The sequence below is a fragment of the Dermacentor silvarum genome, chromosome 11 (assembly GCF_013339745.2).
Source record: "Dermacentor silvarum isolate Dsil-2018 chromosome 11, BIME_Dsil_1.4, whole genome shotgun sequence".
Classification (NCBI taxonomy): Eukaryota; Metazoa; Arthropoda; class Arachnida; order Ixodida; family Ixodidae; genus Dermacentor; species Dermacentor silvarum.
The window spans coordinates 94,779,050-94,923,228 of record NC_051164.1 but is presented as its reverse complement, the minus strand read 5'-3'; the positions used below and the strand labels follow the sequence as shown (position 1 = coordinate 94,923,228).

General features: G+C 46.3%; 2 protein-coding genes across 3 annotated transcripts; one reads left to right on the top strand and one right to left on the bottom strand.

The window, feature by feature from the left end:
• The first annotated feature begins 51,864 nt into the window (after positions 1-51,864).
• LOC119433068 (cyclin-G-associated kinase-like) lies at positions 51,865-124,010 on the top strand. Of its 2 annotated transcripts, XM_037700215.2 has the most exons (26): positions 51,865-52,270; positions 56,725-56,786; positions 57,003-57,062; positions 57,827-57,941; positions 59,066-59,205; positions 61,575-61,700; positions 64,711-64,800; positions 67,279-67,414; positions 78,929-79,123; positions 80,740-80,935; positions 81,661-81,713; positions 82,767-83,038; positions 86,368-86,501; positions 86,789-86,905; positions 87,784-87,864; positions 93,065-93,167; positions 93,640-93,719; positions 93,904-94,088; positions 94,929-95,050; positions 97,571-97,822; positions 99,844-100,086; positions 100,969-101,236; positions 105,266-105,583; positions 107,387-107,538; positions 117,424-117,597; positions 118,907-124,010. In XM_037700215.2, exons 1-26 carry the CDS (start codon positions 52,114-52,116, stop codon positions 119,000-119,002), a joined length of 3,927 nt encoding a protein of 1,308 aa, XP_037556143.1. In that variant the 5' UTR covers positions 51,865-52,113; the 3' UTR covers positions 119,003-124,010. The 2 variants fall into 2 exon arrangements, with proteins under 2 accessions (XP_037556143.1, XP_049515168.1); XM_049659211.1 differs by lacking the exons at positions 51,865-52,270; positions 56,725-56,786; positions 57,003-57,062; ... (3 more) ...; positions 64,711-64,800; positions 67,279-67,414 and adding an exon at positions 68,272-68,478.
• Positions 124,011-128,974: 4,964 nt separating this feature from the next.
• LOC119433069 (uncharacterized) lies at positions 128,975-138,491 on the bottom strand. Its single transcript, XM_037700216.2, has 2 exons — positions 135,955-138,491; positions 128,975-132,779 (listed from the first exon to the last, which is right to left on the bottom strand). Exons 1-2 carry the CDS (start codon positions 136,314-136,316, stop codon positions 132,638-132,640), a joined length of 504 nt encoding a protein of 167 aa, XP_037556144.1. The 5' UTR covers positions 136,317-138,491; the 3' UTR covers positions 128,975-132,637.
• Positions 138,492-144,179: the final 5,688 nt, after the last annotated feature.

Genomic DNA, 144,179 nt, shown 5'->3' with positions numbered 1-144,179 from the left:
CACCATAGAGCGCTGAAAAAAAGAAAAGAAACTGTTTGATGTACTGCTATTAAAAAAAAAATTGAGGAAGGCTAGCAGTGTACGGTTTTACAGGCCTGCATGTGCCAACGTCGGCACGGCATCGAATGCGTCTGCACGCACGCAGCCCAGACGCCTGTAAAGTAAGCTTCTCCACAATAATTGATCGTGTGAGGAGAAGTCCTCATCACCGACTCATTTCGGCTCACCAGAGTCCTTTAATAACTTATTGAAGGATTATTGAAATCACCGGTCCGATTCATAGCCGCGGGGACCGCATTCCTATGAAGGCGGAATGCAATAACACTCGAATACCGTACTCTGGGTGCACGTTAAGGAATCCCACGTGGTCAAAATTATTCCGGAGCACTCCACAATGGCGTCCCTCAAAGCCCCATTGTTGCTTTCGAACGTTATAAGTCAGTTCATTGAAGAATGAATCAGTGTCTTCGCATTCTAGTTCCATTCCAGCATGATTAGCACGTGTTCAGAATGCGTACAATGATCATGACATTCAGAAGCTTAATAACAGCATTAAAAGAAGGTCCAAGCTATGAGATCGCGACCTAAACCTATAATTATGAACAGCAAGAAATCGTGCCGGAGGGATTATAAACTGCCACCATAGCTGCGTTGCGCAGCTGTGCGTTGACGCATTTCGGCTGGTATTTTCATTTAATTCAATGCACATATGACACCAGTTTTTGTGTAAAGGTGAGAGAGAGAGAAAAAAAACGAAAAAAAAAAGAAGCGCTCTACTTTCATAGGTTTACGGCTGGTTTTGTTGAAAGCAGGCATCACGACAGCGGTAACACAATTCGTTGTTCCAATTTCATGCATCAGTTGCTACTACACAATACCCGTTCCTGAGCCGTTTTTCGTTATAGGTCGTCATATTTCTCCGTACCGCTCCCAGGAAGGTCATGACGCATCTCCAGACTTTACTTCTGTCATATTACCTGGGCCATTTTCTTTTAACTTGGGAACAAAGCAATGAAACCACGTGGCCGAAGGCGCAGATATATATAAAAAAAATCAAAAGCAATCTTCCATCCTTTTCCTTCTCGTTCGATTTCAATATCGATAACATCGATTTTTTTTTTGGCACACATTCACAACAAGCAGCGATGCATGTCTTCCTCGGGTTTTCCTTTCGTATATTTCTCATATTTCGTCGTCTGCTTCGCTTATTCAATTCGTCTGCGGGCGTGTCGCGTAGCAGACGGCCACGGACCGTTGCAGACGACGACAACGACCAAGGCGTGCAATTCCTTACTGGAACCACCGCGAACGCGGGCGCGTAGTCTCGCCACATATGCTGTCATCTGCGTGGAGCCCTCGTAGCAGACGACATGCGCGCGCGTACGCTCTTGTCCCCGGGCTTAGTTGCGTGCAGCGCTACGGAAAGAGAATACCGCAAGAACCTACACACGACGAAGCTTTCAGGGCAAAATAGAGCACCGCAGTCTCAGATATACCTTGAAACCATTTTCTTATATTTGTTGAAACATTACAGTTCCACATATTACCGTATTCGGTGCGAATACAACTACGAGAACTGATATGTGTCAGCGCGGATTGAAATCACTCGGTCGACGGTGGTTCGGTCTATCTAGCGTGCAGCGGCCACTCGAACGACAGGTTTCACGGTGCTGCATGGAACTGCTAGGCGAAGTTCGGTCGTCCTCCCCCTACGGGCTAGGTTTGACTGACACTCGATTCGCTTTCTACGTCTGATTTTTTTTTTTTTTTTTTTTTTTGCGCTCGCTTCGTTTAACACCTGTTGTCCTAGTTTCTCCGCAAGTCGGTGTAGGTACACGTTCTTACGATAGACGATTGAAGAGGGGAAACGCGAAACCGTAACTTGCGCTAGAGGAAAAGTTGCCCAAGAAGAAAAACACGAAAAAAAGAAATCGAAAGTGGACGAAAACCGTGAACGGCGAAAGTGGAACTCTCGTTATCATTTCAAGTTTCTCGTTTGATTAACTTTTTTTTCCGTGTTCAACGACCTTCAACGACGATGTCTGTTTGCATTTGCGTGACATTATATGGCTACAGTTCTCTCGGATCTCTTGGAGCTTGACGCACGCGTGTGATGCACATATGTGCGATGTCCAGGCGACCTTGACGTGTCGTCGGCGTAAACGTTAAAGTGCAGAAGCAGTCGAATGGAGAACGCCTCAGGCCATCAAATAACTGCACCATATTGGAACTAATACGTTCTCTTGTTATTAGGCTGCTCGCAGACGCGAAGGCGCTATATTGTTCCTTTTTAAAACCACACCCTGGGTAATTGTGAATCGCGCTTTGAGCGAATGAGCGCCCATATGCCACACAATGTTGAGAAACTTGCGACACTTCAAAAAGTGAAAAAGTCGGGAGCAATACCAAAAAACGTTTGTTCGCCTAAAACTGCGACTGAAATCGCTTTGATTCATTTCTTGGTTGGATGTTAATATCGCTCAATGGGTAAATGAAGCTTGCATGAGGTGATATGAAAAAAATTAAATACAGCAGTAAAGCACATTTCGCAAACGTGCTAATTTAATTAGTCCACATAAGAAAAAAAGAGCTATTAGACAGAAGTCAATCAAATAATACATAGAAACATGCTTTAAGAAATACATTTCAAGTCTTGATAATAAATTCGTCCAATTCAAAATTTAGTTTCGCCACATTCATTGCATCGTAGTAACCATGAAAAGCGTAGAGCAGCAGAAGTAGTTAATATATTTTTTTTCAATTTATTGAGGGCTGTCAAGTTTTCAGAACGTGGGCTCCGGGCGAGGAGTATCTACACGAACGTCAGATAAGAAAACACCAGCTATTTCGAGTCTCTAGCATACTTGAAAAGCACCTAACCAGCCACCTCAAATATGTGCTGGGTGCGAAACATAGCGAAAAACAATGAAAGTGAACCCGCTACATGATGACATACTGACACCGAGCTCGAAAACAACCAGCCCTCTACCGTCAAACTCGTTTTACTAAAACACTTTACACATAATACTTAACCTTTCAGCACAGATCCAATGATAAGTGTTTCAAGCTGTACGCGGAACGTTTTAAACATCATTACTTTCATCAGCAATTTTGCCTTCGATGGACTATCTGTGCGCCCGAAGGGGTCACATTCGCTCCTGGCCCATGTCGTGGCCTGCCTTGGCGATGCCTTGAAATTAGGCTTAAGCGAAAGTGTTATCGCTATAGCGGTGCCGTACGGAGCCTCGGCCCTGCCAACGGCCATTTCGACTAACGTCCTTCCACAAATCAAGACAATTTTTTTTTTTCACTGGAGAGGCAAGGTTGCTTGCAGTTATCGCTCGTACGCCGCTTACAGAAAGCCCTTACAGGCTACCTGTATAAGCCCATTCATGGCGCGAGCAGCCTTGGAGCAAGTCATCTGCGACATTCATCTTCGATAAACCCGGCGATCGCGGGATCGTTAGGAGAGATACGGCTCGGCCCCCGTTCCGTATTACCTGTGAAACAGAGGCTACCGATAGGATAATGAGCATGCAAGGACGATTTCCTTGCGCCTCGAAACGGTATAGGGCGCGTGCGGACTTGTCAAAATTTTCTTAACCTGGTTTAGACAAATTATCGAGAGTTGCTGCTTGTGTTCCGTGTCAGTCTCTTACGCTGGTCACTCAAATTGTTCGATGCTGTTTACGGAAGTGTTAAATTCTTGATTTAAGTATCTACTGTGTGGTCGCCATTTTTTTTTTTTACTCGTAATACACGCAGTTTGTGATCTTCGGACTACGCCAATGTTGATGTGTGCTCACAGCAAATGGCTGACCCATTGCTTGATCCACTACAGTTATTCACTATACTCTGGCTATGATATTCTCAAAGCCCACGTGTAAGAAGTTATAAACATCTGGTACAATACCTATCTTATACGTATAAAGGCAGCTTTCTGAAGCGAGGAAACCGTCCACGAAGGACCTTGCCCATTGGTGACAATCAGTTTACATGTTCGCACTGTTTTTAACGCACCCGAGAATCTAATCCCCGACCTCGTAATCAGCTGCCAAACGCCAAAGCCACTGAACCAAAACGGCACGTACTTTGGAACGTTCAAACTCGCATTTTAATTTAATGAACTTCCCCAAGTGGCTCGCATCAGCCAGCAGTCTCATCAACCATCACGACCATTCGCACAATCACCGACAATGCGCCATTCACCTCCAAGAAGGATACTATTTACCCCGCAAGGCCTAACCAGTACTCGCTATACGCTCATGAGATTCTCGAGACGCGATCCCGGCAAAGGTGCAGTACGTATAGAGATAGCCGCGCACCACGTGGCGAGACCTTGGCGTCCCGCATATGCGCGCAGTTCTTGCGCACCCCGTAGTTTACTAACAGCGCGATTATATCTCTTGTTTACGCTCTCGGCCCGATTGGATTCAAGGTTAGCAGCGGCACCCTTTCACCGAAGGACGCGCAGGTGAGATAAAGGACCTTGGCCCCGAAAACGAGAGAACGCGAGCGGCGAAGCCGCTGCACACTTCTTCCGTCTGCGACAGGTTTGATTTTCTCTTCCGCCGTCGGGGCTATTATACAGCGCTTCTGTTGGCATACACCAGACGACGCCGACGAGTACCGCATTTTTTCGCGTGTAGGACGTAAGCCGCGCATGCACTGTCGTGTCCGTCGCCATCGCTGGCCACACCGATATCGATCGATCGATCGATTCATGAATGAATAATCAATAATCAATCAATCACTCAATCAAGTTTATTTTTCCTTTAAAATGAGGGGCCAGAACACAAAGCGACAGTGACATGACAAAGCTCCCGACACCTTTTACGTGGTGACACGTACTTAGTCGTGCAGGAAACTAAAAAACATGGCTACAAATATGTTGAAATACAGTCGAATCCGGATATATGGAACCCACATATAACGAATTATTGCGTATTACGAACAGCAGTAAAATCCCCTTGAAAAATTTTGTATGAAATTTTTATTTTATATATAGAATTACCTATATATGCACACTATGCATCAAAATTGCGGTAGAATACAGAGTAGATTTTTTTTTTCAGAAAGACGGCAGCAACAGTCAGCCTCACCGCCGTTATCTCTACACACCGCCGTGATTACTACAAACTGCATCTACCCAGATACCTTGAGGGGAACTTTTCCTTCGGGAGCTGAAATCCAAATAGACGAGAACGGAGAAATCGTATTTCTCGATATTCACCACATCCAATTTGATAAGATATGCTGTACCTAAAAGTAAAAGCTAAATTACACGGAGTGTAAGAGTGATGCGTTCACTATTGCGCTACCGACACAGACATCCTTTATCTTACTTTCTTCTTTAGTGACCACGTTATGATTTCTCTATCTCGAATGAACGTTTTTGTACTGCCTGCGACTGATTTTTTTTTTTTGCATTATTGTTTTGCACACCATATAATGATCTACATTGTTCAAATGCATTGTAGCTTAGTAATTGTTATTTTGTATTTGTTTCTTATCAGTACGCTTTGAGATAAAACATGTTCGAAATCCACTTAGTGACTTTGGAGATATTATGCGCAACATTTTGCAAATCCTATGCTGCAAACGCATGTGCGCGAATTACCGAAGGCAGGCCGGGCCTTTGTCAGGCGCTCCAAAACACCTTTAGCCCAATCTTCCTCGGTCTGCAGTGTATAACCGAAATAAGCCTTGTTGTAACAAGCAAAAAAATAATTTTAGATTATTTAGCCTATACAAATGTTTTTTTTAACAAAGGTTATCCAATGTGGCAGAAAAGAAAGAACTGAAAAATCAAGTCTACAACCCTAACTCAGCAATCAAAATATTACAATTCTGTAAATTGCGCCCGATTAAGACGCTCAAATCGGACAAAATTAGTGTATAAACACCGCTCTAATATACACTTCTAATGTATGAGTAGGACTTTTGCAAAACTCCTGTAAGCATCGTAACAATTTCTCAGCCTGTACAATTATACATCTATCACATTTGTCCGCTTGAAGAGCTTTAAACGACACTTTAAAGGAACCCAGTGTATTTTTGGTACAAAGTTACGGATTGGTGAACTTCGTTTCAATGCACCGTCTTCTTTTTTTCTTTAGCATTTTTCGTCAATTTTTGTAAAAGCTATGAAAGCACTAAATCAAAATTCTGCTTGCTGTACAGTTGCTAGAATACAACTTTCTCTCTCAAATGCAACAATTATGTTATTCATATCACTCCAGCGGTTTAGTTACGATAGCATTTCTGCGTTTCACATGTACAGCAAAACCTCGTTATAACGAAGTTGAAGGAAAAGCCGGAATAACGTTGTTACATCCACTACTTTCTTACATCCATTATTAGATGTACTGCCAAACCTTGCAACAACTAAATAACGGGTATAAAAAAGTGAAGTTAGCCTTGAAATCCCCATAGAGAATAGTGCAGTACATGCAAGAATAGACATAACGAATTAATACCAGTTCCTTCAACTTCGTCATAACGAAATTTTACTGCACTGCAATGTCAATTTCTACGGGGATTTCAAAGGAAATATCATTTATTTATTTTATTTATTTATTTCCAATACTGTTAGCCCTTGCGGGCTGTTACAGGGATGGGGCAAAATAATTTTCAACAAACACGAAACGCCAGTTCCGCAATAAACAAACAATGCATTCAGCAAACAAATAATGACAATTTACGTTCAAATGATTCAGTTGTGTGCGTTTCAATAAATACACCTGCAGCGTCAAGGCTGTTCCAGTCGACTATAGTTTTCAAAAGAAAGGAAAATTTTAAGGCATCAACGCGTGGCACATAGGGCATTACAGCATGAGGGTGACCTGTACGCGCGGACACTCGTCCGGAGGGACGCGTGTCCACTTCGTTATATCCGTTATTTCGTACCTGAATAGGGAAATCATAGTTAACTGGCACCGAGGGAATGCTTCCTCTTAGGAGAAAGCGTCACATGGCGAACATTTTCGCGTTTCACTCTCGCATTTGGGCCATCGTGACTGAGGAAAAGTCGCCGAAACTTGCTAACTTGGTCTGTGGCTTTTTTTTAATATAAAAAACGTAGTTCTCCTTTAACGTTGATAAACATAATTAGTCACGATTAGACGCCGTTATTATTCCACGACGTCACGGTGAGCTGGGGCCGGAACTTCCAAGATGGCGGCGGCACCTGCCCTTCATCTTTGCGCCTTCTTTGGCTTCCAATGGGACAGACAATTGGGCGACTTGGTATAAATGCATTTCGCAACAACAGCGCAAACAGAAAACGCACAAAGACGAACAATTAGGCCACGGGACCACGCAAATGTATCTTTATTCATACACAACGATCAGGCAACACATGTACGCACAGTACCGCATCAAGATACTTTACATAAGCGCAAGTAAAAGCAGTGTCGCCACCTGAACCCTCCCTACACAAGGAGCTACATCAAGGTATACCAGTTCCTTCCGCGAGAGTGACACCGAAGGCATGCACTAATGCAGTCGGCACATTCGTGTGCGATGTGCGCTGTTTCGTGTATTAACCGCGCGTCCCGATCCCTGCGTGCTAAACAGTTATGCAAGTGTCGGCAAACACCGGCGAGCACTTGCCAACACGGCAATGCGTGCACACATGCGCATAATCGTTTTTGTTGACCGCCAAAACTCCCTCTCTTAGCCTAACATTGAGCGCGGCTTAGTATAACCCTCGAATCGGGGTAAAACTGGTCAGTTTGCTGCTCAAGAAGCGCAATTCACCGTTACAGCTTAACTTAACATTCTTCCTTACAATCTGTTCAATCCAATTTGATTTCTGATCGACGTGGGTCGTAAAACTTCCGGAAACGCGGTACACAGCTACCCGGGGCGGCCTCTTTCCCCTTCGGCCTGAAACAAGGACGCCTTCGCACGGTAGCTTCGGGTATTACAGGCTCAACCCTGCGTGCAAAGCTGTTCACGAACTCCCTCCTTAGCGCCCAAAGGCCGCGCGATATAAGAAAGGTCGAGCCGCCTTATGGATTTCCGGGCTCGGTGCAAAGCTTCGCCGAGGGCGCGAGGCCGAGAGCGCGGCAGCCTCATATCACGTGTTACATCTCGCGTGGCGAACGAGAAGATACGGGAAACCGAGGGGCCCGATTTTGGTTAATCACAGTGACACGAAGGCAACAGATAACGAAGCCAAGGAAGGCATAGGGGAAGTTATTCGAAGGTTTAATCGCAGTGTAGAAACGATAAATTAAGGGCAAATGAAAGCGGACGAAAAATAAAGACAACTTGCCGCCGGTGGGAGACGAACCCACAACCTCCGAATTACGCGTGCGTTGCACTACCAAATCTGTTAACGGCGGTGGCTTCTTTCGATCCGCGTCCACATCCTTGGGTATTTGACTATTTGTATATGCGTAAGCCTAGGGAGTGTTGTTAGCCAGCGCCGCTGCAGGCCATCGAGGCAACGGCGGCAAGTTTTTTTTTTTTTTTCGTGCACTCCCATTTGCATACATTAATCGTCTCTAGAATCTAGAAATACTTCCCCTGTGCTTTCCTCAGCTTCATTACCTGCTGGCTCCATTTGGTTGGTCTCGCGTGGTAGTACTTTCTCCGTTCCTGCTCCCGTGTAGCCGCCTGTGCTTTCATTTGCAGCACTCGTGCGGGTTAAATTAAAGACCCATTCAATTAAAGACACTAACAAGAAACGGTAGAGCAGTACTGACGCCTGTTCTTGAAATTGTAGAAACTACCACACGCTTCCCACACGACAAGGATGACACTTGACGCCGTTTGAATACTGGCATACTAATACTGGGTGTCTGAAAAGTAACTGCATGCGCAGTGGAAATGGTGGTCATAAAATTGTTAACGTTTTACTTACTATAGTACAATTATCACAACAGATGATGAAAATGTCCACCACCGGCTTCAAGACATGCCCCCACACGATGCTGCGTATTGTCAAACGGTCGCGGGAGGTTTGCTGCAGTTATCTGTGCAATGTTACCGGTAAAAGCCGTCTGCAGCTGCGGCAGCACGTGAGAATCATTTCTCGCACATACGGTCCTTAAAGTGCACCCCACAGACGTTATCAGACGAGCTGCAGGTCTCGCGCTATCATATCGCACACGAAGCTGCGATGTCATTCAAAGTTATCATCATCTTCGTTCAATTTCTCACTGCAAAGTTACTTTTCGGACATCGAGTGCTTACGTGTTACGCATACCTGCCAACCTGCCATCTGTAAAATTCGTGATAACCCGGCGGACGGGGAGGGGAGAGAATGGCAGGTATTCTTAAGAACTTCTTTCCTGGCCTTACTCTTATACGTACTTTATCAACGACGATTTAAGTTTAGGCGCAGCACACAAGTCGCAGCAAACAAGTTACGCGTTGTCTTTCAATCTCACCGACTTTTTCAGCCACTTTTCTGTGGCCGATTTCGCCTGCTACGGGATCTGTCTGCTGAATAAACTTCCTATTTACTCTTCCACTGCTACAAGGACGAGCCGCAAGTATAAGCAAAACCTCATTTCTGCATGCAGTTTCGCTGTTATTTATTCTTTTTTTTTTTCAATCTTGCGTTACCCAATCTTCCACCACATTCCAAACTTTTTCGCGAACAGAATTTCGTTTTCCTAAAACATGACTCGACTTTCGTAAAACCGTAGAACGAGCCCAAATCCGTAAACTTCAACGGAAATTCGGGATAGTTGGCAGGTATGTATCATGATGATTTCTTTATTTCAGGCTGCAGCGCCTCGGAATAACGACACTGCGATAAATTCGTAGGCGTTGTTTAACAACAAGGTTACCTATGATTATGCTACTCATAAGAAGTAAAATCTCTAAACCACAACAATCATTATTAAGTGCGTTCTCGTTGGCAAGCAGCAGGACACCTTAAACAATTTACTGTAATAGTTGTTTCTACGAAGTAGTCACGGTGGTCGGAAAGGTCTATGCGTCATGACGTCATGACGCATTCGCTCACTTCGAGTACGTGATCTTCTTGGGGGAAGGCAACTGGTCAATAAACTTAAATTTCCCCTGTGTTGTCCTTGGTGTCATTGTTTGTTGGCTTGTTATATGATTCCTAAAATCGGGCCCCTCGGTTCCCTTTCTTCTCGTTCATTACATAACGAGGGTCTCGAATCCGGAAACACTGATGCCTTCAGTTAGCATACGTGGGTTTATTGACCAGTTGCCTTCCCCCAAGATCATGTACTCGTGACGCCTGCGGCAGAAAGGATGTTCCACGTCCGCCACCAAGGTTTGTGAGTGGTGGCGCTGGCTAACACTCCCAGAGTTAGTTCTAGTAGTAAAACATAAATACCCCAGAAAGTGGATGGCAAAACGGTGCCGCGGTAGCTCAATTGGTAAGAGCATCGCACGCGTAATGCGACGACATGGGATCGTTCCCCACCTGCAGCAAGTTCTTATTTCATTAAATTTTATTTCCATTAATTTATCATTTCTTTAATTCAATAAGTAAGCACAAGTAATTTCCCCTATGGTGTCTTTGGTGTCATTGTTTGTTGGCTTCTTCTGATATGATTACTAAAATCGGGCCCCTCGGTTCCCTTCCTTCTCGTTCATATACAGGGTGTCCCAGCTATCACGCAGCACGATTTAAAAAAAGAGGAACGGCGTTACGCGAACCAAACCTAGTGCGTATTGTTTCCAGTAAGTGTAGCAGCCGCCAGTAATTTTTCGTTACTGAGATTTAACTAGGGATTTGTAACTACTTATCTAGGTCGAGAAGTACTGTCCTGATGATCAAAGTGTCAATGAGAAAATTGTATAGCAACATGAAAAACTCCCGATAAAGCTTTCTGTTGCTGAATACCTGCTACATAAATATGTTTTTCTGAGCGTGGAAGCAACCTGCGAATACACGCAGAATTGCCGCTCGACTGGCCGCTCGAGGTACTTTGCGTGTATTCGTGGGATTCTTTTACGCTCGGAAAAACTTTTATGTAGCCGGTATTGAGCAACAGAAAGCTGTATCGGGAGTTCTCGGGATCTGTCTCTGCAATTTTATCATTGACACTTTGATAATTAGGACAGTACTTCTCGAGTTAGATAATTGATTACAATTACCTAATTAAATCTCAGTAACGAAAAAATTACTGGCGGCTACTCCACTGTGCTGCGTCTGTCTGTTGAAAGCTTCATCATACTTCTGTGACTTAATTTCAATGGAATCCTTTATCTCTTCAACCCCGTGTCTACACGTGTCTTCACGTGTCTTCAAACCACGTGTCTACAAAACACGCGGTTTCAGACATGCAGCACTAAATATCTTCAACCCTAGAGGGAAGGTATGCAAGCCATTTTGCTACGTTCGCCATTTTACTCGGGGTTTTTGATAACATATTCATATAAGTTCACGTGATTTCAATAACTCGTCAGTTGCGAGCCAGCCCTCGTCCGTGTGTTTCTTCTGTCGCGTCCACGTTCAACTTCAGCTGCTTTTCACCAAGCCAGACTTTCGATTACGTCAGAATCCGTGCCTGTTTTTTTACTCTGCATTACGGCAAGCGGCAACGCCAGCTCCTACCGATGACAGCCTCACCCATATTCCTAAAGGTAAATTACGAGAATAAGTGGTAGGCGTACTCACATTCCAGGCATTTCACTGGACGGCCATCATCTGTTAGGAGCTCGCTGTAGCACGGGCACACGTCTTCACTGACCATCATGGGAAAGCGTCGTGCACACCCACAGATCAAGAATAAAAAGTGTGCAGCGACACGGCAACTACACGACAGCCAGTAGCGGTAGTCTACTAAGAAACTTCAAACAGAGGGAAACGAAAAAAAAAAAAAAAGATCGTACAGATAACCACGCGCTGTGTGACATCGGTGTAAGCGAAGCTTCGATGAGCGAAGCCGATAAGACAAAAACGCCGCATCACGATGATAAGAAACGCGCAGCGTATTTCGGCGAATAACGCGCCCCTAGAGGCCATCAGCCACGGTGACATAGCTTTTTATTCGGGGCCGATACTCTCGAGCGATCACGTTCGGTGGTACCAAGGAGGCTTTGCGTAGTACTATCAACCTTCGCGAGATTTCGCGAGACTCGGCACTGGACGGACGCGTCGAAGTAGATGGCCGAGAGAACGTCCACCCTCCCCTGCGCCAAGATGACGAGCTTGGCGAAGCGCCACAAACGCTGTGAGCTGTATGTATACCGCTGCACACGCCGACGTGGCCACGGTGCCTAGTCACGCACAAAACCTCGCGAAAGCTCGCGTATGATCGATAGCGGCAGCTTCAACTCGGCGAGTAGAAGCTGTACCAAGAAGCAACTCTGATTGCGGTGCAGACGGCATTTGAAACCTTGCTGCTAAAGTAAAGGACGAATAAACTTCACTGAAACACTAGTGGAAGACCTGCTGCTACATTCGAAGAGGCACAGCAACACCTATCAATCATGGTAAATCAGCTTTTGTACAGTCGCTAGAATATACTGTCGTGAAACTGTGAGCCAAATAATGTAGCACACTGAATCCCGTTGGCGTCAATTTCGCTAGCAAAGCTTCCTGTCCAGACTGTCAATCTTTTCACAACACCCCCCACACCTTTTCTTACCCTTGCGTACGACCCGCTGCGGTGGCTCAGTTAGCTAAGGCGTTCGCTGCTGAGCACGAGGTCGCGGGATCGAAACCCGGGCGCGGCGGCCGCTTTCAATGGGAGCGAAATGCAAAAACGCCTATGTGCTTGCGTTGTAGTGCACGTTAAAGAACCCCAGGAGGCCAAAATTAATCCGGAGCACTCCACTACGGCGTGCCTCATAATCAGAATTGGTTTTGGCACGTAAAACCCCAGAAAGTAGATTAACCTTACGTACGTAAATTTATAAACATATGATAGCTACTATGATTGTTTGGGTGACAGTGCAAACAGACGACCACAAGAAGGGAGACACGGACACACAGGCGCTGACTAACTGTACAGGCGCTAACTCAAGATGTACCAACTCGCCCAAAAAGAAGTATTGATGTAGCTACCATCACTGGGAGGATTTCGTCAAACATCATGGTCGACTAGGCACGTGCGGTCAGTGACAAAATCTAATGACATTTCTATCCCTTTAAGACGAGGCGGCGACAAATAGTCATCCAGCCTGCTTGAGTTAATCTTCTTATAGTCTACTTATAAAATTGCCTGCGTTTTAACCACCACGGTGCCATCTATTCTCTGCTCCTTTCCCATGATTCGCTAAACGTCACTTGCTTATCTTGACCGCTGACCAGTCAAAGGGACCCTAACAAGAAACATTAAATTAGTTTAAACCGATCTATTCTTTCAAAACTATATTTTCGTTAATTTCGATATAATATAGTTCGATTATCAAAAGAAAGAATGAAAATCAAAGTTCCTTTTTTTTCGCACCGAAATTCCTGCGACGGTACGTCAGTGGGATATGTCACGGATTAAAAATTTAATTTTTGTTTTTCGGCCGCGTTGGCTCAATTAAAGCTCCTGATACTTGGCAAAGTTCAATCTTTGCCTCTTCTAAAATACAATGTAGCGCATGCTTGCCAATAAACTATTAACTAGGCCTTGACAAGCGCCGTCGAAATCGATGACCTCACGGCCGGCAAGCTGGTGTGGGAACTTCGAGGTGTCGTCACCACCTGCCTTATTTATACATCTTTTCTGGCTCACCAAGTGTCTTCGCATGGTAAAAGCGGCTTTATTGCCATCGTAGGAAGTGTAATTTACCGCCGATCAGCTTTGTACTCCGGCCACATAGGCGTGCGCAAAAGAGGGAAGGAGAGCATGTCCCCCTGTTGATATGGTTTGACCCTCCTGCATGGTGCTGTGACCGCGAGGTCCGATATGTGTGCTAGCGCTGGTCAGCGAAGTGCATGGTTCATGTCCGATCTCGTGGACATGTCCAATCTGTGATCGGAAACACGTTGTTAGCCTGACCGTGCACTTCGTTGTCAACAGCGTCGGACCGCGTTAGGAATAACATGGCGGAAGAAAACAGCTTCCAGACGGAAATCCAGGGCCGATGAATAGGATACGTCAGCCGCACTTGAAATTGCTGCTTAGTTAAAAAAAAGAAAAAAACTGTAGCAGATTCCACGAGTTGGAATCTATATACAGCGAAGCTTTGTGTTATAGTGCATAAAGAGTCGAAACACGAGTACAGCTAGGCACGCACACACACACATACGTAAAGACTCAAGTGGGGGCGCACACAAATTATACCAAGCATTTTGTTAAGCGGAGTTGCTGACTGCCTGCGAGTACGATGGACGGCTTGAACGCGTCATGGTTTCAGAGGCAGCATGCGCATACGTACGTGGCGTAATTCAAATCCTTTGTATCCGCAAGAAGCGTTTACTTTCTCATTAGCGTGTATCCGCGGATGCGCGAAGGCGAGCTTTCTGGTTGTTTTTCGAAGTGCGAAGCACTTTAGGGGCCCTGGCTGTCGGCTTCTAATGTGATGTCATGTCGTCGTGATCACGTGCAAAAACAATATCTGTCGAAAACTCGCGTCTTGGTCACTTGGTATAAACCAACATTGGCATGGTAGGGTACGAATGCACGACTAACATGTCTGATAGGTCATGACATCAATAACATTACATGCTCGTCAGTTACATCACGATTAACGACAATAAAATCACGTGCGGCGCATACCCGCATTGGATATGCGGGTATGAGCCAGGGATATGCGGGAATTAGCAGAAACTCGTCAAAATCACTTCCGAAACGCCAGCCTGGTACCAGCGCAGCGCAAGAGAGGGCGCCACCACCCCACAATTGCACTCGATTCCTCCTCAATCCAGCGCTACTCAAGCACCCAATCAGCGCGCGCCGTCTGGCAAGAGAAAAGGCCCAGAGCTTTATAAGCAGTTGGCGCTGGCGAGCGGCTGCTGCTTCCCGGGCCTTAACTTGTGGATTCACTTGTCTTTGCTGTCGAGCGGCTGCTGCGCGCTGGGCCTCGACTTGTGGATTTGCCCTGCGCCGGCGCTGTCTTTCGCGGGCGAGAGCACGTTGTCGCTCGATGCGCGCCTGCAGCTCGGAGTCCATGGCACAAAGGAAGTTTCAGAGCGCGCCAACGCTTATAAAGCCCTGTTGCTTTTCTCTTGCCACACGGCGCGCGCTGATTGGGTGCTGGATTAGCGCTGGAGTGAGGAGAAATCAAGCGCTTGTGGGGTAGTGGCGCCCTCCCTTGAGCTTCGCTGGTACCATACTGGCGTTTCAGAAGCGATGCCTTTCCCCCGCACAGCCGGCGCCGCCGTAGGGAGCCTACATGCAACGGCGTTGCATGTAGGCTCCCTACGCCGCCGTTACGCCGCCGCGGATGCGAGCGCCACCTGGTGGTGCTGCAAGGAAGCCAGCGGCGCGTGCGGCGCGTGTGCTCCGCTGTGATTGGTTGGCCTTTTCAGCAAGGCAACAGCTAGGCCAGAGCCACGAAACCCGGCGAGGTTCGCGAAGAAACTTCTCGCTTTTAAAAAGCTTGCACAGGTCCCTCACGCGCATGCAAGATAGATCCTCAAGACGCGATAAGTGCAGCCAGACGATCGCGCGAGTGTGCGCGAGGGACCGTCCGGTGGACAAATTCGGCAGATCCCAGGGAAATCTTTGTCCCCAAGGGGAATGCATACCCAAAAAATATCCACTAGATGTCATTACTGTCACTGGAATAGTAAATATTTAGGGAGCTTTCAGGCTTTCAAGTATTTTTCCTAGGGTTTTGAGGTAAAGAGGCTTCATTTCATGCAAAATAATAATAATTAAGAAAAAGGCGGTGCTTCTTTAAACTATACGAATTAATTAAATATAAAGGTGGACGTTAGGTCAAGCAAAAGCATAAAAATTTACGTAGAATCTCCTCAGGGAGTTATCTGAATGATGCGTAAGCATTTCGTAGTAACGACGTGCTGTTGAGTGCTCACACTCAACACTGCTGGTAATCTTAGCACTTCTCAGCGGCTGCGATCGTCTTGGCGCCATTACGGTAAAAGCAACAGCGCTGCGGCGACACGACCTGCTCAGGAAGAGCGGCGCAACGTGAACTGATGAGGCAAGCAAACTACTGCAGGTGGTGGCGCCAGGTGCGCTGATGAGGTTCCGATCCGAAGCCACGGCGGCTCCGCAGTTCTGGCTTACTAAAGGTGTGCCTAGTGCGTGCCTGATTGCACACGTCACGTGGTCAGAGACGCGCTCGTGCCACTGCTCGCGTGTTCGACGTATTCTTCCACAGCTGGCGAAAACTTTGCTGCTGGCTCTACCTTGAAAGTGATCGTCTTACACGATGGACGGACGCTCGAACAGTTTTCTCGTTGGCTTATGCATTTAAAAATGCACCAGATCCGAGTTTGAATCTACATACTGCGAAGCTTTGTGTGAGTGCATAAAGAGTCGAAACACGAGTTTGTGTTTATTGAATGTCTGCACAAAGTGACACACACGGAAGGCTTTATTCGTGCATTGTAGAGGCTAATGCAATGCCGCCGCCGCCACAGCGGATGCGAGCGTCATCTGGTGGCGGTGCTAAGAACCCAGCGGCGATGTCGAGCGCGTCCTCCGCTGTGATTGGTTGGCCTATTCAGCTAGAGAACAGCCACGCAGTACCCACGGTCACGAAAACCCGGCGAGGTTCGCAAAGCTTCGCCTTCAATAATAATCATGATAAAATTTGCGCAGGTCCAACCCGTGAGAACGCGAAGCTTTTTACACGTTTGAGTGAAAATTGTTGTCCGACGCTGATACCTGTCGTTGTTTATTGCTGCTTAGGGCCAACTTACGCTCAATCCCTACGGCCTACCACACACGCCCTTCGCACGTGTGCGGACGCGCGTAAAACTGCCCATGTCGCACTAAGATGCACAAAGTTCAGTTCCGAAGTTAGTGCAGTCAAACACAGCGGTAAAAACCACGCGGTGGCACGGGGAGCGTTCTTCCCTAGTGACAGCTATAATATTGTTACGGGGAGATTTACAGAAAAGGGGGTTTATTCACACTATGTACAAGAAGACTAAATGCTGGCCAACAACAACAAAGATGGCGAACCACAGTTTCACCTCTTCCTCGTCTCTTCGGCTCTATGCTTCAGCATCTTCTTTGTCTGCCGGACAACTGGCTATAACACTACCCTCCGGCGGCGAAAGCACCGACTCGGTGCAGGTGAACGAAGGATACATGAAAAAAAAAAAAAAAACTAGCACACAAGGTATTAAGGGGTGTCCGGGGCACGATAGGGCTTGAGACGGACAACGTGTACAATGTCCTTGCGGAGAGGAGCAGAGGATGACGAAGGCAGCAGTGGAGCGATTTCATAAGTGACATCAGTCACTTGGCGGCACACGCGATATGGACCGGTGTACTGGAAGAGCAGTTTTTCGGATAAGCCAACGCGTCGTGCTGGGGACCACAGGAGAACGAGCGATCCAGGGACAAAGTGGGTGGTCCTGTGGTGGCTGTTGTAGCGAGACTGCTGGTGGATTTGGGACTCGGAAAATCGAGTGCGAGAAATTTGACGTGCATGGTCGGCACGTGCAATGGTCTCTTGAGCATATTCAGTGGGTGGGCACCCAGAATAAGGCACCAGGGTGTCCATAGGCAATGTAGGGTTGCGACCGTATAAGAGGAAGAACGGCGAATAGCCAGCGGTCTCATGCCTGGAAGTGTTGTACGCGAATGTCACAAACGGTAGTGCAACGTCCCAGTCGTGGTGGTCGGCAGACACATACATGGCCAACATGTCAGTAAGGGTGCGGTTCAGGCGTTCTGTCAAGCCATTCGTCTGTGGATGGTAGGCTGTAGTCAGTTTATGTTGCGTCGCGCAGGATCTTAGAATGTCATCGATCACCCTGGACAGGAACTGTCTCCCACGGTCAGTGAGCAGTTGCCGAGGAGCTCCGTGCTGGAGTATGACGTTATGCAGCAAGAAGTCTGCAACGTCGGTGGCACAGCTAGTGGGAAGTGCACGCGTAATGGCAAACCGCGTCGCATAATCTGTGGCAACGGCGATCCACTTGTTCCCAGAGGTGGATAGGGGAAACGGACCAAGTAAATCGAGACCGACGCGGTGAAAAGGCTCGTAAGGAATGTCCAGAGGCTGAAGATGTCCTGCAGGCGGCAGAGTCAACTTTTTTCGGCGCTGACAAAGGTCGCATGAGCCCACGTAACGGCGCACTGAGCGGGACATTCCAGGCCAATAGAAACGGCGGCGCGCGCGGTCGTATGTGCGTGACACGCCAAGATGTCCCGCCGTTGGTGCGTCGTGGAGCTGCTCCAGGACAGTGGAACGGAGGTGAGCCGGGATGACTAACAACAGGTCAGGACCATCAGGGAGTAAACTGCGACGATATAGCGTGTCGTTTTGGAGTACAAAGAGGCGGAGGGAAGGATCAGGAGCGTGGGAGTGCAATTTGTCGATGATCTTGCGGAGAGACTCGTCGAGGCGTTGTTCGGCAGCGATGTTGAAGAGTTGAGAGATGGAAAGAACACACGGGCTGGAGTCGCTCAGGGCAGCGTCTGGTGGATCTACTGGGTATCTGGAGAGGCAGTCGGCATCCTGTTGCAAGCGGCCAGACTTGTAAACGACGATATACGAGTATTCTTGAAGTCGCAGTGCCCATCGACCAAGGCGACCAGTGGGATCTTTGAGAGAGGACAGCCAGCATAGAGCATGGTGTTCAGTAATAACGGTGAAGGGTCGGCCGTAGAGGTAAGGGCGAAACTTGGCGATGGCCCAAACTAGAGCGAGACACTCTCGCTCTGTGATAGAATAGTTTTGCTCAGCCGAGGAAAGAAGGCGACTGGCATAAGCAATAACGCAGTCCTGACCATGCTGACGTTGGGCTAGAACTGCGCCGATTCCATGGCCACTGGCGTCGGTACGGACTTCTGTGGGCGCAGATTCGTCGAAGTGAGCCAACACTGGTGGTGATGTCAGTATTCCTATCAGCTGTGAGAAGGCGGACGCTTGTGCAGGACCCCAAGAAAAGGTCGCGTCTTTCTTAAGCAGGCAGGTGAGGGGCCGTGCTAGTGCTGCAAAATCTTTCACAAACCGCCGAAAATAAGAACACAGGCCGAAAAAGGAACGGACGTCCTGAGTAGAGCGAGGTGTCGGAAAGTTGGCAACGGCGCTAACTTTGGCAGGGTCAGGCCGTATACCTGTAGCATCGACAAGATGGCCAAGTACTGTGATCTCGCGGCTACCGAAGCGGCATTTGGCAGAGTTAAGTTGAAGACCTGCATTGCGAAGGATGCGCAGAATAGCCGAGAGTCTACTTAGATGACTGGAGAACGTAGGCGAGAAAATGACTAGTCATCGAGATAGCACAGGCAAGTAGACCACTTGAAACCACGAAGAAGGGAGTCCATCATTCTTTCGAATGTTGCGGGGGCATTGCACAAGCCAAATGGCATAACTTTGAACTGGTAGAGCCCGTCGGGTGTTATAAAGGCGGTCTTCTCCTTGTCTTTTTCGTCAACGGCGATTTGCCAATAGCCGGACCGAAGGTCTATAGAAGAAAAGTACTGTGCGCCATGCAAAGAGTCGAGGGCGTCGTCAATTCGCGGCAGAGGGTACACGTCCTTTTTAGTAATCTTGTTTAGGTGGCGATAGTCGACGCAGAACCGCCAGGTGTTGTCTTTTTTTCTGACAAGCACCACAGGGGACGCCCAAGGACTCGTAGATGGTTCGATGATGTCCTTTGTAAGCATTTTCTCGACTTCGGTTTGAATTACGCGCCGTTCAGTCGCAGACACTCTGTAAGGACGCCTATGGATGGGACTGGCGTTGCCGGTGTCAATGCGATGAGTCACAACTTTTGTCTGGCTGAGATGGGGCGAAGCAAAATCGAAAACGTCGCTGTAAGCGGCTAGCAAATGACGAAGGTCGTCAGACTGAGCAGCCGAAAGGTCGGGGGCGATCATGGCGTCAAAATGTGCATCAAATGAAGTACTAGTGTCAGGGCTTCCAGAAGACAGGGGCGCATCCATAGTAAGGGCCACAGGGTCGTGTGCGTCTAAAGGTGCTATATGTCCCAGCGTGATACCTTCGGGAAGAAACTGTGGAGTCCGTCCAAAGTTCAGAATAGGGATACATGCCCGGTTCGCAGAAACAGTCACAACAGAGTGAGGGAGGGCTACCTGCCTTGTTAAAAGAGCGTCTAGGGAAGGAGAGATGACGTAGTCGCCGTCACAAATGGCGGAATCAGAGGTCAGTGTGACATACGTCGCGGCGGCTGGTCGAAGGCGAACCAACTCGGCGACACATAAACGCGGCTGTGACTCGGTGGGGAGATCGGGTACAAAAGGAAGTTCCAACTGGAGAAGGCCAGAAGAGCAGTCGATGAGGGCAGAATGGGTACTCAGGAAGTCGTGGCCGAGGATGACTTCATGTGGACACTGCTGCAGAATGGCGAAGCTCACACGCGCAGTGCACATCCCAACGACGCAAGATGTGCCGCCGTCGGCTACACGAACGACAGGTGACGCCGCGGGCGTCAGAACCTTGCGGAGACGACGAGAAAGGCGAGTGCTCATAACCGATAATTGCGCCCCCGTGTCTATGAGCGCCGAAACAGGCACGCCGTCCACTTCTATGTCCAAAAGGTTTTGTCGGGTGGTCAGGGTCAACAGAGGATTTCCGGGTCGGTTGGTCAATGCAGCATCACCTCCGGGAGCTGCACCGGTCAGTTTTCCGAAGAGGGACGGCGGGGGTATGGCGACGGTGAGCGACGTGCAATCGGTGAGCGAGAACGCCGGTACTGTGGGGACGGCGAGCGGCGATCGTAGTGTGGAGTCGGAGCAGCAACATCACAGTGCGGCAGGTCATTGCGGGCATGAAAAGGCGAGAACCGGCTGTCTTCTGGGCGGTAAGCGTACGCGGGACGAGGAGACGAAATCTGACGATAGCGACAATGGCGGGAAATATGACCAACTCCATTGCAATTAAAGCATATGGGCTTGTCGTCATGTGTGCGCCACTGGTTTGGGTCGCGGTATCGGAGGTAGGTCGATTGTGGGCGGGGACGTCGAAAGAAATTGCCGACCGTAGAGCTACTTACAGAACAGATCGGACGGATGCCTGCGTTCGCCAGCTCTTCGCGTACGACAGCTTGAATCAGAGATACTGCCGGGCGGGACTCGTCGTAAGAACGTATCGGGGGAACCGACGGAGACGCAGCCTCAATCTCACGCCGGACAAGACGCAGCAAGTTTTCGGTACCAGGCGGCTGGACGTCTTTACACGATGAGCTAGCGGCGGTATTAGGGAGCCGAACGAATTGTTGTGAGACACGACGGCTCTTTGCTTCTTCAAAGCGTCGGCACTCTCTTATAATGTCGTCGACCGTCGAGCAGTCCTTGTACACGAGTAAATTAAAGGCGTCGTCTGCGATGCCTTTAAGAATGTGGCTGACCTTGTCAGCTTCGAGCATCTTGTCATCGACCCGCCGACAGAGTGCTAATACATCTTGAATGTACACAACGTACGGTTCAGTCGATGTTTGGGCCCGGCACGAAAGTTCCTTCTTGGCGGCTCGCTGGCGGCCAAGTGGCTTCCCAAAGAGTTCCTGCAGTTTTTGCTTGCAAGTGTCCCAACTGGTCAATTCCTCCTCGTGTGTTCGGAACCAAACACGGGCCGTTCCCTCGAGGTAATAAATGATGTTCGCCAGCATTAGAGTCGGGTCCCAACGGTTGCTCTTGCTGGCGCATTCGTATTCGATTAGCCAGTCTTCAACGTCCTTGTTGTCAGTGCCCGAGAAGGCGCCAGGGTCCCGGAGTTGAGTCAAGACAATCGGTGCTGTGGTAGCCGAAGCTGCAGCAGCGGGCCTCTCAGTCGACATGGTCGAAGGGCCCACGAGGTTTCCGCTTCGAAGTTCCGTGATGTGCTGGTGATGTACCCCGCACTTCCACCAAGATGTTACGGGGAGATTTACAGAAAAGGGGGTTTATTCACACTATGTACAAGAAGACTAAATGCTGGCCAACAACAACAAAGATGGCGAACCACAGTTTCACCTCTTCCTCGTCTCTTCGGCTCTATGCTTCAGCATCTTCTTTGTCTGCCGGACAACTGGCTCATAACAATATTGAGACGCTGTCACTGAGGCGCTGCGCCTCTGGTCGAAGACGCTGCACGGGGTACCGAACTAGTCTTTGACGAACTGGCGCTCGAAGTACTGGTTGGCTCCCGCCGCGTACAGGTAAGGCACGGTAGTAAGGGCAACGCCACCTATAACACGTAGTGCAAGATAGTGCCAAAAATAACCACCTCCCAAGGCACTATAGAACCATAAGTTGATTATATATATATATATATATATATATATATATATATATATATATATATATATATATATATCCTTCATCCGGCCTTCATCAGATTGATTCTGATGAAGGCCGGACCCCGGCCGAAACGTCAATAAACCGCTTCATACGCGCGTCTACTTCACTGTGAATATATATATATATATATATATATATATATCGCGTATGAAGCGGTTTATTGACGTTTCGGCCGGGGTCCGGCCTTCATCAGAATCAATCTGATGAAGGCCGGACCCCGGCCGAAACGTCAATAAACCGCTTCATACGCGCGTCTACTTCACTGTGAATATTTACCCGGACCCAGAATCGCTTTTTTCTGGTATATATATATATATATATATATATATATATATATATATATATATATATATATATATATATATATATATATATATATACAGGGTGTTCCAGCGAACACTTTCAACATTTATTTAAGGTTGCCTGTGGCAGATAGCCCAATTCTAGTTAATGAGCTGGTCTACTCGAAGAGGCGGACATTACTTGCACAAAAAATTGAAATGCATAAACGACTAATCAACAAAAATTCACTAATTAAGTTTTTAACTAATTACCTGATGGCCTATATTGTAATTTACAAATTGTAGCCGTGGAGTTTGCAAGGCGGATCCACTTCGAATTAATTCTCAGGATGACACCAGTTTCGAGATATTAATTCCCGAACTTTGCGGAGAAATGCATTGGCGTTCCAGTTAATTTTGTGGTTCAATGCATAAAGCGACGTTTTGTTAAGAAACTAACTGCAACGCCAATGCATTTCTCCGCAAAGTTCGGGAATTAATATCTCGAAACTAGTGTCATCCCGAGAATTCGTTTCAAGTGGATCCGCCTTGCGAACTCTACGGCTACAATTTGTAAATTGGAATATGGGCCATCAGGTAATTAGTTAAAAACTTAATTACTGAATTTTTGTTATTTATTCGATCATGCATTTCAATTTTTTGTGCAAGTAATGTCCGCCTCTTCGAGTAGACCAGCTCACTAACTAGAATTGGGCTATCTGCCACAGGCAACCTATAAGAATTTTTGAAAGTGTTCGCTGAAACACCCTGTATATATATTATGTTGCGTCCAAGCGCGTAAAAGGGTCGTGCGGATCAGAAGGAGAAAGGAAGAGGAAAACGACAACTGTGCAGCGGCCATTCCTGCTGTTCGTAGCCTGCTGTTCCTGCTCTCGCACGCCTAAATAAACCCCTTTTCCCCGCACCCCCACCAATTTGTTACAAGCACGGGGGAAAATGCTGTATGCCCAGAGAGAAACGAATTACAAGAGAGGACACGCCATAGAGCCCAGCGGCCGGATTGACTATAGCGCACCAAGCGGATGACGTGAACACCTGAACCACACTTCCGGTTTCGAAGCCTGCGCAGTTTGAACGCTGGCTAGTAAGTACTACGCCGGCTGCAATGATCGGCGCCGCATTTGTTTTTGCTTCTACTGCTAAACCACGCACTGTCTTGCTGCAGAATCGTTTTTTTATTTAGTAAAATTAATGATTGCGAGCGATCTTTACAAACCGCCATCGAATCTGTCTCTGTGCAATTTCATAATGTAGACGCAAAACGCCTTGTGAAATAAGGAAATATTTACTTTGCTCAATAAAAATGCTTGTTCCGGTCTTTTTGTGCGTTCATCCAATGTTGTGGCACCAGATAAGCAGCAGTATAGTTCCCGTACGAAGCTCCACCGGGCGGTATCAGCTGAAAAAAAAAAGAGTAAATTGCAAGCATGTATCATTTTGATATTTAGACCTTCTAGGAAAACTGCAAGTAGAGGCGAAACGTGCGAATGTGGTGAATGGGCGACATTACGAATAAAGGCAAACACCCGACTCGTCCCGAACAATCCCACACATAAAATATGACGAAAACGGTGATTTCCAAGCATTCCCCCATTCCCGGGCCTTATTTCCTGCTCTCTAAGAGCACAAATACACGGGCGACAGCGCGCTTTCGACACAACTTGGCATCGGCTGACGCGATGGTACGCCACGTACACAGATGTGGCCACAACACAGCCTCCCAGCCAGACCATGCTAGACGCTCGCAGAACGCTTTCTACTCGCACTCAAAACAAATGCGTGGGTACAAAGCCTGATTTCAATGGTTCAGAAGACGTAATTTTCGAGTTACAAGTTCCTGGTTTTGGAGCTCCTCGGCGTTATCTTGCGCACGCCCATGCTGCCGCAAGCAACAAACTCCAGTGCTATCAGCTATCACTCTTGGCAATCTCTCGTCACGTTTTCGACAAGCGTGAACACCGAAAGAAGGTATATGTGGTGGGGGGGGGGTGCATAAAAGCGTCACAAACTTGGGCCCGTAAGATTCAGTCAACGCGAAGCCAACGTTAAGCCAACTGCGCCTCAGCGGCCGACTTATCTTTCACTAACTGCGTCACAAAGCCCTGTGCGGCCAAGGTGCCCAAGAGTACCCCAAAAAGTACCGAACTAAGTTACAATCGTGGGGCCCATAGAAAGCGTCACAAACATGCCAAAATAAGACTCACTACACGCCAAACTAACTGCACCAGAACGGCCGAGCTGAATTTCGCTAACTGCGTCACAACGCCCTATGAAGCCAGCGTGCCCAAGAAGTACCCCGCAAAGTACCTGAATAAGCTACATGAATGTTGGTGCCCATGCAGAGCGTGACAAACATGTCCCAGTAAGATTCAGCATACGCCTAACTGCGTCACAACGGCCGAGCTTTCGCTAACTGCGTCACAACGCCCGGTGCCGTTTCCTAAGCCTAAATTGGTTGAAATGCAGCGCAGACTGTCAAACAAAATTTCTCACCTTGCCGTGGTCCAACAGAGAAGCAGTGTCGTGTCGAAGTGCAGCAACAATACACTGAGAGCCCAAGAAACCAGAGCGTAGGAGGCTAGCTGGCCTCTTAAGCTCGGGTTTATCAGCTCACGCTCTTGTCTACCAGCTTAAGCCACAGGGTATGTGCTCGAGGTCGTGATACCGTTGTTGTCTTTCCATCGTCGTCATTCCAACTTCGTGATCTGCCTTTCGTCATGTCATCATCTCTATAAATCTAGATAGAAAGCCTCAAAACGCCTGAGGTAGGCGACGAATGCTAATCGTATTAAAAGAACCAGGTGAACATAGCGCAATATGTAACCTCAACAATATACGATGGAAGACGAGGAAAACATGGTTTAGTGGAAAACTACCTCCCCTCCTCTACTAGTTAACCGCACGCTTCTTGGTCAACCCCCCGTAGCGGGTACGCGCCTTAGTACAGGGAGCAAGCAAGCAAGCAAACTATGTATCCGCGCCGCTCTCTAGCAGGAAGCGAACGCCTCTTCACCGGTCTGAGTGGATCGCTCGTTAGTTGTCGCCCCGTCGAGTTCCTCGTCTGCTATGCGCGCGTCCCGCCTTGTAAAATGCGTGCAAGGTCACGGGGTCGCGCGATATTGCATCATAAATAACGAGCTCCGAGTTTCACCACGACACGCGCTCTGACCCATATATTCGCGTACGATGACGATGGAGGATAAAAAAGCGAAAAAGGTGTTCAACGGGACTAAACAAAGTAGATGACGCCTCGCAACTTCTGGCACGAGCACGTTTCGTCATCTGCTCGAGCAAAAATTATCGCCTGCACACGCCTGTTCAAAACACAATTGTCGCTCTCGTTCAGTTTTCCACGAAACTTTGTAACGTGGCCCGCTACACCTCTCACACATCTCTCGATAAAAATTTTAAATAAAAAGGACAAAAGAAAGTGAGCGACAGAACGAGCCTCGCAAGCAGCTAAGCTGTCCGGACCGGAGGACTTCAGGGACGAGCGTGACTTTTGGGCGGGAGTGACAAGAAAAAAAAAAAAAAGAAAAAAAAGATGACGTCAGACGAAGCAGACAAAAAAAGTGGAAATCTAGAAGTAGCACTGTCCAAGGTCGCGAACCAGGAAGAAACAAAATAAATTTAAAAAATGAACACTGCGTCTTTGCCGTCCTCGTGCCCAAAGCGCGCACAACGGCTTGAGAGTGGCACGGCGAGTTGCTTTTCGACACCTCTTCGAATCCCCGCTTCCGTCTTTGAAACTTCTTTGCTCTCTTGTTCAAATGTATTTCTTTTCTATCTCACGCACCTTCTTCGCTCTCTGCAGAAAGCCCAAAACGTATCGTTTGCGGCGAACTCGGAGCGACGGTTAAGAAATATGGCGCCCGCTGCGCACGTGTCAGTATATAAGCAGCGCGTTCAAAACTGTGCAACGAGTGGCTCGTCGCTAAGAAGGATCGCTTCGGGGTTTGAAATAGAAACTCAAGCAGCCAGAGCCTTCCCCTGTCCCCCCAACCTCTCCTCGGCTGAAGTTAAGTAACTTCTTGCGCGTGGTACGAAACTGCGAAGCTTGCCGCCCCGGCCTCCTTTTCCGGACTCTATGCCGCTGCAGGAGGCTTCGTTTCCTCGTTGGAGCGTCTGGCCGCCTTATTTATTCTTTTTGGCACCGAGGCAAAAACTTTCACAAACGAAAACACGCTCGTCACGGTTTGCGCGCTTGAGAACTCCGGAAGCCGGCCAGGCGAGCGCGCTACGGACAAGTCCCTGCTGCGCTCGTGGTCAGGATAAGTGGCTGACGATGCGTAGTGTCTCTTACAATAGGGAGCTTTAGAAACGGGGCACTCAAAGTTAGAGGACAATATATATCGCCTAGCAGAACAGAATAACACAAGAAAGTAACAAAGAAGCGCAGCGGAGTTAAGTTTTGCGCATCCGTATATTTCTTCCACGCTATCGGGATGCTTCAGAGGCAGGGTACCCAAAGTTGAGGTACCCAATTACAGAAAAAAAAAAAGAACGGTAGAATAAAATAACCACACCGAAGTTTTGGTTCTGCGTACGAGCTATGGCCGCTGACACATTTAGGAGCTTTCAGGCAGCTTTAGAAATAGTAGACCCGAATTTAGGGAACGACATAGCGGCGCCAGAAGTGCAAAATAACAGATAACAGAGTACAAACGAACCCAATGCGAGTTCTCATTTTGCGCATGCGCAGCGCCGTTGACGTTTTTAGGGAGTTTCAGAAATGGCGAGTGCAAAGTTAGGGGACAGTATCTATTAGCCAGGAGGCCAAAACAACATAAAGAAAGCATACGAAATAACCCCAGCGAGTTTTGGTTCTGCCAAAATCGCCAACGCTATTAGGAACTTATAGAAATCGGGGACTCAAAGTTAGGGAACGATATATAGTCCACTTTCATTTCCCTTTCATTATTTTGGCAGTTCAATTTCATCATCATCATCAGCCTATATTTATGTCCACTGCAGGACGAAGGCCTCTCCCTGCGATCTCCAATTACCCCTGTCCTGCGCTGGCTGATTCCAACTTGCGCCTGCAAATTTTCTAACTTCATCACCCCACCTAGTTTTCTACCGTCCTTTTTCAACCACAGCTAATTTCCCTGATGCTTCCCTTGGCTTCATTGTCTGTTGGCTTTATATATATATATATATATATATATATATATATATATATATATATATATATATATATATATATATATATATATATACAGGGTGTCCCAGCTATCACGCAGCACGATTTAAAAAATGAGGCACGGCCTTACGCGAAGCAAATTTAGAGCTTATTGTTTCCAGTACAGTGGAGTAGCCGCCAGTAATTTTTTCGTTACTGAGATGTAACTAGGTATTTGTAATTACTTATCTAACTCGAGAAGTACTGCCCTGATGATCACAGTGTCGATGAGAAAATTGTATAGCAACATGATAAACTCCCGATACAGCTTTCTGTTGCTCAATACCTGCTACATAAATGTGTTTTTCCGAGCGTGGAAGAAACCTGCGAATACACGCAGAATTGCCGCGCGACTGTCCGCTCGAGGTACTTTGCGTGTATTCGTGGGATTCTTTTACGCTCGGAAAAACACCTTTATGTACCACGTATTGAGAAACAGAAAGCTGTATCGGGAGTTTTTCATGTTGCTCTACAATCTTCTCATTGACACTTTGATAATTAGGAGAGTACTTCTCGAGTTAGATAATTAATTACAATTACCTAATTAAATCTCAGTAACGAAAAAATTACTGGCGGCTACTCCACTGTACTGGAAACAATACGCACTAGGTTTGCTTCGCGTAACCCCGTTCCTCTTTTTTTTAATCGTGCTGCGTGATAGCTGGGACACCCTGTATATATATATATATATATATATATATATATATATATATATATATATATACCTGCCAACCTGGCGAGATCAAAAATCGGGAGACTTTTTATTTGCGCCAACGGTGGGGCGGGGGGTTGTTTCGTTCAAACTTTCAGGCAGTGGTCGATGAGTCTTTTTTGCAGAGACCTTGCAGTAGCAGACTTTGTTCGCTTCAAAAAATTTGTCGGAGTAGCTTTGCTCAAAACATGGTCCAGGCTGATGGCCCTTCACTAGCAGCAGGTGTTCGAGGGTTGTGTTGCACATTGATGAGCGGAATTCAGCGCTAGTTTTTCGCACCGTGCTAAAAACCCTCTCACACTCTGCGTTGCTATGCGGTATCACGAGTAAATCCAGCGTCACCTTGGCAACTCGGTGAAACATCTGTTTTCCGTCAGTGTTTTTCATTTTTCCAATCACAGACCACTGCACGTCGCACCTTTCTTCATACAGAATGTCCTCTGGAAAACTGTACGCCTGTAGTCTGGCAAACTCAGCTTCGAGAGCATCTAAAGCGTCTTCTTCAGATTCATTGGAATCTCGGGGCAGAAGCTGAGGGAAACTCTGAATAAAGACACGAAGACTCGAGAGCAACGCCTGTGAAATAAATTTTAGGTTGGACACCTCAGCATTCTTCAGAGTTGCATTTTCAAGTGGGAATTTGTGCCTCATGTAATCGCACACAGTGGTAAAGTAAGAGCAGACACAAGTGAAAAAAAAATTGTGTCTGATCATGGGTGAACAAAGTTTCTCTGCCGATGCTGCTGTACGACACCCCATGACCTGTCTGGCTTCTGATTGCGGATATCTGGACCGTTACTGCGCGAACAGAGACCACTTTTCGGGAGATATAAGACAAACTACATGACGAAAGAACTCAAGCCGAACTTTGGTTCTGTAGTGCCGCTGACACTATTATAGGAGACTTTCAGAGTTTTACAAGAAACCCGAAGTGAGCGGAGTATATACGCGCGTGCGTTTATTTTTTTTTCTAGAAACTTATCAATATTCAACTACCTTTATAAAGCTTATGAGATCTGAAATCAATATTCTGCTTCCTACAGCAGTAATTGGTCGAGTGGTTGTCTATGAGTGCATGCATTTATGCGTTTTAGGTTTATTTGAATCGGGAAATCAGAGTGGGATTCGAGGTGAGAATTCCTGTGAATAAATTAAAAAGCTCTTTCTTGTAAGATCATAGCCTAAACTACAAATCATTACGTAACTCAGAGAATAAATTTCATTGAGAGGCATAACCTGTTACCCAATAAAAAGAAGAAAAAAAATCAACAGCCCTTCCCCTGTCGAGAAAATGGGGGTAAGCAAAGCTTGTCGTGTGTGTATCTGACCTTCCTGGTGATTTTCTTCCTTTCTCTCGTTCTCTCTCTCTTAATTTCTCTCTCTTTTTTCTTTCGTGCTTTCTCTCTTTCAATCTCTTTCTTTTTGTCCCTAGTATGTGCCATTGAGCTTGGACCATTCCTGCTCTACCACCAGGATCGGCCCACTTTTCAGCGTGACACCACCACCACCGCAGACACTTTTTGTGAGCCTATAACGCTTCGCTTAAATGTTACGTATACATGAAGTTGTATAACACAAGGGCTACTCAGTGATGAGTAGTCAAACAAGGAACGTCGCTGCAAGCCAATGTTTCGACAAGGAGACCTGTCAATTGGCCAGGGCAGCCTGACACCCTAACAATTCTGGCATCGCAGTAATTTCCAGGAACATGATGTACAGGATTAGGAACGCCTTTAAAGAGACGCAACCGTCCGTCCCCACTAAGGACCGTCCCAAGAAACCTACACAGCTAGTTTCAAAACATGGCTCACCAAAGTCAAGAAACTTTTTAGAGTATACTGCCCTGACGAAATGTCCCCTTATCGAAACGTTGACTTATTATAGTTATATATTATTATTACATATTATTTACTAGAAGAGACAAAAGCTTAGAAAAAATAATTTTTACTAAAATTTAGATATAAGTCGTGCATGTTCATTTCCGAAAGGCATGTCACATCAATCCATTGACTATCAACATTACTTTCTAATAGAGTTACGGCGTATGATGACTATATAGGGTGCAATTATTTCCTGAGGTTTCTGTGCACCATTTACTGCGTGGCCGATATAATTGTGTGTATCTTTACTGTTATCAGAACTAAGACAACAACCGCCGCAATTTATTTGTTACCTTACTCTTACTGGCAATAAGCATAGACACAAATGAGTTCGATGTAAGCTTACTTAAAGAAGGTATCGCGGTTTAAGTCCTAACAGCTGCGCATTCATCGAAATGCCTGCGAGGCATAATCTCAACCCGACGTTTTCAGTTTTCTTGGTGGCGATGACTTTTTTGCTTGTGTTTGTTCTCTTGTCTTACCTCTGTTATTCATAACAATATCGGTCTCATGCTGAACAAACAAGCCACGAACAAAAAAGCCAAGATTGCTTATCTTGCTTAAATGTTAATGAAACGGCGACAGAATGAGAACTACACGGACTCTAAAAAAAATCTATTGAGCTTGCAGCGTCGGGGATTACGTAAAGCTAACCAGATTTCCCTGCACGACGTGATTTAGTAAACTACACAGAACTCACTTCTGTAGAAAGGGTTGGCATAACAGTGTCGTATAGACCTATAGGCTAATCTCACTGTATTATACCGTGGCATGCAATCTAAGAAAAGTGCGAAGCAATTCCACCGCCCGTCTGCTAGACTTGTCTAATAACGGCTTTACCTACTATAGGTGTACAACTGGCTTAAGTTTATCCGAGCTAACATTGGAAGGAAGTTTGCGAAAGTTGGAGGACGCTTAAGCTTCGCCCCCGTACAGTTGTGTAAGCATTGTGATGATATGGTTCCCGTGAACATTGAAATCTGGAAACAGTATAGAGAGACATTGTGCAGACGACTGCGGCGCGCTGCAGAAGCAGAATCGTCTGCTCCGCGTCGTCAGACGACGCCATCTACTGTGAGAACTGTGCAACGAAAGCGTAGAAGATAAACTTAACGAGACTATTACTATAATGGCGCATATATGTTTGCTAGTTCTCGTTAGACGCAATCCCCCCCTCCCCCACCCCCTCCCCCCCGACATTCCAGGTTCTAAGCCACCTCGTCTATACACCTACTTCATATATGGAAACTTGTTGAAATTAGGCTTGATAAGGATTAGCGAAAACAAGAAAAACAATACATGGTCAGGAGCGGTTCTCAAACCTCCTTGTCCGTGTTTATTTTTTGTTTTGTTTTTGATCTTAAGCTTAAATCATGAACCAGCTCGCACGGCACAGCGTATTAAACTTGTTGGACACTTGGTGGAAGTCAGTTAGACGGGAGTTACCGAGTAGAGCCAGCAATTGAATCCGCTGCTGTTTTCTGTCTGAGTGACTCGGTAACGTTGGCCTTTATTAGTTCAAAGTGGTCTGGCCTGCAGCATTTTCTCAGCAAGACAAGACAGAAACCGAATGGAGGCATTCATTAAAACAATTGAACAGGTACCAACCGTTCGGTAAGTGGTAAAAGTACACGATAACGTTCTCGTAACTATATGAACGCAGGAAAAAAAGAAAAAAAAAAAGTAGCTAGCTTGCACTGGAGGCGCAATGCTAAAGAGACAGCGGAGCTGATGGGCCCCTAGCTAGTCCTGGCTTTTGGGCTAGGCTAAGCACTACCAAGTCATCCCTAGTATTTTCGGAATTTATTGATTATTGATCGATTATTCGATTAGCTATTGATTGGCTATCGCAAGATACATTGGCTACGCATTTGGGCTAGGCTAAGCACTACCAAGTCATTTCCAGCATTTTCCTAAATTTATTGATTATTCATCGATACGCTATTGATTGGCAATCGATGACTGACTAAGCTCAAGTAGCCCCAACCATGCTTAGCTAGACTTAGCCAGGCTCAGCTTCGCTAGGTCACAGGGGTGATGCCATTGCGCTTGGACCCTTTCTGCACTACCGCCAGGATCGGCCCACATTTTCTGTTCGCGAATTACGGGCTAACGGCCGACTTAAACAGCTCCGCTGTTAAAAAGGAGCTGTAGAATTATATAAGCCAAAACAAACAAAGTTCGATCACGCATTGCTTGTAAACGTTTTACGTCGTCTGAATGGCGCGCGCAACAACTGTTGCGTTTACCGCCGCCTCTGGTACTAAGCGAAAACGTTCAGAAGCAAAACGCGCGTTATGACAACGCATTAATATTTCCGACGCCCGTCTGCTACATCGTTTCGCTCGTGTCAGCCCGGCCCCACGGATGCGCCCGGCGCGAAGCCATTGTCATTACGAACTGCGCGCGCGCTAAAGAAAAAAAAAAATGAGGTTAATGAAACGTGGCTGTGTGAGGCTGCTGGTGACGAACGCGACACGAAGGCCGTTACGTAAAAGGCCCTTCCTGAAATGAAACAAAATGAAAGAGTAGCGGACTCGGTGCGTAGTCACGTGATGGCGACCTTGTCCTGCGTCCTTGAACGAAGGAAATGTAAACACTAAGCCAGACGCTATATACAAGCTCGCAAACATTTTTCCTTAGCTCTACAATAATGCCCAAATACAGTCTCGCATCAATGTCACTGTGTTATGCGACATTTTAGTGCGATAGCGTTAAGGGCCCCGTGTCGCAGAAAATCAGCTGTCTGCGTACCGTGAGCGAAAATTACCGTATATATTTAGGTATATGTATATGCCACGCCTGCGGTATATGCTGGTTATATTGCCCTACCATTCTATCACGAAAGTTGTTCAAACCTTGTCTCACGTTCTTGACAAGGTTATTCCTCGGAATTTTGAGAATGACAGCCCATAAACAAATGTCATGAAACAAAACACCAATAGCGCATTGTGTTAAATCTTCTCAGACTGAAGTATAAGTGCGAAACAATAACATAACATATTATGTAAATCTATTGGCACGGCTGTGCACTACCTCCGGGATCGGTCCACGCAAGAGGCCGCTTTTGTGGCAGAAAGCTCGCCTTCGTGCATAGCGTTCGCCGCCAGCGTTTCCCGGTAAACATTACAAGCTGCAGTTGCCGGGTAGCGTGATAAGCAGTCAGGGATGTTTGAATGCTATCGCATTCCACTCTTAAAGGCGAAGATTAAGCGTCCTCCAATTTTTTGTTCGCATTGTTGCTGTGAGAGTTTCTCTGTAATGTCGTGGTTTTATTGTGACTTGTATGCCAACTGCGTGTGACACTGGTAGCTGCAGGCGCATTAGATGCAGTGACTACCTTGTTTAGTCCGTAATGTCACTAACTCTAGCGTTACCAACTGTAGTTATAACAAGTTATAATAAATGGTGTGAAAGCACGGGTAAATAGTAAGTACAAGGAATTTTTTCTTTTAATGAGTGCTGTTCGTCCACATTATAAGAAGCAGCAACGGCCAGGATCGAAACCGCGAATGGAGCTATTCGCCATAACCACTGCGCTACCGCGTCGGTTACACACCGGTCTGAAATACACCAGTAATTTGTGAGTAGGACATTTGCAATGTTCTCGTAATCACTGTAACAATTTCACCTAAGCTGGAAGTTCGTATATCAAATTTGCCTTTTTCAAAAGCTCTGTAACATATGCTGACAATGCAGTTTACATAACTACGTTAACTGTTTTAGTTGCAGAGCAACGGATTTAATTGTATACTTTGTGCTTGAAATTACCTTACTGATTTCCGCCAATTCTTGCATAAAAGCACGGGGCCCAAAATTTCATTCACACCGGTCCAGCGGCTGTTTTAAGAAAGCATTTAAGCGTTTCACGTGCATTTGAACAGGGAAATCGGAGATGGCCTCGAACTAATGGTTTAAAAAATTCTGGGGTTATGCGTGCCAAAACCACGATTTGATTATGAGACACGCCGTGGTGGGGGACCCCTTATTAATTTTGACCACCTGGGATTCTTTAACGTGCACCCAGTGCGCGGTAGACGGGTGATTTTTGCATTTCGCCCCCATCGAAATGCGGCCGCCACGGCCGGGATTCGATCCCGCGACCTCGTGCTTCGCCGCGCAAAACCAAAGCCACTACGCCACCACGGCAGGTGACCTAAAGGTGCCTCTTAGCAGAACTCTAGATGGTGAAAATTAATCCGTCCATCATTACCCACTGTGCAGTTTCGGCACGTTAAACCTCAAATGTGAAAGAAAAAAAAAATTCACTGACGATTACGATACTCCCTAATGCGAAATTTGAGCCCAGCTCTATACCTGTTTTTATTGCGTGATATATTGGCTGGCGCGGACAATGTCTCGTACGGCACGTTGCAAAGTGCGGCGCGACTGCCTCGCTAATCGGGAGATCGCGAGAGGCAGCGTGTGGGCGCGATCCACAGCAGCCGCCGCAGACAGACATCCGCTCATGCAGCGCTTTGTTTCCGTATATATGGCATGGAGGAAGGAAAGAAGGACGCGCTCGCCGCATGCCTTATCGATTGCGTCATCGGTGAACAGACGACGTGCGCTACTCTGACGCCATCTCGTAGCGATCGTTACGGCAGAACAGGTCTTGCGGCGCACTCCGCTTTCCTCCTCACCCTGTCGCCATACTTTCCTCCTCCGCTTTCTTTCTAATGCTTCCGCTGCTTCGCTCTCGCCGTCTTTACTCCATCGTTCGTTTGCTCGGTTACGTCATATTGCCTATGGTTACGCCGACGCCGGAACGGACGCGTAAGAGCTGCGCTCTAAAAAAAGTGCCTTTGTTCCTCAAACTGAAAGATTAGGAGGACAGAAGAGCACGCAACACGCGGTCATAGGGTGCCTCGATGCCCAGCGCCGCCGTCCAGGGTGGAGACAACACCGGTGGCGCCGCCATATTGAGTCACACGAGCTGAGATTCAGCTACGCTTGCGTTCATAAATATAGTGTTACGCGCACCGCACTTCCAAGTGCTTTGCCTTGATGAGGATTTTTTTATCGGTATCGCATCTGCACATCTTTATAACCAGTAGCCGTTAACTCGTCGAAGGTCCAAGACGTAAATGTATGGCGCCGGGAACATGCCCCAAGTTGCCTAATTCAATTTACATTTAATATGCCGTGTGTATGTTAGAAATACGCACTATTTTTTTTTTTGCGCTTCGATGTTTGGTATATAAGGTTTGCGACCCCCTGTGTGTGGAAGTTTTTCTTTTTCGCTGTTGTATTTTGGTTTACACGTCACGCCTCCTTTACCGTAGCCAGCCACTCGCGCACGGCGGTTAGTTTCCCTTGCGTTGCGCGTGCTCTTCGCGTTCGTTGCAATTATTTGACGATATCTACGCGCAATTTTGCTTTTTTTTGCCCACAAAACTGTGTGCTGACAGGGTTAAGCCTGTGTAAAAATAACTGCGATGTGAAAATAAGGTTTAGTTAGTGCTGTAGAGAAACATGTAACGTAACTTGTCTGTGTCAATTTTGCGTAGTACACACAAGAAACCAAACGATGCACAAAATACATTTACTTATTATGTCTAGTACAATCAATCATGAAAGAGATATGTACATGAAAAATTATATGTACTGTGTGGCGCCTGAAGGTTATGTTGAAAGACGAGATTTTTAAAAAATTCGCAAGGTAGGCTCGACACACAATTCAGGATAGTGAGAGTTTTTTTTTTTTTAATTTATTCATTACATGGGGGGGGTTCAAGTGAGTACATCAACCTTATTACACACAATTTAAATCGAAAACAAGAATGCAAACAAGAAAACGCAACCGCGGGTAATATTAATCAAGATATCCAGCCAGAATACATCAGATACCATCGAATACGTCGCATCAGCCAAACACATCGATGGCGAGTACAGAACATTTTATAAAAAACCATTAGAACACTGATAACTACATTGAAAAAATAAACAACACTGCATACATATCGCGTACAAAAACCGTAAATGAAACTAAGGCAGTCAAATACAGATTAGCAATGTTTTTCACTTCGAAAATATAGTCCATGATGATGTAGGGCTGTTGACTTTAACAGACGGCGCCCATCCTGTCGATTTCCCTCGTACTGGTCCTCTTCAAAGTGTTTCTAAGTACAAGTAAAACAACAAAAGTGATTATTGATATGAAAAGTTGCCTTGTAAATACAGAGAACCCATTACAGTGCTTAAAATACATTTTCGCAGAAGTAATGCTGTATTACCTCGCTTCACACGTTTCGAAGAAATGCACAGGCTACAACAGACACCATGCCAGAAAGCGCCGAAACATTTTGGTCCCATGATGCCCCTTAACTCTACTAAACCTGGGCATACCGTGCACAGGCATTTAAAGACCGTCACAGTACCCAGTACGATCGGGAATGAGCACGAATGACCATCGGCTTACGAGCACCACGCTACAAATATATTCGTCTAAAAAATCAGCTATATAACGTAACAACCTGAGATCCGCAAGATATCTGCTGAGAATAGAGAAAATCACAATGCTTCGCTTGCCACGTACACAACAGCCGCTCTCCCCAAAAGAAGCACTGCGTTCTTTAGTCCCAAATAACCAGTAACGAAAAAAGAAACTGAGGGGAAAAAAAAGAAACAAGAGACACACGATGTGTGCTTCCCATGAAAAAGTAAAATAGGTGGTTTACATGACGATTTGTAGCTAATGTAAGGCTATTTCGCGGCAAAGCATTTTCGTCAGTTCTTAAAATAAGGGTACTACTCGCATAGACTGCGCCGATCAAAACGGAAAAAGCCTATGCGACGCGCGCTCGCAAACCATAGGCTACTCAGCATCGGTGCAGTGCTTAGTTCGTGAGCGAACGTAGGTACGTGAGCGAGGATCAGAGAATACTTTCTTATTTAAATGAAAAACACGATGCGATAGTCTAAACTTTCTTGACACTTACCTCGCAAATGTAGGAGCTATCCGTTGCCTTCCAGTGATACCGCTTTACTTGGGCTTCCCATCTCTTCCTTCGCTCTGGGTCCCGGGGGAAGCGTAAACAACGAAGCCCTTTACGCGTCGATCCGGTGCACTTGGGAACACAACAGCCCGTCATGTGGACTCGATGCACTTGACAAGCTTGTCATTCATGCGGCTGAACACTGTCCAGCAAGTAGAAGCGTCAGCAAAGCATCCGCGCGCACTGTGTCTCGAACTAAGCACCGGCACCAAGCACTCGCAACCGCTCGCTGTGACTCAAGATGGCGTCGCAGCGAGAAAGCGACGGCGCGGGTGCGGTCAAAGGATGGCACCACCCTGAACGGCGGCGCTGGCATCGAGGCACCCTACGCGGTCACCTTATGGGATGTGTATGTTGCGTAATCTTCGTAATTATAGACAACTAAGTATACGCCCGTGAAAAACGCATAAAAGCAATGGTTTTTTTTTTCCTTCCCCATTCTAAATCTGCCGTATTATGTCGGACAAAATTGTGCCTGGCAGAAGTGACGTATCTCCAACCTGACTCCTTGCGCAGGAGGCGGGCGTGACGTCGACTGTCGTTTTGTGTACTCGACGGAGCTGCCGGCAAGCCACCGCACAAACTTTGCGGCGATCTCGCGACGGGGCCGCGGGCTAGTGGGTAATTTATCACCGACGCTCCGAGCGGAACGAAAGTGCGGTTTTCTCGCGTGACAGGGGCCGCGCGAGTAGGGACGCGTGTTGTACTACGTGTTTATAAGCGCCGCATTATTTCCGCTTGGTCAACAATGCTCGCCCGCGAAAGCCGCCATTCTTGTAGCAAACTCGACAAGCAACTTGTCGTTACGTGCACACTCTGTGATTAAGGCTCAGCCTTGGTTTCTTCCGTCTTTATTTTTTTTTTCACTAATGTCGCGAGCCACGGAGTTCATGGGAGTTCGCGTTCGTGTTTGGCCTTGGTCAAATCACGCCGTTATCCTTCTGGAAGCCCGTTTGACTTGCGATGGCAAGTTACAATGTTTCGTTCAGTAAATTTGTGAATCCTGTTGTGTCATATGTGCCTCCGAGATCAGCGCTTGCGGAAAAGTGATCACCGCAATCTCTGAGGTAACGGCTGCCATTCACCGAGCGCAGGCTAGGTGGCGCTACAATACCGCGCCACAGAGTTGATCAGCTTAATTAGCTCATGCGAGCTAGACGACTATAAATCTATAAATCATCGTCGTCAGCATAGGGTGCCTCGATGCGCGCGCACTGGGACGCCCGCATCGAGGCACACTAGCGTCGCAGCGAAAAAAAAAAAAACAAGTTTTACTATAGCCACCATGGTATCAGCGCTTTGCTAGCGCGAGTATATCAACGTGCTCCGGAACCGGAAGCGGCGAATGATCAGCAAACGCAGGTCAACGTTACTGCATAGGCTCCTTTTAAAACGAGCTTATACAGTATCTCTAACGCAGGTAGCACATCAGTGAAACCCAGTTAAGTACTTTCAGTCGCCATTTTTGCGAATGTACTTTAGTTTTTCAAGAACGTTGGCAGTCCAGCGGGCCAAGGAAACCGCCGGCCGGGAGGCAATAACTCTTGGCCGTAACCTCGGCGGGTTACGGCCAACCCACAAACTCGCCGAACGCGAATCGGTCCGATTCGAAATAAACTTTTTCTCCCTCACTCACGTCGCGTACCGTCCTGCAGCGCGTTTGCAATGGAATAGTGAACTCCGTGTTCACCAACGTAGTCGGCGGCACAAATTTTTTTCATTCAAGTGGCAACCAAGTATATGTCGCGGGCTGCCGTGGTTGGCCAAGTTGGCCCCGGCTGTCATCACGCGCAAACAGCAAGGTCTTCTACGCGTCTCGCTGGAGGAAAATAGCGCGACAGATGTTTACGCGCCCTCTCGTGGTCACTTGCAAGGACTGCACATGCCGCCATCATTAAGCCGTGCGTAGAGGCCGGCTGGACGGACAAGAAAGGGGGGGGGGGGGGGGCGCGCGCAGTCCTCTCCTAAAGTTTCGAAACATCGCTAGCGATAATAATTTTTGTTAATACTAAAGTACAAGTGCTAGAACAAGGCAATCCAGATTGGGTCCATGTAATTTCTTAGCTGATAGTTTGGGGGTCAACTGTCAATGTCCACTGCACACGCAAAACGTGACAGCAGGACACTTATAGAAAGAGCAACGAAAAAAAATGCATAAAAATGTGACTACGAACAGCTCGAGCACGAACAAACTATGAAAACAACTATGCAAAAAAAGTTAGTATGCAGCAATATGGTACACATTCAGGAACCAACATGACATCTCCAACACCACGTTTCCGGGGAATGAAGCATACGATTTATTATTATAGTGTTACAGGTAAGAAAGTTCTCGTTACTTTTTTTGACTAGGTATTTCATTCCGAATACAAGCTCCAACGAAGTCTAAGCCCTCGCCTGGAGCTGCGACGACCGCGATGCGAAGACTCGGTGGCTATATACGGCGGTGAGGCGCAGCTCACGAAGTCGCGGGTTCGAACGCTGATCACGGATACACTGCGCTTGAAATACCACGACCGTCATCAGGCCGTAAAACGCCGTCTATATGAGAGGCGACGTAATGGGAGACTCCAGACCAAGTTTGATACTTATACATCGTACTTTATATACGCACCGAAATCTAATTAGGTCGCCATTTTGACTTAGAATCTGCCCAGCTTTAAGTCAATCAATCAATAACTTTTATTTCCACTTCAAGAAGAAGCCGAGGGCACCAGAACAAAACGTTCAACCGAGCTTGACAAGGCTTCTCAGCCCTACGCAGTTCAGGAGCGTGGTGCACGCAACACAACATTAAGTACACGTAATCCTGCGTACAAAACAGGCAAAGATGCAAAATATTCACACACGTACACATATACAGCAAGATAATACAAAGCAGTACACAAATCAACAGTACAACGAATAAGAGCGCATAGACATCGGCACCTAATAACATATTTCGAAGGAATAAAACTACAGACTTAGAAAAAAAAGCTCGTTTAATACACATTTACGGCACGATGTAATGTCAAGGCGCGACACTAAATAGAAATAATTATATAGTGTAATACTAAGTTACGCTTCTGCTATAGCAAAACGAGGAGACCAGTGTAAGAGAGGTTAATTATTAAATGAAGTTCTGGAATTTTACGGGCCAAAACCACGATATGATTATGAGGTACGAAATAGTGGGAGACTCCGGATTAATTTCGACCACCAAGGGTTCTTTAACGTGCACCCAATGCGCGGTACACGGGCGTTTTTGCATTTCGTTCCCATCGATATGCGGCAGCCGTGGCCGGGATATGAGCCCCGACCTTGGGGCTTAGCAGCGCAACCGTTAGTTATGGACAATAAGTTGCACAGGCCACTTATGCCGCACCCTTACAGAGACCACATGCACGTATCTATTTAACCTTCTATTGCGCAAACATGGCTTTACACCAAATTAAATTAGAACTTCACCTTTATCTCTGACCACGGATAACACATTTGCGCGAAAGAATAAGCGAATAATTATCCGAGTCTGAACCTAACTGGCATTATAACGTGCACATAAAAGAAACTGGCACGCGAACGCGGCAGGAAAAACAGCAGCAAAAAATCGCCGAGCTCCTCTCGGACATGAATGTCCTCCGAGACAACTACAACCGCTGATCCAGGAGGCCCTGTGTTGCACCTTTTCGCTTGCCAGCAATGACTCCAGGCAGCAGCGACAGATGACGCTGCAGTAGAACGGTGTGCTCCAGCAACTAAAGCCATCATCGCAAAAAGAGCCACCTTCTCGCCGCCGGACGACACACTGCCTTATTCCAGTACACTATAATACCACCGTGAGATAAATCGGGTTTTGCCCGCACACAATAAATAAATAAATAAATAAATAAATAAATAAATAAATAAATAAATAAATAAATAAATAAATAAATACAAGTGACGACGGCGCCTTGAAGATTGCGCGCCATCTAGCTGTAACGTCATGTATTTTTGACAGCGTCCGCTAAGACCTGGTAAATTGTTTATTGGTACCAAATGTTTCGAGAGATTTCGCTGCACCAAATAGGTCAGAATTAAAGAAAATATACATTTAAAAACAGTGACGTCACACTGGTTTACCGGTTCTGAATGTTTGGTGCGATCTTCAAAAATAAAAAAGTACACGCGACCTTCCAACTTTCCGTGCACTGTAATCAACACTGTGGCACAAAATGAATGACGAAAGTTTGCAAATGCACCTGCAAACTGATTAGAATTGCTACCCTCTCCCCTTTAGCATTCGTTCATTATTCCAACGCCTCTTCTTTGCCAATTATATTCATTTATTAAGAACGTCAAGTTTATCGTAAACGTCACGCTTATCTTAATACCTTTGTACTGTTCAGGCACCGCCTCCGAGATCGCACCGCAGCTCAATTTCGCAGGCCACGGTTCAGCAAAACATCCCTAATAACATTTACGCAACTTCACTATCTTCTGGCTACTTGCGGTTGTTACTCGACCCCACCGTGTAACTCCCATGCAAGACAGCCTTTAAGGCTATAATGTTGCGTACAAATAAACGCCCGAAAGTAACTCAACTAAGCAAACGCCACCGACCGACCTCCTCTTCGATCCTACATACGTGCGTCACACCCACAACCTTCTATCCCCGACCCCGAATCGACCCAGATCTTCGTAGAACCAAGCCCATGCAGCGACGTGTCACGCCCTCTTGTACATTAGTGTACGCTCGCGTGCGTGAGTTTTCGAAGTTTGTGGATGCATGTATGCAAACAGCTTTCTTTTGTCGGAGCGACGGAGCGTACACTTTTCTTCGTAATATGCCCCACGTGTAGTTGGTCGCCGGCGTAAATACACGCTCCCAGACCCCACCCGATATCGCCGCGCCCTCTTCTGTCGAACTCGGCGTGCGTGCGAGCGTGTAGGTGCGCCCCGGCGTAATCCTCAGCTAGCGAGCCGAAACGTCTCGCCTATGGAGTAAAGGCATAAAACCTACGTTTGAATGCGTTATTTGTTAATTGCTAACTTCTAATGCGCGATTATCATTATTAGCCTACTTCAGCAATTGTATACAGTCGAACCCGGATATATCGAACCCCCACATATAACGAATCATTGTGTAGAACAAACAGCAGTGAAATCCGCTCAAGAATGTGCACATAAAAGTTTTTTTTTATATCGAATTACATATATATGGCAAACTTTTTGTGATCCCCTTCCGATTCGATATATCCAAGTTCGACTGTATATATATATATATATATATATATATATATATATATATATATATATATATATATAAAGCTCACGTAGACGTGACGCCTGCGGCAGAAACGATGAAGAAACGAGGAAGAAAGCTTAGGACGCAATAGCTAACAGCCATGGCAGCATTCGTCATATTTGCTTACATTCCGTTGGACAAGAGTCCAATGGCAAAAAAAAAAGAAGAAAAAAAAAAGAAAAAAGAAGGAAGAGAAACGAACGTTGCGTTTCTGTTTGACAGATGACCTGTTTTAGCGCAGCGCGCATGATCCGAGCGAATTGCTTTCTCGTGTCGCCGCATACACGACTAACAAGGCAAACTCGTGGCCATCGAGGACGATAAACAACCGGCGCCCGAAGCAATGTAGACCTTGCTTCCGCGTTTGGGAGAGCGAGAAAGACAAGTGCAGGATTGAAAGAAAAAGAAAAAAAGAAAGCCCATGGTTGCGTTGCGCCAGTGCCGACGAAAGCGAATGTGTACGTTTAGCGAATGGTTCGCCCTTCGCAGACGACACGCAAAAAAAGAAGGATTGCAGACGAGAGGATTGCAGAAGACAAAAAGCAGTAGTAAGAGACGAGAGGGTGCAGAAGAAAAAAGAAAAGGAGCAGACGAAAAAAAGAAAAGAAAAAGTTGCAAACGAGGCTGCAGCGTACGCGCACTGCGATATAGAAACGCGAATGTGTTACAGAAACAAGAAAATAAAAAGGTAGAAGCGATAAGAGCGCCAAACGCAGTCCTACGATTCATCCTTGCCAATGACCCCAAAACCCAGAAGCCAGCAGCGGAGGAGGCGGGAGTATCGCGGTAACCTCGACACACTCATCGCGCGAAACCTATACGTCCGACTAATTCCGTGCAGTTGTCTGCGCTTCACTGCCTCACTTTAGGGCAGTGCCCACGTCGCATCGGTCGGTTGTATCTATTAGAAATTGGATGCGACAGTTACCAGCAATGAGCAATAGACCACGAAACCTAGGAAATGCATCATTAATTACGAATTAGGGTTCGATTTACGATAAGCTTCATAGTTATATGAGGGGAGGACAGACGCCGCCTTATAGCCGAATTAGTGGCGTATCGCACGTGCCTAAAAAAAAGAGGCTTTGGTTTCGGCTACCACTTTTAGCCGCAAGTTTTCTTCCACTTTCATTTCCCTATACTCCAAGTATATGTTACCGTTATTCGTAATTATTGCTAAATAGTTCCATTAAAACGAAACGTTCTGTCCTTCCCTGGCTTCATATTGTATTTGACACCAATGACGAAACTAAATTTCACAGCTCAATAGAGGAAAACCACCTGAAACAGGGGCAGCGTGCCAAAGTTGGGTCTGGTTTGTTGCACGAGGTTGAGACCTTCAGGTGCCCCCGTGAGCTTCACGATCCTGCACGCAACTACGGCAGAATCACGTGAAACGCGGAAAGAAATCGAGCCACCGCGCGCAACACTGCAGCAGCAGCAGCACGGCACCCAAACGTGCCGAGCCACTTTGTGCGGATCCTCCTCCGCACAATCTTGTTTCGCACTTTCCCGACTTCACTTTCGCAAGCGAAAACAATTCGCCGTCCCACTCTCTCTCTCTCACGTGCACTTTCTTCGCAACGGCATGCGGGCGAAAGGAAAGCAGATGGTTCTTACGCGAAAGCGACGGCAACGCTCCGTCTGCATCGCCGGCCTCGAGCAGACGACCGAAAATGGCTGCGGCGGCCATTTTGTAACGCCCGCCGCCCCCCAGCGCGCTTCCTCGATTACGTCCGCATTTCGTCCACGATGTAGCGGTTTGGTGGACACACGGCTTCGGCAAAAGCACAGATGAGGCGGGCTTCAACGGAAGCCGTCAAGCAATCGCCTCGCTGTAGCTTTCATCATCAGTACTCATTCACCGTTTAGCTTTTTGTCGTTAAATTTTGCCTGTCATCATTATGTTGCAAACTATAACGCTAACGTCGAGAAATGCGCGTCAAGTGTTGTTCGCTGACGTCAACTCTTTCAGAACAGCGCGTCAGAATTAATTTGAACCTGATTTAGTCCTCGCTGTGGTTTTAAACTTAATATAAACTCGCCACATACCAACGCTACATATTCTATAAACGTGGCCACATCTCATGTACGTTAGAGCGCGCTGCCAGACAATGACGTCACGAGAACATGAGTGGCGTCACGCGCGCAACAAAGGCCGTTTATTCTTGCGGAAAAACTTGCACCACTGCTAATCAGGTCACGGATAACGAGAAAATCTCGCAGAGAGCTCCCCGCAGTCTGCGGTTTGTGACCTTGGGTCCTCCTCCTTGATATCTTCCCTTACACATTGGTACGGTGCTTTTGCTATTTATTGACCGTTTTAGTGTGTTCTAATGGCATGGATAACCTGCGCATAGATAACCTCGGCGTTTAGGTCAAACAGTTACAACTTATCACACCACCACATTCATGCTGTTTGGTGTGGATTCTCTGTTACTCCAGGAGTACGTTTGATACAACCTCGGGAGTCGCTCAAACTTCCTTGCAGCTTTCTACAAATATACAAATACACAAGCACTTTGCGCTTAGCACACACAACACACATTGACCGGGCTTTTCTTTCAGATCGGTGGCTGCTATGTGCCTTCCTCCTCCTCAGAGACTGCTGCCTCCGGGAGCATCCTGCAACGCCATTCACAGTGTTTTGAGAATGCTCCTCCAAACCCACTAAGCCTCCCTTGACCGCCCGAAAACTCAACACTTGCCATCGGGTGTCGGAACAAACCGTTTTTCATTCTAATTTTAGTTTTCTTCCACTGAAAAAAAAAAAAAAAGTTATGTTATCCTTAACGGTTCATAACGGTTTTGGTTTGCATGCTACAATTTTCGAAGTGAAGTAACGATAAAAACAGTATTTATTTTCTCAATAGGTGAATTACGAATTCTCAGACCATGGTCAGTGCCTCGAGTCAAGGCACTGAGCATGATCTCAAAAGCAGCGAGTCTTGTAGTGTACTCGCCGAAAGGCGAGACCGCTGTTCCGATAAAACGAACTTAAACGAGCATAACCGAACGATAAAACCAGTAGAAAACGAAACGATAAGCTCTTCCCCGATGGCCTGATAGGGACGTCAAAGAGGAGCATCAGGTTAAGCTTTTTTAGTAAGCTTCGCTCGTGCGATAGCAAAATGGCCGCTTTTACTATCGGACTTACCGTCGTGCTGGGTCAGCCAGCAGACGTGGCGACGCCTACTTGACATTCCCACACCAGCTTGCCATGATGGCATGTATTGTGAAAGGATCTACACTGGTCTACTTACAGAAAATGACTACATTGCATTCTAAATGAACGAGGGATTCAATTCTGGCAACTTCCGAGTAATTTCTTTTTCTTTTTTTGGTGCCAGAACAGCCAAAATAAGAGATAATACTCCGAAATCCGTGACATCATACTACTGACGTATACTGGCATTGAGCCACAATTTCACGCCCCTAATCGCCCGCAAACTCACCACTTGACACCACCAGTGACCTGAAAGGGAAACCAAAGAGGAACATTTGTTAAAGAAAAAGAGAGGCTTCGGAGACCGCAAAATGACGCACTTCTTGTGCCGTTGGGTTTCGTTGCCCCAAAACAAGATTTACGCACCAGGTGATTAGATAATAACCCCACAGCATGCTACGCCGTAAGGCGAAACAAGCTTATCCTTCCTAATTGTGCTTCATTTTATTGTTTGCTGTCTGATTGAGGGCGCCACTGTATTTTACAGACGCACTAGCGCCGCATATTTCTATCCGGGGTAAAATTTAGAAATAGTAGACGTCCACTTAGTGACCTTCACAAAGCGAGTCCCTTTGGCGTGTTGTCGGGGATTGCGGTGTTCGTGTAGCGTTCACGAGGTTCTCAGTGATGGAAGCGACATTTTACTTTTTGGAGCAAATTTCGACAGCATGAAAAAAAAAAATGCTCGTTTAGAGCAGCTATTGGTAGTTTTCGAAGCAGATGGCAAAATATGCCACAAGACTCTTGGGGTTTTAAGCATGACTGAAGCATCTCATAAATATTAACATTTATTATGAAACATATTGCACATACAATAATCAACGCAAATTGCAAGAAACAAACAGTTAGGAAGATGGATGGTTATCGAACGCGCCGTAAAATGAGAAATATATTTAAAATACCAGTACTTGTGGCAGAAATGAGATCGATACGGTAAACCCGAGCCCCACATGACAAAAGTAAGCCCAGTCAGATATAACCGTTGCAAAGCAGCAGTTGATAATCAGCATGAGGTCGAAGTTATCTCAGTCACTTTCACCAAAATAGTCTGCATGTCAAGTTCAAAAAAATACAGCTAAATTAGCTATATATTTAAAATCTCAGTTCTTGTGGCAGAAATGAGATCAAAGCCGATAAAACTGAGCATCACAATGTAAACATAACGAGTCACATATCGCAGTTCCGACAGCAGCAGTTGGTAATCAGTATGAGATCGAATGCCCCAGCGCTGTATCGGAGCAGTTTCTGAGAAAAATGACCGTTCGGAGCAGCATGTAGCAGCATTTTTCTTTTGGAGTAGTTTGGAGGAGCACTTCCATCACTGGGTTCTGCACTCTAAACCGGTGTGACTTGGGCGCATTGGTCCCTCATATTGGGAAAGTGCATCATTAATCAACCAACTAATTAAGGTATTAGTCTAACGGGCAAAACGAGCGGACCTCATGCGCTCACCGATAAACATTTCTTGGTAAAGATACCGGCTGGCACGACGATAAAGAGCGGGGACGCAGGAGATCAGCGCCACCTCGAGGAGGAAACACGAAGCCAGGGCACCGTACACAGGGTCGTCTCGCTGCAGTTTACAACTTTAAAATTTACAAGAAGGAATAATTGAGAAAGACATCTGGGCGTACCAAGCAGTAGCGCACCCAGGATCTCTGCGAAGGGGGGGGGGGGGGGGGGGGTTGACAGTTTGCCAATACCATCTAAACAGCACTAATTTCAATTTCTTCACAGGACATTGTCAAAAAAATGCGCTTTTTGCGTACTCGCAGACGATTACGCCTCTTACATCTTAGTTGCAGTACTCAAAGGCGCAAGGAAAGAAAAGGGGTTATACAAAAGGGTGGGTCAACTCGGCCTCAGGGGGGGGGGGGGGGGTTACAACCCCCGAATCCCCCCGTCGGTGCGCCACTGGTACCAAGACGCCTCCTTTTGTACACGCGTGAGCAGAGGTTTGAAGACCATGGCATCAGCAACAATAATTATTTTTTTTAAGTGCTAGCAAAGCCGTGCAACGTGATACTGCCTCAATGCGTTTCATTGGTTGAACAAACGCACACGGGCTGTACCACTTGATGCCAGTCTGCATTCTCAGACTGGAAAAAAAAATCATTTGGCAGTCATGTCGACAGGCTGCTGGGCCCGGTTGACTACGTACCTAGCAGTGGGAAGGAGGAAAGAGAAACGAAAGACGAAGAAGAGGTGATAAGTTCACAGTACGCACGTCCATAAGAGCATGAAGCGCTCATTGTGCAGTTATAGTCGCAAGCGGTCATACAGACAACAAAGAGTTCACAGGAAGATCGAGACCCGAAACGAACACCAGTAGTCAAGCAAAAGTTTCTTTGGAGCACTTTTCTCGCAACAAGTAGGCATTACTACGAAAGTTTATCAACTGCGTGGAGATCATTTACTGCGCGGCCCCGTATAAATGAACAAATGCCGTCGTAATCGCTATCCTCCACCTGTGAGACCTCGAATTTGTTGAATAAAAAGAAATCTTGGAACTATAAAGCCACACAATCCTGATTCCTGAACGCGTTCAGCCCAAGAATTGCCTGACGTGTCGCGGAAAATTACCGCACGAATATAAAATATAAAGTGCAGTGCATTTCATAGTCAGCAGAGCCAACATTTATTTCTGAGGTCTTAACACGCCCCTCCTTTCCCGATGACCCTCACCGGCTGCAATGGCTCGTCGGTCGGGCCCAAGCTGCGGAGGAAACCATAGGGCTGTCCCTCGCTGGAATTTTCATGTCGAATATAAATGTTTTCAACCAATCCTCAGCACACTCGAACTGCTTCGAAATGTGGTGCTATAATTAGCGCGGCAAACGATTGGCAACAAGGGCCGGCTTGCAAAAGATCCTATGAAGGTCGTGTGACTGACACCTCACCAACTGTTCACCTTCGCGAAAACTGTTATCAGGGGTGTTGTTTCTTTAGGAACCGGAGAGGAAACTTCAGGAGAGGAAAATTTGAACTGCAGATGTTTCTTTAAGGAACACTATACAGGAGAAAAGGCAATGCCGTGTAGACAGATACAGCATTGTTTCGAAATTAATTTCTAAATTTCCTGCCGGAACCCCATCGCCGTAAGTGTGACGGCCCGGATTTCAAACTAAGTGCATTTGGTTTAATTGTTGTGGTGGCTCAGTAAATGTTCCTGAAACTTGTTAAGTCCGGCCTTTGGTTCATTTAGAATACACTATAGTCCGTCTTTACCGAAAAAAAAAAAAAATCAGTCACGGTCGAGCAGATACCTCCAAAATCCATGACTCGCGCAATGCAGTGAAAGCAACACGTAGGGGCTAGCAGCAAGATAACGGCGTGAAATGGCTTTCTAGGGAAATAAAGAAGGCATCTTTCACACACACGGCAGACGTTATTGAGATGCAGTGAATGGACAAACTATATATATATATATATATATATATATATATATATATATATATATATATATATATATATATATATATTGTAAGGGGGTTTATTTACAAGCAGGGGCTACGTAACAACAGCCTTGGCCCAAGAGCGTCGGTCGCTGTTTCGCGCTCTCCGGGCTGCCGGACCTCGTCGTCCTCTCTCGATAGTTCTTGACCCTCTTCCCCACTACAATATATATATATATATAGGGCACAAAAACGGCCTACTCTAACAAATGTCCAGAACTTAATAAGCGCGAACGATAACCGGACTTAGGCTGACAGAGCAAATAAATAAATAAATTACAATAAGGAATCAATCATTTACCGTGCCCAGGAACACAGTGCGCCCGCACTCGTACCAATACCAATAATAAACTTCTGCCAAACTCCTACACACGGACCCGTACATGTGTGCTGTGCAGCGGAGCGCCATTACGGAGGGGCGCCAGGTTTATACAGGGCTCTGCATATCTCGCTTAACGTCCTCGAAAAAAAAAAAAAGAAGAACAAAATGTCGCGCTTACCGCGCCACTTGCTGAAATTTTGCAGAAGGATCGCATTTCGGAGTCCATGCCTGGTTTTTTAAAGCAAAAAGTGCAAATTTGCCTTCGCTTATGAGGATGCGACGCCGCAAGCATAAACTTGTGTCGCCGCCTCCCGGCGGCTACAGAAAGCAGCCGGTCAGGGAGGGTTTCCTCGTCTTGCCCGCTCTTGGAACACGCGGCAGCACCCCCTGACCGGCTGCTTCCTGTAGCTGCCGGCAGGCGGCGAAACAAGTTTATGGTTGCGCCGTCGCATCCACATAAGCGAAGGCAAATTTGCACTTTTTGCTTTAAAAAACCAGGAATCTAGCTGTGGCAAGTGTTACACTGCACGACGTGGACTCCGAAATGTGGATCCTTCTGCAACATTTCAGCAAGTGGCGCGGTAAGCGCAACATCTTTTTTCGAACACGTTCAGCGAAATATGAAGGACCCTGTAGATGCGCGGGTGTTAACAAGAATTGTGTTCTCGACTAAAACGAGAGTTCTGAATAAAATATCAGAAATGAATGTTGGCTCTCTTTGCCAAAGAATGCCCTGAATTTCAAGTTCTCACTCGGAACCCTTATAATATGCAATTAGCGGTGACACACATGCGGCACTATGATCCCTTCATTTATTCTCTCTATTTAAGTTTTTTTTTTTTTTTTTTTTTTTTTCATGCTGTTTTCTCGCTTTCTGAGACGCAAAATGTTTAAGACCCCTCACATGCATTCTTCTCAAGCAGAAAATGCCTAGAAAGTGGCTCCGTAGAACGCAAAATGTATGAAAACAAACCATAAGTTCATTTTTTTTTTTCTTTTTGCCAGTGTAAACGCCAAAATCGAGGTCAAAATTTACAAGCCGTAATATAAACAAACCGCGCTTTATCAATCGTTCAAAAAAAGTTGAGAAATGCTGAACAAATTTTATTCATAACTTCTTCCAATCCACGAAAACAAAGTGGAGACCAAAAACGGGACATTTTTTCTTTGTTATCCTTTAACGAGATGGTCGAGATCACCGTCTTGCGAGTTTTGCAGGGAAAGACCCCATAATACACATACAACACACGTTAAAGCAGTTAGTACTTCCTTTCGGGGATTTTATTTTTTAATTTCTTATGGCTAACGGCACGTGGCTTCATGCTTAGCCTTGGCCACTGCCGCGTGTACACCACTCGAGTAGAGTTTCCCGCCATTTTTTGCCAGCACACTAAAATCATGTCATGTGTTTTCCATGGAATGACCCTATCACACACATACAATACACATTAAAGCCGCCAGCACGTCCTTTACAGCTCTTTTCTTCTTAAATTCCTCCTATTTAACGGGCGAGGCATTTCATCCGGCTTCACGCTTAGGTTTCCCGCCATTATTTGCCGACACATTAAAAGTGACAGTAACCCGGTCTTTCTGGGCCCCTAGTGGGGGCCCAGAAAGACCGGGTTTGGACTCCTGAGTGAACTAGTGCACAAATGAGTGCGTGAATACAATTGAATACTCGTGTGCATATGCGAGTCTGTACGTCTGAACCTGCAAAGCGGGGCACGACGCCTGCTCCATGAATCATCCGGGACGAATTGGGCTGACGGCACCACGCAGAAAATTTAACTCTGTTTCCCGGTGATATCAGTCGTCCAGCACCTAAGCTTCAGCGTGACCGTTGCGTCTTCCACGGTGTGAATAAAAATTTCGGTTCACTCACTTGGAAATCGAACGGCTGGACGGTGTCACTTGAATTCACCGCGGTATCTGATAAAAAGGCGCACTTTTTGCTGCGACGACGGTACAGCTCCTGCCATCTCGCGTCAAGGTAACAAACCTCAACCTAAAAAAAAATTTAAGTATTTTTGCATACAAAATCTTATTGTTCGAGCAATTAATTACCAGTAAAATATTTAAAGCTGTAAGAAGAGAAGTAATGTTAGTAAATACGGCTTGCTTTTATGAAAGCAGCGCCCGATGCAATGCAGCGGCGGACTACAGCACTGCGGTCATAACCATGACGTCATCGGGCAAACATGGCGCCCAGCCGTGAATGGAGCGTCCCCCCCGTTGTCGCACGGGCCGCGGTCGATATGTGAACCTCCGTCGTTTTAACGCCGGAGACCGTTTCAACCTAACCCGTTAGCAGAAGCACGGACGCGACATGCTCTGAAGCGTACGGCTTCACCGTCGCGCCAGGAGTCTTGCGAGAGATCGTCGCGGGGAGTAGCGCAAGGCGACGCCGTCGCACGCCCCCGTCCACTGCTGCCGCCGAGAGAAAGCATGACAGACCTCTTCAAGTCGGCGTTGGGCTACTTCGCCGGCGGCGGCAGTTCGTCGTCGTCTTCGGCAAACGCCCGCGGCGAAGACCACGAGTTCGTCGGCCAGGTGGTCGAGCTCGGCAACCAGAAGCTGCGCGTCAAACGGGTCCTCGCCGAAGGTCAGTTTTTGTTTGCTCTCGTCTGTCCAGCAGTGCGACGCCTCGTTCAAAACGCTTTTCGGGTCCTGATTTCGCGTACCATCATCGCCACTACAGAGTTTTTGTTGTCACTATAGAGTCCTGCTACACCACTCGCCAACGTTTCGCGTTGTCCCTTTTTTTTCATTCAGAGACGGCAGCTTTTCTTTGTTTCTTTAGCCGTCGCATAGCCGGCTACGTTCTGCTGCTGCTGCTGTGAAAGCCGCGGAGCCTTTAGCATGACGCCAAGGCGCGGCTAGCGTTTGACGGTGTCTCTAGAGGTTCTTTATTGCTCGTCACTGCGCCCCGCTATAAGTATCAAACTGCAACCGCGGCGGGAGCGAGTGGCGTCGGGCGAGCAGCTGTTTTTTTCGGGATTGGGGGAGGCAGCCAGGAGGGGCAGCCTAGTTGTCAAGCGCTCCGTCGTGTTTGTGTTTTGCGGCTGTGATCGCGCCCGTATGTCGAGCCTTATAACCCACAGCAACGCACCACCCGCTCCGTTACCTCGTTTCTCCCGACCTCTCGGATTCTTCGACGTCTGGTCTGAACGACCACGGGGCTTTTGGCTCCCGCTTTTGGCCATTCATTACTCCCGGGTGGCTACTCAGCGAGTCACGAACGCGACGGCAAGAAATAAAAAAAGCAAGAGAAAGAAACGCGGCGATTCATCGACGCCGCGGGCGAAACGGCGGGCTGTGCTCGCGAGAAACCGAAGTAGCGAGCGGTCTTGTAAAAGTGTAGCGGTGGGTCGGGAGCAGTTTCGATTACGCTCGGAAAAACGCGAGCTACAGCAGACGCGTGAGCGGAGCCTTCCCCCCCCCCCCCCCCCCCTCCCCACTTTTGTTTTATTTGTTAGTTCGCTCGCGCGTCTCGTGCCAGGCGCCTAGTACGCGAAAGTGGAGGGGAGGTTTTTGTTTTTGTAAATCCCGCCCCACGCATTGTAAAGAACCGATCTTCTCCATGCGTTTCGAAACTTGTGTTGGAACAAACCATCGGCATGCTAGCTCCGCGCTTGTCCCTATGGCGACATCGAATGGTTCGCCTAATTCCGCATGCCATTCGCTTCCGAAATCACGCTAAAATTGTGCGTTTGCGTTCGCTGAAGCACCGGGCGCGTTTCCAGCAGTTCTCGGGACGCACTCATCTGTCACCTGGCGGTTGTCTGGCCTTCTCTGCGTTTTTTTAAAAATGATTTGTTTGTCTGCATCCGGCATTCCCTTTTTTTTGTATTCACTTTATTTTTTACAGGCGCTCAAAAGGATCGCTTTACACGCTTTCTGCAGTGTAACCGAAACGCTCGCTCAAATGCGACACATCTGGAATTTCCTATCCATCTGGTACCCGCCAAGCCATTGCGAAGTTTCGTCAATGCTTTGACGTGTTCTCATCGGTGAGACAGTGATTGCCCAAGGTTTTTCTTTTTAAAGCACGCTACAAAGCCTAGCAAAAATAATTACAAGAGAATATACTATGTAATACTGGATAGGAAAGCCCTACATTTATGGGTGTAGTCTGATGCATATTGCACTCTCCCTGCTCCCAAGGTTTAAGAAACAAAAGCAAGGAAACATTGTGTAGTCACTGCAGCAAACAACGCATCCACACAAAGAAGGAACGCGCCAGTGGAAAGGCTGATCTCAATCACAACGCTGTTGACAATCGCCAATCCAGCTTCACTTTGTTTTCGTTGAATTATTTGTGATGCACTAAATTACAGTGAAGATACTTTTACGACTTGTAATGTTCCACTCAAAAACATAAATGAAGTAGGAAGGGGGGGGGGTGGAGGACACTGCAGTTGACGATCGTCAATTTTGCTTTCATTTTACTAAGACACACCACACTGTTAGTTTTGTGTTTTTGCTTTCTCTTCAGAAACTTCTCACCCCTTCAGAATCTTTCATGCTTCTTCCCACTCCCTGTTCAGAGTAATATGTCAGTAGTTATATGTATGCTGGCAAAAACCGACCTTTCTATCAATAGCTTCTCTTTCCCTCTCTGCAGTAATTTGGTTGGTTCTAGTATGACCCCAAAATGTGCAGCATCGAAAAAATTGTTCCTTCAAATGCAAGCTAACTAAAAAGCAAGAACTACTATCCCCAAATTCTTCTTGCAATTGCACGCCACTTAAAATGCGCACTCTTTCACCAGACGCTCGCTCCCAGCTGTCCCATTTGCATCACCATCGTTCCATTCTTTGTCACTTCTTTCTGCCTGCAATTCACTGGCCTCAATTGCAAGAGGCATGTCGGGAAAAAAAACTACTTTCGGAAAGGCTGTTATATTGGTTTAGCGATGCTGCTGCTTCGACGCTGCCACTGCTATCCAGTTTGCCACCTTTCTTAATCATGATGAGTGGTTAATATTCCTTGTCGTTTTTCAGCTGCCGCCCCTCCGAAGGTGATGTAGCATTTCGGAAGCCCATTTATGAATGCATTGTCAACACCAACATCAAGTTTTTGCGACTGACAAGCCTCATGCTTCATTCTGGACTCTATTTCATACTTAGCAGGCAACACCGCAGTAGCTACTACGTAGTTTGATCATAAGATTGTCACTCCACTCATCTTGCAGTGCAGTTGTTCTTTAATGACAATACTTCCTACTGAATAACTACTTTGTATATTACAACTACAACTTGTGGTTGTAAGGTTATGTCAGATCACGTATTATTTGTGCGTCACTGGGCTTCCAGTATGCCATGGTCTATGTTTTGGTCACAAGCTCAAGCCGTGCTCTGTAGCCGCTGGTCGCGGAAACACGCCACTTTGCTTGTTCGGTGGTAAATGGGTTCAGATTTGCGACGCCTTCTGTGTAATAACTAGGTCATATTTTGCAACATGAAAAAGTATGATGCTCAATGTTACATCTATTCATGCTACGCATACTTATCTTACAGATGGGACACACTGTTTTTCGGTCTCAAATGTGAGAAGTGTCTCTAAGAGGCCTTTATAGCATTGCCAGCTATGTGTGTCATGAAGTAGCGGCCGACTGCAAAATTTTGTGTTGTATATTTTGTAGGAAAGAGTATTATCCTAGATTTAAATGAATATGGGCTCTATGTAACAAAGTGCTTGTGCAGACTTGCGTCAGTCATGATGATAAAACAGGAAAACAGAGGATGATGTAACTGTAAGTACTAACTTTATGGTTTGGTTTCATCTAGAAGCTACTATCACTTCTTGGAACGCATTGTGCAGCGATTCGTTTTCATTTTTAGTTCATCTTATCATCCATAATGCGAAGTGGCCAGTCTTGGTGATAACAGTTGTGCAAAGTTGTCCAAGCCAGTGATAACAGGTGCCAGAAAGACTGGAGAATAATATGGGTAATTACAATATATGCCCATTGTGTATTATATACTTGAAGACGCTTTCCTCAAATACATGTAACTGAAAGCTGCTTTAGGTGTGCAATGTCGTTTGCGTGCATTGTCTATCTTGCATGCTATTCTTAATCTTACTTGTGATCTTTTTGGCGCCCGAAGTTTGTTGTGTAATCAGCATGTTTGTTCTTGGCTCGGGTTGCTATTTCCTTTTCCTACATATTGGTGTGCGTATCTTATGATCGGGCAAGCAATCCTTGGATCATAACCTTCATGCCAAATCACTTCGTTTTGACTATTATCACATTCTTTTGCGTGATAGCCTTTAAAAAAAAAGCCAGATAACCATTTTTTCAACAGTCCTTGTGCTTTGACTGTCCATGGTGGCAGTTACATGCTTGCTTTCAACACGACGCCCATAAATTCAGTGCTACTGAATATAGTTTAGACAGAAGTGGTCATTTTTCTCGAGTGTCTTTCAGTCTTAAAGGTGCATTGAAAAGATACACTAAATGAGTTTTGGCTAATAAATTACTCTTTAAAAAATCTGTTGTTGTTGTTCATTTCTCACTAAGAGGTTGAGTACTATAAGAAAAAATGAAGGTCAAGTCTTTCAACTTTTTTTAATTTCATGCCAGAATGCCAGCACCAATACGTTTGAGTGACGTCACAAATTTTTTTTTTTTGTTTTTCGGGTCGTGGCACTGCAAAATTTCTCAAAAATTTGCTAATTTCACTTTTTGCCACCTTTAGAACAACATACGTAGTCCATATTTACTAATCGGAAATTAACTATGTCTGAGCAAATGCTTTCATAATCCATGATGTCGCAGTGAGCTGGCGGGGGAACTTGAAGTGGGCGTCACCACCCGTGTTTAATATTTGCATGTCTTTTGGGTTACCAAGTCTGCTCTCATGATAAGAGTGTAGTTTACGGTGTTGTTGGAGTGTAGTTTACCAGCACTCGCCTTTCCTTTTTAGTGTTCCTTTAAGGGGCATTTCTTAGTGCTATATAATGCAAGAAAGGAGTTACTTTGGTTGCTTGACTGATACGCTAGCAGCGAGAGTGCCTGTCTGACTGTCGTTTTGCAATGTTGTATCTTTGCAGGAGGCTTTGGCTTTGTATTTGCAGCGCAAGACTTGTCATCGAACAGGGAATACGCACTCAAGGTAATGATCGAACATCCGAGTTCTCGCATGGCTAGCCAATTTGGCACTTCCTGCAGTCACTCCCCTTCCTTCTTTTTTTTTTTTCACCGCTTCCTGATGGTGTCAAAAGATGTCAAAATTGAAAGGAAGTGCTAGATTACAGATGGTATGCAGCTGTTTCCTGTTGTTCATGACCCTGAACTTAACGCTTCGCTTTATTTTCCTCTGTCTCTACAGCGAATGTTTGCTGGAGATGAGGAAGCCAGCAGATCCATTCTCCAAGAAGTCAACGTCCTTGTATCCTTGGCTAAATTTGCGTTCTCGGCTTAGGCGATTTTGGTTGCGAGGGCTGCGTAACTACGGTTGAATATGAATATAACGAGATAACTGGAGCACAACACTTAAAGGGTTAAAGTTGCAAGATCGAAAAAATTTACTTTATTAGGCAGGCAAAAGTGATGTGGCATGCTATTTAAGTTATGACTGAATCCATGCTAAGAATGCATGGCAGAAGAGCAATCCGTCATGAAATGTGGCAATCCAAAAATGACGAGAGGAGTACAAATTCTCTACTTCTGAACAAAAAGGCCTGGTATAGCAGGTTTACGGAAAAAGGCCTGCTGCAGTGTTTGCTGACTCATCGCAGCAGGCTTAATCCCAGCTGTGACGATGGCATTTCGATGGGGGCAAAATGCAAAAACGCTCGTGCACTTCTATTTGGGTGCACATTCAAAAACCCCAGATGGTAGAAACCCCCACTACGGCATATCTCATAATCGGATCATGGTCTTAGCACATGAAACACCAGAATTTAATTATTTTTACTGTAAAAGCTGATTGAAATAGTAAATGGGCTGTAGAAAGAATGTTCCATTTAGAGTGACAATTACGCTGCCTCATTCAAGTTAGTCACCAGACAGTTCGGTGCATTTTGCATGAGCACTCAAAACATACTGAGTACATAATGCTCTGTTAAAGAACACAGTTTTTTATATCTTTGTTGGCCATGGCTGGGTTATCTCGGCAACTTGCTTCCTGGCAGACCTTGACAGCTGGCACAGAAAAAGCTTTCCGGCCACCCAAACGTGATAGACTTCATTGCAGCTGCCGCTATTGAGAAAGGCCAGTCGGGTCATGGGAAATCGGAATACCTTCTCCTCACAGAGCTCTGCCCAGGTGAGAAGCCTTTCATACTCCACACCTTTTGCTTGCATTGGCTTTCAGAGTAGTAGCTTTGAAAGGACTACGAGAGCTGTAGACAGACATATTCTTTTCTAAGGACACTTGGAAAAAAGGTTAGACAACACTTGCAGAATGGCAGATTAATAAGCTGTTAGATATTTTTTTTTAATAAAATGATTGTAGAGGCCACTGTGCCTCATTTTTAAAGTTTGTCTTGCCTTTGCTTCTGTAAATATGTTACTAAATTAAATGTCATTAATTATAGTGCCAGTTTTTAGAAAAGAGAAGCACATTTAGTCATAAATGTGGTGACACTATTTCAGTAGCACGTAAAACCCCCGAATTTTTAAAAATTACTATTTCATTGTTGTTCAGCACTGAAAAAGTTATGCTAATTGCAGTGAGCACAATATAAATCATGGGCATGTGATCATGGGCCGCAACGATTCATGGGCAACAGTAAAAATACTGACAGGAACAATCAGTTCAAAAGGACATATGAGAAACCAGTTAAATTGTCCTTCTCTGCCTTTGTAATCCTAGTCTTTCGACCCTGTCTTGCATCACTCATTTCGCATGTGACTGTGATCCACATGTTGACGCTTTATGAGGTATTTCATCCTTACCTCTATAAGCAATGCCTAAAGGAGTCGGGAAAAGAACAAGGACATTGGATTGAAAAGGGCAGATTCGAGAACAGTGGAAGTCTGGTCCCGTCCTTGTTTGGTCCTTTCTCATCCAGACTTTTTGATCCTGTTTTGCATCACAAATTCCGTGCGACTGCGATCGGTGTGTTGGTGCCGTACAATGGAATATTTAGTGCGTGCTTCTACAAGCAATGCCAAGAAAGAAAGAGACAGGACAAGAAAGAACTAACAATGATAGTCACTTGGAAAGGACAGATGAGCAATCACTTCATATCTCCTCCTGTCCTTCTCTTTCTGATCCTGACCTTTTGACCTTGTTTCGAAGTAGTATTTCCCCATTACGTAGACTTTCAGGAGTGTGGTGCTGATGGTGATTTCTATACTTTTGCAGTGCTGCGTGGTCCTCCTGCACGCATTACAGCTTTGAAAAATTGTCCTGACAAAGTTCTCTACTTTGTGTTGATGCTGCAGGTGGTCCCCTGGTGGATGTCCTTCAACAGCGGACAACAGACCTCAGCCTTGGGCAGGTGCTGCAGATCTTTTACCAGACGTGCAGTGCCGTCTGCCACATGCACTCACAGAGCCCGCCCATCATACACCGAGACCTCAAGGTCAGCACGTTGGCCTTGCGGTGCAAAAGCAGTGTCTCAAATGCATATAAAGGAACCTTAAGTTGGTCTAGTTGGTCGCGATTCCTCAAAAGATTTTTTTCAGTGCAAGGACAGATAAAATGACGGAGAAGCACGCACGGACAGTGCTGACTCGCAACTGAATGTTTATTGCAGAAAGCGCGAATGCCAAAGGGAAATGTTCATGTGCAACAGGAAACAAAAATAAGAAAAGAAACCGGAAAAAATCAATGCAATCAGTTTATCGCTTTTCTGATTTCTGAAAAATTCTGTCTCCTTATCATGTAAAAGATGCCTTGAAACACTTTTTTGACCTTTGTAAGAAAACGATGCCAATCTGTTAGCGAGACTCCTGTGAACATACAAGCTACCGTAAAATTCCGAGCAAGCGCCCCCACCCGTGCAAAAGCCCCCCCAACTTCACTGCAAATTTCAAATTTCTGTGCCAGTTCGTGAAACGCCCTTATGACGCACCGCACCCAGACAACACTGGCCAGCCACATCCAGTCCACAAAAATAAGTTTTTCGTGGCTTTTTTCTTTTTAGGGGGGGGCAGCGAGAACAGCCTGTCACACAGTACAGAGAATATCCATGCGACACAGCCACATAGGAGTGGTTGCCGGCAGCTTCACTGCCGCTGATCACTCGCTAGGTCTTTTCTGTTTCACTTTGAATCTGTAGCAGATGGCGCTTCAGAATGAACCGCTGACGCTCCCAAGCAGCAATGTGTTGTTACCGTTGCTGCCGCAACACCCTCTCCTCGCAATAACTTCACACAAAAAGAAAAAACATGCTATTTGCGGTGCCGCCAGCTGCGATGCGAGCATGGTCGAGCTGCTGTTTGCTGTCCGCCCTCGGTAGCCATGCACTGCAGCTGAGCTTGATTTGTATCGGAACTCTCGTTAGTGCTAAATGTTTCACTGTAGACATGGTTTTTAATAAAGTGAACATTACGTGTCACTTTACTCAAGTGGACATCCTTTTGCCTGGAATAGAAGATGCATTACCAATGCTCATGTCACGTTGCACTGTTTCTGCACTTCTTTCGATGGTTTTGAGAGTGACAAACCACACTAACAAATCTTTGGCTTAATCAAGGTCATGTTAACTTAAATTTTAAATTCATGCCCACTGCACTTTTTTCTTTTTCTTTTTTTTCTGGCAGGAGAATTTTGCAGTTGCCATCTTGAATTTTGAGGCTGTTCCGGGATAGCATCCCCCCCTCACTATGCCGGTAATTTAGACTTGCTTGAGGAGGGGGGGGGGGGTGCACATGCTTTGAATTTTATGGGAAATATTATTGCACTGCATGCAGCAGGGAATTTGCAATCTCGTGTCAACAACAGGGAAAAATCGCTTGCTCTCGCTTCTGCAATGCGGTCATGCAGCAGCATTGCAAGCAGCTGGACGCATTGCAGCTATTGGCTGATTTCGTGATCTCGAGAACATTCTCAATAATACAATTATTGGTCATTTGAGTTAAACACTTGAGAAATATATATGTCTGCAATATCAAAAAAAAAAAAAAAGCAGAAAAGCCATTTCATCTTTGCATTGCCAGTCTAAACATTGCAGTTGCTCATTGCAGCGTAGCGTAGATACTGCAGCCACCACAGAGTGCCCCCACAAACCTTTTCGCATTCAACCTCTTGCGCCCTCTTGCCGCCTCCCCTGTGTAGCTTCCAGCACGCTAGTAGAAATCAAAGGAGACAGAAATCTCCGGATCGGTCCAATAACTGCGTCTAACTTCGCTTGTGTTTCAAGGATTCAAAAAAATTTTTGCAGCTGGAGATTCTGAGGTGATATGATTTAATAGTGCACTCACACTCACACCCTAGGTGTGAGTGCATGTCTGTAAGCGTAAACGGAAGTGACCATTAACGTGCATGAGTATATGAGCGGGTGCGAGTAAGAGCGCGATTGAGTGCTGACGAGTGTGAGCGCGTATGAGAGCGAGTGAGTACATGGCCTACGAAAACATTGGTGGGTACGTACGAGTGAGTATCCACTTGTTCTGCAGTCCTATAGTTCTCAGTAAATGTGATGGTTTAGACATTTTGCAGCACTAATCTATTGCACCAGTATAACCTAACACTCATCATTAATGCCTGCAATTCACATTAAAAATTATTATTTTGCAGTCGGTGTTTATTCGAAAAACATCCAGTATATGTCCCTTATAGCCTGGGGCTAGGGTTTGTAGACATCTGCCAAGCTATCGTTCAGTTAATATTGTGCTTGTCATCTCCAGAAAACCTGAAACCTCTGAAAAGTTTACCATTTGTTTTATAAATTTGAGAAGCCAAATGTCACTGTGTTTTAACATGTGTTTCTGCCGTTGTGTGTCCCAGATTGAAAACCTCTTGCTGAGTTCTAAGGGCACCATCAAGCTCTGCGACTTTGGCAGCTCAACAACAAAATCCTATAAGCCCGACAGCTACTGGACGGCCATCCAGCGGAGCCTGGTCGAAGATGAGGTGAGTGCAGGAAATGCCGTTACTCGTCAACTGAATCCTTTTATCGTAGCAGTAGTTTTTTATAGAGACCTCCAGCTTTGTTTACAGAGTCTCTGTGAGCAGGTTATGTGGGTGCAGTCACCAGCCAATAATTTGGACTCAATGAGGATTGCCTGAATTCTGAATTCCACGAATGGCCAAAGAAGCTGGGCAACGCGTTGCTACGGGCACGTACGATTGCCTGCGACCTCGTCAGTCCGTATTTCGACCATTATCATGCGGTTGCTACAGGCACATGCAAGTACAGAGAGTGCACGCATTAAATCTTTATATCCTGGCAACTCGGACAGAGGTAGACTGCGCTCTGATAGCCAAACGATTGTGCATTTTCTTGCAACAGTTAGTGTGTTGGGCACATCCCTCACTTAATCGCCACCCTTGTTGACGCAGACATGGATGGTAGAATATGTGCCACTTGAAGCTTCTTGATGGTTATGAGGGGCAAAAGTTTATAATAGCAATCAAAGGAGCTGGCTGGAAAGATGTAGCTACTATTTAACACACGAAGGAGCCAGTGTTGGAAGTAGTGTGCCATTTGCGCCAAATTGTTGTTTATCACGGGGTATTGCGCCTCACCTGCGCTAATATGCACTTGCTCCGAATAATCAGGCAGACAAAAAAAAAAAAAATAAGCTTCAGCGATGAAAATGTATTTCTTTGCTTTTTACAATGCCAGCAGTACGAAGAAATTGCTTAATTTTGCTCTGCGTTGGCTTCGTCGAACTAATGCAATGGGCGTGGCTGTAGGCGCCCGTCGTGTTCGCCTGATGCACGTCATCACAGAATGTGCGACACCTATGACCTTGTTCGTTCGAAGCTGTGGGAGCATAGCGGGAGACTTTGCGGTGGTTTTCAGTGGATTGCCCGTAGACCTCCGCCACTGCGGCTGCTATGTTTAGACCGTGCGCATGATTTTCACGGGCATTTGTTAAAGAGGTCTGTGGTATGAAAATATAGACAGTGAGCATTCCATGACAGCTTGCCGCTCGCCACACTGTTGACCGCCCGGTGCCGACTTTTTGTCATGGCCATGTGCCACTAGGCCTAACCAGCACCACTTCATTAGGATTCTGTGGTAAAAGTTGCAGTTTGGTGTGGAGTTTACAAAAATTTCTTGGTAGCGATCATATGGCATTCTAAAAGTAAAGAAATCTCTTCGCCAAGAAAAATGAAGGTTAGGGCAACAGCCTGAATGGTGGTTAACTTTTTTTTTACAACTGCTGTGTTTGCGACAATGCGTGTGCAGATTATGTTCACGCCATCATTACACATTGGGTCTATGCTAAGGAGCTGATCCAAGATAGCCTGGAAGGGGGGGGGGGGGGGTAGGGAGCGGTATATTCAGTTTTGTCAGCGCTAAGTATACAAGTATGTCTAAAAAGGTGCCCAGGAGCCCTCCCCCTCTTTTTCTGTATCCGCCAGTGTCTATGGAAAATGCAGTGGTGCTGTCTGAATAATCAGAGCCGGTGCAAAAAAATCTATCAGTAAAGTACAAATTGCTGTGGGACCGCTACTTTGGCTAGTGTGCTGAAAGGCACCTCTTTTTCAATTATTGAACCATATTTGTCATTGTGTGCACTTCCGTACGTGGCACTTGATTTCTCGCTGCTACAGGTCTTAGATGTTTGCGATCAATCACTAGTGTCTACACACATTTTGATTGGTGTTTTACATACGGTGTGTGGTCCTGAAATAAATTTTTCATGTAATTATTGTGATTCACAATTGTGAGGGCACATTTCTTCGGTGCACCTTTTTCACGGTCGCTTAGCGGTTTTGACATGCGCATAGGGCGCACTTTATTACAACTAGGCAGCCCAACATGGAAAGAAAGAACTGTGAAAGCAAGACAAGGAAGTAGACATGGATGCACAACATTTTAATACTGAACACACGCAATTGCATGACAAACCACAAATGCAGCCTTTACAATTAAAGGCTTGGCTTGGTTTGTCCTGTGGGTTGGGCATGGTTGGCGACTACTGGATCGACTAGGCTTTGCTAATTCTTTTTTTTTTTTTTTTTCCTCTTGAGGAGGTGCTGTGGATGTATCAAAGCAAAAATATCAGACTTTCTGCTCGACTTGATGGCTGGATTAGCATGTGGTTGTGCAGGGGATGTCTGAGTTATTGAACTGCATGCTGTAAAGTGTCCCAAAATTTTAGTTGTCCTTGTACATTAGCCGGCGAGAGGCACCCCATGAGTTAACGGGGCCAATGGCTGTGCAGTCAGTGACTGTATTTGTCATGTGTTGTTGCCACATTAGCTCCCCCAGCAGTGGAACAGTGCAAAGACATGAAATAAGCGGAGACATTAAAAAATGCACAGGCACTGTGTGTGTGTGTCTTGTGTCTTTCTTTCGCTCATGTCTCTTGCGGTGCTCCATCATTCCTAATGTTGAATGTTCCTAATGCCCAAGCGTCCGTCCGTGTCCTCAGCAGTGATTGGTGTCTCAACCAACTGCTCCAGCTGGGCATTAGAGGGTTTTACTGTATGCAAGACTTCTTACAGTTTGTTTAATGCCGAAACACTGAAGATATCCACAGCGGCAGCGCTGGTAACACCATCATATGGTGCTTTTGTCAACCACAACATCTGAGAAATATTGTCACAGAGTGGGGCTCCATATTAGACTCTGACTGAATTCTGGGACTGTTGATATACTGCTATATTTCAAGCATATTTGAACAGAGCTGTATTTACTTTTTCATTTCTCCTTAATGAAGCATGCACGTAACGTCAAATATGTCGATGAGTAGAACTGTGTGTCGGTTACTTTGCTATTGTTTTTACATTGATCTTTTTTCATTTGGTGGACAAGAAATGTGGTACACGTTATCCAGCATGTTCTGCGTACGTTTTGACGGCTTAGTTGAAACCACGTGGACACCACTTTTAGGCATTGGATGTTCAATGGAAGGGTTCCTTGTATTAGATGTCACTATTTTGTGCCTGCTTTTGCTTGTGACAGATGTGCAAGAACACGACTCCGATGTACCGGCCGCCGGAAGTGTTGGACACGTACAACAACTACCCGATCAACGAGGCCATGGACATTTGGGTGAGCGCCTCGTCATTCTCACCTTTGCTCCTTGTTTGTCTACATAGATTTTTTTTGTAGTTACAGTAAGCCTTAGTTAACTCGAACTCTGGTAGCAAAATATCGGTCAAGTAAAAATTTTGTTCTGGCCATGGTGTGAACCCATGTGGTTTTCACCTCTTATCTCAAACAGTTTTTACGCAGTACTCGGGATATCTGAAAATCTCGACATCGAAAACACTAGGGAAAAGGAAACAGGGCAGCGTCGACAGCGTCGCTTGAATTTGCTTTTCACCCGGTGACAGCTTGCTAGCCGAGCCAGACGCCGTGCCGGGCCGCTCTGCCCCACTTATCTTGACCGCTTCTTTAGGTCTATCACCGCTTGCGCGCACTTACTATGCAGCTTGTTGCCAATTTGTTGTGGCCTCACACAGCAGTGGTGAGCTGGGAGTCATAGTCCTTGTTTTTTTCCCTTCTTATTTAGGACGCTGTCAGTGACGCATCAATGTGGTCACGGCGTATTAATCGTGACCCTGAGCAAGGATGATAGGCACTTTTGGAGCAGGCATTGTCAGCCCACGTGCTGCGCCCAAAAGAAACCAGTGTGCGAGCCCACAGCGTTTCAGCGAGATTGGGGCTTAAAAAGGACACTTGCCTCATGCCGCTTCATGCGTGGGCATCCGCTATTGCGCTCTCCCACAGTTCAGTTGCAGTTGTCCAAGTGAAATTGTCTGGAATTCATTATGATGCAGAAAGCAGCAGCATCTGCTTTTTGGATGCCTGGAAGAGGTTATGCTCGGATGGCTGGCTTCATATATTGCATTAAGATCAATCGTCTCGACTCTTTGCCATGCATGTGGTCTTGGCATAGTGCCAGTAACACCATTGTGCATAGACACTGTCGCGGCCAGTGCCGATGCATGGGAAAGTGACCGAGAATATTACTGGCGGCATTTTTGAAAGGCTTCATGCGGTCTGTGTAGGCTTCTATTCTCATGATTTCGCTTATATCGCAATTTTTTCAGATTTTTTTCAACTTCGAGTTAGCGGGTTTTTACTCTAAATTGGGAGGGTTTACTTTACAAAACTGCACTGGGGATGTTGAAAGATGCACGAGGGGAGGGGGCTCTGATATTTCTTTGTCGCCTTGCCATCAAATGTTCTCATGGTGGATTTATACATATAAGTTTGGTATGCCAAAAAATGCTTGCATACACAGCCAAATTTAATCCAGAGCCCCCCCCCCTCTACTACGGCGTCTCTCATAGATCATGCAGCCATCTCAGCTATATATGTACTTGCTCAAAAGCAGCAATAAAACATGTTTTAAGTCAATCAATCATAGCTCATGTATTGCTTCGGAACGTTAAAACCTTGTCTCAGTCAGTCTCTGTCAAATCTGTAGTGGTGAAGCTCCGTAGATGTGAACTGTAGTTTGAGAAAGCATTCTTTTGAGCTCATTATTCCTCAACGTGCTTTCCCAAATTTCCTGCTGTGAAAAACCTTGCTCTAGAGGCTTATTTCTTTAATAACTTGTCTCTCAAGTCCAAGCTACTATGTTTCTTCCTCCTGGGACTTAGTGTCATTATGTTCCCAATTAATATTGGTTATATTGTGCTGTTGTTGATCACCAAAGTTACACGCTCGCTTGGACAGAAGTTGCTTCCCCGAACTTAATGGCTTTGCTGCAATGACATGTAGATGGTTCCGCCTCAAGAGGCAGTGCAGCATGTAGACGTGGCCACTCGGCTTGATGGGCTGTGACAGACCAAAAGTGGCATGCTTGACAAACGAAAGAGCAGAGGGCTGCTGTAGCAGTAGCTTGCTGCGCTTGAAGATAACATTCGGAGGTGCGTCATCATAAGGTCAAATTAGCGTCAGTTCTATAGGAGGCCAAATCTGGGACTTGAGCAAGCTTGAGAGGTGAAGCAACTGCTGCAGGAGTTGGGGTGTTGCGTACCGTTGGATCCACTGTTGAATTGAACACATAATCAGTTATGAAAGCCAATAAACTGGAACATTTATTCATGTTTATTGGTAAAGAACCTTTGTTATACAGTGTAATCTCGTTGAACGGAAATCACTTAAACGGAACTGCTGCTTAAACTGAACGCCATCCTCGTGGTTGGTTGGTTTTTTTGTATTCATGCAAGTGTATTCAGCTTTGTCTCTCAGTAATTGGAACTCCTTATAAACGGAACCAATTTACCTAGTCCCTTGAGGTTCCGTTTAAAAGGAGTCCACTGTAATGAACTGGGCGTACACTTATGTAAGACAAAAATTTGTTCGTTGGCCTTGAATCCATATTGTAGGGATAATCTATGACAGACTACTAATAACTGCGTGTTTCCTTTAACTGTGCGCCCCAGTGTGCAGTGCTAGGGAGCTGTGAAACTGAGTAGTTTTTGTCGAGGGTACTGCACCTGTTGTTGAAAGCGCTGTGCTTGAAACCATATGCTTGCCGACGTGTGCTCATTGTGTGTGTACCTCTTTTGATAGGCCCTGGGCTGCGTCCTGTTTCTCCTGTGCTTCCGCGAGCACCCGTTCCCGGACTCGTCCAAGCTCCGCATCCTCAACGCCAACTACAGCATTCCCCCTGGAGACACCCACTTCGACATCTTCCATGACCTCATACGTAAGTTCTCGCACCCTCTACTAGTTTTCCAGCTTTTTTTATTGCAGCAGTGATGCGGCATTGACGTCATTGTGACGCATTTTAACCTCGAATTTGCGGACCTTTTGTGGATGGCAGCTAGGCAGCCATCTAGCTGTCAAACGCCGTGCACCATCAGCTGTAACCGCGAGTGTTCACAGCTGTTCTGGCGGTTTTCTTTTTTTTTTGTTACTTCGGGCAATCTTTTTTTTGTCTTTCTTTCTTGAAACATTTTGTTGCAGTCATGTGACGTGTCACAAGACCTCATGGTTTAGGTCTTTCTGTTTTACTGCCGTTGCTGCGTTTCTTCTGTCCTCTAGTTTGTCAGTCACAGTTCACAGCACTCTCTAACTGTTTGCAAGTTCAGAAGCCATTTTTTGCTTCTGTGCAAGTTTTTTCTCACCCCTGTCACTTCTTCATGTCCCCTTGTTCTTTCACGTCACTAGCATGTCTGTCACATGCCAAGGGCCATCCAAGCTTTTGCTAAACAGTTCTGTGCAGTACTGCAAAAGCTGTAGCTGCTTTCATTGGAAAGGGTTATATGACTGTACTGTTTCATGACCTCTTATGCAATATGACCCTTGTGATTCATTTCATTCCTGTTTCCTTCTTTCAACGATTGGGTAGTTCCTGAACTCTGCATTCATACAAACATCATAATGTGGCTGTACCTGACTGTTTGCCAGAACCAGTTCCCTTGGCTGGTCTTTGCAGTAGTGCACCGAAAATCTGGAACAAAGCTTAGCAGCTGATGTAAAACGCCTCTATCGCATTTCCTGTCTTTCTTGGCTTTGCTGAGAAGACAGCAACGGCAAAGTGGTCTTTGCCATTGTCTACTGGCGAGCAGTTGGGCAGCAGACGTGCTGCGCTGTGCGGTGTGCCCTTGGCCTCCCTTCTTCTGTGGTGCTCAGACTTTAAGTCTTGCCTGAAAGTCATCATGATCGATAGGATTCTTGAAGAACTCGCGAGCATGCTGTCGTGGTGTTCGTGCTGTGCTGGTTGGAGTCTCGCTGAAAGCCTTCCTGTAGTGGCCAAGGTTATTTCAGGTGGGATGTTGCATTTTCCCTGGCTAATCTTGGGTGGTTGAGAGGAAGGCTGTGCACCGCTCATCAACTAGGGGTGCGATCTTGTACGCGTTCCCAAAATGGAACGGAGGCGGTCCGTTCCATCGAGCCGCACACGATTGGTCAATTTGATCTGTATATACGTTCTGTTGCTTGTTCTCGGGACATCAGCGTGCAGGTCATTCATTTTTATTAATTTTTATTTTTTTTGATGGGTGAGCAGGACAGGAAGGGCTGGTATGGTAATACGGATTGAAGACTACTTATTTGGTCCAAACTTAGCATCATGTTGTCCGCTGCTATGGGAACTCTCGGAGAGCTTGAAAGAAATATCTGGTGGATTTACTGAATTTTGTTCTTTGGGATTAAGACTAAGTATGTGACCTTACCCTTGAATTGTTGTGCTCATAGTGTGTTTGAACACTTGAGAACTCATTACAACAATAGTACATTTCAACAGTGCTCGAGTTATCTACTTCAGTTTTCAGTTTGCTGAGAATGGACTGTCATATCTGCGTAATAGTTAAAAGAAAGTTTACTAACTTCACCCTATTCTATTTACCTTGTGTGACTGCGTTTCGCACCATTACTGTTCGTCGTGGTTGTTTTTGGTTGCCTCTCAATTCAGGTAACAAAAGGATGAATTTTGGCAACACATGCGTCTTTCCTTGATTGAACTTGAAATTAAACTGACTTGGGAGAGGAAATAAAGAGAAAAAAAAATGACTTTGCATAAATGCATGATATGTGCTGAGAATTAACCATGCTTGCCTGGGTATCTTGTTTTAAAAAGCTTATGCCACATGCTCTGGATATTTACCTGGTAGTGCTGCTCAAAACATTTTTGTTCTAGGCTTTGAATGCCCCCGCCAACTGTCAGTTCATAGGGTTGGAAATGAATATTTAGATGAAATAGTTGCAGATGTGGTGCTTTTATATTAGCCAAGGGAGCGAGCGAGATGGAGGGGGCTCAAGCTGTTAAGTGAAGGAAAAGGTGCAACAGTCTGAGTGACCGGCATTATCTCCCAGGTCCTTGTGTTTTAGTTTGCAATTGTTTGGCGCATCTTTGCACATGGAAAGCCCAAGAAAAATGGGCATTATCACCCCCAAGTTCAAAGCAATTAATACAATACCTTGCACAACTCTGGAGATACAAGAAAGTCCACAGAAGCAAGGAAGAACGACACAAAAGTCAGTCATGTTGATTGTGTCTTTTGACTGGCATGGAATTGTGCTCCAAGAATTTGTACCTGTAGGTCATACTGCCAGTGCAGCTTTCTATGTGGAGTTTCTGAAGTGTCGGAGAGATTGCGTGCACCGCGTGCGTGACCCTTTGCTCTTTGCCATCTGTCGTACCATTTTACCACTACGAACTAATTCGACACTTCATGCACACGACACTAGCGTTTGCTTTCCACTTTATTGATATTAATGGCACCTTGATTATATCATTCTACTCACCTAAATGAAGGTGGGACAATGGAAACCAATCATTGTCACACCGGGTTCATACACTTCCTTGAAATCTAAAAACCCTTGAGCATGGAGAAAAAGAAGTTTCAAGGGGCCTTAAAACTTCTTCAAAATAAATGCACTCCTTGAATTTCTTGATCGCTGGGGTTGGAGGCGACTGCTGAACATTCGAAGTAATAAAACTTCGCATCTGTGCTATGCCATGGACACTATTGGGAAACGATCACATACATGTTCTGTTTTTAATGTTTGCCATGTGGTTGCAGTGTGGCAGGTCCACTGCCACTGTCAGGCTTATTTAAATCACCGTTGCCATCATGGAGCAAGAGTAAGCCAGACCAAGTGATGAAGCTGTACTACCATTTCTGTTGTTTTTATGGAGCCATGGGCTCTGGAAATGCCTGGAGGAAAGTTTGTCATTTGACTTTAACATGACGAGTATCACTGGGTGAAGCAGGACACTAACTGGCCCTCATTGAGTGAAGCGTGCAATGTGCAATTGGCAAATTGACTTTGAAGGTGCGACATTGATGGGAGCCACCTTTGTCGGTACAAGGTTCATCCAGGTCAACGTTTATCGAAGCTGCTTCAGTTTTCAAACTCAAGAGCTGTTGCGCGGCACTGCCGCAAGCTGCGGTGGTGAGTGGTGCTACAGTCGCAGCATGCTCCAGCAAGTTTCATCAAGCGTGCGCAAACAAGTGCGGGAGAAGGCGTACACAATATGCTGTTTTCGATCGAGTGTTGATTTTTAGATGCATGCAATGCGGGCATGTTTTGTGCCCGGCTGCACAAGCAGTTATAGGACAAACAAATCATCGATGCGGTTCTGGGCTCTGTGTGATCCGGCTCTCTACGGTGCATGGGATCGCGCCATTCCCCATCTGGACAAAAGGCTGTCGGACAAATCGCGAGTGTGCGATGTGCATTCTCACCCCGAGGACATCTTAAGACCCACTTTGTCAACTGGGCAATAAGTCAAAATCGCTAGGTGTAGTGGAATCTTGTGGAAGGGAGTGTGCCCAAAGATTTCTCCAACCTACCTTCGTATATTTCAAAGCCACTAACAAAAGAGAAATATGTTAAAGCGGGACAAGATGTTGCTGGAGACGAGATCTCTGAAACCAGATCAGACAAGCTGTGACATGAGCCTCAAGATTATGTAGGAAATGTTGACTTGGGGAAAGTGGTGTGCTGACTTTGAAGGGGATATTGAAGATGCTTGCTTGCGGTCTACGAGTTGGCGTAGAATTGTCTACTGTGACGATAGCTGTAGTTTTCTTGCCTTATATGCGATAAAGGCTGAAGAAAACGCACTAGTTACTGAAAAATGGGTCATAGTCGCTGTAGATATGCCATAGTGTGCTTATGGGCATGCTGCAAAATCCTTTAAAGCTGTCACTGTCATTGCGGTGTCACAGCTAACAGAACTGCTTGCGCATGTTGACGCACTGAACGGCTGCTGAGGCTGTTAATTATTAAATAAGGTCAATTATGCATAATTAAAGCATATTATACAAGATTCGGTCCTCAATAAGAATTATAATATCTTGGGAACTGAGGGCCAAGTCCTACTTGTTATCAAACTAACTTTCTCTACTTACTTGCGAGCTTGAAATTCTGCAAATGCATTCCACTGCATTCGTGACATGAATAATCAGTGTGCAGCGGCATTTCTGCGTATCTCTGCTGTTTCTTAGGTTGACGCGTTCAAACCGTACTTAGCAGGAACTGTAATCGGGATTACAATTTTCATAATCGAATGTTACGTGTGGAAGGACACAGACAAAAGAGCTATTTACAGGCTATTTACACTGAAGCCAGACAGCCAGGCCCATAATCGCTCGCACCAAGAGCACAAACACACTTCATCGTCTTTCGCGCGGCGGCTCGTCTCTTCAACATCTTTCGATGCTATCGTAATACTACCCCCCCAGCGGCAAAAGCGCCGTCACGGTGCTGTTAAATATCCAAGGTGCTTGGAGATGTGTAGGGTTTGAGCCGGGCGACGTGGACAATATCACTGGTTGTCACAGCGGAGGACGTAGTGGGCGTGGCTAGAACGATTTCATAGGTGACATCGGTCACTTGGCGGAGCACGCGATATGGGCCTGTGTAACAGGAGAGCAGTTTTTCACAAAGGCCAACTTTACGCGATGGTGACCAAAGCAACACGAGGGTGCCGGGCGCAAAATGCACATCACGGTGACGGAGGTGGTAGCGTTGTTTCTGTTTTTCTTGAGACACTTGCAGACGAGCACGCGCAAGTTGGCGAGCATGGTCAGCACAGGCGATTGCATCACGGGCATAATCGCTAGTTGAAGCTGTGGGGAACGGAAGCACAGTGTCTAGTGGTAGCGTCGGTTCTCGGCCATACAAGAGGTAAAACGGGGAAAAGCCAGCAGTTTCGAGACGGGGAGAGTTGTATGCAAAGGTAATGTAAGGTAGAGCCAGGTCCCAGTCACGGTGGTCGGCGGAAACGTACTTCGATAGCATGTCTGTAAGCGTGCGGTTCAAACGCTCAGTGAGGCCGTTCGTTTGTGGGTGGTAGGAGGTGGTAATTTTGTGCTGTATTGAGCAGGCACGCATGATGTCGTCAATGACTTTGGACAAGAACGTACGGCCACTGGTCGGTGAGCATTTGATGCGGAGCACCATGCATCAAAATGATATAGTGTAGGAGGAAGTCCGCGACGTCAGTAGCGCAACTGGTTGGAAGAGCGCGTGTTACGGCGTAGCGGGTCGCGTAGTCCGCAGCGACGGCAATCCACTTGTTTCCTGATGTAGATTCCGGAAAGGGGCCGAGAAGGTCTAAGCCAACACGATGGAAGGGCTCGGCAGGGATGTCGAGCGTCTGCAGGTAACCAGCGGGGAGCTGGGAAGGCTTCTTGCGTCGTTGGCAAAGTTCACAAGCGGCGACGTAATGCCGTACGGAACGGGCAAGGCCCGGCCAGAAAAAACGGCGACGTACTCGGTCATAGGTTCGAGAGACGCCGAGGTGTGCTGCCGTTGGGGCGTCGTGAAGCTCTTCTAGAACGGTTGAGCGGAGGTGTTTAGGGACTACAAGTAGGAACTCGGAGCCGTCCGGATGAAGGTTACAACGGTATAGAGTACCGTCGCGGAGTACGAAGAGGCATAGAGTAGTATCGGCCGGAGAGTGTTCCAAACGGTCGATGAGCGCTCTGGTGTAGGCATCACGACGTTGCTCGTCGGCGAAATGAAGGAGCTGGGATACTGAGAAAACGGAAGCAGCACTGTCAGTATTGGAGGAGTCAGAGTCGTCAACAGGGTAACGCGACAAGCTGTCAGCGTCTTGGTGCAGGCGGCCAGGCTTGTACACCACGGAATATGAAAATTCTTGTAGCCTCAAAGCCCATCGACCAAGCCGGCCTGTAGGATCTTTTAGCGATGAGAGCCAGCAGAGAGCATGATGGTCAGTGACGACAGAGAAAGGGCGACTGTAAAGGTAAGGGCAGAACTTCGCAACTGCCCAAACAACAGCAAGGCATTCTCTTTCCGTAATGGAATAGTTGCTATCCGATGGTGATAGGAGGCGGCTTGCGTAAGCAATAACGCGATCCTGGCCACGCTGACGCTGGGCTAAGACGGCACCTACACCATGACCGCTGGCATCTGTACGCAATTCTGTAGGGGCATCAGGGTCGAAGTGGGCGAGAATGGGCGGTGAGGTGAGAAGAGTGACGAGACGAGAGAAGGCGGTGGCTTCTGAAGTACCCCACGAAAATTGTACGCCTTTCCTCAGAAGATTAGTGAAGGGGTCTAGCAATTGCCGCGAAATCCTGAACAAAACGATGAAAGTACGAGCATAGCCCAACTAATGCGAACGTCTGTTGCTGTCTTCGGAACCGGAAAGTCTCGGACGGCGCGAGTTTTGTTGGGATCAGGCTGCACACCGGAAGCGTCGACGAGATGGCCCAGAACAGTAATTTGGCGGCGGCCAAAACGACATTTGAACGAGTTGAGTTGCAGCTTCGCCTTTCAAAATACATCAAGTATAGCTGTTAGACACTCAAGGTGACAGTCGAACGTCGGCGAGAAGACGATGACGTCGTCGAGGTAACAGAGACACGTGGACCATTTAAAACCTTGGAGCAAGGAGTCCATCATACGCTCAAAGGTGGCCGGGGCATTGCATAACCCAAACGGCATTACTTTAAATTGGTATAGGCCATCAGGTGTTACGAACGCGTTTTTTTCTCTGTCCATGTCGTCGACAGCAATCTGCCAGTATCCAGAGTGAAGATCAATAGAAGAGAAATAGCTGGAACCGTGAAGGCAGTCAAGGGCGTCGTCGATTCGTGGGAGCGGGTAGACGTCCTTCTTAGTAATTTTGTTCAAATGGCGGTAGTCTACACAGAAGCGCCACGTGCCGTCCTTCTTAACCAACACCACAGGTGATGCCCAGGGACTCGAAGAAGGCTCAATGATGTCTTTATCTAGCATTTCGGTCACTTCATTTTGAATTACTCGGCGTTCCGGCCCAGAAACGCGATATGGTCGTCGGTGAATAGGCGTAGCATCCCCAGTAGGAATCCGATGCTTGACCACGAGCGTCTGGCCTAAAGGGCGATCGTCGAAGTCGAAAATATCTCTGTAGGCCGATAACACTTTGGAAAGGTCTTCAGCCTGAGTAGAGGACAGGTCCGCCGCAACCATTTTCTTTATGTTGGGATCGGTGCCTGAAGCTGGCGCGAGGGGCACGCCAAGCTCGGAAGAACCATCGGTTGATAAAGCTGCCACTTGATGGTCGCCGAGGCAGTCAACGTTGGCAAGGCCAATACCTTGCGGGAGAATTTGTTTTGCCAATCCAAAGTGGAAGATAGGCATGCGAGTGCAGTTATTAGTAATAGTAAGAATACTGTGAGGCACGGTGACGTCATACTGTAGTGGAATGTCGAGCAGAGGAGTGACGAGGTACTCGCCATCAGGAACAGGTGGGGAAGACAACAGTTCAATATAGACTATTGACTTTGGTGGTAGGCGAATAAAGCCTTTGGGGCGTAAGTGGCACTGAGGTTCATCAGGAGGTTCTGCGAGAATCGGCAACTCAAGGCGAAGGGTACTGGCAGAGCAGTCAATAAGAGCAGAATGTGCAGAAAGAAAATCGAGTCCGAGAATTAGGTCGTGGGGGCAATGAGCAAGCACGGTGAAGAGGACAGGAGTGTGGCGGCCGGTGATGCTGACACGTGCCGTACACATGCCGACGATAGGGACAGTACCGCCATCCGCGACGCGGACAACGCGTGCCGACGCTGGGGTGAGGAGCTTTCTGAGTCGTCGTCGGAAGGCAGCATTCATAATTGAAATATGGGCCCCTGTATCGATCAGTGCAGTGACAGGATAGCCGCCGACGTCAATGTCAAGAAGGTTTTGGTTCGTAGGCAACGTGAGCAGAGGATTTGAGGGCAGGGTCGACAACGCAGCTTCACCTCCAGAAGCTGCAGTGTCTAGTTTTCCGGCGGCATCCGGGAGGCGATAGGCGGCGACGAAAATCGACAGGGTTGGGGCAAACGAAACTGGTGGCGTCGAGGTGTAGGCGAGCGGCTGTAGCGAAGGTTCGGAGCAGGGGCATCAGCGACAGTGGGTTCGGGGCGGGAGGCATAGGGAACAGAAGGTCCAAAGGTGCGGGGATAAGCGGCGGCGTATGTCCGAGGAGGAGGTGGCCATCGATTGCGGCAGTGACGAGCGACGTGGCCGATGCAACAGCAGTGGAAGCAGATCGGCCTGTCATTAGGGGTACACCATTCGGACGGGTTGCGGCGAGATGTGGCAGAAAAGGACTGCCGAGGGCGAGGAGGGCCACTAGAGAACTGGGGAACGCTAGGTTGAGACGTTAAACACACGGAGTTCAGACCCATGTTCTCAAATTCCTGTCTGACGATGGCCTGAATTATCGCAATCGTGGTAGCTGGCGGATCAGGAGGCGTCGCGGAGAAAGCTGAGGAACAGGCGGCCTCGAGCTCGCGACGAACAATACGGGTTACGTGGTCACAGGTAAAGTCCCTATATAAGAAAAGTACCGCCATCCTTTGACAAATGCCACTTCGCTCTCTCCTGTGTTATCCTGTATCTCCTATTGGACGATGATAGCGCGCGCTTTTCACTTCTTTATATTTTCTTTTTTTCCGCCTCAGAGCCATGTTGAAAGTCCTCTGCGCAGCCGCAGTCGCCGGCGGCGGCGGCGCGCGCCCGGACTGAAAGCTTCAACGTGGACTTTCTAGGTGTGCCACCGTCGACTTGGCTTTCGCAAGCAAAAAGTAAAAAAAAAGCAAGCGCTTTAGGAGAGGAGGCGGCGGAGGAAAGAGTAGATGGCGGTACTTTTCTTATATAGGGACTTTAGTCACAGGTGGTGGCCTGACGCGGTCGACCCTCACATGTCGACGTAGCAGCAGTGTTGGGTAGCCGCGTGATGTGGGGTGTGATACTCACCGCAAGAAGTGACTCTCACAGCAAGAAGTTCAATCAATCAATCAAATTTTTTATTAATTCACAAAAAGGTTTTGCAGATAGAGGTATACAGAAGGAGGTCCCATAGTAAAAACTGAATTGGGACCTGTGCAAGCAAAAACTAATAGACAAGGGTATATGAGAAGCCACGCTTTGCGCACCTCCGACAACATTCTGCAATAGCGCATTTGCTTCCAACCTACGAAAACCTTTCAGAATATTCGCTGTTAGCCAGGACAAAAATGGCAATGCTGCTTTTTTTGTCATCGCAAAGTGTGCATAAACAGTGAGCAACGTTGACTCTTGTTGCCCTGCACTTGACGTGAGCTTGCACGACAACCGAGCTCCAACTGCTGTATTGACTGCACGATTGCCTCACCGAGGAAATTATTTGTTGGCTAGGCAGTTCGATATTTGTGCGCGGATAGTCGCAGCTGTACCTGAGCCGCCGCCTTCGCTCGTATTCCGTCGTCTGTTGCCGTGGTCGCAGCAATAGGCACAGCAATAGGCCGTGAGCCTATTGCTGTGGTCGGAGCACCTGTACCGGAAGTCGGTCAGGCGCCACTTCGGGAGGACAGTGGAGGCGGAGAGTTTGGCAACTGAAGCAGGTTCTATAAACGTTGATATTGGGAAACAGGACCGATCAAAATGATAATGCGATGGACAGAGGGAGTGGCAACATAAACAGCGCATATTTCGTAAAATGGAAAGATCGGGCTGATTAGCCGCGGATAGGCACGCAGATCGTGTTGGATATGCAGCAACCTACTTCACGTCGCTTCAGCAGCCATCAATCTAACCCGCACGTGTGATCTCGGTACCGACCACAGATGAGCCACCTGTACGAACATATTTGCGGCAAGAATTCCACGACGGCTTGTGACGAATTTTCGTCACGGCCACACTGCCTCGGCCATCAGGCCTAATTGCCACTGCTTCATCAGGCATAGGTGACTAAAATTACAGCTTGATGCTGAATCAATGCAGATCTACTCGCAGAAGCCACGCGGCACTTGAAAAGCCAGCAAACCGCCTCCCAAGCGAAAGAGAGACACAGCGGATGAACGAGAAGGAAGAGAGGGGGGGGGGGAGATGTAGCGAGCGCCGTGCGAACTTGTTGTGACCCTCCAGGTTTCAGATTCTTTGACAGGCAGCAAATTACGCCAAACCTGGCAATGAAATGGGGGGGATGGCGCCTGCTCTTTACCGCTGGCGGCGGCTAGGCGCAGAGTGGTATCGAGCCAAGTGATGCGTGGTCCTTTCGTCTGTTGTGCCGATTGGTCTTGCAATAACCAAACTGCCGTAAGGTCGGTTTAGCCCTTCTATATATTAAAAAACGAATGAAATAAGTAAGAGCAATAAGTAAGAGATTACCGCAAAACGCAGGTCCACTATTAAACTGATAATCTCATTGGCATTAAGTACAACATAATGCCACTGATTCATTAGTTTCAGAGGGAAAGAAGAAACACTCGATTCTATTAAACTTAAATTCTGTTGATTAAACAAAAAAATGCTTAACCTTGCACTCGGCTGCGCAGCACTTGAAACAGCGAAGCTGGGCAATCGTACCCCGCATTTTCCGGAAGTGCGCGCGAACTTTTCATCTTATTACTCATGATGATCATAATTTCTTTTCACGCGTCTTGGACTTACGGCCGTCACTGCGCGTTGCATAGCGCAGCTTCCAACATCGACACCACGTTTCAATGCCGACACCGCGTTCCAGGAAACCTGCTCCGTGAATGCATCTCTCTCTCTCTGTCGCTCTCATAGCGCGCAAAGCCCCTTCACCTCGCAGGGCACAAGCGTACAAACGTGCCAGCTGTGGACGAAGACGATGACGCTCGAACGCAATCATATGGTTCGCATAAATGCATGTTCTGCAAGCGTGGCTGTGTAGCCGAGTGGTTACGACGCTCGCTTTGGGACTGGGGGTATGCGGGCTCGAATCCCGCCTCAGCAAGAAAGTTTATTTTCTTTTCTTCCTTGGTAGTTTCTTGATACGGACCACAAATTACGGCTGGCTTAAACAGCTTCACTGTTCAACAAATATCTTCCAGACCTTCGTATACTAGAACTGAGCTCTAATCAGTGCCAGCATACTAATTTGGGGTTCCCTTTATTAAGAGTAGACCGTACCATATGTCTTGATTTCTGTGTACCTCAGTTAACTGGTAGCTTGCAGCATTCTTGTTATGGAATGTGAGGATACTCCTGAGCATGTGCGGCACCGAATTTTCTTGCCCAAAATTTGTAAGCAATAAATTTTGTGAAAAATATTCTGATATTCGATGTTCTATATTTGATTTGGTATTCTGCTTTTATTTCTTGATTTGATTTGATATTTGATTCGAAATCTACTATTCGGTATTTGCACACCCCTAATGAATACAGATTTTGTTTCAAATTCCTTGAAACTTTGACCTTTAACATCTTTGAATTGTCCTTGAATTTTGAGTTCAATGCTCTGCTTGTGGTGCTGCACTCGCAGGGGGCATGCTCCAGGTAAACCCGACATCACGGCCCACGGTCATCGACGTGACTGAGCGACTGCAGGAGATGGGCGAGGCCAAGAACGTGCGGCTGGAGGACTCACCGGGCCTGCGCGGTCCAAACCCGGTGGCGGGTGGTGCGTCCCAGGGCGACACCAGTGCAGCACCGCACAGCGTGCCGAACTCCACTTCCGGTGAGTGGTGCACCTTTTTGGCTCATGGTTTCTCAGTTGTGAGCTAACCATGTTACAACGAATGAAAGCCATCGCAGCAGTCAGCTACAGTGAAATCTCGATATAACGATTTTCGGAGGACTGCAGCAAATTGTTAGTTATTCTGAAAAGTTGTTACCCAATAAACCATCCCGCTTATCAACACATCCGAGGTCACCGTATGAGCTAGCCACGAAAATGTCATTGTTGGCTCCTAGCCCGCGTTGTTGCGTTTTTCCATAGATTCAGCCGCCACGCACTACCGAAGCACCATATAGTAAGAGTGGTGTGCACATACAAGACGCCGAGAAAACCACTGATAAAGAGGAAGCTTCATGTCACCTCCAAAGCGCAGTGTTTCTTTTTGTTTGTTTGTTTTCACAATCCTTGCTGTGAACACTGCAACTGTCTCGCTCGAGGCGGACACCTGAACTGTTCCAAAGCGCGAGTAAACGACACCATTCGGAAAGTGCGACCATGTGGCATCTGCGGGAGCACAGAGATTACATTTCTCCGCACGCGTGGCTAGTACGACCACAGAAAGAAGGGAAAAAAATAAAGGGAGACACTCGCCTTCTTTGCTTGGCGAAACTTGTCTGGCCGGTGCATGCACCTGCAAAACCCGATGTGTCGTCGCCTCAGCAACAGAAAAAAAAAGACCCTTCCGGTGCTTCTTTCCTCTGGCGCCGTCTCAGGTTGTCCGAACACATGCGCGTCGTCGTCTGCATGACACTGAAACTGAATAATGATTGTTATTCTGAAGTTTGGTATTCTGAAGTTTGTAGTACTCAAATATTTTTACATTGAAAGTATGAGCTGTCAGCAGGGGATTTCTGAAACATTTCTTAATCTGAAAAGTTCGTTAGTGTGCTGTTCGTAGTAATGAGGTTTCACTGTACTAAACTATCATGCTACTTATCGGCCACGGCGGCCACATTTAGATGGGGGCGAAATGCGAAAACACCCGTGTACTTAGATTTAGGTGCATGTTAAAGAACCCCAGGTGGTCCAAATTATTCCGGAGTCCCCCACTACTGCGTGCCTCATAATGAGATTGTGGTTTTGGCGCGTCAAAGCTTATAATTTAATGCTACTTATCCCAGACGAACCGGAAGCCTGGACAATACCTGCTCACATGCGTAAGATTCTGTGACAGCTTTGGATGAGTGGAGACATACGCTTGCCACCATTCAACCATTTCATAATCATCAGGCTATCTATATTCGTTAAAAAAGGAAGGCCTATCCGAGTTACCTACAGTTACCTATTACCTGTTTCAGATGGCTCCACCCTTTACGACATCACCTGCTAGAGCTACCCAAAAAAGTCGTTTCTTTGGTGTTAAGTATTTTGCACTTTTTCATCGTGTAGCTGGCTTCCTTGCCTTTGTCTTAATTTCCTGTGCACATGTTTTGGTTTTTTTCCCTGACATAAAATAGGGGGGGGAGATAACACTGCATAATCTTTCTCAACTTTTTTTGTCACTGTTTTCCATGCTGCTGCTACAGAAACACTCAAACTGCTGTGCTCCCTTTCCCTACCTTTGCTGTTCGTACAGTCTGTATGACTGCCTCGATCTGTCCTTTTGCTGTTTGCAGCACCGCCCAGTCGGCCACCTCCACCAACCCTCAACGTCCACGGGGGCACAGTTCCCGCGGCGGCTGCTCCTCTTCCGACGACAGCGGAAGGAAGCTGGGGCAGCGCAGGCCTCCTGACGTCGCTACGTGGCGGCGCAGGTAGCCTGCTCAAGCGCCTCGGGGACACCTCCTCCAAGGTCATGCAAATTGCCCAGCAGTGAGTGACACGCCACCTCAATCCCAGTTTCTCACTTTGTCCCCTTTGACATACTTCAGCTTTTTCTAGAAGTACCCCCCCCCCCCCCCAAGTTAACGTATAGGCTCAATCTAGTGTGAGGCTTTTCAAGATGTTTTGTTGCTTGTAGTAGACTCTCGCATTACATTCGAATAACGGCAAAGTTGACCATTTTAAAATGAATATTCTACAACAAAAATTACGATAGCAGTGTGAGACACACTCCATGGGATTCTTACCACTGTTATGTGGGCAGAATGCCAATCATAACATTACCCGTATTTAGAAGAAATCGCAATGACTTCAGTATACAGACACAAGTACTACATGTGGGAATTGTAGTGTCATTACCATGCCACCAGCGGAACTTGTAAAAAAAAAGCAGAGGCTTACAGCACTCGGGTGTCATATGAGAAATTCTAATAAGGAAAGCGACCATCAAAAACATATGAGCAGGACGTGAAGCCATGAACCTCGTAGCTGTGTATGTGCAGCATGTACCGAATGCCACGTACTCCGCTGTTCACATTTTATTCCGTCATCGTAGTACATCGCTATCATGTTTTCAGCATAACTGCTGTTCCCTGCATAGAAATATTTGTCTTGCCTATCTCTGATGTAGTCAGGGCCTTTGCATTCTTCTTCCTTTCTTGGGCTTTTTCTCCATTCTGCACTTTATTATATTTTTGTTTCTCTCTCTCTTTCAGGACAATGGGCAAGGCTGACTTAGACTTCAACTACATCACAAGCAGAATTGCCGGTGAGCACTTAATGGTTCATGGGGCTTTTACTCTCAGATTTTATGCAGGCCACTGAAAAAAAGAAAAAAAAAAAGAAGAGGTTGTTTGTATATGATTGTCAATGTCTCTTTCTACACCCACGCAGCTACTTTATTCAATCCATTGAAAAATAGAAGTATTACTGTGCTTTGCCAATTTTTGTTACAGTCACCCACCGAGAATTCGAGCTCGACGGCGACTGCCAAAAATTCCAAATAATCAAAAGAAGCACCGAATTCACCCTAAAGGAAGGGGTTTTATTTCTCAAGTGGCCTAAAAAGGTGTGCCGCATTCTCAGAATGTCACATTTGGGGATACCTTCAATTTCGTGTGACCAGTGCAAGATGCATCGGCGTCTACAAGCGACGCCATTCATGGCAGTGCCAAGCACTCTATCTTATTTCAGAATGGAAACACTGTCACCTGTCGACGTATATGGTGCTTGTCACACGAAATATCGTGAAAATGAGACTATCTTCAAAAGCGATCGTCCGAGAATACGGCCTGACTTTGTCAACGCATTGATGCACGTGCGTCAAAGGCAACCGGCGTTGGCCTAGGCATTCCGTGGCCGTGATTTTCTAGCAATGCCTTTTATGCTATTCCTTTTCACGTTTCGTCAGTAGTCAGAGCGACTCTGCGCACCTGTTATCAACGGGATCAGCTGGCGATCTAGCAAGAGGCATTGCTACAAAATCGCAACCCGTATCTCTACCATTGTCATGCTGTCGCTACAGATAGACGAAAGCACAGTCAATAGAGTCCGTGGCCAAATTCGCACACGGTCGTGCATCCGTAGTCCAAATTATCGCACTGTTTGCTGTAAGGTGTCCAAATAATGAAGCATGTCCGAATCATCGGTTGGCGACTGTATCTTGCTGATATGGAAATGACAAACCTGTACTTAATTGACAAACCTGTACATAAGCATGCAGTTTGCTACAATCCCTTCCCAATCAAGAAATCAATCAGTCATTCTATCAGCCAACAATTATCATTCTGTCTCATGACTTCTTGTTTGTGATGGCCGGCAGTGATGTCGTACCCCGCGGAAGGGCTGGAGTCAGCGTACCGTAACCATGTGGAGGATGTGAGGACGTTACTGGACACCCGGCATCGGGGTCACTACGCCATCTACAACGTGTCGGGCCGCGCCTACTCGTCGGCCAAGTTCGAGTGCAAGGTCACCGAGCGGGGTTGGCTGGCACGGAAGGCCCCACCCCTGCACACCCTGTTCAACCTGTGCCGCTCCATGCTGGCCTACCTGAGCCAGGACGGCCGTAATTTGTGCGTCGTCCACTGCCTCGTGAGTTACACTTCAATTTTTTTAGCACGGGGCCACGGCTGCCTGAATTAGGGTCGCTGCCCACCTAGGGACATTAACAGCGTGGTCTCCGTAATAAAGTTTATTCGCCCACTCACTTGCAATACTCAACGTTTGCACTAGATTGCGAGGCCTCTTATATCCGAAGCCTCTTGTGTTTCATACGTGCCTCCGAAATGTGCACTTACTTGGTGCTTTATTTGCGATGGACAGTTATACTTAGAATTTGCCCTGGTTCGTGTCATCTTGTTTGAAGCCTTTCATGATTCATATGTTTAGCCTCACAAAAAAGGAAAGAAAACGACAAAAAAAGGTTCAAAGTTATACATTGCAGCCTCGAAAGCGACAGTGATCATACGACCTATACATGCTAGATGGTGCTGCAGTACCGCACTGCAGCAAAAACTAAGGCTTCACCAAATTGCATAGTATCAGCGCCTTGCTTAGCGCAAGTTCGGCAGAAGTGCAAGTGAAGCGGCGTTGATGAGCAAGAGTACATACAGAAGCAGCATTGTGTGCAGGCATTAACTTTTAGTACATCTGTTTCATGAAGACTGAATTGTAAAGGCCACAGAAATCATTTTTTTTTTTTTTGACACATTGTTTGTAGTGCGGACATCCGAAATGGTGCAATAAGTACTTGCTCTGATCAACTGAAGCTTTTTCAACTGTTTTAATTGATCACGTTTAGGCAACATCCATGTGAAGGCAAAAAAAGCATAACTTCATAAGCACTGGTTTATCCTCTTTTGGCTTCTTCAATCGTTGCTTCTTTTTTTGGGGGGGGAGGGGGGAGGAAATTGTTGTACTTGCACATTCAGGTGCTCATTGCATGTTGACTCTAAATGGCTATCCTGGTACTGGCACCAGTTTTGAGATGCCTGACTGACCGTGCAATCAACTTATTTTCCCACAAAACCTTCCTTGGATGCTACAGGACAAGACTCTGCAGAATACTAATGTTCTGTACAATGTGGATTTGAGCCAAGATTGATACAGTAAAATCTCAATGATACGAATATCTTGGCATGGCGCTACAATTCTTATCACCCGAAATTTATATCAACCAAAAAACATTTAAAAAATCGGGAAACTAAAGGGGGATGCTGCAGTTGAAATGGCTGACTTGCTCAAAATTTCGATTTCTTAGTTTCTTTTTCCACGTTTCTTAGACCTTTTATTACCGTATTTTCACGCATATAGCCCACACCAAAAATGTAAAAATTTCAGTGGTAGAGGTGCTGATTATATGCGAGGTTTTTCCTTTAGTGCAGCTTCACAGTACGATGTGCATTGCCGTGAAGCCCCTACCACAGTAATACTAGTGACTAAGCCTCTCTTATCTCACTTATACTGCTCGTTTTGCACACACAGACCAATAATATAACAGCCTGAGAAACAATATTGGGCAAGTCGGCTAGAGTTTTCCGCAAGAAAAAAGCGTCATTCAATAGTGAAGAGTGGGAATGCCAAAACTAATTTCCACATTTTGCTATATATTGTTGTATTCTGCGGTTATACAAGAATGGTAGGTGGCGGTGCCGCGCCGGAAGGCGGAGAAGTGCTTGGACGATCTTCGCTCTTTTTTTTCTTGTCGCCATTTTCGTTTGACTGCTCGCTTGGTGTTCTTTATTCTATGGCTTGATGGACGTACGCCGACGGGACCAATCTATTCAGTCGTCATGAGCACCGTTCACCGGCAGTTGTTTACCGCGCCGCAAAACTTGTGAAAATCGTCACCGTCGCCGGGGGAGTGAGAAACCGCGAAGTGGGAAGATGGTCCGATGTTGATGAGTCCTGCGTGCAGCAGATGGAGAAAGAAGTAAGAGAGCCTACAAGCTGCACACTGCGACCATAGGTTGCTTCGTGGCCCCAAGACCGGTGCCTACCCTACAGGATGCTAACAATACGCGAGGATTTTCTTTCTTTTCTTTTTCTTTCTTTTTTTTAGTGGGGTGAAAGTGGGGGTGCAGGTTATATGCACGAAAATACGGTATCTCATGCTGAATTATTTGGAACAAGTACACAGCAGAATTTGAGAAAATTGCATTTTTTGTAGTGGGTGGTCTTCGAAATCTAGAAAAATCTAGCTATTGCCTGATGGTGATAATGACATGATTTGCACAAGGGAATCTGTTTACTTTTCTTTGTGGCGGCGAAGCTACTTCGTATTGTGCGATCAGACAAGTGCAAAAGTAAAAAAGTTTGGAATCGTCATCGGGAGCTGAAAACTACTAAAGGCATGGAATAGAGGTGTAAGGCTAACCACGGAAGCAAATGCTGCCGATCTTACTGATGTGGCAAGACTGGGTCGTGTGTGATTGCCGGCTTCTGATGAAGTTACAAAGTGTTTGGAAACTGCCAACAAGTATCATCACACTGCACGAACAAAATATTCTTTTATTATTTTGGGGGGGGGGGGGGGGGTATAATAGAGTGACTTAAGTCACCCTGGCAATAGGAAGGCACCGGTGCATCAACAGGCTCTGCCAGCCTGACAGCCAATGTTTGGTGCCAGTGTGTGCGCTGGGTCCTCCTTGCCGGCTCCGCCCGAGCTCACTCGTATCATCCGCCATGGCTCAAAACACAGTTTGCAACATTAGAAATTCAGCACACTGTAAGCTAATGAACTTGGGGGGTACTATTGAAAAATGCATATCAGGTGTCATAACTCCGAAGTTCTTCTGTATCTTGAAGCCGATGATAGCCTTAAGTTAAGAATTACGCTTTCATGTCCTGCGCAAGCTGTTTTTTATTACCAGGTTGTGTCAACTTCCGTTAAGATAATATAATCAGAATGAATTAAGAGTTAAGACTCTTATCTGGTATTCCCAAACGAATTGAATTAACCTAATGCTCAAAACTGGGGAGACTGGTTCCTTTTTTTTTTAATATTGCTTTAACAATATTAAGTCGGCAGTGTTTACGCACTGTTTACTTATGTTCTCATCTGTCTTCAATATCAGAAAGGAAAATGAAACTACGATGCATGCAAGGTTAGTTGGCAGGTTGGGCATTTTTCGCTGTCCCCAACTGCCTCGTCCAGTGATTCAGTGGCTATGGAGTTTTGAAGCAAAGCACAAGGTTGTGGGTTCAATTCCTGATTGTCGAGGCCACATTCAGATGGGAGCAGAATGCAAAAATGCTCGTGTGTCATGCTTCAGGTGCTCGTGAAAGAATCCCACGTGGTCTGGATTAAACCAGAGCGCGCCATTACAACTGGTGTTGTCTCATAGACCATGAGTTGCTTCGTGATGTTAAACCCCATTTGTTTATTTATTGGTATTCCCCTTGTGGACGATACACTGCAGGACGGCAAGTGTTCGTCAGCAGTGCTGGTGTCGGCGTTCCTGGTGTTCTGCCACCTGTTCGACAGCCCCGAAGAGGCCCTGCAGATGTTTGCTGTTCGCCGGTGTCCTGTTACCCTCTGCCCTTCCCAGATTAGGTTGGGCACCTTTCTCTGTATTTACGTTGACGAGGTGCAAACTGCATGTTAACCAGTGAATGTTTGAATGTAAGCTGCATCTAGGTCAGAATTTGCAAATTTATGAATGTGACACCTTATGTTGGTGTCTACCTGCCAAAATGCAATTCTGTGACGAGTTGTTAATAACAGGGTAGTTTGATGCACAATGCGGAGAAGGGGGAGCTAAATGTACTTTGTTTAAATGCATGGGTCGTGCGATTGACTTGAAATTCAAGGTTGGCGTGACGTGATCGTCCTTGTTGCAGGTACATCCAATACATGTCACAGATGGTCTCCCAGAACCACCAGGTGTTGCCGCACCGGTTTCCACTGCAGATTGTGGCGCTCATGCTGAAGCCCGTTCCTATGTTCACTAAGCTCAGGTGAGCTCGCTTTGTGACTAGTATGTCAGAGTTTTTAATGACCCCATCACTTAGGGCCCTAATCATTTAGGCCTCCATAACTTAGTCCCCTTTGACTTATACTCCCCAGAATTAGACCCCTAACATTTAGGTCCTCAGCACTTGGGTCCCAAAAATGTTGTGCCCGATAGCTTAGGACCTACAGCTTGGGACCTCATTTTTTTTTTTTTTCAAATGTTTCAAAGAGCAAAGTGGCTTGCTTCTTCTTTGCATCTGAAATTGTGAAACATGGGAGACAAGGTTTCCAAGCATTGACTGCTTTGCTTGCTGGACATCAGCAATCAGTTATCATATGCTAAGTTTTTTGCATATTGCTGTCAGTTGCCTTGCGTTGCTTTACAGTAACAGCTGATTAAGGTACTTCAGCCAACCTTAGTGGTGTGTATTGCAGCCGCCATCATCATGTTCGTTATTATGTGAGATAACGAGTGAAAATGGATGCCCATGGAGGTAAAAAAAAAATCTTGGGGCTCCCTGTGGTGGAATGTTCCCAAGACAGTTTCTTCTTGGACTTTCTGCTGTAATAGAAATGGTACACCGTTATCCTTTTCTTGTGCGTATAGTATGTAACGAGCTTAACCTCAACTTTGTTGCATTACCCACTGGGGTGGCATAATGGTGTTCTGCTGCTGAGGGCACAGGCTTGATTCTGGCCGCCGCAGCTGCGTTAAAGTGAGGGCAGAACACAGAAATGCTTGTGTACTTAGTTGCACGTTAAAAACACGAAGTCTTCAAAATTGACCCAGAGCTCTAAAACATTTCTCTCTGCTTGTGTGTTCAAGTCAACCCCTTCAATCAACAAATCAGTCAGCATTGTTGCGACATTCCCTTTTCTACAGGGATGGATGCCGGCCTTTTGTGGAGGTCTACGTTGGGGAGGAGCGTATACATACTACATGCCAGGAGTACGAACGAATTGCGTGAGTAGATTTCATGCTAATAATCGCCAGTAATTGTGCTGCTCTCGCTGTACCCTTTGAAAAGCATCCGGTGCACAGTCTTGTGCTGTTTCTTTTGTGTTTACCCTTAAAGGAGTACTGGCATGACGTTTATGACTTGGTGTATTTTTTGTGCTAAATGAAGGTCCCAACCCTCTAACCAGGGTTGCACAGCCCAGTTTTAGGGGGGTTGCGCGAATACTTGAATGTCACCGAATCAAATTGAATATCTACTGTTCGATTTTTTAGATATTCAGTGTATTCGGTGAAGCATCGGGAGTGGTCGGCGCTGTAATGCGCGCAGCCTTGTTACGGTGCGTGGTCTCAGTCGGTACAAGATTCATCAGTCAGCAGGAAAGATAGAAATGATAACGCGACGTGGAAAGAGGAAACGGCGAAAAAAAGCAGCACGAATTTTGAAAAGCACGAAAGCATTCACTAAAATCTGGCCGATTAGCCACTGGAAGGCACGCAGATCGTGTTGGATACGTGTGTTGTGTGTTCACACAAATATTCATGCAGTTCGGAGCTTTCTGTCCGCGCACGAGTTAAAGTGCACAGATTAACTTGGTACGCATACCCGCAGACCCAAACGCCACCTCAACAGCAGTCAGGCAAGGCCTAATCGGCGCTTCTTCGTCAGGCATCGTCGATAACGTTACGGTTTAGTGCCAAATCAATGTAAATCTATTCGCAGAAGCTGCGCGATGCCCGGAAAGCCAAAAAATATCATCTTGCCCACTAAAGTGAACATACGGGATGGCACCAATGTTGTTCCCAGCTACCATCTTTGCGACACACTGTACGGTGGCCTCCTGTTCCCGGCACCATTTGTATGCGTATACAGTACAGTCCACTTATAACGATGCCAGATATGATATATCGCTTATAACGATGAGTCGACTTAAAGAGTATCAACTTATGCATTAGGGCTATGAGAAAAAAAACATATATAGCGATGTTATTCACCGCATGTCGAATATAACGATTGAACTTTTGCTTCTGGGCGGCGTTTTTCATGTAGAATAATCATGAAATTTGCGTTCCTGAGTTGCCCTTAACCGAGACGGTGTGAAAAGTTTGCCTACGCAAGTTCATATCTGCTGCCGTTACCGCGCATCCCGCCCGAGCGCTGATTGCGAAAGCCACGGAGACCATCGCAAGTTGGCGCAGCGTGCACAAGGTGGCGCCAGCCTCGCGTCCGCATTAAAGCCCCTCGTCGCCGGCGGTCGTGCAAGCGTCGGAAGAGGGGGGGAAGAAAGCGACAAGCGAGCAGCGCCTGCGCTCCCTCTCTCTCAGCGAGTGCGGAAATGCGCCACGGAAGAAATGGCAGGTGCGCCGACAAAGCGAAAAGCTGTGTCGCATGAGACGAAGCAGCAAATGACGAGCTCGCGCAGTCGACAATATCGACGATTATAAAAACCGGGTTCGCCACGAACATGACGGTAAGAAGCTGTGGCCATGCTGATCAATGGAAAAGGCGGGCTTTGTGCGCCATGACGAAACCCCCGAAATCAACCCGGTGGAAGCCGCTCACATTAGCGAACTCTGCGAGCTCGTCACTACTGACGATGAAATAGGTGGTGCTTCGATGAAGTTTCTGAGTGCAGCTAGTGCTGCCTCGTTCAGCGAAGAGATCTCCGACGGGGTGATCATTGTCGCGACAGGCGGCGGCGTTGTGCGATGGAGGCGGCCACAGCAGCAGCTGTGACGACGAGACTGACGACGGCCGTCTTTGACACCGACCCCGATTTTCAACCAAAGTGCAATGTCGTCGATCGAGTCGCTCATTATAATTTATTTCACGCACGCTAAATTATAGCCACCAGAATTTGCACAGCAGCTGGACGCGATGCACACCACGGTTGTGAAACTGAAACTTGCGCGAAAGCAAGTGTGGATTTCTGACTATTTCGGCGCGCCTAACGATTGAAACGCTATTTAGAGGTATAAATAAACATTTTATTTTGCACAGCCTACTTTGTACAACATTGATTTTTTATCCCAAGTGGTAAATTTGGTTGCGGGACTACAAAGGTATATTCGGCAAGTTTTTTTGTTTTTTTTTCGGCAGTCCAGATATAGCGATGATCCGTTATAATGATCGGATTTTTCGTTTTTCTTGATATCGTTATAAGTCGACTGCACTGTATCAGTTTCTTCTTTTTTTTTTTTTTTTGTAGTTTCGAGCAACCCCTCACAAGATTAGGATGAGATTTACACGGTGTGTGCGAAGGTGTCAAAGGGCTATTGCGCTGACCGTTTGCGCGGACGACGCATAGGCACGGAGAGGAGGAGGTGGAGGGGGCGGGGATGCCACATGTGAACTTGCCGTGGCTCTCACGATTTGAGAGCATTGGACAGGTGGCAGCAAACGATGCTGAACCCGACAATGAAAATGCGCCTGCTTTTTACCATTGGCGTGACCGCAGATCAACCCGCCCAGCACCAACGATGGCTACGCGCAAAGCGGTGATCGAGTCACGTAAAGCGTGGTCCGCGCTTTAGTCTGTTGCGCAAATTGATCTTGACTAGGTGACGATAACTTGCAAAACCCACCTGCCCCTAACCGTAAGCTAGAAAACCCTGTTTGTAGTTCGGAGGGAAACTAGAAAGGAAAGCTTTCTATGCAATAAGAATTGCCGCAACACGAGGCCCACTATAATAAACTTAAAATCTTATAAGATATTCAGCACAACATAACTTGACTACTCCTTCAGCTTGAAGGGCCAAAAAGTAAAATTGCTTTGAAATTTAGGCCAATGAAGGCAGATAAAGCTTAACAAACAAAGCCACAAGGACGTCTCAAGCCAGAAGCACAAAGATAGACAAATTCATGTACAGTATAGAACACTTATAACGTAACAGTTTATAGTGCAGAACTGGCTACAACGCGGCCTTTTCCGACTCCCGTTTACTCTCCTGTAGAACTCCATGTATACGCGTACCGCTTACAGTGCAGCCGCGTGAGACAAAATACTGGTTATAATGCGGCTTCCGCGGGAAAATCTCGCCGACAAGGGCGGCAGCGAGCACGCTTCTCAACAAGGTGCATGCTCCCGGCAGGCGTATGCATTATTCAATGCAATCAAACTCTTGTTAATTCTGACTTATTTGGCCGCACATCAGTTAATTCGGAGGGCGTATGCATTATTCAATGCAATCAAACTCTTGTTAATTCTGACTTATTTGGCCGCACATCGGTTAATTCGGACTACTTTCGGAGCTCGGTGAGCGAGAAAAGAGCAAGAACGGTGCTAGCATCCAACCGAAATGAAGCGGCGGAGTCCGCATCGCCACAGCCATCAGTTATCGTACGTGAATGACAGCAACGGCCGAAACGCTTTAAGCCTATTTGTGTCTTTAAAGCCTGTATTCATGCATTTACCACCGCGCGTAACACCGCACCGCGTTGGCTGCGGGCTTTCGTAACTGCATAGTCGTCATCCACGATCGCGTCGATAGCGACCGCTAGTTTAGTTTTTACTCAGTACGCGCGTCGGCCGCGTGCGTAAAGAACTGCGTAGTCGCCATCGATGATCGCACACATAGTGACCGCGGTTTCGACTGCAGGTGTTGCTGCGAATGGTAGTTAATTCGTCCAGACTCGGTGCGTGCGTCGGGCGCGTGCCTTCAGCACCGGAAAGTCGCCGTTCATAATTGCGTCAATAGCGGTCACGTTTTTTTCCGCAGTGGTTGCGGCAAACAGTTGTTTCGTTTTGACTTGGTGCAAAGCTGTCGAGCCTTAAGAGCACCGGCTACATCACGATTATGTTTTCGCCAGGTCACTGGTGAAAATTTAATCGCGATGTGCGCACGATAGTACAAAGCGTGTCTTCATGTTTTGCATGCGTGCAGGGCTTGAAAATCATTGTTTTGGTTATAGTGCGGTACCGCTTATAGTGCAGATATTCGCGACTCCGGCGACTTACGTTATAAGCGGTCTACACTGTACTAAGTATCATTCCCATGGTAGATGAACAATCGCAGCGCCAGAGCTCCCTCTAGTAATTACTGTAGCAAACTCTGGTGCAGCACCGTGTTTTCTTGTACAAAATTTGCAAGCATTAAACTTTGTGATAAATTTCCTGATATTCGATATTCAGTTCGATATTCAGCTTTCTTTTCTTAGTTCGCTTTGACATTCAATTCGAGACCTACTATTCGGAATTCACTCACCCCTAATTTTTAGACTAACAGCATGAGCATAAGTCTAAGTATATATCTAAATATATGTCCAACTAACTAGCCCAAACCTGCACCTTGCATAACTCAAAACTAGCGGAGGCCAATACCAACTTCTCTGGGAGCCACAAGGGCTGCATTTTAGCGGGAAATGTTGCACATTTTGTGTGCTTGCGTAAAGGCAATGTATGCTTAGTATCATCGCATTTGTTGCTATCCCCAGCACATCTTGTATTGTTACGTGTTTGGCCATGGGCTGTATGTTGGGAAGCCCTGCTCTAAATCTTAGGAAATGTACTGGCGAGCATGAGCCTGAATAATTTACTATAATACAGCTTCCTGCGTACTAGTTTCAGTGTCAGAAAGTGGATGCCTCGTGATACTCTGGCTTGCCATGTTTTGCGATTGCTACAGCTGCCACACACAAGAGCACGACTTGCGCGTAACAGTCTATATATATATTTTATCAATAATGTCGGCACACCTTGTTTTATTTTTACACGACAGCAAATTTTGCTGCTCTGTGTTGAAACGTCATGGCAATGTCAATGGTGCTAGGACTGGGACCAACTTGAGACCAATTTTAGTATCAAAATTAAATGTTGCATAAGTGTTTGCTAACATTTGTACTTGCCAAGCGTCGTCCTTTTTTTTGCAAGAAGCGTGTGGCAGAGATTCTACAACTCGGGAAAATGTGTGCCAGTACCCCTTTATTGTGCATTAGCCTGCGTCAGCTGCATTTGTGCTTTCCCAGGACTAGTAGTGGACTTGTTGGTGTCATTAATTTTCTTTTCTCTCTCTTTGTTCTGTCTTCCTTTCTTGCACTTGGGATTTCTCCGGCTACATTCGTAAATTATTATCGCTCATGCTACTTATACTACTCTTAGAATGAGGCTGCTCGATTAGCATTGTCGGGAATGGGATCCTCACTTTTGTGGCTAATTTCATTCTTTTTCATTCTTTTTCTTTCCTCCTGCTCTACCGGAACACTTCTCAGTCATCACAACTATGCAGAGAAGCAGCTGGCGATTCCGTTGAATGTCGCGGCTGCAGGAGACGTGACAATCGCAGTCTACCATGCTCGGTCATCGTTTGGGAAGGTCAGTGCAGCGAACACGGAGAACTGGGTCAAAGTCTATTCAGTGACCAGAGTTTGCGAGCGTGCATGGCTTTGCATTCTTATTCTCTTAAAGCTGTCCTCCAAGTGTAGGCTAGATACAGTAACGTATGCTTTTCAAATACCTGTGAAACGCAGACATGTTCTCATAAGGCAACCACTGAAGTTATGAGTGGACTTTGCTGCATTTGAAAGTAGGAACCCTTTATATTTTTTTTTTCCAATTGTTGTTGTTGCTCAGAATTCATCTTACGTAACCCCTCAATATTTTTAGGGAGCGTCAGCTAGCTTCAGAAGGCCACTGTTATTTCATTGTGATGTCGCGTCATGTACTTTCTAAAAACATTGAAGATTGTAAAAGTGCACATTTTTACAGCTAATAAGGTTGTTAGATGTTCTAGAAACAAACAACTGCTTTGTTGCAGCTGCCATCTCTAAAGCCTTGTGTCTTGCAGGTGTCACCGGTCAAGATTTGCCAGGTCCAGCTATACTCTGGATTCGTGGCTCCCGGCACAACACAGCTGACATTTTGCAGGTCGGACAGTTCTAGATCTTTTGTGGCGGCCTCTCTAACATTGACTGATTCAATCTTGCACCAGTATAGTGAGGTCAAGTACAAAACCTGTCACCTGCTGCCTTACACCAAGCTTACCTTCCAGATTTCAGCTTTGCTTGCTGGCCATGTTTGTACATGTCACTTACACTTGCACATGATGCAGGCATGAACTTGACGGCATCGAGGAGCTGGACCGGTACCCAGAGGGCTTCCAGCTGTCCCTTGAGGTCCGGGTAGGTGACACTCCTAGCCCACGGCTCACCAATGGTCTGTGGGCCGACCTCGAGCACTTGGAGACAAACGCTGCCATCCTGTTCAGCACTGATGAAGAGCTTGAGGCCTGCATTGGTGAGCTTGGATGTTTGGTCCCTAGCGGGAAAATTCTGTAGTAGGCAACTACCTGAGAATGCAGTGGTCAAAGGATGGGTATATGTAGTTCCAGCCAATTACACTCACTAATGGCCATGACATGGTGCGGGCTAACTGCTTTCCTCAGGAGCTATGTTTTGGAGTAAAGAGCCACTGAGGGCAGTGGCAGTGCGGTATTTTGGGTACTGTGACCCAATTTCTTAGGTTGTCGCCGAGTAGAGCCAGGTATAGCTGAATGTGGTGTCGACCTCAAAATCTTCTGGTTTGCAGTGCCAAAAGCTTTAGACAACAGGACGATAGAGGAATGAAGGTGAGATGGGCACTGCATGGTTCGAGCAAGACAACAGCAGAGGACCAAGAAAAGCAGAGGAGTGAAGGAGGAAAGAATGGGTCGATGTAATGCACACCCAGCTTTCAGTGGTACTATGGGTGATACGGTCATTCTGTGGTTTGCAGCCATGCTGACCAGCATGTACATGCATAAGTTTGTCATACCACATGGCTACTACTACTTTTTTTGATGCGTACAAGAGTCTTGTTCAACACACCAGGAAGCCATGCTGTTTTTGGCAGCACAGTGGCAGCTTGGCAAGAGGATTTAATAGATTTGTTGTGCATTCAATGTATTCTGGCACACCGTTATGGAGTCAGCAGATGTCTAATAAAGCAAAAGAAAGAAAATATATACATAAGCTACAAAATTTTTCTTTCGATTCGCCTTATGTTCCGATACAGGAGCCCTATGTGACAATTATTCTAGTGCACTGCTCTGTGGTTTAAAATCAAGCAAGATGGTGATTAGAGTAATTGTTGTCACAGGTCACTTCTCAAGGAATGCCCCTGCAAGGCCTCCTCCACCCGCGACGCCCAGCTTGCCAAGTAGGGACACTTCGCCGCAGCACTCGGAGAGTGACGTTCCGAGTGCCACCACGTCTGCAGAGGCAAGTTGTTGTCCGCGCACTGTTTTGTTTGCCTTTTTTAAGACTGTATATTACGGTTTATTGCTCATAGATGCATTGCAGAATTGTTACTGTCCATGGTCTTGGCCAGTGGCCAGCACACATGTGTGAAGTGTAGTAATCTTAAGAAATTATTAAGGCATGTTCGCACTAACAAGTACATCAAAGTCAACACAGAGTATTCGTGATTTAGCACTGTTAACGTTTTAGCTGAAAGCTGCATTTTAATTAATAAGCATTTGTCGTCTAACCATTTTAACTGAAAACCTTGTTTAAATTAGCATATGGCTTCTGTTAACCCTTTTAGATGAAAGCGCTGTTTCGATTTGCAAGTGGCTTCAATTAGCCCTTTTATATATAAGCCTTGTTTGAATAAGCAAACAGCTTCAGTGTTTGCTGAAAAACAACTAACAGGACTTGTTAGCTATTCGCATGTTTCTGAGGGTTATTAGTATATTCCTTTCTAAATCTTACGAAGGCAACAGCTGCCCAATTTCAATGGGCCTCTCAATTCTTTTAAGCGTAGCTTGAGTAATGGCCACCTTTCACACCATAAGCAGAAGGTATTCAAAGAAAGGCAGCATAACCTACCGCCCTAGGTTGTGGGTTTGATTCCCAACTGCACTGTGATGGAAGGGAAATGCATGAAACGCTTGCGTCCTAAGCATTAGGTGCCCATTAAGGAACCTCATGTTGTCAGAAAGACCTAATCGGGAACCTTCTGTAATGGCATCTCCCATAGCTGCTGCATTGCTTCCATACGTTAAACCTCATAATTTAAAAGTAAAAGTTAGCACAAGAAGTCGTCTTTGTTTCGATCCCTTTTTCTTATGGCATCGAGTCTGCCGTTATTTATTCTGCTAAGGCATGAAAACCCATTAATCACTTATTCTGCAAAGGATGAGGGGAATGTGATCATTTGTGTGTGATACTACGGAGCTCCTGTAGGCCAGCCTTCATTTCAAAAGCATTGCTATGTTATGAGGCAATACATCCAGTGGTGTTGAATGCCGAGAGAGCGTGCCTCAGTCGTGTCTCGCCTTGCAAAAGTATTCTTGTGGTTGTGAAATTCCTTTAGCATTTCATTCCTTTGTGGTAGACTTAACAGTGTCGGGTGAGTTGGTACACGTATGACAGGTATAAACGAGCACAACATTGACAGGGACGAGGAAGGACAGCGGACAGGTGCTCACTTATGGATGACGTTTATTGGAGCCATGACGTCAATATATGCCAGGGTTGTCAAACATGCGCACAGTGAAGGCTAACGAGATGCAATCAGTGAAGCTTCTAGAGCACTTTATATTTAAATAAGCACAATATAACACGGACAGAAGGGTGTTTAACAACCTGGGTGAATGTGTATAGTGTGAAATATTAATAAAACAAACTTCAGGTAACTGCAGCAAATTGTTTGTTATTCTGTAACATTATTATATTGAAATCCCCAAAATTAACCATAATAATTGCATTCCAACGACGTAAAAGTCCTACCTTTGCAATGGTACATCCTTGAACTCGTTTCTCAGAAAAATCTTGTTTCTCACATTGCAAGTATAAGCAGTCGGCACGGTTTTTCAGAAAAAGTTTGTTACTGTGGTGTTCATAGTAATGAGGTCTAGTTTGACAGGCTGGTTTCAATAAAGGTCGGTTATAAGTGAGCACACCTGTCCTATGTCCTTCCTTGTCACTGTTAAGTATTTTGCTCATATGTATCTTTCTGTGGACCTCTTATTGAGGGTATGTAGAGTTACTTATGCCAGCTGTGTCACGTTTCTTGTGGATCGAATGCTTTTTATAAGTTTCTTGTGCCTTTCCTCAGTTGCTTACTGTAGTGCACCTTGGTATTTCCTTGCTTTTTTTGCAAGTGACCTACAGTTTGCAAAAATTGACACCTTGAAGAATTCTCATTGGTGTCTCAGGGCATGTGCATTCTTATAATTTTGTGAAAAATAGTGGCCACATGTTGTTTCGAAGCTTATGATTTGATTGAAATTGTGTAATTCTGAGCTCTCAAACAAAGCTTTGTTTACAGAACTCGTAACATCCACAACTAAATCGCCCTATGAAAACCCTTCGTCTTTTTTTCATCTCTTCAACCTCAGCACTTTTTCTTTGATGTACAATAGGGCCCACTTTTAAACACAGCACCAAGTTAGCATTTGGCTACCGATTACAGCTGAACTGATGTCAACCAGATGTGTCCTATGAGCCATGTTTCTTTCCCCCTCTCGATAAAGTAGAAGCGTTTGAGAGTTATATTGGCTTTATTACCAGCTAAGTGTTCCCTTTAAGAGTGACTTGTACTTTACAGTTCTTTAACGCTCATCAGAACTAATGTCTTAGCCCATTCTGTTGTTGTCATTAATGTGAACTTCCCCAATAGGTCATAAAATGGATGACAGGTGCGAAATTCGCTTTATGTTATTGTGCAAGAGAGCTATGAGAAATTTAGTTCTAAGACGAACGACAAGCTGCATCATTTCCTGTGACCTTTACCAGACACTGCTGGGACCGATGCGCAAGCTTTCAGCAGCAGATGGTGGAAATGGGGCAGCTGTCAACAGCAACGCGGTGCCTCCGCCGCGGCCCAAGGCCAAAGAGGTGGACCTGCTCAACCTAGCGAGCTTCTCCATCGACGACGGCAGCAGTGGCGAGGCACAAGCACCCTCAGACCGCACGGTGGACGACCTTCTGGGCACATCCTTGTCCAACCAGCCGACATCAAACTTTGACCTTCTTATCAATCACAGGGTAAGTGCTGGCTTATGTGGATGAAAGTATTGTTTTCTTGCGCGTTGACGCTGAGGCCATCTGGAACTTCGTTTTCCATGGCACAAAGTTCGTCCCGTGCGTTGGTCAGCGATAGCGGCACTGCACTTGCAGCACTGATGTCGAGTGAGCCTTTGGGTAAATCTTCCTCCAGTGCCGCTGGATCAGTGCATGATGCTTCCCGAGTGGCTATGAAGCCGGCGTGCTTAAAACCATTTGCAGTCACAGCTGCACACCTCACAACTCATGCGGCAGCCACCATCTCAAGCGCCATGAACAGGTCCACGTCAGTGGGATGCTTGATCTGGAGGTTCAGCGGCAAACACTGAATCAGCCTCTCTTTGTAGCGCACATTATGCTGTGAACGACGCCTTGGTTTAGCGGCTGCAGCACAGAAGGGCAGTTTGGTAGGAAAAAGAAAAACCAAGTGGATGTTTCCGAGCTCCACCTCATCAACCATTTCCAAGCGCGTCGAGAATGGAGGCCTTGTTTTTCAAAATTGTAGACAGCACAGCGCGCTGCACGCAGTTGCAAATTCGGCGACGATCTCCATCTCCTTCCTGCCCTTTTCAATCTGGGCAATAATTGCAGCCTTATCTTGTAGCATCAAAAATTTCCACTTTTTGGCTGGAGCATCTTGGCAGGCTAGTAGAGCAGACGGTCAGATCGCCGCACGCACAGCTGAAGCACCTTAGCACTAACCGCACACACTGACCACACCATGCACATAGGATCATGTGCACGGTACACAAAGCACAAAGCCCGACAAAGCGTCATCGGCTTCTTCTCGTGTGGATGTGGATTTGGCTTATCAGCGATTATGGATCAGCATGGTGGATAGGTGGTTCCGCTCCGTGTTAGCCCATGCTATGATGGCACTCGGAATATAAATGTGCCCGCTGCGAGGTCACCTCTGCTTCATTTTGTCATCTTCATATTTTTCAATTTATGTTACCTTTACGGTCAGGCCACTGCGCAGTACTCACCTGTTGCAAAGCATAAACCACGATCATCATCGCTGTCGCCTGTTGCTGGGTTCAACTGCTGTTTTTTCTTTTCTTTTCTTTTTTTTTCTGTGAACAAAAATGGCAGCAGACATGGAAGTACGCATGGCTGCTGCCATTTTGTTTGTTTATGCAACCAATGCATTTAAACAGTTTTTGGACATTGTTAGCGTTATGTGAGTAGGTAATATGCAGGCTGCCGTTTCAGAAAATTTTCTTAATGTAGGATTGCTGCCAAAAAAAAAAAAAAGTTTTGTTGTTGCAAGATATGAAATGCAATGACTCCTGTGGGCGTTTGCAGGGATTAGAAAATATTTTGTTGCTGTGAGAATTTCGTTCCCTCAGGATTTTGTTGCCGCAGTACTAAACATGCGGGAAGACAGTGCACATGATGCCATGCCATTTCGGCACACCCAGTCTTTGCACACGCTGCAGATTGCCTCTAAAACAGGGTGTGTGGGCAATCACACTAACAGCCATGCGTTGTCACGGCTGCTCTAGAAAAATAGATGTGTGCGAACCTCCTCCCACCTTGTAATACACCCTCATCTGAGAGCCTTTAGGGGTAGTATTCCCTAATAAATAAATTAATAAATATATCCAGTAATGCATTATATATGTGTTCATTATGTTGAGGTTTGACTATGCTATCATTTGTGTTTTTCATGACTTTTGTTCAATGCAGTTTACTTTTTAGCATTGTGTAGGTTGTAAGTGCATCAATTCAACACTCATGATTTGTCTGACTGCCTTGCCCCTCTGATAAGCACTTGTGCTTAAGTAGACTGGTTACTACAATTTATGCATTTGTGAGAATAAACTTTGTGATCATAATCATTAATATTATTATTCAGTTCTCTGCGTGCTGTGCGATGGTGGATAGGTGGTTCCGCTCCGTGTTAGCTCGTGTTGTGTACACGGCGTCTTGCCACATGCTATCATCTGCACTGCAGTGTGTTATAAAATGAACTTGAAGGTCTTGTCTCGTCTGCATGGCAGTCTGCGCAGCCTCCGCTGATCGGCGACCTCTCATCGTCCGGCGCGCCAGCCTTTGACCCATTTGCCGCCAATTCCACCGGGTCAGCACCATCAACGGTGCCCACTGTCAACCTGTTGGATGCCAAGTCTCCAACTGCCACCAAGGGCGGGGCCGACCTCTTCGACCCGTTTGGAACGGCCACCCCGGCTTCTGCTGCTCCCGGCTGGGCCAGCACCAGCGTCAGTGCGGGGAACACACCACAGGTGGGGGCTGCTAGCATTGAGTTTCCTACAAAAGTCACTGGGGGTGGCTCTGGCACTGGTTGTCTGCACTGGTTGCTTGACTTCGGGAAGTGTTCCTATTTTAGCACTTTCTGAACAAAAAAAGTGTTCCTAAGAAACCTCCCAACTGTATGTTGATTTTAAATTTCTTAAGCGCAACAACGCTCATCCATATCAGTTTCTCTGATTTTGCAACATACCAGTTCTACGCTCCTAAATCAGAGCGAGGTGCTTAGCAAGACTTAGTTTGACGTCTTGTGCTGTTTTTCAGTGAGACATATCGCTGTGCCATCTCTTAGTACCATATTTACTGGTCTCTAATGCTGTTGCCATGCACAACCAATTTTTGTGGATAAAAGTGAAAAATGCAATGCCCTTGGTTTTTCACTCGTGAGTCTTTCTCAATAAGGCTGAACGAAAGGGCGATTTGTTTTCACTTGCACACAGAAAATTTATTGCATCAGTTCTACAGTGGACCGGGCATCCCCCATCGCCACTGTTGGAGGCCACCCTTTCACTATCAACAGCTTGAAGCATGTCATCGTCAGAGCCAACTACAATCTACGGAGCAGGCATAAAACTACCACAGCTTCCACAGCTTCAGCGACATGTGGATTGGATGTGACTGCAGAAATTTGTAATGCAAATGACAATAGCGTGTCACCATTGTCGTTTTCATTTCATACTCGAGTCTCAACGTGCCTGTCACATTTTTTTTTTATTCCCTCGCAAAAGAGTGCACATTAGATTCTAGGGAATACGGTAGATTTAGACGTGCTAAATATTTATGCAAGTCATATTAAGTGCAGTTTGTGTGTCATGGTTCCGTTGACCTGTTTTCTTTGTTGGCCCTCCCCAATGCAGCACAAGCAGGGTGGCATCCCAAACAGCGTTTCAGCCTTCAACATGGCTGCCGCTTCGACAGCGACAACTCAGAGCGGAGGGGGTGCCGCCAAGCACGACACCATGCCGGGGACGTGGGACACCCTGTTCCCGGGCAGCACGTGGGTGCCGCTTGTACCCTCAACGGGTGGCAGCGGAACGGGGACACCAGCGTCTGGATTGACGCGGAATGCTTCTACACCCAACCTCGAGGCACTTGGGCGCAAGGCTGACCCATTTGCGGACCTAGGTCTGTTGTAAGCCGTTCTACCCTAGAAACATATCTAGTCATGAGGTTTGTTTAAATTTTCATCATGAGCAACCACAGTCGCTCAGTGGCTGTGACCTTCAGCTGCTGATCTTGAGAGGTCGCAGGTTCGATTCTCGGCCATTGCAGCTGCATCCAGGCGGGCACAGAATTCAATGTGCTTGTGTACTGAGCAGGTGACTTGATGGGGTAACCCTTTGATGCCCATACACAGTTGCACATCAAGGAAAATTGGAACTTGCTACTGGCCATTGAGAGTACATGTGCGCAGAAAACAATGTAATTTTATTTGAGTTAAAACCTAACTAGTATAGTAATGAATGAAGTAGTAGTTCATTTGCGGAACTCTCTGCAGCTGAAATCCCTCGCCAGTGTATCAAGAACGCTACTATAGGCTATGTGCCCAGTTTCCTGCGCCTAACTCAGAATTTTGAGTTACCAAGCTCAGTGTACCATAATTAATATGCAAGGCATTGCAAGGTTTAGGCATAGAAAATGTGGACACCAGAGGAATGAAGAGGACGACGCCAATGCCTCTGGTGTTTGTCTTTGCTTGACGTCTGAAATCTTGAATCCTTACCAACCCTCGCGGCTTTTTGTTGATTTAAGCCAGAGGTGGTCAAAAATAAAAGCAGAGTTCTCCACCGCACCCCAGCATCCATCATAACTATAATCTGTGTCAGTAGTTCTTTGCAGCTACTTGACCTGCGATTGCAGATTCTTGCGCCACGAGAGGTATAGGACCATATTTCGGAACCTTTTGCTCGACTAAAAAGGCCTTGACACGTGGTCTTGTACGCAGGTGTTTACTTGGAAACTTCTCTGCAAGTCGCAGCTGCAGTATTTTGGGTGACCTTGCTTGGTTTTTAATAAAATATTTATTGAGGCTCTATGATACTGAGAATAGTTTTCCACTTGTTCAAATGAAAATGTGCAAAGAAAAAAAATGCAACGCTGCCATACAGACATAAATGTGCTTTTAAAAAGAAACAATTAATTGCTTTGATAGTGGATCGTATAGGCATAGGTGTAGTCAGCATAGCCACAACACTGCAGAGGACTCTCTCCAGGGTAGTCCTTCGTCCTTCCCAAAAAATGGCATCCACAGACTTGCTTATGTGGTAGCGTTCCAAGCTGCTCTCTTATGGCAAAAGAGCGAATGAGTCTGCGTTTAACATGCTTGGAACACTCCGAAAGGAGCGTGGTAAAGGCGCATGAACTTTAATTAAGAAAACGGCTGAACTTACCAACGTCAGCGATTGCACCATATGTAAGGGGACGTTACAAGAGAGATCAAGAGATGGCACCACCATTCCGTGAGACACGCTGGCCAAGGGCTCCTTCTGAATCTACCGCTTCCACCGTGTCAGCCCTCCTTCTTGTCTGTACCTTGAAATATCTTGAAGATGCATGCCTTTTTGGTGTCAGAGCGAATATGGAGTGAATCTTTTACCGCTGCTATCACAACAACTGATCTCCTGCACAGTGTTCGTAGATGCTTCAGCCGTCACTGCTAGCAGATGACAGGGTATGAACAGGCACACTTAAAATATGTTCGCGCTCCTGATTTGTTGAACAAGCCTGTAGCTTCCACAGCACTGTGAGGAACTATTGAAACAGAGTACAGTAGACTCCCGTTAATTCAAACTCTGGTTATTCGATTCTGGCCGAAGGTCCCAGCCAGCGTCCATGCTTTTCTATAGGCTTAAACTTTCGTTATTTCAATTCTGGAATTGGCCTTCGCCTGATAATTTGAACTTGACCAGGCAGAACGCATGTCCCTGACTCCTGTGGCGAATCCAATAAGGACCCGTATGTCTCGGCAGAGCTTAGGGGACCGTGAATGCGTTGGAACACACGTCAACTCCTGTCAAAAACTCCTATTTTCGGCATGCCCTAGGAAGATTTTCCAGCAATAATAACTGCAGCTTACAATGTATGATTACAGTATTTACCTTATCCTGAAACGCATCTTTTTTTGTTTCCCCCATGGAAATTGGCTCAGAAATTGCCAGCTTAGCGCAATCGAACACGATACCAAAACCACTTTCACAGCGTTCAAATGCTTTACCACATAACATGGGTGTATTACGGCGAAGCAGACTTTAGAAAACTGTCCGCCACAGTGGAACACATAGTCGACCCTTGCCCATTGTTCTTGGTAGTAAATTGGGTGCGTGCTTGATTGCTACTTTGTTTGTGTCATTTCTACATTAGTTTTCTACTGTTTGCACATAAAAAATGTGCTTGCATTTGATTTGGGGGTGTGTGAGATTCTGGAAAATACTGCCAAATGAATCAGCGGTGTGTTGTGGCGTTATTTCTGCATCATCATTAATTCGACCTACCAGGTAATTAGATCAATTTCGTCAGTACTGTCGAAGTTCAATTAACAGACGTGAACTCTGTACGGTTCTGCATTTTCCGATTAATCCAATAAAATTGGGAAAACATTCGCCGGTAAAAAGCTTGGTGGTTTGGATACCGTATTTACTCGCAAAATGAATGCACTCACATAATCAACGCACTCCCACTTTTCCAATCAAGAAGCGTGTTTTTTCTTTTCCTCGCCTAATGAATGCACCCTGAACTTGCTGCCAAGAAGTAGGAGAGACACGGTACGATTCAGCGTCCGATATGGTGTCTCACACCCAGGTACGATTGTATTGGACGCCGAATCATACCGTGTGTCTCCTACTTTTATTGCGATAGCAATTATATGGACATTCCAGGCGCTTTTTTGCCATCGGTGCCAATGATTGCGGCTCAATCTCTCACGTACGAGGGAAGAAAGCAGGGAGGAAATGCGCTGTATTCCGTCGCTTGCATGGCGCCGGGAGGAGGGGAGGGAGGGGGGACGGCACAGCGACGGCGCAGCAACTGCGCATTGCGCAGCTACGCGCTAACCTATCTTGAAAGCGATCTGCGTCGGGGGGCTGAGTCTAGGTGCGACAGCGGCTTATACCTTTGTGCGTGCTCCATTCTCACCGCTAAGTTTGCGTTAAGTGATACACGGCACGAATCACTTCACTCGCTGTTGCTGCCGCGCTTGCTCACGCCAGCGCTTTGACAGCGAGTGTCCGTGGTCATCGAGTGTGGTGTGTTCATGTTTGCCTGTGCGCGCTGACACCATGCTTGTTAATTTACATAGTTAGCGAGTGTTTGCAAGTTTATACGATTGATAAAACTATTATCCTCACTTTGTATAGCTGTCTATGCATTCGCTATTGCAATCGACGGTTCACCTTTTAGGTGAAACTGCAACTTTTTAGAGGTGGCCATGGAAAAAATATCGCTCGCAATTTTACCCCGCATAATAAACGCACCCCCCAACTATGTGCATATTTTTCGGGAAAAAGTGCGTTCATTATGCAAGTAAAAACAGTATACCCAAAAAACTCTGAATTAGGGGGACCTCGGGTATTACCACGGGACTGTGCTGTAATTACATTCATGGAAAAAAGTTTGAAAAGGTGAACGCGTTTGTCATAGCAACAAATTCGTTGCACGACCTGCTCATCAAGCTTGAGGTTCGCTAAGAAAGCATGTCAAACAAACCTCTCTCAATAATTACGGAATTAGGAGCTGAGTCTGCTCTTATTCATGGTGTTACCATCTCCTTGCCGTGTGCCTGCAGAACCCTATTCGTAACTAAGGCACTTGGTTTTGAATAGGGTTCTGCAGGTGATAGGGGCATTAAACCCTATCAGTCAAATGTTTCTTGACAGGTGTCACTACAGAAACTTGTGATCGCTGATCAAATTGCATTGCGGTAGGATTAAACATTTTGGAACCTGTACAGGACTAACCATAGAATACAGTGGGCTTCCATAAATGCACTAGATGTACTTCTGTAGTGTTCGCTGCTGCTGGTTTCAAAATACTGGGCTGTTAACGTGACATATTTGTGCAAAAGAACAAATAAACAAATATAATATAAGCACTGAAAACATGCCCACTTCTTAATCTCATCGCAGTAGATTCAAAAGTATGATGGTTTGTTGCCTACAGGAAATCTAACAGGTGGCTCCACTGGTGCCGGTGCAGCCTCTAAGACAGCAGCAGCAACCGCGACTGGCTTCCCAGCTTGGTCACAGCCAAAGCCAGCCACAGCCACAAGCAGCCCACAGCCGACTGGAAGTGGGACACAAGTCGGTGGGGCCGGCGCCAATGGTGCAAAGTGGAGACCCGGCAGTGCAGTTCCCCCGGCTGCTTCTACGGCTCCCGCGGGGCCTTCGAAGCCAAACTACAGCGCCGCAGCCGCGCCAGGCGGCACCAGCATATTCGTGGACAAGACTGCGCCTTCGGCTGGGGCACCTTACAGCAATGGTTGGAATCGATTTTGTGAATTGACTGTCCTGACGACCCTTCGGATGTCCTTGCACTCCAATAAGCTTATTAGATAATGCTCACGCTCGACAGTTAGAAATGGCATCACATTGATAATGTAGCTGCTATGACAAAAGTGCGTGAGACAATAAGTTTTAGAAGCTCGATGCTGTGCATCGGCGATTAAAACGCAGCCCGCATGGCGGCCAGTGATTTGCACCGCCGGTAAGCGCTGGGTAATTGCTGGGAGGCCAAATGCAGTCACAATGCATCACAAAGGCTCTCACTTTCATCGCATAGGTACCACAATGTATCAACTCAGTGTCCCCAGCGCCTACTGGTGGAACAAAAAGCTCTGGCTGCCATGCAGGCCAATTATCGCATTTGTATTGCTGAGCACTACATTTATTTCCTTTTAGGCAGATGGTGAAATAGAGCGCTTTGAAATGCAGTGCCACCTGACCTGCCGCAATGGCCTAGTGGCTATCACGTTACGCTAATCAACATGACGTCAGTGGATTGAGAATTGGCTGTGCCAGCTGCATTCAAACGAGGCCAGAATGCTTTGGGATGTCGCACTGCATCCGTCGGGGATCCAGCAGATAGCCCCAGTATAGTGTAGACCGCTTATAACGTAAGTCGCCGGAGTCTCGAATATCTGCACTATAACCAAAACAACTAATTTATTGCGATAATGGACACTCCCACCGCATTTCTGCCGTCGCTGTCACCGTGCTCTAGGTCCTGTATTCGCTTACTAAATAAATTAACAAGCACGGTGTCATGCGCGCACAAGCAAATATGAACACATCTCGCTCGTTGACCGCAGAAATGAACTGTCGAAATGCTCAAGTGACGAAGCACGGCGAGCGAATTGACCTTCGTGCTATTATGCCTCTCGCTTCAACGCGACCTATTGGTGGCGAAAACACGGCGCGCGGTGGACTTTCCCCGTCGCAGCTTGCTTTCAAGATAGGGCGAAGGCGATCGTATTGCCGAAGTGTATCATTGCAGATTACGTCCTGCTTCAGTCCACGAAAACCGTTCCGCATTGCTTTGCTGGTGAAAATCCTTTCGTTCTGTTTGCGCCAGTCCCGAACGCAAGTTTCCAATTCTCCGAACGCCCGTGATGTGGCCAGATTTCCATCCGTTTCCGCACACATGATCACTTTCCTTTTAAATGCGGCATCATGAGGAACTCAGTACTTCATGCTGATAGAGCAGACGCACAGAGAACGTGAAGACAGATGGTAGACTATTGCCTAAGCACGAAGCACGTGTACTGCAGCACATGGAGGAAGCTATGGTAGCTAGGCTGAAGGAGTAGTTAGGCTTGACGTGCGTGCGAGGGGGCTATTTTGAAAGGCTGACGGCTATATGGTAATGCAAATTTAGGGTCGTACTCGATTCTAACGTGCATGCAATTTTTGGACCTGTTTTATCGGAAAAAAGTGTGCGTTGGATTCAAGTAAATACGGTATTTGTGGCTTGAGGGGAGCGTTTGCCGTATAGGTTGACTGCCGAACTTCCAGGCAGCTGCACTGTAACCGGTATTTCGTGTCCTGCAACTGCACTATAAGCGATACGCGTATACCTACAGTGCTATGGGAAAATTAACGGGATTCTGAAAAGACCATATTATATCAGGTCCTGCACTATAAGCGGTTACGTTATAAGTGGTCTATACTGTAGTTACGTACTGACTGCTTTCGTGGCAGTTGTCGAAAGAACTTGTCATCTTGTTTTCTTTTTTTTTTTTATTGGAGAAGGCCTGATTTTTTTCTGCGCTGTTCACATTCACAGGCCAGAAGGCGAAGCTGACGGAGGACACATTCGAGGACCTTCTGGGCACGCAAGGTTTCTCGGGTTTTGGTAAAAAGGACACGGGCCCCAAGACAATTGCCGAACTTCGCCGGGCCGAGATGGCCAAGGAGATGGACCCAATCAAGCTCATGGTAAGGAGGCAAGGCCTCTACTTGCTTAGTTGTTTCTTTACATTTTTTTTTGAGCAACATCTCTCAAATGTTTGTGCATATCAGGCACGGTCGAACCTTGATGTAATGAACATGAATATATAATGTCTCCTATGATGGCATGTAACGAATGTATTCTTATGATGAATATTGGCTATAACAAAGATATTTTCATGTCACATACGACTTCATTACACTGACAAGGTTTGACTGTATTGCCAGGTACAGTATATATAGAATCTCGGTAAATGGAAATAACTTAAACAGAATTGCCTTTCAAAAGAAAAAATAGCCTATAGGTTGGTGTGTTATGTATTTGGGTAATGCAGAAAAACTTTAATTCAAAAAACATTTTCCCAACTCTCTAAAAACAAAACCGCAGAAGTAATCTCTAAATGGTTTTTTTTCTTAAAAGCTAGGGGTATGCTAATACCAAATAGATTTTGAATCGAATCAAGGAAAAAAGGATTGAATATTGAATCGAATATGAGATATCCAAATAATTTCCACAATATATAATGCTTACAAATTTTGGGCAAAAAGATATGGTGCTGCACATGCTCGGGAGTCTCCTAGCATTGCATAACAAGAATGCAGCAGGTACATAGAAATCAAGATACACTCAAACCTCATTATAACGAAGTTGAAGGGGAGCCTTAATTATTTCGTTCTATCATTATTTCGTTATTATTTCGTTTCGGCAATGTATGCTCAGTTGGGTGCACAACTATACGCATGCAAAGAAGGAAACCGCCTCGCGGGCCCACTATACCGCTACGCGACCACACATGCGACGGAAATTGAATAGAAGACAAATATTTGCCTTGCTCAATGCGTACACTGCCTATTTTATTGTCCGTTGTCCATGATGCTCCTTTGTTTCGGACATCGCAAGCGAAAGACTTCCTTTTCAGCAGTGGCCACCACATTGATGCCGCTTTCGCCGTCGCCATGGGCGCCGAAGAAACAACGTACAGTTAAACCTAGATATAACAAAATTGACAAATTCCCGAAAAACTTCGTTATAAAGAGGATTTTGTTATATGCAGGTTCGGCACGAAAATTCAAAAACGAAACACCGTATTTACTCGATTGTAATGCGCACCCGTTTTCCGTGACCGAAAGAGAGGGAAAAAAAATCCTTTACAGTACCATGCACCTCATGCTTTCATACAACTATCGCTCAAGATTTACTCCCAATACACTAAAGTTGCGATGAACAAAAAAGAGGCGAAGCATTGATTGCGATAGCAAATTAGCAGACAGCTATATGAAGTAAGGATAGTAGTTTTATCGGCCGTATAAACTTGTAAATATTCGCTGTTTAACTAAATGGTAGACTAATGCCTAAGCACACGTACTACAGCACATGGTCAAAGCTACGGGAGCTAGGCTCGAAGTGCGTAGGAGGCGGCCATATTGAAATGCCGATGGCGATATGATAGTGCAAATTTAGGGTCGTACTCGATTCTAACGTGCAGGCAATTTTTGGACCCGTTTTATCGGAAAAAAAGTGCGCGTTAGATTCAAGTAAACATGGTGAGTAAACAAAAGGGTAACAGACGACAGAGCTCACCCAAAACATTTATTTCGCGGTAAAAAACTGCGTGATTTTGCTTTGTTGTTTGTTCATGATGGACGGCAGCACTGAGCGTTGGTGAGACATCAATGAATACAATGCTGCTCCATCATTGTCCAGCGAGACCACGAGCGGCGCAAAAGGTCGATGGCGTCCAGCACCTCCTTTGCGGAGGGCATTGCGCGTGCCGAGTCGTCATCCCACGCTCGCACGCACACACAAGTGCGCTCGGTCTCGCCTCGCAGTCACCATGAATTCAAGCGCGCCAAGCACGATGCCGCCGCTTCGCATTCCGTCGCGGCGGAGAAGGTGCTTCCGGTTGCTGCTCGCGCAAAAATGACAAAATTTGGGGCGAAATCTCTAGGTTGCCGGCGGGAAAAATTCGTTATTTCAAGGGGGTCTCCCACTGCCACTTCGTTACGTAGAGGTCTCAAATACATGTGCTTCTACGGAGTAACGGTGGGGAATAGAAAAACTTCGTTATATCCAGGAATTCGTTATATGGAGGTTCGTTATAAGCAGGTTTAACTGTAGAAGGTTAACCGCATCGAGTGCCTGCGACGACGTTGGCACGTCGAACGTGTGTGCATGGGAGACCACGGCGTCTTCGTCGTGGTCTCGGTGACGTGATCGTACAAAGGCTGAGAAACCATGGTGCGCAGCGATCAAGTCCATCGTTGTGGAGAAGGCGCGGCATACAAGGCAGACAAAGGCCAAGAAAGCACGGTGCGCAGCAACCGCACTCAACTGATCTCCGTCATTGTCGAAAAACACGTGCACTGTGCAGACACACACATAACCCTCAACTAACCTCGACCGACTGCCTCGACTGCGCAGGGAGCCTGGCGAACCGATTCTTGAGAGAGAAACCACCTTGCGCCGCTTGTCACTGTAGTCACTTGACCGTGAGGTTGACGCGGGAGTTTTAAAACAGCCGCGCCGGACGAGTGTCGAACTCCACAGAATACTTCACGCACCGTGGTCAGGCATTTCTTTTGGTAGACTAATATAGTTCGTTATATCCATTGACAGTTCAATTTTACTTCGTTACGAGGTTTCAAATGCATGGTTCTATATGGAGATTTCAAGGGGAATTTTATTTACTTCGTTATATCCGTTACTTCGTTATAACGTAACGATATCCATTATTTCGTTATATCCCGTTACGTTATAACGAGGTTTGAGTGTATACAATACGGTCTAATCTTATTAAAGGGAAGACCTCAGCTAATTAGTATGCCAGCACTGATTACAGCTCAGTTATAGTATATGAAGGCCTGGAAGATACTTCTTTCAATCAATAGAATTTATGTTGAATAGAATCAAGTGTTGCTTTTCTTTCCCTCTGAAACTAATGAATTAGTGACGCTCTGTTGTTCTGAATACCGATGAGGTTCTCAGTTTAATAGTGGACCTGTGTTTTCTGGCATTCTTTTTGTTTATTGCACAGAAAGTTCATTCCAGTTTTTAAAATACAGAAGGGCTATCCCAACTTTAGGGCAGGGGGGTTTTCGTAAGGCCAGTCTGCACGACAGACAAAAGGACCACGCATCACGTGACTGGATCACCGCTCTGTGCGTAGCCTTCGCAGACATTAAAGAGCAGGTGCCATCTGCGCCGTTTCCTTGTTAGGTTTGGCGTTATTTGCCACCTGTCAAAGATTCGAAAATCTGCAGGCTCACCGTAAGTTCGTGCGACACTCCTTGCCCCTTCACCTTCATCCGCTAAGCGCAAATGCATGCAACCGGCCATGACTTAGTCATGACACTTTCACGTCAACCATGTAAACTCAAAGCTAGTCTTGTGACAAGTTGCCTGAAGCTACAAGAAAAAGAAAAAGACCACACACAGCGGACTGTGCCTCCCTCGCTGATGGCTTTCAAGATACAGCGCCCTTGACGGGCGCGTGCGGCCACCCGGAATAGAACGCGCCCCAATCGCCAGCTCACGCTTGCACACTTTCACTCGCACATAGAGCAGACGGTGCGCGGCGACTATTATATCGCTCTTGGACTTCATACAGAACCTCAAGGCGGCAGGGACGGCGACAGCAGAAATACGCCTGGAGTGTCCATGTAATTGCTATCACAATAAAATTGTTTTTTTAGTTATACAGTAAAAGCTCGTTAATTCACAACTCGTTAATTCGAAATTTTGGATAATTCGAAGTAGCCGCCACGTTCTGTCCAACAATGTATTAAAAGCAATATGTAATGGATCCCATTAATTCACACTGAAATCTGCATAGCCACTAATAATTCGAACTCCGCGCTATCGTGGATGGGGAGAGTGCTAGTGTGCAAGAGCACGTTGACCACGCTGGTGTCGCCGCGCTGGCCGGGCAGCTTTGCGGCAGCGTGCGCTCTAAAACGCGCCCATGCCGCTTCACCGACAGTCACAGACAGCCGTTCAAAGAGGCGCGCAGGTTGGTGATCCTTCTGCGCATGCTCCGAAGAGAGCAGCTGGCAGCGTACACTTAGAAGTCTAGAGGGGACGGTATTTCGGCTGGCGCAGCGCAAGCGGTGTAGCATGACTGGCCATAAGTGATGCTTGCCCGCGCTCCAAAAACGTCGGGACAATAAATGTGCATTTGTAATCCCGACGTTATCTACGTACAGGCGCGTTTATAGGCACGCTACATCGCTTGCGCTGCACCAGCCAAAATGTCGTCCCCTCTAGACTTCGACGCGCACGCCTTTGGCTGCTCTGTACGGTGCATGCGCAGAAGGATCCCTAACCTGCGCGCCACTTTGAACGGCTGTCTGTGACCGTCGGTGAAGCGGCGGGGGCACCTTTTTTTCTTCGCGCAATGCATTGCGGGTCGGTGCAGTCGGCGGGGAGAACACGCGAATGGAGCAAGAGCTATCTCGCCGTCGGGCATGTTGGACCGCGTTGGCCGCGTCCAGTTACACTGGCTGCGCCAGTGTGTCGGAACTGTAGACGTTGTTCTTGCCAGTGAGACACACGCTCTCACGCTACGTCTAACTACAGTATAGACCATTTATAACGTAACCGTTTATAGTGCAGGACCGGATATAGTGCGGTCATTTCAGACTCCCGTTAATTTTCCCATAGCACTCCATGTGTATACGTATCGCTTATAGTGCAGTTGCGGGAAACGAAATACCGGTTGCAGTCAGTGAGGCTGAAACTAGAATCTTGAGTGCCAGTCATGAAATATCACGGTGCGTATAGCGAGCGAGCGCCACAAAACTGCCAACGCCGGCAAACGCTCGCTCCATGATAACGGCAGTAAACGAAACTTCGGGGAGCGGGCGGCGCCGGCACGGCACGGCGAAGGGCGCACGTGGAGACCGTGGAATGTGAGGGAGGAGGGCGACAGGGAAGCGGATTTCGCGTCGGCAACTCCGCCGCTTCGGTGGCTCCCCTCGCCCTCCCTAGCAGCTCCCTCACTTTCGACTGTCACCGTGCGCCAGCCGGCCCGGTGCCAGCTCCCCGAAGTTTCATTTTCTGCCGTTATCGGGAAGCGGGCGTTTGCGGCCTGGGCAGTTTCGTTGGCCGGCCTGGGACAGCGCCGCTGGGCCGGCATTTTGTAGCGATGCCTTTAAAGTAATAATGCCTTTTCGCGCTTATCGCGCTTTGTCAGTGGTCAGAGCGACGGTCCGCTCGCGTTATCAACGGGATCAGCCAGCTGTGAGCGGTGGATGATAAGACTAGTGTAAAATAAGTCATAAGGCATCGCTACAAAATCGCGGCCCTGCTTCCCTCTGCGCCGTAGCCGCAGCGTGCAAGGTCAACACGTGACTAGAAAGTAGAGAAAGGAGAAAGAAGGGTTCACTGCCATTTTCTACGCTTTGCTACGGTAGCGTGACTGAGACGTCGGCACGTATATGTTTCGGTGCAACGCAGAATCGGCAACCCTGTCATTTGAGAGAGGGTGAAATTTCCGCCGCATTTTTTTTTTTCATTCTTTTTTTTTTTTTCGCGCGCGACATTGAGGGGTCTCTCCTAAGCTTTTACTCTGTGGCGGTGCCAGAGCAATGCCGGTCGGAGGCGCCGCCGCGTGAATTATTTCGAATTAACGAGATTCGGCTGTAAATTGAATGCAAACGTTCTAGCCGCATGCCTCGACTGTCGCATACGTGTGGCGGCTCGGTGCACATGTTTTGCATATGTGCGGGCCTTGAAAATTGTTGCTTTGGTTATAGTGCGGTACCGCTTATAGTGCAGATATTCGCGACTCCGGCGACTTACGTTATAAGCGGTCTACACTGTATATACGCACCTTAATCGAGCAATTTTTCTCTGACTTTCATTAGTTCGAGTTTTGTATAATTCAAATTTTCGTACATCCCTTTGGAATTCGAATTAGCAAGCTTTTACTGTAGTGCGGATATTCGCAACTATGGCGACCTACATTGTAAGCAGGTCTACACTGTATTTTAATCAGAAACGTTGTCGCCACCACCATTACCATCAGCTTTTGTGTTTGTCCACTGTAGAATGATGGCCTTTCCCCCTGCCTTGTGTCAGTCTCCTCCACCCTATGCCTGTGAATTTTGTGATCTCATCTCACTGCCTAATCCTCTGCCATCCTCAACAGCGTTTGCCTTCCCTTGGCACCCATTGTGTAACTCGAATAGATCACCAACCATTTATCGTTTCTGCATATTGCACTACCTGCTCAGCTCCATTTCTTTCTCTTACACATCAACTAAAATTGGCTACCCGTGTTTGATATCTGATACATGCTAGATTCCATCCAGATTTGCATATTGGTGGACACAGGGCCGTTTATTGCAGTCTGTGATCCGCAGTGCCTTGTTTACATGCCAGACCTTCTGGCCAAGCTAAAATGTCTCTTCACTACCTGTGTACCTTCTAATTTTTTTTTTAATGCAATAGCGTTGAATGCCCCGTGTCGCAGATAATCCGGCATCGGTGTCGGTCTCGGCGTCCGCGGCAAAGAAAATCATCTCGAACCACCCCGACCACGCAGGCCCTCCGCGTGCACAGAGGAGGCTGGTGAACTAATCGAATTTTTCAAAGTAAAATGCATCAGGAAAATCGTAAAGTATGACATAACCACAACCTACTGACGTGATAGCGTCGGATTGTAATTTGAATATACGAGAAAACATACTAGTTCTCTTACGCGGAAACTCAAACACAAGCCCCTTTTCCAGCATTTCTACAATTCATACAGCGGCGCGCTGTGGTTTGTTCCTTGCAAAAACATCATCCGGATAGCGCTCGCCTCCTCAGCAGACGCGCACGGAGGCAAAGTTGGAGTTAATAAGAAAGCTGCAGTTGCCGGGAAGCCTGATACGGAGCCAGGGATCTCTGAATGCTATCATGGTCCACTCGTAAAGGCGAAGCTTAAGCGTCTTCCAAATTTTTTTTTTCAATTTTCCTAAATTTCAATTTCAATTTTTTCTATAGTTTGTGAATTTGGGTCAAGTTCTAAGAAAAATAAAATCTTTTTACAAAAACGCTTTAGAGCTATTAAAACATGGGGCAGCGCAAGGTTGCAAAAAACGTCTGTAAAACAAAATTTTGATGGCAGCTGCACCTTCCTATTGTGTGCACCGTATACCAGAGATATACTTGTTTTGAGTAAGTTTACAGGCTCTTATCATAAATGTAAAGCTAGCTTTTCTTCAAGGCAGTTTGCCAAACTAGTGGTGGCATAATAATTTTTGCAACAGTGTGAACAGTTGACCGTAAAAGCTTACGGACCACGAGACTTTATTTATTTATTTATTTATTTATTTATTTATTTATTTAGCAATACTGCAGACCACCGTGTTATTTATTTATTTATTTATTTAGCAATACTGCAGACCACCGTGTGGTTCATGCAGGAGGGGCTATACAGTGATTACAGAATCATAGGGGAAAAAAAAAACATCGAAAACACAGCGAGAAAGCAAAAATAAGAACAATAAGAAAAAGGGAACGCAAGAGAAACATCGATTACAATGACGGCACACAATACAAATTTTCCAGTTGGCGTTCAAAGTCATTGGCATCAACAACAGTGGAGGGTAAGGCATTCCATTCGGACACAGTTCTAGGAAAAAAGCTGTATTTATACGATTTTGTTTTTGCGGAAATTGGGGCTAGTGACCTACTGTGGGTGTGTCTAGTTTTCCTAGTTGAGTGGGGACGTACACAATCAGGAATAATTACTTTAGTATTTCCGGTAAGACACTTTTGAAGAAAAATCAGCCTACTGATCTTTCTGCTCGATTCTAACGATGGGATGTTATGTTGCTTCATTAGTAAGGAAGGCGAGTCAGTCATCCTATATATTTATTAAATATGAAGTGCACTGCTTTTCTTTGGACATGTTCTAGTTCTTTCACATCACTTTTGTTGTGGGGGTCCCATACAATTGAAGCATATTCTTATTTAGTTCTGATGAAGGTGTTATATGCTAGAAGCTTAACTCTAGGGTGCGGTTTTCAGTTTCCTTTTGAGAAACCATAACTTCTGCAGCGCAGAGGTACAAGTAGCCGATATATGTGTTGACCAGGTGAGTTTGTTAGTGATAGTCACACCCAGATATCTACATTTGTCAACCTCCTGTATATCACACTGGTTTATAGAGCAAGTGAACGTGCTAGGAATTTTCTTTCTTGTAATACGCAGAAGTACACTTTTTTCTGTGTTTAACTCCATGTCCCATCGAATGCACCAGTCCCCAATAGCACGGCGGCCGCATTTCGATGGGGGCGAAATGCGAAAACACCCGTGTACTTAGATTTAGGTGCACGTTAAAGAACCCCAGGTGGTCCAAATTTCCGGAGTCCCCCACTACGGCGTGCCTCATAATCAGAACTGGTTTTGGCACGTAAAACCCCATAATTTAATTTTTTAATTAGTCCCCAATAGCCTGTAGGTTTTCTTGTAGCAGTACATGATCGTTTGGAGCACTAATTTGTTTAAAAACAACGCACTCATCCGCGAACAGTCGAATGCAAACGCCATTATTAATTAAGTCTGCCAGGTCATTAATATAAACTAGAAACAACAACGGTCCCAAAACACTTCCCTGGGGCACTCCAGAAGTCACATACAACAGTTCTGAGGAGTGATCCGAAACTTGTACGAACTGCCGCCTGTCTCGAAGGTAGGCGCCAATCCATTTAACTTGAGATGAAGCTGAATATCTCAGCAGCCTTGCAACGCAGCCTGGTATTCGCATTTCCCACCTCTACTAGTATGCGCAAACAACGTTGAGATGTACGGTTTTACTGGCTACTGTTGCAGGCTGTTCGGAAATTTAATGTTTTCGGATATCCCGTGGTCTGTAAACTTTTGTGGTCGACTGTACACGTAAGTTCAGTCCGCTTGTATTATGACACCGAAAATGCAGACATGGCTCTCTTGACGAAGCCATGTGCAAGAGAGAAGCCCCAGCATGTGCAGCTAGCACTCCGTCTTCATTTGAACCATCACCGGTGCAGCCACTAATTGGGCAAATGTGCAGTGCCGAGAAGTGCACCTGTGAATTGTGAAAGAAAGAGGTATATTCCGACAAGTTCCTGAAATCGGCAGCAGGAAAGTCTCTGAAAAAGTCACTGTGGTCTAAAATCAATGTGTTGCTTGTCGAGTTCTGCTGTCTTCACTTTGCTGCTGCTTGTGTGCTGCGTTTAAAGGTAAAATATTATTAATAATGTTATCACTTATAAATGATCATTAAAAAGTGCATTTGTCTCTCTCAGAAAAACAAAAATGCATGGTTCTCTCCCTTTCGGCCCCCTCGTTGTCATGTCTCCGTGGCATTTTATTTTAATTTTTTATATGTTAATCATATTGTTATCGCATCATTTTTTTTTTGCATAGGTAAGGTGCATAAATCACCTAGTCTTATTTCTTTTAGTTCACATGTGTAAATCTACAAAATTTTATTAGTCAATTCATTAGTCAGTTTAAGATATGCCCCCCTTAAAATGCGGCGACCGCATATCGACGAGGGCAGCAATGCATAACGCTCATTTACCTAGATTTAGGTGAACATTAAAAACCTGAAGTGGTCTGAATTTATCTGGAGAAGCCCCACTACCGTGTACGTCTTAATCAGATCATGGTTTTGGCACATGAAGTCCCAGAATTTTTTTTAATCCAGTAATTTGGGTTAGAATGTTCAATTCAGTTCCCGGCTTTACTGTATGGGATACGTGGCCAGCAGTCGTTGGCCCTTTACTGTCATAGATTAACCGACCTAATGTGCAAACCTGCAATGTCGATGCATCATGTAGAGGAGTGCATTCTGCTCTAGTGAATGAAGCACGGTCGTCCGTTCTGTTTCACTGTTGCAGATCATGGACTGGACAACGAAGAAGGAGCGCAATATCCGGGCGCTGCTGTGCTCGCTGCACACGGTCATATGGGAGGGCTGCCGCTGGACCGAGGTGGGCATGCACCAGCTCGTGTCGCCAGCCGACGTCAAGCGCTGCTACCGCAAGGCCTGCCTCGCCGTACATCCCGACAAGGTGCGCGAGTTGCGATTAGGGACGTGCAAATATCAAATTTTCAGTTTTGAAGCGACTTTGAATGAAAACTAAGTGTGAATTGAAGAAAATATTTTTTCGAATACAAATACTGTTGTTTTTGCTAAAATGCATTTTTTCACCAACCAGAGGTTAAATTGAAAAGGAAGTTTATTGCCCAGCAAATACCTTGTAGGAAAATTATGCTTTTGGACAACAAAATTATCTAGTACAACACTTCTGTTTGACACTAACTGCAGGCATTTAATGTTTTCACAAAGGAAGGATAGCTTCCGATATGTTTGGGGAGCAACGACACCTTCCTGCATGTCACATATCCTTCAGACATCGAGAAGAACTTCTCACTGGACACACTAGTATCTGGTATCGGCAGGTTTCTCTTTGCAAGCAGAGTCAGCAGTGGGCACTATACTTACACTAGCGCTCACATGGAGCTTTTTCTTCTTTCCAAATTTCATCATGTGCATATCTTTCAACCTGGGCTAGTGGCTGTGAAAATTGCTGCTGTTTGATCAGTTTTTCGACAGTGCTGACGTGGAAGGAGCCTCTTTAGGAGCTTTCGTTGTTGAGTACATATCTTGGTTCCTTGGTGCAGAAATTTTTCTTGCTTCTTCTAATGCCAGATTTTTAATCCAGTTTGACATTGAAGCAATCTGGTGTTACTCTACTCTAGAAAGTGGGTCTAAAAAAAAAAAATCCTAGCTTGCTATTTGCTCAAATTTGTTGTTTGGAAACTTTGTTTCTTAGGCACTTAGCCAGATTAGTAGCAGACAGAGGTTTCTACCCGATGGCTGGTGTTGTACAGATGCATGGAGAGGCAGCACAGTGGGGGGTCTTGAGCTGATAGCATTCGGTAGCCATAGGCACTTGCATGGGGCTCGTGACAATCCGCCTTTCTAACTTTTGATATGCGTCACTGCACGACAAATATGCTTTGCCACATAGCACGTTTCTGCTGCGGTGAAGCTGACTTAAAGAACCAACAGCAGTTTTTGGGAGGCTCAAATATTTGAGCCTCCCAAAAACATTATCACCTTTCTTGATTTCAGAACACAGCTTAATGAAAGGAAGAGTAATTGACCATTGTATGCTCTCTCATTGTAGGTGGTATTTTGATGTTATTTTCAGTTCCACGTTGACTGCTTGGAGTTGCTAAGAGACCACTTTTATGTGAGGCTTAGAGTCTGTGTAATTGAGTGATGATTGAGTCGTTGATTTTGTGATTGAATAATTGATAGCTTGATTGGGACTGGGTGGTCAACTGCTCTCCCTTTCCTTCCTTTCTGACCAGCTTGTTGGCACAGAGCACGAAGAATTGGCCAAGCTCATCTTCATGGAGCTCAACGATGCCTGGAGCGAGTTTGAAAAGCAGCAGGGACTTGCCTAGTCAGGGAAGGGCTTGACTTCACCTCTCACCTCTGCTCCCCTCGCACAACCTCGGTGTTGTGGCAGCAGCAAGAAGCGCACAGGGACGGAGAACGAAAATGACGTGGGGTTCACAGCGCCCATGCAGCGTGAATGCCAAAAAAGCGAGCAAAAGAGCAGCCGCAGCAACGGCAAGAGCAGAGGTGTCCGTGTGCCGGCCGCGTGCACATGTTCCCAACACAATCATGGACCTTTATTTTACGCTTTTTTTTTTTCTGTGCTTGTCATTGTTTTACCCATCGCCGAAGAAGCGGTTCTTGTCACAAGTCGACATACACCAAATTGTTACGTATTGTTGACATTTATGTGTGTGTGGAGTTTGTTCCTGAAAACTTTGTAAGTGCTATACAAGGGGGTAGATTGACCTGGTTCTGGTCTGAGATCCATGGCTGGTCAGAATCAATGCATCGCGGTCAAGTGCTAGTCGTTAGGCTTGTCTTGACTTGGCTTTGTTTTGAGCCAGGTTTGAGTGTAACTTTTTTTTTAACAAAGTCTGTTAGGCACAGCACTGCCTTTACTGTACATTTGTGGGGCAAACGCTGTTGCTGCTTCTTTAATGTTGAATCAGTTGCTTTTGCTGCCTTTTACCCACATATTCAAAGAGTGGCAGTGAGATATACCTGAGCAGTATTGAAACACTTGGATTCACTTTAGTTCTTAATGTGATCAAAGTTCAAAACCAGTGAGAAGCACTTGAACTTACTGGAATCTGAAAATGCTCTACTGTCAGAAACCAGTCTTGCTATGGGAAATGCTAAAACGTGAAGCTGTCTGGAACTGGGGATTTAGTGAGACAGCAAGCATTCGATCCAGTTATAAATGTTCTATCTGATTTACTCTTTATTTTTTATTAGTTTTGTACAGTTTCTAATTTGCACCTTTGTGTGAATCTCTGATTTAAGAAAGCCTTAACCAGTACTTGTGTGCATAAGAGGTGACAAAACTTCTTTTTTTCTTTTTCAACGCACTCTATAGCTGGCGTCTGTTCATGGCTAGACGTGTGCTCAACTGTTGATACTTTAAACATGCCCCCTTTTTTTTTCTTTTTTTTTTCTACCTTTTGTACATAAAGTGATTTTTTGTGACCGCGTTTCTGTCTTGCGGCTTTCCTTTTGTTGTTCCAATTTTGAGCCAGTCTTGCAGGCTCCTGCTGTAAGCTCTGTAGTCTTGGTTATTATTATTATTTTGACATCCTTGGGGGTGCACATTTGTTTCTGTAGCTAGGTTTTTACTCGACTGCCTACGTGGTAGGCGGTTGAGTTCGGCATTACATACAACACGAAGGCATCTTGCTGTGTCATCATTCCAGCACTTTATATTTGCATATCATTGTCACACCGAGTTTTGGTTTTATAGGGATCAAAAAAATAAGACTTGAACATTCTGTGTCGGCTTCATTTGGCAAATTTTTGTAAAGGCTTTGTCAAATGTGGCACTTGCAAACAAGTGAAGAAAAAAATGTGTCGCAGTTGTATTCCCTCCAGTGGGCTGTGTTCTTGGTTCCCAACTTTCTGCGTTGTTCTTATCGATAGGTGCTCTGTATGGTGCCTTTTCTTTTATGTTAGCTTGTTTATTTGGTTGGCTCGTTAACCATCTCCTTGCTGTTCACTAACCAGTACCTCTGTAGCAGACAGGCGCAGTACATGTAACTAGCACAATAGCTGCAAGCCTAACGACACACACACTCTGTGAAAGCTGCACAGTAGATTTTTAAGTCTTCGCTTTAGAACTAACCGTTACATGTTTTCTGTTTCGTGAAGTTTTTTTATGGTTACACTTATTAATCAAAGTACTTCAGCTGGTTTGTACAAAGTCATTCCTGTGCTTCTGTCTTCATTGGAGAGAGTTCAATGGCGGGGGGAAATTCACAACCTCGCCCCTCAAGTTGGAGGGCTTCGTTCATTGCATAGGGAATGCTGTCCAGATCATGTGCCATGTTTTGCTTAGCCAGGTTACTCTATATCCTTTCTTATGGGCGGGATGCATGTTCGATGAACACAATTGTATGCTTTGACATATTTTGTGCACGGAGGATCACACTTATGTTGTCAACTTGAAACGCAGATCTGGCTTTGTCATTGTGACTGGCGATTACGCCGTGTGTGAGATATTGGCAGGTTAGGGGTAATGCAGCTGACATAATACTTGTGAACTGAATGTTTAAAACTGCAGCAGGAGGCTATGTAAGGTTTGGTTCTGCAGTTGGATTTGTGAGCAGCGCATTTACCATGACATGTTTGTCATTTTAGTTGTGATTTTATTGTTTCTTCCACCTATCTCTCGATTTCTTTTACCGCACCGTGTGCTACTACCACTGCTCTTAAGTGTTGCATAGTTATCCAGTTGTCACAGGTGGGTAGCAGTGTTGCACAGTGTATGTGCATGTCACTGAGGTTGAAGTCACGAAGATGCAAGAACACCTTGATGTTGCGCAAGGGGACGGGGTGCCTCACCAATGCTGTTTCGTCGGTGTCGGCACAAGTATTTGCTGTTCTCAGCGAGCAAGTCATCACGGAGCGCTGCTTAGCGAAGAATGTCGCACCAAACAGGCACATTTAGGCTACAAGACAGGCTTTAGAATATGCTGTGTTCCTCATCCCTTTTAGAGGCAGCGTGGAGGCATCTCTCTGGGAACTGATGCATCTACGGGGTGTAGCCACTTGAAATCGATGCTGTCGTAGGCAACATGTGTTGAAGAGGACTTTCAGTTGCTGCAACAGTCATTATAAGGGTGCACTGTGATTGGGTTGTGCATGGATGTCAGTCCATACAGCATTTGTTGTGATTTGTTAGTTAGTTCAGGACAGTTGTTAGGAGCAGTTGTCAAGATGTGTGCCGAAAGTTGCTGAGACATCTTCCAGAATTCGTAGTGTTGTAGAGAGGTCAGCACAGTAGTGTTATCAGTTCTCCTGGCTCAACCACGGTCAGAGAAAGCAGCTCATTAGTGTTCAATGCAATATAACTTTTGTGATGTCTTCAAATTTATTGGAGGAAAAAATATGAATAGATCTTATTGCAATCACATTGAACATTGGCCAGCCCGCTTCAGCATCAAAATTACTCTGCTGTGAGCACTTGATTTACTGCTGAAGTGTCGTCTTTAACTGGTGACACTGCATTGCTAACAAAAATACAGAGGATGCTTACAAAGGCATCTCTGAAAAGCATGAGAAGACTGGGGACGTATGTGAGCCCCACCACATGGTCTAGCAACTGGTTCAGTCACACACAAAGTGGCCTGGCAACTTCGTGCATTGTGCTGTACAAATGCACTGTACTTCATTATGCTAAGTTTATACATTCATGTTAGTTGCAAGCATGATTGGTGTAGACAACTTCTAACATTGAGCCCTTCAATGAACAGATAGAAATTAGTGCAAATAGGGGATTAGTCATTGCCTTTAGATAGTTTTAATGGTATGATGAGCGCAACAACCAAGTTCTTGGTAGAGGGAGCTATCGGATGTTTTCCGTGGTCATTCGTCCAAAGGACGTGCAGTGGCCTTCTATACATTTCGCTCATCGGTCTCTAGAGGGATGCCTTCTCGAAGCGTTCTCCTCGGTGATGTATAGTACTGTACCTCTTGTCTCTCCGGTTGCAAGCTGATTAGTGCCCCAAGCCTGTAAGGGAAAAAAAAAATTTATTCCACGAGTTCATAAGTAATAAGTAAACGTCGTGTGTGAGGTGTGCACTGAGAGTGTAATATATGGTGGCAGAGATGGTGACAGAACTTCTTGTTTTTTTTGTCTGTGATAGAGCTGAGGAGAGCTTGTCTGTTTACGTCGTCAAGCTTCCCACAAGTGCGCCTGCTTGCGTCAATGCTGTGCCTACAAATGATGCTGAGGGCTTTCTTTGTCCTGGCTTTGTGTCCTCTTGAATATTCTCCGAATTTGACTCTGATTGTCATGATTGTCTTGTGTCGAATTCTGTGATAATGTAGTACTCCATGGTACTTTTTTGTGGCACTTGGTACACTCACAGTTAAGAGCAAAATGCCATGAGATTAAGATGCTGACTGAAGAGGAGACTGACACTTTAATCTTCAGATTTTGGCATGTTAATCATAATTGCAAATTTTTTTTAGTAATTAGCCCAGCATTCAGATATACATGACTGCTTTTTCAGCAGACTGCTAGAGAAACTGTTTGCAAGTGGGAGTAAACTGAGGAATGTAAATAGTTGTTTCCCTTTTACATTAGTCTGTTGGAAGCAGAGTGCTTGGTGTTGTTTGAACGAGCAGAATGTGTGTGCTGAACACCACTTTGCATATCAAACTTACTGCATTACTAAATTACTGGCATGTCATTAGATTTTGACTTCAGTGCCTGTTAGATTAACAAGCTAAGGAAATATATACAGTACGGGCCAATTTTAGAGTAGATGCTTTATTAGCGTTCAAGGGCTGATGACAGCTTATATACGATACAAAGGCCTGCTGATTGGAAGTCAATAACTACCAAGGCCATGGTAGAGTATGCTTTTTAAAGTTCAGTAAAAAACAGAAGAAAGAAAGAAGGCAGGTAGGAAGAAAATTTAACTTGAATACCGTATAACTGCTCCTGTTGAGTAGTAAAACTTCGTAAACACTCGTGTCATACTAGTTTTGAAAACTTATCACGGAGGTGGGTACTCGGAGGACACAAACAAAAGTCAAGCGTAGTACATTTACCCTTACTTTCTCTATGCAGTGCATATGTATTTTGTGTCTGTACTTGTTGGAAGCTCGACGGCCAGTAGGATTTCATTCCACAAGCTGCTCTCGAAAATGGAGGCTTGCTGTAATAAGCCTTTACCCACTTCTCGCTCTCTCTCTGTGTTTGCTTTATTCTTGCCAGTTTTTTTGGTGTCGAGTTTCCATGTTGCCTGCAAAATTGTGTTTCTGACTGAAGGTGTGTCCGTTTGTTGATGTACATATTATAAATATATACATAAATACATGCTGTTGAGAAATCAATGAAACAATGCAAAATGTTGTGCTTGTTTTCTTGGCATCATATGGTGCTGTTGGAGCAGCTGGCAATGAGGCTGATGTCGGATCAGAAGCCACGATTGCCTTGTCCTGGCAGACAACGAAGCCTCTCAAATTTGTTTTGTATATAAGAAATTACGAGTAAGGTTGCTACATAATACTTCCACATAACAAACCGGCTGCTATGAACCACTGCTACATGTGCCTTTAAAAGCCATGCTCTGCCGAACGCCCCCGAGCTTAGGATGCTGTAGTTTGGCTATAGTACATAAACCGTTTGCATGTGGCCTCCGAGATCACACCTGCACAAAAGTGTGCCTTTGTGATCTCTGAAGCCATGGTTTACAGCAGCTAGTGTGCAGAGTGTGAAGGAGATGGTGCTACCGGCTCTGACACCACACGCCGCCTTGTGAATGCCTGAATCGCCGTGGGCTTGTGCTAACCCTATAAACTACTGATGACATATTGCACATTTGAACTGAGATGTGGCGTAGTACACATGAAAAAAAAGAAAAAAAAAACTTGGATACTGCAATGGTGGCATACCCTGCAGTACCAATAAGTGGAAACGTGATTTTTGTGTGTCGTTCAGAAATCTCTGGAGAGAAGGATTGTCTGTCGTAGAAGAACGAGTATTTTTACAAATTAGGCTACTCAGTTTTTAACAATAGATGTTTAGCTTTGATATGAATAGTTGTACGAGTGTGAGTGAGTGTACGGCCATATTCTTTGGTACACTTCTGATGTATAACGAAGACTTCGCGTCCAGTAATGCGCATTTTAACAGGGCTCGGGAGGGAGCGACTAGTTGGGGCTTGTATGTACACGTAATCGCATGAAGTCGTAATAAGCCGAGAACGTCTCTCGTGTAAACACATAGTCCTATGTCGTGGAAAGTACAAGAACTAAGGTGTTTCACTGCAAATTTTGTTCTGAGCAGGTGAAGCATAACTCTAAATCCCCTTAACCGACCAGTTATGTTGAAGAGCGAAACTTTACTTGGAACAGCTTCTACTCGCCGAGTTGAAGCTGTCGCTATCGGGCATACGCGAGGTTTTGTGCGTGACTAGGCACCGCGGCCACGTCTGCGTATACAGCTCGCAGCGTTTCGCCAAGCTCGTCATCTTGGCGCAGGTAAGGGGTGGGAGGCGTTCTCTCGGCCATCTACTTCGACGCAACCGTCCAGTGCCGCGTCTCGCGAAGGTGATAGTAGGTACTACGCAAAGCCTCCTTGGTACCACCGAACGTCATCGCTCGAGAGTGTCGGCGTATCATCGGCCCCGAATAAAAAGCTGCGTCACCGTGGCTGAGGGTCTCTAGGGGCGCGTTATTCGCCGAAATACGCTGCGCGTTTCTTATCATCGTGATGCGGTTTTTTGTCTCACCGCGGCTTCGCTCATCGAAGCTTCGCTTACACCGATTTCCCACAGCGCGTGGTATCTGTACGATCTTTTCTTTCTTTTTTCTTTTTTCCGTTTCCCTCTGTTTGAAGTTTCTTAGTAGACTACCGCTACTGGCTGTCGTGTAGTTGCCGTGTTGCTGCGCATTTTTTATTCTTGATCTGTGGGTGTGCGTGTGCGCGACGCTTTCCCACGATGGTCAGTGAAGACGTGTCCGTGCTACAGCGAGCTCCTAACAGTTTGATGGCCGTCCAGTGAAATGCCTGGAATGTGAGTACGGCCTACCATTTATTCTCGTAATTTACCTTTAGGAATATGGGTGAGGCTGTCTTCGTAGGAGCTGGCGTTGCCCCTTGCCGTAATGCAAAGTGAAAAACTGGCATAGATTCTGACCTAAACGAAAGTCTCGCTTGGCGAAAAGCAGCTGAAGTTGAACGTGGACGGACAGAAGAAACACACGGACGAGCGCTGGCTCGCAACTGACGCGTTATTGAAATAACGTGAACTTATATGAATATGTCATCAAAAACCCCGAGTAAAATGGCAAACTTAGCAAAATGGCTGCATACCTTCCCGCTAGGGTTGAAGAGATTTAGTGCTGCATGTCTGAAACCACGTGTCTACAAAACACGCGGTCAGGGTTTGAAGAGGGAAATGATTCCATTGAAATGAAGTCACAGAAGTATGATGAAGCTTTAAACGGACAGACGCATCACGATAAAGATGATGATGAAGGTTTAAACGGACAGACGCAGCACGAAAGAATTCTATTGAAATGAAGTCACAGAAGTATGATGAAGCTTTAAACGGACAGACGCAGCACGATAAAGATATCCGGGGACTAAAGCAGCGAATGCGTGGTACTAACAGCAAAACAGCAAAACTGCAGCGACGTTCAAGACTCGCATGCATCATGTACCTAGCGACCTAAAAATGTGGAGCAGGACACAACATTCTTGTTGATGGAATACTGAGATTCTCGAATGAAGGCCTGATAGATATATTAAAATGAGTTGTAGAATTCGTACACTTCCTCAGCCCTAAGCGACAGTCGTGGTCGTTGTTCACAGGGTTCCTTGGAAGACTGGCAGGCAACTCGGGAATATTGCTCGATTTGTGCGACTGTCCCTGCGCGGCAGGTGGTTATAAAAGCGAAATACTCACAGCACTGCAAAGTTCTGTTTCAGTGGTCGAAAACACGATAAAAAAGAACGGGGACCTTCACCGAAATGGTGATTGGGTGGCTGATAATGGCTATCGTTGCTAGTGGAACGCGAACGGACGCGTGTTTATTAGAAGAGTAGCTGGTGATTGTGTTGTTCGTTGTGCCGATGAGCTTGTTACAGGTAAATGCGGAGTGATGATATTGTTCCTCTGCAGCTGTCTACTCTCCCCTCCCCCCATTTTATTTTCTTCTTTTTTTATTGCGATAATAACTATATGGACATTCCAGGCGCATTTCCGCCGCCACCGTCGGCGTCGCCGTCATGTTCCGTAAAAAGTCCAAGTGCGTTAACATCGCGGCCGCGTGCCGTATGCTGCGGGTGCAAGTGAAAGCTTGCGAGCGCACGCAAGGGATGACGGCGGTGAGGAAGCGCGCTGTCTTGCATCGCGCAAGGCACCGGAGGTCTGCGTGCTACTCTGGCCGTGACTGCGTATATGGTACAGCTACCTTAGTATATGGCGCGGCTGAGCGCCGCCGGGTGCGACTGTTTGCACAACAAATCCGTGCAGGAGCGGGGCCTCGCCTCGATTACGTATCACCATTTTTAGGGGCGAAACTCCTTAGGGTGTGGGTCGTTCCCTCCTCTGTAGTAGTAGTAGTAGTAGTAGTATGTACTATGTAGCCACCTGTAGTTTTATGAAGTGTTCACTAGATGGCGTTCCGGTTCCACTTCCGGTTCCGGTTCCACTTTGCGCGTGTTTGGTGCGAACGCGGGCAAAACGCCGGGGGGGGGGGGGGGGGGGGGGGGGGGCAAGCGTCTGCTTTCCTCTACGTGCGTGATCGATAATAAATATCGGAAGTGTAAGCAGACTCTATACATGTATATCAAAGACATGGGACCCCCCCCCCCCCCCCCCCTCGCGTGTGCGTGTGCTTGTGAAGAAATTAAGTAAAAAGTAAAGTAAGCTCAGTAAATACAGTAAGTACGACAGGCACAGTGGGCGTTTGGAGCAACGGTCTCTCATCGCGCCACTGAATGGACCAGTCTTCGAAAACGCATCATTGAGACGACCCGCCCGATCGGAGAAGACATCATTAATTGTTAATCTCCGTTAAGCGTAGATGGCGTCGTCCTCGTCGGGGTGACGTGCGTTTCACAAGGACGGCTATACACATGAAAATGCACGTGTGACCAGGCTATACCTACTCCCATAGCAATAGCTTGTTCGCTGTCTTTGCGCTTGAAAACTTTGCGCTTGAAAAACGCGTAAGGCGTCTTTTTTTTTTTTTTTTTTTTTTTCCAAATCTTTCGTCGCCCTGCTCCCTCATACGAGAGGGTTTCATTTCCTGCGGCAAGTGCATGGGCCGCTGTGTCTTCCGCTGTGTGCGAGCGTGCTGCCGTCATTTGCCTTTACGTCAACAGATTCAGAATTGTACAGAATATTTCACCGCACAGCATAGATATGGCATGTGTACGCATTTTAAGTAGTGCGTGCAACTCATTTCTGCTTCACTTACGCCGGTGCAAACAGGAAGCGGCCTTGTACCTCACAGAATCTCGACTGATTGGTGTACTAGTGATGCAGGAATGAACTCCGGTCTTGTTCAGTGCATAGTGCGCATAATCAATTTCTCAGGACGCGTGAACTCCGACGAGAAATGTCAGCGCCTGCAACAGGAGTTTACTTACGCTGTACTGCGCACAGCAGTAATCCATGCTTGTCGGCTGTCTGTTTCGTGCATTCTGTTGCGAGTCGGTGGAATTTCACTGCTGGCATCAACCCCTTCGTGTGTACATTGCTGGTTTGGGATTCCACAATACAACAGTAACTACCAGCCTTCCTTAGGGGCGCAATCGCAAACAAGAGACGTTTCGCGCGCAGATCCTGTGCGAGCGCGGCCTAACCGGCACCTGAAGGGAAGCGGCGGAAATGTATACCGGAAATTTCGACCACCTGGGGTCTTTAACGTGCACCCAAATCTAAGTGAACGAGCCTCGAGCATTTTCGCCTTCATCTAAAATGCGGCTGCCGCATTTGTTGCTTCATTTGTTGCGCATTTGTTGCTTCAGAATGCGGCCGCCACATTCTCGCCCAAAACCTCACAGAGTGTCAAAGCCTTGACAAACACCGCGACAGTTTTTTTTTTCCATATGCAAACATGCTTTCGCTGTAAATTACCAACCCAAACGGAAGCGCCCAGGAATGAAATTGTGACAGTAGCAGCGGTTTTTTTAATGATGTCAGCGCGAAGCGACGAGAACAAAGGGTGGGTAAGGGGGGGGGGGGGGGGGGGGGGGCTGGCTACGTTCCTGGCTACACCAACCAAGGGCCGTGCGGACACTTCCTAACACGCATGCGAAGACCAAGAAGAAACGAAGCAAACACGCCGGGTAACAGCTTCAAGTCGTTTATTCATCTGCCCCCCGCACATATGGTATGCATATATATTTACACACATCGGGAGCCGTGATATGTATATATAGTGATATTTTGTGGACTCTGACAAAAATAAGTCGACCTATCGCACACGATCGTTGAAAATATCCAAGGTGGCTAAAGCGTGAGCACTCCACTTTCTCAGACGTGGGGAAGATTTGATATGCGAAAGAGTTCACGCAGTCAGAAATGTAATGACAAGAGTGACGCAGCAAATCCTTCGATTGTTCGGCGACATCGGCTTTGCGATTTGTCCAAGAATGTTTCAGTACAGCGTATAGACCGGCAATGCAATACGTGGGCGAAAACAGCCGCGCTGGCCAAGGCGACGTTACATCCAATGAGCCTCGTTGAACTCGTATTGCAGCCAGCGTCTACTGATGTGACTTTGCTGGCATTGAGTCGTCGGCAACGACGTTATCAGCGTCGAAGGGGTCTTCGTATACATTGTTGCCCATTTTAACAAAAATCGTGCGGCGCACGTGACAACGCAATAATGTTTGCGGTGGTTGAACACTGTGATAGAGGATATCGGCATCAGCGCTGTAACTGCTCCGTTCTCCCTCTTTTGGTATTCCGCAGCGCTCAGACAAAGTCACTACTTAGGAAACGTTTAAGACTTTTTTTAAGAGGGGGAGAATAGTTGTTTGACACTTACCACACATCGCGCTGACCCATCTTGGGAGAATGAATTAGCTGGCTGAACAGGACTACATGACAAAAAGGGGCAAGCACTGGCGAGGCAATGCTTGTGACCGATGCGATATGCCCTCTGCATGGACACTGTGCTCACAATGTTTTCTGCGTACTCACTGGTGAACTTGGTCACTAAACGTGCAGGCCTTTTGTACACTTGCGGCCCTCCTTACGGTTCTGCATTTCATAAAATATCTAGCGGATATTTGTTCGCTAATGTTGCGAACACACACGTTGGCATATGGCGGCGTTCGACGCGCGAACTGCCGTCGTGTTTGTTCCATCGCATTTTATTTTTGCTATGCGCGAATTGGTGCGTGAACATGCTGCTTCACTAAAATAATCCACCTGCAGTCGTCTTTAAGACCTGTCTAATAATTATACGGCGAGCAGCGCACACGAGAGACATTTGGAGCTTTCGAAATCTTGACGCGTGGAGACACGTTCTTCAGGCCTCCACCTCTATCACTATCGAGAACAGAAATAGATTATTTTCGATGCTGACTCTTTTTTCTTAACTTTTCCTGCCTTCCACATGTCATTATGTACGTCTGCTTCTGGAAATGGAGCACTTGGTTGTGTTATTCATAGCTATGTCCCTCTTGTTACATTCTGTGTCCTTTGCCACGCTGTTGAAAACTACGAAGATGCACCAACGAGCCCAGCTTACTTGTTAGCTTTCAGTTGGTAGTCGGCGTTTGTGTTGTCCTTTCTGCCTCTTTTGAGACGATGCTTTGTAATGCCTCCTTTTCCCAAACTGTGAATGGCTCCCAACCTGACCAGCCTTTTTGTCGTTCTAAATGGACACGCTTTCAAGATTCCGTCATTTCGCGTAAACGACGGGGTTTTATTCAGTGTGTGTCAAGTTCTCAAAGGACACGTGTTTCTGTTTGCTTGTTTTTTGTGTGAAAAAAAGAAAAAGAAAAGCAAGGCGTTTGCCGGACAGACACACGCGTACAGATAGAAAGAACGCAACCATATATAACCACGTCCTGAGGTAAATATCTTCTGCGTAACGTCGTATACTGATTACGGTTACGTTACGGTTGGTGCTTGTAACCTAAAGCGCGCGCAATTGCCTCCGCGAGTACTGTCACATCTGCTATCATCACAGAAGCGACGAGCGCCGGATGCCGACGACACCTGGCCTCCTGAAATGCATTAAACTGATGCTATATTCTTGCGCATTCGAGTACAATGAATTATAAAAATGCTGTCTGAAGCAAGATCTTGCTTTTAAAGACAACCTTAGCTTACCAAGCACGCAGGAGTTGTGCCGGCTGTGAGCGCCATCTCTGCGCGACTCCCGTGAACTACGGGAACCAATGCTTCAATGGGAAACCGGGAGAGGCGGCAAACATATATGGTAAAAGGACGCATTAAATGATGCAAGTGACCTCAAAGTGCCAGTGGTGTCAACGTCCAAAGATGCAAGTGAGCTTCGGATGTTTCGAGCTTGAGGAGGCGGTTGTGCGCGTTTTCGAAGAATAAAAGCCCATCAAACTGAAACTAAGGAGTAAACAATTTTTCCACATATACCTACACTTGGCCTTTCCGGTCGACTAAAACAGGGTCGCGAAAGCAACTTGCTGGAGCAACATCTAAGTTGTTGAAAGGAGTTGAAAAGGGAAGACGTTTATGTAAAGGGTGCTATAAAGAACGCCACGTATTTAACAAGCCGACAACATAAAAAAATTATGTAGACTGCGCACCAGTGCACAAGCGTTGTAGGTATACACGGGGTTCTTAAACGTCCATTCGGAGACTGACCTCTTGAACAGGTGCAGCGCAGTATTCACCACAATATAGTGACGTCACTAATATATTACCACTACCTTTGCTAACAGATGAACAGGAGATGTAAAAAGAAACCATTGGTACATAGGTTTGGCTTCACGAGTTGCAAATAAAACCCATTGACGACTTTTTTTTTTTTTTTTTTTTTTTGCATCGCAGATTAGCCTCACTAGGCTATCTGTGACGTAATGCGTATACCCGTCTGCACAATGTGATTCGTTGAGGCCATGTCCCTGCTGAGACGAAGTGTGCAAACACCGATCGTCAGACGTGAATCACATGCTTCGGCATGCGATTCACCACCATCTGTCCGTAAAGTTGCTGCAATGCGCGTTCAAGATCTTCTGGCAGTCACCGCACGCATGAGTCCGATTAAATCACGCACAAGCTTCACGACAGACGAAAACCTGTGGCCACATTGCCATTTTTCAGAGCCGCACGTAAATGATAAATCTGACAGACGAAACACGTGACTCCCTCACTTTACCCGCTAATGTGTTGCGGCGAAGTGGTTCAGTAACCGGTCATCTTCTGCGCTGATTTGCGTTCTCATGGATCAGACTCTTTGACGTCACACTGCACATCTTCAAGGGCGAGCAAACTACGTTTTGTCGGAGTTGCCGTTGCCTTATAATGGGCGTTGTCTGTTCTTGCGCTCGAATGAGCCTGCCACACTGGTGGCTTTAGGAATAGAAGATGTCTCGATGCAACGTAACTACTGATCACGAAGTGCTGAAGCACAGGAAAATGGTGAGGGTGCTCCTGATTTTGTGTCCAGCCCAGAAAGGTTTTACAGTCTAGCAAGTACAAAAAAACCCGCCAAGACCTTCTTCTACCTACTCCACTTGTTTGTTCAGAGGCGCTCGAACATGCGATGGCTTGTCGGCTCGTCGAGTTGGGAAGCGTCGTCTTCTTGTGTACAACCAACACACTTCTGCAATGTCGTCTGCCTGCTGGTCCAGCACTTCAGCAGACAAGCGAGCCGTCTGCACCACCGTCTGACTTTTGTCCAGTAGTCCAGCAGGCAAGCATCCGTCCACGATGCCGTCTGCTCGTTGTGCAGCAGACGAAACGCAGAGGCCGGTCCCTGTCCTTGCGCCGGGACGTCTAGAAGAAGGCCCTGGCCGGTCGTCATACGAACGTCACCTTGGAGCCGACGTGGGTTGTCTGCGGTATGGCATTGACGGTGTTCAGTGCCTGCAAAGCCAGCCTGTTGGCTAGCCGGGCTCTATTCGTTGCGTTGAGGTACTGCTCATGGGCGGCGTTGATGTACCTGCACGCAGAGAAGGATAAAAGGTCAAGCTGTATACTCATATAGCTTTTTAAAGTATGGCAACAGTGGCATACGCGCGAAAGCCAGGTCCAGTAAGTTGCAGCCTTGGCACACTTTCGTTATTTTAGCCGCTGTACTTTCGTACGCGTATTCTTTATCGGCAAAGTAGGACGGCACTGGACCGGGCGTGTTTCGAAAACTTTTCATGCGACAAAAAGAAAGTCCAAATTGCGAGAAAATACTCTGAAATCTATGACATTACAGGGACGTATCGGCGTAGAAATCTCAACGTGAAATTCAAATTAGGTTTGTTTGCCTTTCCTTTTTCCAGTTACAGCCTTTTTTTTCCAGCCACGTGAGTGGAAACAGCGTTGTAAAGGAATACGCGTCTAAAGTGATTTACTCTTGCTCTCTGGTGTCCCTTTAAGCGTTGACTAAACTCCTTAATTGTTTACACATTTCTCAGCTTTAACAACTTCTTAAAGGCAACGCAGAGTGTCAAATTATTATAGAGCGTGTCAGGATTAGATGTGTAGGGTAGGGCGGGGTAAAATCAGTTGTGGGGTAAAGCGCGTTGTTTTGAGTTTACCGCCCATTATCTTCAAGCTGAAAAATTGAAGGGTTTCATATTTTACCGAAAGACGTCACTAACCATCCACCTTGCTTGGTTCGAAAACTGCGGCGATTGGTCAAAGGACGGTGGATTAAAAAAAAAAAAATGCGAACTGAGTACCTGTGAGTTAAGGGCCCGCTTTAAAGAGGCGAACATCAGCTCAGTCGTTTTTTGGGGTGTGCACACAGCTGTCTTGGTACTATGAAGCGGCATCGCAAGTTCTTGTTTTATTTCTGCCCTTTTAACAAGGCTTATTGAAAGTATAATTACGGTGTGTTTAATTTTTACAGTGATACCACTACCTTCGTAGGATTCTAAGGGAGATAAAACGCACCAAGAAGTCCCCAAAGAGGCCTAAAATAATTTTTGTTGAGCTCATTGTAACTTGCCAAGCTCTAAACTTGCTATTATCTTGTCTAGGATTGTCCGCACGTTTACAAGCGGAAGACACCGAGGGCTTCATGGGCGAAAATGACTTGAATTTAAAAAAAAAAAAAAAAAAACGCAACACTCTGGTCAAGGCTCTGGGGCAAAAAAAAGTATTCTACCAGGAACGACGCTCGCGCCAATAGGTATTGGCGATGCTTAGTTTGCAAGAAGTTATGGTGCAAGACAGTACCGGGCTCTGTGTTGATTCAGTGCACCAATGCTGCGTTGGGGCCCACGGAGTGCACTAAAGTGTTTCGCTTGCAGTAGAGCTTTTGTTATTTTCGCAAAAGTTGGCTCGTTTTGCCCCTCCTATCTGACTCGCTTGGCCCCGAGAGTTGGGGCAAAACGAGTCATTTTTTGAATAGTTCACAAATAACTTTTATTTAATAGTGCTGCTAACTGCAGTGCCCTCACTTTTCCTGGTCAAGAAGGTACGGGCCCAACGAAGAAGCGATTGCGTTTTTCCCCTTGTTTTCAATAAAAAAAACCACCAGGTTGATGTTTTTGGCGCCTTTTACGTCACCTTACACTAAATATTTACTTTAGAGACCTTGTGGAAGCTAAATGCGATGTTTGTCGCGTGCTTTCTTGCAGAAATCCAAGGGGTAGGTGCAGAAGCGAACACAGGTCCACACATTGTGAATAAAGTGGGATAAACCACGGTGCATTGGCTCAGGCAAGCTGGCCACCGTTTCGATAGGTGGATCCATTTTTACCGAAGTCGACCTTGTCATCCTTGAAGCTTTAGTTTTATGTATGTTGTTACAGGGTGTGTTGCTAACTAAAACTAAAGAAAAGGTGTGTACAGTCAACATCAACACTTCACGGACCACGGGATCTGAGAAAAAAAAAAGGATATTTCCGTAGCCTGGTATTCCGATCAAGACTGAACTTGCTATAGTACATGCGAAGTAACATAGCTAGTGCATGGTTTTACTGGGTACGGTCACAAACTGCACGGGAATCCGATGTTCTTTCAGATCTTGCGGTCCGTAAGTTTTTTACGCTGACTGTACTTAGGCAATACCACTCGATTTCATATCGTCCCATCCTTGTGTTTACAGAATGGTGGGTTCGTAAAGAATAGATTTTGCAAAACACAACTTTAAGCACAGACTCTTGTAGTTGCATAGGTTGTCCGATGCTTACAGATACTCGACGCTGAGCGGTTACTACGCAAATGCATGGCGAATTACGTGCGTTGACTACAGGGAACGTGTAAAACGCATCCCTTAAGTTCATGCTGTTATGAAAGGGGGTTTATCGTTTTTGACTTCATCATCATCATCATCATCATCATCAACAACATCAGCCTAATTTATGTCCACTGCAGGGCGAAGATCTCCTTCTGTGATCTCCAATTACCCCTGTCTTGCGCTAGCTGATTCCAACTTGCGCCTGCAAATTTCCTAACTTCATCGCCCCACCTAGTTTTCTGCCGTCCTCGACTGCGTTTCCCTTCTCTTGGTATCCATTCTGTAACTCTAATGGCAGGCGCAAATTTGTTTATGCGAGTATTATGCGACCAGGCGGGAATATTTGCACAAAAGTGTCAAAATTGATTACTCCTCGTCAGTCCACTTTCAGCTATGATGTTACACCTTCTCGCGTGCTTTCATTTCAGTGTACGCACATTTCAATTGCATCACTTTCACTGTTGTGTTGTTAAACGGCAGTTTAATAGTAGAAAGTTCTAGCTTCTGGGCAAACGTATCATATTTAAGGAATACCGGAGCACCAAATACCTCTATTGGAACAGCAGTGCTGTAGCGCCGCCCTGTGGCGCTTTCTTTAACTCAAATGGCTCAAAAAGTTTTTGTACTGCTTTAGCGTTCTCGCAAAAAGAAGTACTAATGTTTGTATCTGCGAACGCGTTTGCGCAAGAAAGTAGGCACAACTTGGTCGTTGCAGCAATCCTGTGTTTTTCGTTGGCATTAGCGTCACAAGATCACCACCAGTGGCGCTCCGTACGCCAATCTCTCCGGTGTTCTGGTATTCCATAAACTGTAGATATGTTCACGGCAAGGCTAAGACGTTTTAATGAAGGTAGTGAAATGAAACATGCCCCGGCCCGTAGCCCGGCCGCGAGGGTTGACGCCTCATTCGCTGCTGCGAATATTCGTACGCACTGACCTGCGGTACATCTTGCACTCTTCCTGTTCCTTGGCCTCCTGTCGCATGTAGCGTATCATCATGAAGCCGATGCCGAAGGAGTAGAAGAACAGCACCACCACGATGTAGAGCAGCGCCTGACGCTGGCTCGCCTCCGACTCCCTGTCGTCGACCGCGGGCGATCCCGTGCCCGCGGTCGATGAGCCGTTCGCCGACCACAGGTCGTCCTCGGGACCTCGAGACACGTTCGTCGAGGGCGACGAGGAGGACGATGACAGGTTGGCCGTAAGTGACAGCAGCAGTCTGGTCATGTTGTGGCAGTGCACGTCTATCGGCGACGTCGGCGGGGCGCGCTGGACGTTGCGCGGATGAACGGGAGCCATTCGACGGCGTCTGCTGCGCCTGACCTCGACGACAGTCCCTCGGCGGCCTTCTTTTCTTCACATTTGAGGCTTTGTCTCGTAGTGGTGCCCGTCACCTATAGTCTTCTGGTCACTTTTTTATTCACCGTTTGAGCCTAACTTGCAGTCTTCGCGCCTTCTGGCAGTGTGTCTGATTGTTTGGAAGAGATTTGGTGGTTCTGAGCGATCCGCAACAATTTGCAGGACGTTCTGACACCTGTCGTTTTCTTTTTTTTTAAATCTGCTACCCCCTTATGGTTCCCGGCGTCGTTTTTTTCTTCTTCTCAATCAGTTATTGGTCTTGGGGTTTCCTCGACGTTCTGTGGTGCGTTTGCTCGTTTGATGAAGATGACTTCGGCAATAGATTTTTAGTCTTTTTTTTTCTTTTCTTTTTTTCCCCCACTCCCGCCTAGGGCTTCTTCTCGGGAAAAGACAGCTGAATGATCAGCAGAGATGTCTGTGTGCCTTGACGATTTCTCGGGTGCTTTTCTATTAAGCGCCTGGTCTCAAGTGTCTGGTCTCTAGAGTTGTGGTCTATCGTGTAGTCTGACTACGTTCTGCGCTGTTCCATGAAAGTTGGGCTAGGCGTCGAGTACAACTCTACAGACATTGCCGACTGTGGTTGAATTGCCAGTGAGAGTATTCTACGCTGATTTCACGATTCGCTACACCCAATGCGTGGTCCTTACCTAAGCTTGAGACTAAGCTTTGGATACCGCAGGTATTACAAAATATTCGCTGCAACTAACCTTGGGAAGTAGTAAAGGACTGCCTTGAGCATCGGCTATTGTTAGTCTGCATGTTATGTAAAATTTTGTTAGAAAATGTTGCTGCGGTGCTTTTCTTAGGCTTTCTTCATGAGTTTCAGGTTGCATGAAAGAGAGTTAGGATTTTGCTGGCTAGTTTAAATATGTGGATTTGCTTGAGCAGGAGCAAGATCCTGTCTGCCCTATTTGCACCTAAGGTATGAGATATTGCATCGTTTTAGTTAACGATACAAAATGTTCTGTTTGTGGTCCCAAGAAAGATGGTCTTTCAGTGTCGCGCGATAATTTGAGTGTCCTTTCAACGTTACTCGATGAAAAAGAAAACGCAGTGCAAGTCTTGTTAGTACGTTTAATTTGACTTCAGTCTAAGCGGTTATTGCTTTTTGTTCAACCAAAGCTTTGTGACTTCCTATGACTGGGGAGATGGTGGGAGAGCGTAATTTCGGCGTGCGTTTACAGTGAGTCCTGTAGTTGAATATAAAGTGGCTTGGAGCTAATGTGTGATTGTTAATGTCATTACACGTAAAGCACGTGCACAACCAGCCGTCCCTGGCAGTAATTCATGAAATATATTGTGTTACAGAAAGAATGTCTTGTATGAAATACTACTCGTCCCCCTACACTTGTATGTAAGGATCTTTAGCGCAGAATAGCTGTCTATACACGCATGGTCGCCAGTTAGCGCGCTAATCAAGCTTGAGGATAATTCGTCAGGTAACTAGCCTCCCTTTTAGTGCTGTTGGACCGAGGGCATAAAGTTTCCGTGGTCAAGCCTTCACCGCACCGTCAAAGCCTTCTACGATTATATGAGTCTTCAGCGATAATAAAGTAAGTCTGCCAAAAATTCAAGTAGTTGTCTTCCAATGTTGATATTGCGTTACTCAAGAGTATAGATAAATTGTCAGGTAACTAGCTTCCCCGTTGGTACAGTTGGGCCGAGAGCAGTACGTTCTGTGGTCACGTCTTCACCGCATGCTTCTTCAGCCTTCGGTGATTATCTTATCTCTTTGTACTGGTCTAAGGGCCCTAGTGCGGCTGCGCTACTTGTGAGTGTTGATTGTTTCCAGACTCCTGATGAGATTGTTATCTTGACGATGGCAGCATCCGCTCGCTCGAGGTCTCGTATGGTCCACTAATTACGGAGTGAACGGTCCGATGGCTTTTTCGTGATATACGATTGTCGACATGGAAAGAAAGCGTTGCTCGTCTTCAATGGCCCCTGTATGGTTGCCTCAACTGGATCTGTTTTCTGAGTTGCTAACGGAAAACCAACGCCACTAGTTTGGTCGATGAAGAAGCGAAAATGTGCTCAGTTGGTCGGCAAAAAAAAAAAAAAAAATTGTCGCTTCGCTTCGTCTGCGGTTTCGGACGGATCCTTTTGGCTCAGACGAGTCCTGCGAACAATGGAAAAGAAAAAAAAAAAGAATTAAGGAAGAAGAAAGTTACAAAGGAAGCATGCGGCATCACACAAGTTACTTCATCCACGTCTGACTGCTTATCATCGCTCTGTTTGGCTCCTTTTCTTCTATGTTTCATTTTATTGAGCTTCGGAAGTTTATTCCAATAGTGTATTTTGCCTACTCCTGCCAATCATTGGCCAGTCTTCCTCCTTTGTGGGCATGCGCCACAGCCGTTGATGTTGTAGTCGTTATCATCGTGAGGTACCAATCTTTAGTAAGCTCAACTTTCCTATTACGTCCAACTTTCCACTGTTTCAACTATCCAACTCGCTGTGATTTCCAGTAAGAATTACTTTACTAGTGGAAAGATTTTGGCAAGAGTGCAACCGCCCTGCTTGTATGACAACAGCTAATATACCTGTTAACGCGAAATTAGAAAAGAATGAGAGAGAGAGAGAATTTATTGGGGATACGCAGAGATCGGCCTGAGGCAATATTTTCTAGCCTGCTACTCTGCTCAGAGGGAATGGGAGAGAGAGGAGGGTATGATGAGTGATGGTGAGGATATACAATATGATGTGATTATATACACGTTTGTGTACATTCACGCGTATATCTAGGCCCCTGTTCGAGAACATTGATGGCTCTCTTCGCCGATATAATGTCGGGCCAAGGGCCCCGTAACACTTTTTCACTTGGCCTTAACAAAGAGGTCCATGCCGGCCGTTCATGGTCATAGTCGGGCCAGGCAACAAATACGAGTATACGTTCCACTGCCTCAGGTACACTGCACGTATCACAGTCCGGTGAGTCTGCGCGAACCCTGTATCTGTGTTAACTGATTCAGGGTTTCCTCTTCAGGGTCCATTTAACGGCTACTGTTAAAACGTGAGTCGAGGCACTAGCGTCGTCTCCTCAATTTGTTGGGCCGTTGCAGCGAAGGCAACTCAGCTTCCACCCTCTTATGGCGAATTCCATTGGGAGAACAGGAGCACTCAAAAGCACGCTGAAAGTGCTCGTTCCAGAGGCGCCGTGTTTCAGTGGTCGAACAGGAGTGGGAGAGCCGTCATCCAGTGGTAGAACAAGAGCAGTTTCGCTGCGCCGAGAGCAGCCGGGAGCAGTCCGGACTGCTCTCGCCTGAAAAGCGGAGTACGGAGGAAGTCACGTGACTTAAACCGTCATATCCTCCTCATTTCTTTTTATTTTGCTTCAGCCGGCGCGCGCGGCGGCAATGGCGGCAGCCAAGCGTAGTTGGTGTTTTGGTACCGCTGTTTTTTGACGTCGGCGATACGAGCGAGCTTCGCAGCGATTTAGCGACACATCCTGGCATTTCTAGTCCGCCTTGCTTCTCGTTGGATGCGCGGGGGACAGCGGCAGCAAAGCGTCGTCGCCTTGCTGAAGTGCTTGAGACGCTCGACGGTGACAGCAGCGAAAGCTGCTGGAGCTCAACTTCAGATTCAAGTTTCAGATGATCTTCGCAGGCGGACACTTTGTGGGATGCGTCGGCGCTGCACAAACGTATGTAGTACGTGGCCGCAAACGGTGACAGCCTTACGCCCGACAGATTACAGGACGATCACGCGTGTTTTGCCGCTCTCCTGCAGAGAATGGTGGGACGTCGTTTGCTTTAGTCACATGGTACATTTCTCCTCACATGTCCCCCTCCCACCTGCTCTCCGAATGCACGCCGTATTCCAGTGGCGGGTCGAGTGCGCCTGTTCTCACTGCGCTGTCGCCCGACTCCGCACTGCGCGGCGCCCTGCTCCTGTTCTCCCAATGGAATTCGCCATTAGAAGGCACTACCCCCCCCCCCCCCCCCCCCCTCACAGCCGCCCCCATCTGCGGAAGAATCGCACGCATGAGAAGAGAGAGAGAGAGAGGGAGGGTAGCAACCTGGAGGACGTCATTAGAGACCCCGGAAACTGGAGTGGAGACCGCCGTGAGAGGCGCCGTCGAGCACCGAGTGAAATGAGGTCACGATTGGATCCAGGTCACATCGACCGCCAGGTGGCGTGCCTGCGCCTCGTCTACCTCGCAGCTATACAGGCTGCAGCGTGTTAGCTGCACGCCACGAGTGCTTCGTGCACGAAAACAGACGCTCGTATCGCGTTGACATGCCAGAAATCGTTTCGTGTCCCGACGCGCCGTCCCATTTGTTTTCGTGTTCCAAGCACACTTCACCTCTTCCTTAAAATTACTATTTACGCTTTCTTCGCTCACCTGACAAAGTTTCGCACGAAGGTTAATGTGGAAAACGGCAGTGCTGCAGCGCGCCCGCGTGCGCGATCGCTACGGTGTTGAATCTATAGCGCGCTTATTTCGTTCAATACGGCAAAGAGCGCAGAACGCGAGACCAGATGCAAGCTATCCTGCGAAAAATTACTAGAAGAAGCTACCATTGGAATGATAGGTATTACGTGGATTTCTCTTAACGTTTGCGCTTGTGGCTCCAAACGTCCTTATGGCGTATTTCATTACGCTTTACCTTTCGAAATTTCCGAGAAATATTCTTTTTTTTTTGCAGACGCGCGAAGGCAGTAAGTTTCTGAGCACACACATAATCAACTGCGAACTGTTTAATTTGTTGCGCAACGTTTTGTCGAAAATGATCAACTTGCAAAGCCACAAAGCCGCCCGAACTCATAAAGGCGAAGCTTACGCAAATACACGCACTAATCTTCATTCCTTTGCTGGATGAACCGCCATACCTGTAATTACCATTGTCATTACACGCCAGAGCTCTCTCTAGCAAGTTTCGCAAGAAACTCTATGGGGTCAGACTATAGAGGAAGGAAATAGACTAGGAGGGAGAATTGCGTCACGCAGCCAGCCCTGGCCAGCGATCTCTCCGTGAAGCCATTATCTTCGCTTTTCCTCTCGCAGGGATCTACCAATCTACTTCGGCTAGATTACGCCTTCTTTGAAAATCTTTTTTATGTCATCATTAGCTACGAAGAACGGAGACGCGAGCACAAAAGTAGAAGGAAAGGAGCAAACAAAATGCGCACAGAGCAGATCCTCTCTGTCTCGTACAATCGTTCGTCCGCAACTGAAGTATGAATCGCCCATTTGGTCACCTCAGCGGGAATATCTAATCGGTTCCCTTGAATCTATTCAGGATAGCGCTGCGCGTTTTACTGTCTGCGACTCCAGTGCAATGTGTAACGACTCAATACCACTGGTTACTGCTTCATTACGCTGTAATCATTACCATGATCATCATCATCCTCATATTTACGTTCACAGCAGGACGAATGCCTCTCCCTGCGATCTCCAATTAACCACCCCGTGCCATTCACCAGCCGACTCAATCTTATGCCTGCGAATTTCCTAATTTCATTACACCAAATAATTCTCTGCCGTCCTCGACGGCGCTTCCCTTTTCTCGGCACCAATTCTGTGACTATAATACACAACGAGTTGTCTGCCGCACGCGTTACTTGGCCAGCCCAACTCCATTTCTTCCTGCCAACTCGAGTATCGGCTACTCATGTTCGCCCTCTCATTTACACCGTTCTATTCCTGTCTCTTAATCTCCCGTCGATCATTTTCCTCTCCATTGCTCCATGCGGGCTTCCCAACTTTTTCTCAAGCGTCTTTGTTAACTTTGAAGCTCATGCACACCATGTTAGTACCAGCAGAATGAAATCGTTGTAAACTTTTTCCTTTCAAGGATAGCGGTAAGCTGTCAATCAAGATTCGGTAATACCTGCTGCATGCCGGAGCCCCCCACTACGGCGTGCCTCATAATCAGAACTGGTTTTGGCACGTAAAACCCCAGAAAGAATGGTCACGAATGCTGCATGCGCTCTAACCTGTGTTTATTCTTCTGTACATTTTTCTGCTTATCGGGGTCTTTTGCGCCTTAGAACAAAAAAATGTACTTAACTGTTCAACTGCTGCACAGTGCGTTCTCACAGCTCATTCAACAGTCGTTCGCGTTCACTTGCTCCCTCCCAGTGTTCGAAGTGCGAGCGAGAATGCGTGGCGGAATTCAAATGCTGACACAATTTTATTGGTAGCAGTTTTGGGTGCACACGAAACGAAATCTAAGTAGGTGGCTTCCAAATTCACACCACAGCGACGACCTCCCCTGGATAACAAAAAACAGATCTCGAAAGCTACGTTTTTGCTGACTGCATGCGCCGGAAGCAGTTCGGAAACCGGAAATACGTCATAAACGCCAGTCCAGTCATAAACGCCATGTGTTGGACACTGCCTTCGCGATTATGGGATTTAACTCCTCGGAACAGAACAGCGAGTTATGCGACACGCCGATCCAAAGCACCGCCTACTCGACCGTTCTTGCAATTCTGCTCGTGTCGAACTGTGGCCGATGCGGACGGGAATCGATCCCGCGACCTCGTGTTTAGCGGAGGGACGTCATAGCTACTGAGCCACCGCGGGGGATGCACACGATTTTCTGAAAGAAAAAAAAATTACAATATTGTGATAAAATATGCTTTTAAATATTTTAGATGAATTTTTTGTATGCGTACCCTCTAAATATGGATGTTTGTTTAGTTTTTGCGTTAATATTCGCAACGAATCCTACTGTAATCTGCGAAAGTATCTTGGGAAAGTATATTATAAAGCCAGCAGACACCTTCTGATTCACACATAAGTACACAAATAAGTATTTAGAGCAAGTATAAGGTATAAGTAAAGCAGACGACATTACAGACGAAACGCGCAACAACACAGAGGGCAAAGAAAGACGAAGACGAGGCCTTCGGTTGTTCCAGGTATAGGAGACCCGATCGATAGAAACCCACGAACGGCGATGCTTACGCGATTCTAGTTGTTCTTTTCGTGCTCGAGCATATGCGAAACATTGAGCCCTCAGGGGCGTGGCGTGACGAGCGTTTCGAACAGCTCCAAGCAGCGGCGGCTGTTGCAACAGCAGCAACGGCGTCACCTATGCTGCCGCTTCGCAAACAAAGATGCAAGCGAGACAGAGAGAGAAACACACACGTCGATGCTTCGAAGCGAGCAGATACGCCAGACGCAAAATGCGAGCGTTCTGCTCGCAAAGTTAGTTACTCAAGCCATCGAGAGCAACGACAAGAACAACAACTTCGAATTATATCCCTCTTTCTCTCTTTTTAAGCTGCGTCAAGATCGTGCGTGTTTCGGAAAAAATTGCAAATCGATCCCACGCTTTGCCTCTTCGAGATGAGTCAGTAAGACGATGAGGCTTAGTTTTATTTTGCTACGCTTCTTTCGAATGAATTTTGCGAATCTGGCGTTTCGATAAATGTTTGATGAGGAAGTAAAAACGCCTCTTTCGACTCTTCGCCCGCATCGCAAACGGTAGGGCACAGAGAACGTCGCGGCATGGGACTTAAGAACGCTACAGCGGATGAACTGTCGTGTTCCTATTTTTGCTTCTTGTGGAGAACTAGGAAGGGGAGACCACCAAGGGAGACATGAATTTATAAGAGACGCTGAATATTTAAGTACTTAAAAGGCGGCAGTGGCAATACAGTACAAGGGGCGCAAGGAACGTATACTGGCGCCACGAGCGCCAAACTAACAATGTCCAGCGTTGCGCTATGGAACTCATCGGACATTGTTCAAACTATATGCGAGTGTGACAGGTTGGTTCGGTGTAGCACGCGAGACAACTCCTGTTGGGCATAGAAGGAATAACACCCTGGGACCTCACTATACCAGGT

Bases quoted from the DNA above. Each gene is read 5' to 3' on its own strand.
- LOC119433068 (XM_037700215.2), top strand. From the start codon at position 52,114: ATGACAGACCTCTTCAAGTCGGCGTTGGGCTACTTCGCCGGCGGCGGC. The intron at 94,089-94,928 runs GTGAGCTTGGAT...TTGTTGTCACAG, and splicing joins AGAGCTTGAGGCCTGCATTG to GTCACTTCTCAAGGAATGCC. The intron at 95,051-97,570 runs GCAAGTTGTTGT...GACCTTTACCAG, and splicing joins GTGCCACCACGTCTGCAGAG to ACACTGCTGGGACCGATGCG.
- LOC119433069 (XM_037700216.2), bottom strand. From the start codon at position 136,316: ATGGCTCCCGTTCATCCGCGCAACGTCCAGCGCGCCCCGCCGACGTCG. The intron at 132,780-135,954 runs GTCAGTGCGTAC...CTCTGCGTGCAG, and splicing joins GAGTGCAAGATGTACCGCAG to GTACATCAACGCCGCCCATG.